Source organism: Miniopterus natalensis, chromosome 5 (assembly GCF_054644295.1).
Source record: "Miniopterus natalensis isolate mMinNat1 chromosome 5, mMinNat1.hap1, whole genome shotgun sequence".
In the NCBI taxonomy this organism is placed as follows: domain Eukaryota; kingdom Metazoa; phylum Chordata; class Mammalia; order Chiroptera; family Miniopteridae; genus Miniopterus; species Miniopterus natalensis.
Genome location: NC_142085.1, coordinates 39,888,966 through 40,033,144, shown reverse-complemented (window position 1 = coordinate 40,033,144; position 144,179 = coordinate 39,888,966). Strand labels below are relative to the sequence as shown.

The 144,179-nt window shown below is 36.8% G+C and overlaps 1 protein-coding gene across 4 annotated transcripts; it reads left to right on the top strand.

Annotated features, from left to right (window-relative positions):
* The first annotated feature begins 40,319 nt into the window (after positions 1 to 40,319).
* On the top strand, positions 40,320 to 110,543 carry IBTK (inhibitor of Bruton tyrosine kinase). 4 transcript variants are annotated; one of them, XM_016207351.2, is made up of 29 exons: positions 40,320 to 40,423; positions 47,457 to 48,158; positions 50,980 to 51,076; positions 52,378 to 52,502; positions 56,693 to 56,803; positions 57,731 to 57,901; positions 59,912 to 60,029; positions 60,120 to 60,300; positions 62,188 to 62,311; positions 64,554 to 64,731; positions 67,338 to 67,512; positions 68,683 to 69,282; positions 70,141 to 70,227; positions 71,326 to 71,408; positions 71,487 to 71,524; positions 71,969 to 72,065; positions 78,449 to 78,550; positions 80,651 to 80,768; positions 83,264 to 83,324; positions 83,877 to 84,001; positions 85,402 to 85,514; positions 89,037 to 89,185; positions 90,908 to 91,071; positions 92,493 to 92,585; positions 93,127 to 93,270; positions 97,379 to 97,528; positions 107,624 to 107,695; positions 108,331 to 108,463; positions 109,265 to 110,543. In XM_016207351.2, exons 2-29 carry the CDS (start codon positions 47,838 to 47,840, stop codon positions 109,394 to 109,396), a joined length of 4,062 nt encoding a protein of 1,353 aa, XP_016062837.2. In that variant the 5' UTR covers positions 40,320 to 40,423; positions 47,457 to 47,837; the 3' UTR covers positions 109,397 to 110,543. The 4 variants fall into 4 exon arrangements, with proteins under 4 accessions (XP_016062837.2, XP_016062835.2, XP_016062838.2 ...); XM_016207349.2 differs by having other exon boundaries at positions 67,335 to 67,512; XM_016207350.2 differs by lacking the exon at positions 40,320 to 40,423 and adding an exon at positions 40,873 to 40,978 and having other exon boundaries at positions 67,335 to 67,512.
* Positions 110,544 to 144,179: the final 33,636 nt, after the last annotated feature.

Below are 144,179 nucleotides of genomic sequence, written 5' to 3'. Positions count from 1 at the left end.
ATGAAGATAAATTTTTTTAAAAAAGAATGTTAGATTTCAAGTTCTGAATGTGCAATTTACTTTCTGATTCTCTTTGAAGAAGAAAATGTCTGAGGTGTAGTGGATATTCTATGCAATCAGTCTAGTACAATTTGTATAATAATTTTATGTTACTCATGTTTACCTTTTTCCACATAGAAATCACTGAGCATGTTTAAAAGCTATACATTTCCTGCAAAACTGCTAGCAGCATAACTCTGAAATCAGTTTTTATCCTACAAAAATAGAGAAGAGTTTAACCTGCAAGTGTCAAAGGAGCACTTTACTATGTTGGCATAATAGATACTTAATACCCGGTACTTGAAAATAGCAACAACCACTTGTGCTAACTAACATTCATAAAGCATGCATCTTGCTCATCACGTATCATATGCATCAAGACCCAATCTGACCTTGTTGTGCAGAAAAAAGGAAAGATTTATGTGGAAAAGCCAAAAGGAAACTGGAGTGGTTATATAGAGGGGTCTAATTATAGGTATTTAAAACTTAAAATCATTGTTTAGAATCTCTTCACAGAGAAAAGCTTGTCCTCTACTAGCTGTATTTTTCTGTGCTCTTTTCTGCTTCTGTGGAAATGAATTCCTTTGTTACCCTTCCAAAATGTTTAAATAGGCCTGAGCTATATTTTGAGAGACAATTAGAAACTCTAAAGCCTTACTAAAGGTTAAAAAATCAAGAACTTCCGTAATTAATCCTCTTAATTATACTTCATTTTAGAATGTAAAGTGGGGGAAAGAAAACCTAAACAGGGATCTGAGACCTTATTTCTAGCCCTGATTCTGCCACAGACTTGTTATAAACCCTTGGGCCTGTCACGTAACTTCTCAGAGCCTGTATTTCCTTGTCTGTGAAATGCAAGCGTTAGACCATAATGAGCTTCCTTCCTGGTCTGAACATTCCATAATGCTGTGTTTCTACAGTTCTTAAGTTGAATCTTCAGTCTACACTGAGCATATCTGAAATCTAAAATTTCCTATAGATCTTCTCTTGAGAAACTATTTTCCTGCCACTAACACTGTTTTTCAAATTGTGGTCCTCGAACTTCCTTAGAACACAATCATTTGGAAGGCTTATTTAAACTGCAGATTCTTGGGCCCTGACCCAAGCCTACTGAATGGAAATCTTGAGGATAGAATCGAATGTACAGCAGGATGCCTCTAGCTAACAGCACTGTATTGTTACTGTGAGAGTAGTTGCTGTGAGAGTAGATCTTATGAGTTCTCAGCACATATACACACACGCAAAATGATAATTCTGTGGTAATCTGACCACAATATACACATATATCAAATCATCACGTTGAACACCTTAAACTTACCCAGTGTTATATGTCAATTATCTCAATAAAGCCGGGGGTGGGAAAAAGAATTAAAATGTTCCTAAAAAAATCTTTGGAATGGGAGGAGGGATTCAAGAATAGTTGTGTCTAATGAGCTCTGCGGTGATCTCTATTCTCTCTAAAGTTTGAGAACCACTGAGAGCCCGGAAATAAACCATAGAACAGAGGGGGGAAGCTGACAGTGGAATAGTGAAGAGGCGGGTGTAGAGGAAAGAAGAGGCAATCTGGATGGAGGAGGTGCTCCTGGAGAACACATTTCTTTGTTAACATGGCTCACACTGGTTTCAGGTTTGAATGGACTGAAATCAGGCACTGACTATGAGAACTGGGTGTGTAAAAATGCCCCATAGTCATAGCATCAAAGATACAGAGGGTCTCTAGCTTATTTTTTGTCAAAACCAGACAAGTAGGTCATGGTTATGTTTATGAATGAGGAAATGGTCTTCCTCGAGAAACAGAGAGAAAACTGGGGTAAATGATGACCATTTATTATTTCTGAAGATTTTTTTAAACAGTAGAAATGAAGTCTTTGGTGAATTGGAATATATTCTTTTCATGCTGGGGATTTTGCTTAAAATCTATTCATCCTGTTTTGGGCACTGTCTGTTATTCTGGAGTGTTTAGGCCAAATAACTTGTGAGAATCCACAGAACACATGCTTGATCAGCATGATTTCACGCCACGATCTGATTCCTTTAGAATGATGGTCTCTGTAGGTTCTATGACAATGTTGCCTTTTTATCACAAACACACATACATACAAAATGGAAAGAGAAGGGGGAAATCTTACCATTCAGTGTCTTAACCTCAGACAAGTTTGAGATCAAGCCTCAGGAAACCCACCTCACCTCTTGAAAAGCCAAATGTGCTGCGTGCAAGGCCACCGACGGACCCCAAGACACTTGGCAAAATTCAAACATCCACTCGCTTTAACGGGGGGCTGATGAGGTGGAGGCGCCGCCCTGCCTTAGAAGAACCTGTCAGGAGCTGCAGGCCTGTGCGCCACCCGGCGCGGGACGCCCTGCCAGCAGGGCCCTGCAGCCCAACAAGGGGTCTGGGGGGCGCAGCCGGCACATAAAGCGGCGCTTCTGGCTTTGCGCTGGTAGAAGAGTGAATTTCTAAAATTAAGGTAAGCAGATTCCTGCGGTGGTCTAGCTCCCACTCAAGTCCCGGTGGACAGGAGAATAGAAGTAGAGGGGGAAAGGCGAGCGCGAGATTTCCTTTCCTTTCTCCAAGGCTTTCTGAACAGGTGAAGAACCTTCTCGTGGAGGCCTTGCCTCTCTAGTCATCCTTCTCCACTTTATTTTTCTTCATAATATTTACTCTTATTTTGTGTATTGCCTGTATCTATTTCACTAGGATCTGTGCTCCCTGAAGGAATAGTGTCGTCCACATTATTCATCACTATGGTCCTAGTGCCTGGAAGAGTTTCTGGCACTTAGTAGGTGCTCACTAAAGACTCGTTGAAAGAATGAATAAATCCCTTTTAGACCATTGTCTTTTGCACATTCAGTGATAAATAAAGAATTAGCATATTTTATGCAGTTTTAGAATTGTGTCCCCAAAGATGACAACAAAAATATTTAGGGAGATGGACCAAGATTGAATATTGACCTGCTGGTTATTTCTGGCTTTAAAATTAGACGACTTAGTCATTAAGAGCTTCTGCTCTGGAACTGAACTATCTTGGTTTGAATTCTGGCCCTGCTACTTACTGTGAAACCTCTAGCAAGCTAATTAATTTCTCTGTGCCTTAGTTTCCTCCTCTGTGAAATGGAATAGTAGTGGGAAGGTAGGTCTGAATATGAAATGTATCTAAAGTGTTTGAAATGTGGTTTTGCTCATAGTACACAGGAATAACATTTATTGCAATTGCTTTCCTGTGACTATCGTGACTTATTTCTTCTATCAGCAGTGCTTTCAGTAGACCATGAAAGCACAGTTACATTTGTGTTTTTTACTTAAATCTGAATTTCTTGGAATATGTAGCTATGTGACATTTATGAGAATCAGAATATACAATTTGAGCGCAGGACAATAAAGGAGGACCACTTTTTGGACAATGATGCCCAGATCACAATAACAACGAAATTATAACTATTATTTGTTTAAGATAAATCTATCTATCTATCTATCTATCTATCTATCTATCTATCTATCTATCTATCTATCTAATCTATCATCTATCTATATCTATCTATCTATCTATCATCTATCTATCTATATCTATCATCTATCTATCTATCTATCTATCTATCTATCATCTATCTATCTATATCTATCTATCTATCATCTATCTCTATCTATCATCTATCTCTATCTATCTATCTATCTATCTATCTATCTATCTATCTATCTATCATCTATCTAACTATCTATGTATCTATCTATCTATGTATCATCTATCTATCTATCTATCTATCTATCTATCATCTATCTATCTATCTATCTATCTATCTATCTATCTATCATCTATCTATCTATCATCTATCTCTATGTATCTATGTATCTATGTATCTATGTATCTATGTATCTATGTATCTATGTATCTATGTATCTATGTATCTATGTATCTATCTATCTATCTATCTATCTATCTATCTATCTATCTATCTATCTATCTATCATCTATATCTATCATCTATATCTATCTATCTATCATCTATCTATCTATCATCTATCATCTATCTATCATCTATCTAATCTATGTCTATCTATCCATCTATCTGTCATCTATCTATCATCATCATCTGTCATCTATCTATCTATCTATCTATCTATCCACTCATCTACCCATCCTACTGTAATTGTATGGCCTTATCGATTAAGAAGTGATTTATTTATGGATGTTTCTAATTTGAGGCACATATATAGCAATAACTTTGTGTCAGGTACCATTCTAAGCTTCAGAGAAAATTTGCTATTTGTCAGTGTAAACACTCGTGTTCGCTTGCTGCTGTAGAAATTCTTTAAAATTTCAAACTCAGAAACACATTTTCATGGATAGTTCATCTTAGCTGTTCTTGTTTGTTCTGATTCATATAAGCTTTGAATAATCCTGTTCCTGGGTTTCAGTATTAATTAAATAATAGTATTCAGATGCAAACCAACTGCTTCAGCCAAGATGTCCTTAAGCTGTCCAACCTTCTGGGGCTGTCATTTTATATCCCTCAAAGTGAGTGGAGTGCTGCCTCCGCTCCCCAGCATCCTGAGGACTTTTCGAGGGCTCACAGTTTGTAGCGCCCCAGCTGCTTGCTCTCCACCCGGCCCCTCAGCCTGAGCAGAGCCGCCGCCCTCCGTGAAGGGCTCCACCTGGGACCCCCCACTCTCTTCCTTCACGCCCCCTAGAGCGCAGCTTTCAGAAAGCTGTTACTTGAAGCCTGCCAACTTTGATGTTTTGAGGAAGGGATAGTGTGGTGGGACAAGATGCGGTGAAAGGAACACAATAACAGTAATTTCAACACAAAGCACAAAATACCCTGAAACATTTTCAGACATCACTATTCCCAGCATTTATGTGGCATTGCTCACAATTGAGAATTTCTCACTGTTTGTCTCTTGCCATACTTTGAGGTTCTTCTCTTCAAGACCCTCCTTGTTTTCCTTTCTCCCTGTTTCTCAGATCCTTATGTACTCCTCTCTTTAAAGTTTCTCACAGAAACGCAAATATGTTCTTACTTTTTTTCTCTCTCTCCCCTGCTTCTCTCTCAGACAATGGCAAGGGGGCCTTTCTTAACCAAGATAACCATCTCATTTTAATGTTTTCCTATAAAGAGCGATCTACCACAAGATTGAATTATGACATTCCTCATGACAGAAAGGCTATGTAGAAGGGGCTTTGTAAGTTAAATCTAATTGAAAGGGAATTGAGACAACTTGTCTTGAAGTTGTGTTTGCATAGCAAACAAACAATATGTAACTTAACTGTACATGAGCCAGAGTCCTGGAAGAAATCAATAATCCACTCAAAGGGGTTTAACTGATGAGAATTTGATTAAGGGACTGTTTTTGGAAGTATGGACAGGTTAGGGAAACGGACAAGGAACATGGAGGCACACGGTGACAGCGGGAAGCTGTTGCACCCCTAGGCCTAGAGGAGTGGGGGAAGGAGGTAGTGTCTCTGAGCCTGGTGACAGCTGGAGCTGTGGAAGAGCTGGTAAGAGCTGTCATCTGAGGGGTTACAGGCACCAAAGCAGGAAGGGAAAAGATGAAGAAATAGCCTGATCTCTCATTCCTCTTGCCCTCCAAACTCCTGCAGGGGCTTCCCTTGTGCCAAACCAAATCAGAAGCCACAGGACAGAGGAGCCTTGGTGAAGTAAAATGCAGGGGTTCTCTACCAATGGCCAGAATAGATGGGGGGTGGGTGATGGGTAACTTTGAAAGCAGAAACTGAGGCAGATCAAGGATGGCTCAGCCACTTCCTAGAAGGCAGAAGCAACTACTGTCAAACTGGACTTCACACAGAAATTTTTCCCTTTTAATACACTGTAAAAGCTGTAGGGGAGACAGAGGCTAGGCCTCACCTCCTTCCCTATTTCTGGGAAAAGGTCTGAATTACAGGCAGAGCAAGGTGCAAAGGAAGTTTTCAAGAATTATTCACCTTGGTCTTATCACCAAGACTCCTACCTCCTTTGCATCACAGGTTAGCTCAAAACACGCTGCAATGTAAAAAATAAAATAAAATAGAAAAGCAATTTTTGAAGAATAAAACTAACCTGCAACAACTAATCCAGAAGTCAAGTTAAGTTCCAGAAGCCAAACACAATTGAGGATGTACACTTCTGAACTTTAAATTCTTTTTTTATTACATCTTAACTCAAGCTCTCAACCAACCATGAGAAGAGTTTACATTACTCTTTGAAATCAGTGAGGCAAAAACAGATTACCAAAAGCTGGAGAAAGGAGACAGGGTTGATTCTTTCCTCAGGGCTGAATACTAATTTGAGGGAATGTCTTTGTTTCTTTGCATAGAATGAATGCTGCAATATAAGCCCCTAGGCACTTCCAGCCAACTTGGCCTGCTGCCTGCCCTTCATCTGGTTGAGCCTGCAATTGCAAAGGGAGTAAAGGAAGAATTTCTGGAAGAGGCTTCCGTTCAACCCAACTCCCTAGATGGGTCAGTGACTACCTCAACTCCAAGTAGCAATCCGAGCATGAAGAAATGGTTCTGACCTGCATGAACCTGAGTATAGTACAGTGGCAGAGAATATCATGAAATTCCTAAGTGGAAAATACTGTCCTCTATAAAGTTAACTCTGATATGACTTGAGGAACAAAAGAGAGAAATATCCTTGGACATACATGTTGCCCAAGCTCCTCTTTCACGTTTTTGGCATCCAGCAGAGCCTGTAGAGAAGAAGTATTTAAATAACTGACCAAATAATCATTTAATTGGATCCTAAAATCCTGTAAAGGTTGAGCTGAGTGCTTCAGATTAATCACCAAAAAAAAAAAAAAAAAAATTCTGGAGGATACATGTTAAAATATTCTTATTTTACAGAAAAAAACAGGCATGAAGAAATCATTGGTTTACTCAAAGACATATAACTTGTACATGGTAGAGCTGATATTAAAACCCAGTTCTATCTGTGTTCAAAGTCTTTGCCCCTGACAATCACACCGCACTGAAGATGTTAAGGATTTTGGAAGGAGGGTAGTGAGATAGTATATCATATGTATAATTAAGGTTGTTTCCAGAATTATGAATCCACATACAAGAATGAATCTAATTAGCCAGGACTCCTTGTTGGAAGTGACAAAAACTCAATTCAAACTAGCTTAAGCCAGAAAAAAATTAAGTTTTTGGCTTATTTAAGCTAAAAGTGCAAGGGTTGGTAGCTTTCAGCATAGAACCAGGCTCATATCCTATTTTTTTTATGTTGGTTTTAATTTTATAGGCTGGCTGTGTCTATATATGGAGAAGATGAGTACTGACATCACCAGACTTACATAGTCTTTGTTGTTCATGACCTCAAATGAGTACCCTGCTCCTGATTATCCATAGCAACCCTTGAAAAACACTGGCTCTGCTTGGATCACATGCTCACCCTTGGACCAGTTACTGTGTTTGAGGGGGGATGCAATACCCTTATTGGCCAGCCAGAGTCATAGTTCACTCCTCCTAGAAGTGGCAAGGGCATGTGATTGACAGCTCCAACTGGTAAGAAACAGTTCCCAAAAGGAAGGAGGCTGGGCAGACACAAAGAAAAAGGTAAGAAAATAAAAATGGGTACAAAAATTACTAACTAAATAAAACAAGGCAGACTCTAGTTGTGGGTAGCTAGCAGAATGTGCGTGAGACAAGCATGTGAGAGTACATTATCTACTTCTTCATTGAGCAAGAGATATAATGTGTTAAAAAATAACTCCCTTGAGCAGAGCACACTTAACACACATAAAAAGATATTTCTCTCATTCTTAAAATATAAACCAATACTATTAGCATAATGATAACTCCCTGAAGCATTTTTTTTCTTAGCAAGGAAATCAGGAATGTCCATAGACATTAACTCACTCATTACTCACAAAAATCAGTTTAGGATTAAGAACCATTACTATTACTTTGTAAGAGTGGAAGTGAGAGCAAGAGCGAGTGAGCGAATGAGAGAGAGAGAGAATACAAATGAGGGCATGAGAATGCCTTTATCCAAAGTTAGTGCCTGGTAGACTGAATATAGACAATCTTTAATTTTGAAACTCTCCTGACAGAATAGCATCCAATGCCTACCTCTGGATTCTCTCAAGCTCAACGTCCCTCCAGAGCTGCTTTTCCAGATCATCATCTCAGCTTTTGCCTTTTGGATTTTTTTCTTTCCAGTCTCCTTCTGACTGGTCAGTAGTGCTCAAGGGGTCTCAACCAAGAACTTGAGGTTAATACTGTAGATTAACTAGCCCAGGGAGTCCTTTCCTTTCTCCATTCTCCTCCCCTCCTTCTTTCAGCCACATGAGAATCTAAACTTTTAGACTCTGCTCAACCAGCATCTCTTTTGTGTTTTTCTGTATTACAGAACTCCTACTTTCTTGTCCTATTTGTAATATATGTGAATCTTGCCCCATTTTCTCCCAGCCTTCTATCATTGCCAAGATGCTAAAGCTCATGTTAATTCATTTTTGTATCTCCAGCAGTTTTTGCCTGACATATAGTAGGTACTCGATAAATGTTGGTTGAGTGAATGAGAACTTGGCCATTATTTCTAAAATTATGAGTGTTTTGTTAAGAAATAGAATTCAGGAAAATTTTTGCAGAACTCAAAGAACTATGGATATTCTCAACTTAATTAAACAGCTAAATATATAATTATATACTAAGTTGATCCCCATAGTAGATTTTATTATGGAAAAGTAGTAACAGTATTTAAAGCTTAAGGAAAGCAGTAAGATGTATAGCTTTAAATGAACATTAGAGTCCAACAGACCTGGGATCTCTTACTGGCTATTCTGTTTGTTATTACTGCACAATGAATTACCCCAACACTAACATAGCAACAAGGTAGTTCTCCCTTGGAGTTTCTTATGCATCTGTAGTCAGACATGGAGTTTCAGGCATCTGAAGGCTCGGCTGTTCTGGAAACGTGGCTAACAATTGGTGCTGGCTGATGACCAGAGTGCCAATATATGCCCTGTCTAGCATGGAGGTCTCCAGATGGTCAGATTTCTTATATGCTAGTTAGCTTCTACCAAAATAAGCATCTCAAAAGAGCCAAGTGGAAGCTACATCACCTTTTCTGACCTAGCTTTGGGAGTCACACAGTGTAATTTAATTTCCTCTGGATTCTATTGGTTCAAGTGAGTTACTACGGCCAGCCCAGTTTCAAAGGGAGAGGACATAGGCTCTCAGGGGGAGAAATGGAAAAGAATTCGTGGACTTGTTTAAATATACCACACTAGCTCTACAATCTAGTGTTTAAAGAGCTGGGGGAAATTAGTATTTTGAGCGTTGCTATCTATAAAAGAGAATCCTTGCAAAGATTAAATAAGATAATGTATGCAAAATACTTAGCTCACAGTAAGCTTTCAAAGGTTATTTTATTATCAAGAGAAAGTATATGGGCAAAATCCTTAAAGCCAAGAAAATGATATCAAATAATTGCATTACCTTGAAAATTAGGAAAAGACCATTACTCTCTTGCATTTTTCTGTGAAAACTTCTTGTGGGATGCCAGTGTTACATGGCAGCATAATTTTAAAAGAACTGCATTCTAAAAATATTTTTATTCATACAGTCATTCCAAGTTCCAATTAACTGACCCAAATGTGAACTTTTGGAACCCAACCCATTTGTTTGTAACTGCAAAGTGGTCTCCATATGTGTGCATGTATATGTACTATGCTAATATATACAACCTTGCTATTCTGTCAAAGAGATGAAAGAAAGAAAAAAAAAGTTACCAGAAACAAGCCTGTTAGTCATTGATGATAGGACTTCGCATTATACCAAAAAATACTAGAAGAGAGATTAATGGTTGTTCTTCACTTAACACAAAAGCAAGAACTTTAAAGACTATCAGAGCCTTTGCAGAAGTGTCACATTGATTCAATAGCTAGAAATGCAAATAATAAAGAACAGAAGAGTCATGGGTGAAGACAGTCATCCTTGTAATCAATCTTTTATAAATTCCCTGTGGGTGATTAATTTCATATAATACTGTCCAGCATTGTAATTCCCTTTCTGTTCCCCCTCTTCCTCCAAATCCAGAAATATTTGAAATTCAATATGAGAACTCTTGTCACAGAATTATATTAAAAGATTTAATTAACAGAAAATTCTACATAGCAAGCTATCTAATACAAAGAGATTATTCACCAAGAGATCCCAGGGATTCCTGAGTGACCACTGTCTATAGAACCGATTCATTTCAATCACAATCTCAGGCACATTGTTTGTCTTCCTGGGAAGCTGTGGCAGACATTGGTTTATAATCACTTTTATATCCAACTTCCCAGGGCTTTCTGGAACTCTTCATGTAATAAATCTTGAAAGTGACAAGAATTTCCTCTTGTCACCTCCATTTTCCTGGCTGTTATCTATTCAGTCGTTACCTTCTGGGAAGCCATGGAACAAGAGAAACAGTTGACTCTTGAACCTGGAGTGATTGCTAAGGGGAAGAGAACTTAGACTCCTTGCTCTTAATCACCATCTGTTTTTCTCTAAGAAATTTTCTTATATTGGGCAGGGTCATGTTCCCTCCCCCCTGGTTCTCCCAATGGCCTTACTACCTTTCCAATGCTCCGATTCAATACATCCCCGAGTGACAGTCTCATTTTGGGAGATGCACAAATGGGAGGGGAAAACCCAGCTCCAATAACAATGACCTGACATCAGTGAAAAAAGAAAGTAATACAATCCAGTCAAAGTTGAATATTAATGTGGCATAAATGAATTGACCAACAACCAAACTCTATTCTCAGCTCTCCTGGAAAGATTTCTGTCTTTGCTGTCTTGCCGGAAAACCCATCCTCAAGTATTGTTTATTGTTCCCCCCCCCCCATTCAGCCACACTGCTTTGCTTCACTGGTACAATATTTCTCTTTGTTGACTGAGAAGCCATTCAATGATTTGGGGGGGCAAAACTCTCATCCTTCCCGTTCTCCTTCCTAACAAAGTATTTCTTTCAATAGGATACTTGTACATACTTCATATAAGTGTAATCATAGAGTATTTGACGTTTTGTGACTGGCTTATTTCAATTAGCATAATGCTCGCAAGATTCATCCAGGCTGTAATATGTGATAATTTCCTTTCTAAGGTTAAATAATAATCCATTGTATGTATAGATCACATTTTGTTTATCCATTCATCTGTTGATGGACATTTGGGTTTCTTTCACCTCTTGGCTATTGTGAATGGTGCTGCTATAAACATGAGTGAGCAAATATCTCTTTGAAACCCTGCTTTCATTTTTTTTGGTATATATATATATATATATATATAAGGATGGTTGCTGGATCCTATGGTAGTTCTATTTTTAGTGTTTTGAGGAATTGCCATTTTGTTTTCCATAGCAACTGCACCATTTTACAATTCTACAAACAGTGCACAAAGGTTTCCTTTCCCCCACATTTTTGCCAACACTTTTATTTCTTGTCTTTTTGGTAATAGCCATTCTGACAGGTCTGAAGTGATATCTAATTGTAGTTTTGATTTGCATTTTTCTAATGATTAGTGATGTTGAGCATCTTTTTATAAGTTATTGACCATTTATATATCATCCTTGTAGAAGTGTTATTCAAGTCCTTTGCCTATTTTTCAATTAGGGTTATTTGGTTCTTTTGTTGTTGTTATTGAGTTGCAGGAGTTCTTTATATATCCTGGAAATTAACTCCTATCAGATATACGAATTGCAAATATTTTCTCCCATTATGTAGGTTGCTTTTCTCTCTGTTGATTGTGTCCTTTGATGCAAAGGAGTTTTAAAGTTTAATGTCTCATTTGTTTGTATTTGGTCTTGTTGCATGTGATTTGTTATCATGTCCAATAAATTATAGCCAAATTCATTGTCATGAAGCTTTTCCCTATATTATATTTTAGGACTTCTCTAGTGTGAGGTCTTACATTTAGGTCTTTAATTCATTTTGAGTTAACTTTTATATAGGGTATCAGATAAGGATCCAGCTTCATTGTTTTGCATGTGGATACCCAGTTTTGTCAGTAACATTTGTTGAAGAGACTGTCTTTTCCCCAGTGAGTGTTCTTGATACTTTTGTTGAAGATCATTTGCCTATATATGTGAGGCTTTATTTCTGTGTTCCAATGTATTTTTAAAAATATGTTTTCATTGATTTTAGAGAAAGAGGAAGGGGGAGGGAGAGAGAGAGAGAGTCATGGGATATGAGACAGAAACGTCCACCAGCTGTGTGCTGCACCCCCACCAATGGGGACTGAGCCCGCGACCCGGGCATGTGCCCTGACTGGGAATCAAAGCGGCGGCTTTTTTGGTGCATGGGACCACATGCAACCAACTGAGCCACACCAGCCAGGGCCCATTGTATTTCTGAATGAACTCCAGTCAACTATGGCTAGGTGCCATTCTGTATAGAGACTAAATGTGTGGCCTCTTGTATCGACTGCATGAATGCAAGTACTCCACTAGTTACCGTGTGACATTAGACCACTTACTTTTCTCGCTTCATTTGCCTTAACAAAAATAATGATAAGATATCCCTCACAATGGAATTGTGAAGATGAAATAAAATAAACCTTGTTAGAAAATGCCTAATACATAGGAAGCATTCAATAAATCTTAGCTATTATAATAGCTTAAATTTGCCTTTCGCAGTTTTACTAGGGCACATCCAACACAATTATAGCTTCCTCAGGATCTTCAGATCACAGCAGCGTCCTCAATTCTAGACACCACCAACCCTATGCATGCCTACTGTGCGCTCTTCATTGAAGTTCCATCACGGGGGTTTATTTCTCATTTTATCTTAACCCCGTAAGACCTCTTGGCTTGCTGCCTTCTACCCACCATACACTTTCCCTGAATGTAGGAAATGAGGAATGATCAATATTTGGGAAAATATAAAAGAAGGTAAAGGTCTCTGTAGTTTCTCAGAGTTGGTGTTCAGTATGGATTGATCCATTTACCTAAAGGAAATTTGAAAAGCATCAGAGACTTTCTCCCCTTTTCTGTGGTCCTATTGTGAAGGACTGAGGTCAGGTAGGGACTGTGAGGGCGTAGAGGAAAACTAAAGCTTTTTGGTGTAGCTTAGTTTAAAATTGACAATATCACAAAAATCTACCTGGTTCTTAGAGAGTGGCATAGCCCAATTTCTGATCTGATTGATAATGCTGCTTGCATAAGAATAGAACAAACTTAAGTTAAATTAAATGAATGTATTAACCATACTAACAGTAGAATAAGTCATAGCAACCAGGAAAATTTTATAAATCTAAGCAAAGGTGAGTGTTAACATTTGTTCCATCCAGTGTGATCCGGTGCAGCTGGGGTTAACGACGTCTCTGAATTTTCAGTCCTTTTCAGATGAATTCTTTCTGCTAGAACCCATGTTCTTTCCATTATCTTTTGATCCCCTTGCCTTTCCATATTAAAAGGCCTCTGGAAAACCTGAAGTATAAATGTTGTTTATAAAAATTGTTCTTGCCCTAATATTAATGTAAATTATCCAGCGATGCCTGAGATATCAATATCCAACTAATCTTAGTATTAAAAAAACTCAGTCATATTGCTGTTTTAATTAAATTGATAGCTATCTTTAGTTCACATTATTTCATCCCAGAAAAGACAAAATGTCAAAAGTGGATATTAAACATTAAGAAAGCTTTTATTCTTAATATTCTTAGTACAGTATATATCAGTATGTAATTATCAAATATAGAAGGTTAATACATCTTAAAAATATTAGAACACAATGATTGCATTGTCAGAGAAAACTTTCATGGAGGTTTGTAAAGGTGAAGACTCCCAATACATTTGAATATTATTTTGAAATGGGCAAAACTTCCAAAATGATTCTAGTTACTAACAAGGTAAGATGTTTCCTTCATCTTTCAAAACCTTTTCTTGTAGAAATAAAGAGCATGTATTCTATGGCATTGAATCAAGGCCTATAGACTTAAGTATAGGCTTCTCTTATTTCTCTGATTAAAATAAAGTGAAAAGTAGGAGAGTCACATGTTATTCAAATCCAATTCTGTGTGTCTATGCATGTTCATGCATGTATATGTGTGTGAAATCATAACTCACTTTGGGAGTTTCCCCCCATTTGCTGAATCCAACTCCTGGACATATTGCTAGCAAGATGCATGGTAAGCACATAGAAGAGACTCATAAATATTTAAATAAGTGAATATTCAAATACTTAAATATTTAAACCAGTGACATTGGTTAACAAAATTATACAGGTTTCAGTTGCACAATTCTACAACACATCATCTGTACACTGTATTGTGTGTTCATGACCCCAAGTCAAGTAGTGAATTATTTTCTGGAAAACAAAAATTGGTTTTCTACTCTTTTCTTTTAAGATTGTATTTATGTGGGTTAGGGTTAAGGCGAGGGTTAGGGTTATGGTTAGTGAAGATGTCATACAGTCATTGATGCAAGGGTTGTCACTTTTAAAGTTTTATGTATATGTGTAATACAGATAATATTTTGGTGCTCTTTGGTCCCAAGTTATGACAAGGCTCCCATATTAACATCTATACTTGACAGACTCAAATCAGAGTTTCTTTCAAGGTGTGGAGAGGAAAACTCATCCACAATTAAGGCTGAGCCACTGTGCTTAGTGCTATGAGGAAAAAGAAGGGTATGATGTAGAAGTCCCTTCCAGGGAGGAAAAAAAGTCTCTCCCCTCCCAGAGGAAGATGGTCAGAAGTTAGATATGCAATTCTTGAAGGGGAGCTTTGAGGGAAGATGCATGTGGGAATAGCTAGAGGCAAAGTGGACTTTCTAGTTATAATTTAGTGAACACTAGTCCAAAGGCTACTTCAGACTATCCACCAAGTGGCAAAGACCAATGGAGAATAATTAATAAATGCCAAGTGGCTGCATTGCTGAGAGTATTTCCCCCTACAGGATCTATCTTGAGTAGAATAACAGAGGGAGGCACATCCCCAATAGGGAACTGACCTTTGAATTGACAAAGTATTTACCTGAACACTTTAAACAACTGCTGAATCCAGATGTACACTTAAAATGGTTCATTGTTATGTATATGTTACAATTTTTTAAAATTAAATTTAAAAACGTATCTGTTTCTTCACCTACTTCCCACCCCAGTTACAGGAAGCAAAGAAGCTATATTTCTTTGCATATCTGATTATAGTACAGCTAAAATGTAACCCTGAACACCTCCCACACACTCACACATACACACATCCTTTCTATTAAAATTCATAAGGCTTTCAGTCCTAGGACCTTTTTCAAACTTTTCTTTATTTTAAGGATTCTCCTTTTCATAAGTGGATTTCCTCCAGGTTTTGGGGTTTCAGGTGTGATCTGGGACTGGAATTTTTTCTTCTGAGTCCTAAAAGATCACAAACGCACATTCACTCATATCACACTACTACTAAATATAAAACAAAATTAGGCCCAGGCCTGTTATTATAGCTTGTCCTCCCTACAAACCCCCAAATCTAGAATATTTGAGGAAGTGAGAACTTTGAGGAAATCCTGTCTACATATCACATTCCAAAGGGAAATTTGGGGGTGGTTAGTTCCACAAACTCTTTTAATAATAATATAAACCCCCTCAATATTTCTTGTCCACTCTCCCTCTCCATCTCTCATATATACTGGGAGCCAGTTTTCCAGACTCCTGCTCTCTTCATATGTGGTGCTATAACTGTCCACATCAAAAACCTCTCTCCCTAGATGAAAGTGAGTAAAATGAAACAAAATGTGAAGCCAGGTTGGATGATACCACTTGTGAACTATATGATTTGGGGGCAATTACATAATCTCTCCCACCTTTAATTGTCTCCTTCTTAAAATGGGGATAATTCAAACTTCATGAAGTTTGTTGTGAGAAGTAAAACAAAATTAGTCCAGAAGAGTGCTTAGGTAATCTCTGTTGCTGTTATGAGTATCTTCTCCTTAAGTTAATTCCTCTTATTCCTACTTCTATCTTATGAAATACTCATGAATAAATTCCCCTGTACTTTCAACATTTTCTTTCATTCTTTTTTTGAGTATCAACTATGGACCAGATAAAATGCTGGCCTCTGGGGACCCAAAAATGAATAAGATAAGATAGTTCAAGATGCCCTGGGAGCAGCAGAGAAGACACACCAATGCCCTAGAAGCCCAGAGGGGGAGCAGCTGAGTCTGTCCAGAATGGTGGAAGGGGGAGGGAAGACTTTTTCACAGAGGAGGAGAGAGTGGGCAGTTGGCGGTGCGCTCCTTGGGCCTCCCCAGTCAGTTATCCTGGAATCTCTGGGCTGCAATAGACACCACTTACTTCTCTGAAAACCTTCTGTGATAGGCCTGAGATACAGAAAGGACATGTTTCTCTTCCTCGTGGGGATATAAAGAAAATTATTGTTCCTTCTTTCTTCTTCATGCATATATTCCTCTATTCTTTTATGCACTCAACAAACATTTAAAGTATCAATTTAGTACCAGGCACTGTGCTAGGCACTCAGGACACAGAAAGACAAACTCAGTCTAGTGCGAGAGACAAACAAGAAAATGAAAGATTACAGCATGTTTGTGAGAACTCTAACAGAAGTATTTTTTAGGGGACTGGAGGAGCAGTGTTAGGGTGACCAATTATCCCAGTTTACCTGCTACTGTCCCATTTTAGCACCAAAAAACCCATATCCTAGGGAACCTCTCAGTCCTGCACAAACTGGAACAATTGGTCACCGTAGCTCCAGGCCAAAGAGTAGGCTCCTCTAATGCCACCTGGGATGGGGGTGGGAGTAGAGTCAGGTTAGAATTGATGTCCAGCATAAACTCAATGAAATACTACATGGGTGAGAATGGGAACTAGATTATAGTGAATGAATTTCACATGTGGGATCTAGGTTATACTGAATTATGAGGAAAATCCCAGCAATGTGCCCACAGTTTATGTAGAATATCATTTCTAGAACTGTGTGGAGATTAAGTGATTTAAATATTTTTGAGCACCTGTTATCTGAAAAGATAATTCTGACAAAGTTGGTCTGTAAGATGCTTAGAGTTTCATAAAGGATAAAGCTGTAAGTAGGAATCAAGATAAAGTAAGCTGGAGAACCACCGGAAACGATCTGAAATTCAGGTAAGGGGTGCCTTAGAGGGCCCAAGGGTGACGTCCTGGAAGGACAGCGAGGGGGAACAGAAGAGGAGCGTGGAGAGGCTGGGAGAGAGGCTCTCAGGTGGAGAAGCGACAGCTCCTCCCCAGAAGCAGAACAAAAAAAGTCACCTTGGGACCCTGCACCAAACTGAAGTTGTGGGACAGACTCGTTCCATAATCTCCTCCAAGCCTGACTTCGTCTTCCTCAAAATTTCGCTCCCGAAAAAGGTTTCCCAGAGACTCTGTGAACATGCGCTCATTTGGTGTTAGCTGGATGATGGTTATACTTTTTTTGTAACTGGAGTCAATGTACCAGTGTTTTATATCTGAAAGCAGCCCTCACAGTGCTAATAGGAGCTTAACTGAGCAAGCTGTAGACTCTTTAGGAACTATTCCCTGTGTTTATTAACCACATGGTTTAGTTTTCAAGCTGATCTGAGTGCTAATTGACAGCGAAATCCAAGTTTCGTGACTTCTTTTGCCCAGTTGCTAGTGCCTCCCACCTTCTCGCTCTGAATTCCCATAAATTCAGCGTCGCTGTTCACCCCTGCTCCTCCCTCTGCTGCCCCCTCCGATGTTTGCTGCCATGAAATGCAGTGTTCACATCTCATTGCTCAGCAAAATGATGAGATGCATTGAGTGAATTCACATTAATAATATTTTAGCTCACAACACTTTGAAGAGTCTACAGACCATTTACCAAGGAAACTAAATTATTTCTAATACTTGTGTTAAAATAAATGAACCAAGGCTTTTCTGGTGTAGTCGTCTAATATTTTATTATGGACACAACTCTCTGATCTCCAAAATTCAGCAATCCTTATTAGAGTCTTTCTTCATTAGTGAGAGTAGAATATGTTTTCCCATAACTTTTAGTGGTGGAATAGGGCATTTCTTTCCTATTCAAACTCATACAAAACTCTTTTCTAATACAACAGTGTCTTTAGAACACCTTAGAATTATTGTAAATGATAAATAGAATTTATTAAGGTTATGAATTAAAGAGAAATGTTGTGCTTTTGTTGTCATTAAAAAACAACTTAGAGATTAATCTTTCCACCATATTTTGGCTTAGCAATGACTCTGATTTTTTCCCCCTCCTAATTGTTTTCTTTGGTTCCAAGGTATTTCCAACTGCTGAGAGTCACAAATTCTGTCTGAATAGCACAGTGACCTTTACCGAGGAGCTAACGTTTGTAAGCTAAAATACAAAGGAAGAAAAAAAGTATTTACTGAATGGCTGTGTGCTAGAAGAAGCAGCCTCATTCCAGCCAGCCCTCCTGCCCCCTCACCCCGCCCCAGCCGCAGGGTCCAACTCCTTTGTCTCTCCAGTCCTCCCTGACCTTCCTGGACTAGTAGGCCTGCCAGCTACAGGGACGTGGTTGTCCACTCAGGCTTTGATGTCTTTAAAATTCTCTCTGTGTGTCCTTTTGTCTTTTGTAGGGAGGAAGCAGCATCTGGCACCTCAGCTCTGTGGAACAGCCACTGCTCCTGGGAAGGGGAGTCAAGAAGCAGCCAACCTGCCTTAGAAAGGCAGGGGACCGGGCTACTCCTACCTGCCGCCAGTCACAGAGATTACGTTTTATCTGGATATGACCAGATGTCGTCAAATCCCCAGGCCTGAGTGTACTTAACCTTGCTTGTCCAGACTGCTTTATGTTCCTTACCCACCCCTTCAGCCCCTCCATTCTTAGCTCTTAAAAAAAAATCACAGACACTGCAGTTATGACACTGCAGTTATCTTCTGACTTTTCCTCATAGCTTTGCAAACCCCTTTCAAGTATTCCCTTCCTTTCTCTCTCTTTACCCTCACAATTCTGCTTTTTTGGCAACCAACAGAAGATTTCTCTGTGTGACTTAAAAGAAATATTACAAGACAAACCCTCTCCTGGTACAAGAGCTACAGAATTATTTGCATATATACTCTCTTCCTGTGCCTCCTGCTAGCATGGACCTTTTCATCTTCAATCCTCATGGGGTAACAAAAGAATGAATTATGGTACTACTGATAGAATACTAAACCGACAGTCTTCTGAGGCACCAGCAGTTTTAATGGAAACCACAGAAATTCAAGATTGTACATTTTCTTGTAAATGTATTTATTTTTTCTGTCTCCTTTCTCACATATGATCAGTTTTCTTACCTTCTTATTATTCAGTTTCCTATCTGCCAAATAACAAACCTAAAGCTGCCTTTGAGCCAAGCTCTCACCAATGGAACTGTACTTGCTGATAGAAAATTAAGGTATTGGCAAATCGTTACAAGGTATTTAAGGTTATAATTTAAAGATTTAGCTAAATTAATAAACTATAGCAATTTCAAAAAGACTAAATGGATTACTTTACCTAATATTTTGCCTCTTTCCTGACTAATCTTTGGGAAGAAAAGTGAAAGTAAAGGTGTTTATATAGTGCCATCTAGTGGCAGATATAATAAAAAGTTCTGTTTCATCTAGGGAGCCTTTAAATGGGGTTGGTGGAGGTGAGGGGAGGCAATTGCTGCTACTATTAGGGACTCTATTTGGAATCTCCAGGTTTAATTCCAGTTTTTCCAGGTGTTTGTTTGTTTTTACCTCCTATGGAGATAATCCAACCCTGGGGACTTTTTCTGGTGTGAATGGGAGTTTTAAACTTTAATCTGCTTTGCAGAGAGCCAAAAAGCAGATGAAAACTGAAAATCCAGAGGAATTACCACCTTGGTATTTTAACTTTTGGACTTTTCCTTGCCACTCCACTTCTGTTTATCTCACTAAAACAAAACACTGATTTTGCTGAGAATAGGAAAATGTTAATAATCTAAGAAAATTGCAGTGATCATGCCAATTAAAATGTAACTGTGCTCCCCTCTTCCAACTATTCTCACTTAAATCTACTGCTCTTAAATTTTAAATATATAAATATGAAGAAACAAAGGTTTCTTTAATACATTTATTAAAGATATACATCTATGATGACGATAACAGGGTTATCTCCTGGCCAGGCGATAACAGGGTTTTAGAAGTTGGCTTGCCATTAGCAAGGTTCAAAATCAATAAACAACCCTTCCCCTACACATTTAGAAAGAAAACAAACATTAGAAAAATAATAGGTGAATCAGAAACCACTGTCTAGCCTGGCCGGGCGTGGCTCAGCGGTTGAGCATCGACCTAGGATCCAGGCAATCAGGGTTTGATTCCCGGTCAGGGCACATGCCCGAGTTGCGGGCTCGATCAATGACTCTCTCATCATTGATGTTTTTATCTCTGTCTCTCCCTCTCCTTTCCTCTCCCTGAAATCAATAAAGATATATTTTTTAAAAAAACAAAAAAACTACTGTCTAATTTATTTGTGTTTTTCAGGATCAGACTGCCCTTACAAAGACTGATCTCTAACTTGCAGTTAAGGCTGGCTTTGCTTTTACTGTGAGATACCCTGATCCATCCTTACCAGCTGCTGTTTCCAAAGTGCTTCCCCCTGTTGTGGTAAGAAACATTGAAAATCTGTAGAGAAATTTTGTAAACATTTATTTCAGCCAAACTGATGACATATGCTGGGGAACATAATTTAAAATGCTCCAGAGAATAACAGTTTTGCAGCCTCTTTTATGCATTTGAAATCAAGGAGGTGAATTTAGGGAAGATTGAAGAAAGCAAGATGGAGGTTAGATTACAAAATAATTAATAGGATTATATACTCCCTTTAGGGTTAAGAAGTATTTCAGAGGTGTGTTAACCAAGATGCACAAGAACAGTGGAGAGAACTGGTTTAAAACCTTTCACTAAAGAAGTTACAGGCCTGGAGCATGACTACCTACCATGACCTGCCCAGTTAGGAATTTATGATCAGATCACCCTGGGACGTTACTTTCCATAGAACCCCTTTATTTTCCCATCCACACTCGTATCTTAGCTGGGTTCTCTGTGGGCACCAGCACTGAGAGGTTGGCCAAATCTGCATGCATCAACCATCAACTGCTTCCCAACTGGTGAGAAAGGTGCATTCCTTGAGTTCCTCAGGACCTCTCCCAGTTGTGCATTTTTTCATTCTGTCGTGATCTTGTGGATAAACTAATAGACTTGAAAGCAAATTACAATATAAAACATGCTGGGCAAGTCTAAAACGCATCCAGCAGCAGGAAGTGGTTAAATGGATGACTCTCAGACCTCCTGTGATGTCAGCAGAGATTATATCTCAACTGGAAATTTCTCCTTAAGTAAATTTGATCTTCCCCCATGGCTCCCTGACGCTTACCAAAGGGTTCCTTTGGTCATAATCTTTTCTTTATTAAGATACCCATAACTATGAAAATGAACAAACTTTTCAGGATGATGGGTTTCAGGGTGCTATACTTTTATCGTGTTAATTAGAATGAGAGTGACCGAATGAGATATACCTGTCTAAGGAATTTCAGTTAAAAAAGACTCAAAGTGTCTGTTCTTCATTTCAGCTAAATCTGCTACAGGCATACTTCCCTTTATTGCGCTTTGCTTTGTTGTGTGTCACGGATGTTGCATTTTTTACGAATTGAAGGCAAGACCTTCCACCAGTAGAAGGATTACGCCTCCCTTTATTGCGGTTGTCTGGAACTGAACCCACTGTATCTCCAAGGTATGCCTTCAAAACATTTTCCTTTCAGCAGCAGGAGAGTGATCTCTTGATCTCTATGTGTATCTCCCATCCCCTTAATTTCCACGCTCCCATTTTATTGATGGCATTAGCAGCTATTTCATAACTGGTAGTTAGAATTGACAGGCACTAAAATTTAAGTGGTTGTTGAGATCTTTGTTGATTACAGATTTTTAAGCTAAATACCAGTTTAGAATCTGGTGTTATCTGAAAGGGCCAATCTTCCACAGCAGGAACTCTAGTGGAAGAATGCCAAGCAATGCTCTCGCTTGGTGTCTTGTTTCCAACCCTCGCTAGTGGTGCCAAGTTTATTATAGGTTAGAAACTGAACATGATCAAGTAGCCCATTTCTAAAATGCAATCATTTACTGTCCATATAATTTTATGAAGGTAGTTTAATTATTTTATAATTACATAATCTGAACATGATATGATGCAAGGTCATAATGAATACACTATCTCTCACCTTAAATATAAAAAAAAAAAATGTAAGCAAATCATATACAGAAATTCAATTAAAATAATACATAATCTGTGTTGGCATCTCTTTCTATCCTTTCCGGGTGGGCATTCACTCAGAGTTTTCCTGGGAATATAGTAAGAACAGGCTTCCTTATATGTTGTTTTGGCTTCTCTTACTTCTTGAGCTTTCTAAAAACCTGTAAGACACTTTTGTGTGCTGCTCTTAAAGTGTAATAATGATACCCAATAATAAGACAGAATAGCAATCATACATGGGAGGACCCTCAACTCAGAACCTGCCTGCTCGTCTCTGCTCTACTCTTGTCAGTGACATGCAAATAGAATAGGCATGGATGCTGGGCGGTGGGCTGCATGGCCTCATGCCACTTCTAAATAATAAGAAAAGCATGTCTGTGATGTCCAAAAAATATTTCTAGAATATGTAGATTTTTTTATTGAAACTTCATGGGTTTTATGGACATAATTAAGAGGCAAAAGGACATTTCACCTTATGAGATAATCTCAACTCAGAGAACTCTAAGGTACTCATGATCCCTTCTATTATAATTCTTATCCTCAGAGGGATGGATTTTTATGTTTCAGGTACCAAAGAGAAGTTGACTGATAGGGATAAACATAAAGAGATATTTATATCTTCATGGTCTGGAATCCACAGACTATAGTTATACTGTTTAAAAAGGCAACATAACTATGTATTTTAAAAAAAAGGGACAGTGGTCCCTGTGTGTTAGGGATAGAAGTGAGAGGAAGATGCATGGGCACGAGCTGGGAAGGACTGGTATTATGGGCTCCGTTGGGAAGGAAATCAGGACTTGTCTGGGCACCATGCTCTGCAAGGAGAGGCCTCGGTGAGAAAGTCAGTGGAAGTGAAGCGACAACCCGAGTGCCAGGGCTGCGGCCCTGGGAGTCTACTTGAGGTGTCTGGGCTGAACGTAGGTGGTGGGGAGGGACTAGGCTGCTAGATGACAGATCTGCATGTCTACGGACAGGAGTTATCTGCATTGCTATCAGTTAATGCACAAAGTACAGAGCTGTAAAATAGCTCAAAGACAATGAAAAGCCCGGTGCCCCTAGAGAATGAGCTGTTTCACGCAGTTTACTGCTGACGTCATCCATGATCCTTTTGGTCCACTTCAAAGTCTTTCACAGTTTTTCCCTACGTTGGCAATCACGGAAATAACAGATTGCTCTTAGATGCTCCCTAAAATCCCACTCATCCCTACATTTCTTCACAAATAATCCCATTTAGAACTTTTTTCTGGCCCCTTCAGCTGATTGTGACCTCTGTCTTTTGAAGCCCCACGGTTCCGTCGTGTCTCTTTGATGGCAGTCCTGTATTTCATTTCACCATCAGTGAGAGTTCTGTATCTGTCACAGAGTTTTTCAGCTGGTGCGCCTGAGCCGCAAGAATTCTAGAGCATGCGGTACCTGACTGTTTAGTCAGGGGCACCAACCTCTTTTCCCCTGGATGGTCAAATTATAAAAACATTACACCACCACCACAACAGCAGCTAGCCAGCGTGAATGAAGCAAAATTATACCTATTTTTTTGTCAGACTGGCAAAAAACATTTTTTTGGCATGCCACAGAAGTTTAGTAATTAGTTTATGTGCCATGAGATGGAAAATGTTGAAAATCACTGATCACATCCCCCATACTGAATTTTAAGTTGTGTTTTTTAAATCCCCCGTAGTAGCTGTCATAGTGTGTGTATACGTGATGTGCTCAATAGATGTGCTTCATGGAATTTAGTGTAATTCTTACATCCAGTCAGCTACACCTGATTAGCTTTGTTTACAAGCAAAGATGGCAGCTTCCTGCAAAGTGAGATCCGGGGAGCGTATCTTTGTATGGAATCATCTACTGCATTAATATAAATTGAACAATTCCAGGCCTTGCTTGCTTTAGATCCAGTCTGTTCTCAAATTTCTCTCTCTTGAGCTACCATGAGTGCCTAAAATCACTTCCACCATTGAATTTACTAGTGAACTTAGTGAGTTAAGACATCATCTCTAAAAGGCTATTTTAGTACTCTGCTAGCTATTTAGCTCCCATTAATAAATCAGCATGGAGTAGTTTACCAATTTGATAGGTCTCACAAGAATAACAAGGAAAAGGAAGGGTTCCTCCCCTTCTTTTAAACAGTAAATGAAGAAACAGAACACTGAGAGTTGGGGGTATGCTGGGCCTATAATTATTAAAGATGAACAGATGTCCTTCACGGTCATCCTGTGAGAAGACTTTACGGCTATTTTCTACAGTGATATTAGAAGTTTAGAATAATATTTCCATGAAAAGTGTGAATAAAAAAATGTTTAAAAAATTTAAAAACATTTTTTAAGGGTGCCTTTAGTGTTTGAAGTACAGGTTAGATCATGACCACCAGCTAACATTTATGGGTTGGTATTACATTGAATTCTTTAGGTCATTGGGTATGTGAACAGATTGATTTTTTGTTTTGTTTTGTTTTAAAAAAAATGTCTTTATTGATTTCAGAGAGAGGAAGGGAGAGGGAGAGAGACAGAAACATCAATGATGAGAGAATCATTGATTGGCTGCCTCCTGCACTCCCCACACTGGGGATCGAGCCTGCAACCCGGGCATGTGCCCTGACCTCCAATCTGACTGTGACCTCCTGGATCACAGGTTGATGCTCAGTCGGTGAGCCACGCCGGCCGGGCAGATTGAGGCAGTTTAAAACACTGCCTTCAAAACTAGAAATGATTGTACTGGGACCCAGAAACAGTTGGTGTCCTTGCATAAAAAACACTTGGTACCAATTATTTAGGCACTAAATGGGTGTAGAATTCCAGATTAAATTACCACAGTTTTTATTCAATTAGCTTTTGATTCAGTGCCTATTTCTTTAATGACAAAGTTATTCCAGGAAAAGTTGAGCCTTGGAAAAATTTCACCAAGCTAAGATTCCCCTGAAGGGAGGAAGTGAGTCACACAGTACTTACATTGACAAATAAAACCACAGTGCATGTCTGCTCCCTGTGGATTTTAATTTGCAGCAACAATAAACTGCAAGTAATAGGCCTTAGCTTAAATGGTTGAATATAAAGTTCAAATGAGAATTAAGAGGACTTGTCTTGAAAAAGATGAGGTAAATGTCATAGGCCAAATGGTCTGAGAAGCCTTATAGAAATGCCTCCCTTTTCACATCTCAATAGCCTGGTTTGGGCTCCCATCCTAGGTATCTTCATTTGAGTCTTTTAACTTTAATTTTTTTGACTTAGGCTGCACCTTGCACTCACAACACCCAGGGGAAAGGGACAGTGAATATGACCAGGAGAAAATTTTAACTTCTCAGAGCATGAATTTCCCAATTGAGGCTTCCCCTTCAAGAACACTGTCTTCTCCAAATACATGTTGCTTTTCTCCCTCATCATTTATTCATTAATTTATTCTTTCATTTTTACATGATTTTATTTATTTGTCAAGAGAACCTACAGTGTTCCTTAATGGCGATACTATCGGCATTTTGGGGGAGATAATTCTTTGTGCAGGACTGTCCAGTATATTGCAAAACAGTTATTGTCTTTAATAAATCCACAAAACAATTCTTAATCCCCGAGCAACTTAGCCCCATTTCCCACTTCTATTTCTGAACATGACAGGAAAAGGACCCTGAGTATGATTCACTGCCAGAAAGCTATCAGGATAAATAAGGTTGTGGACCTCAAGAAGTTAGTAGTCTTATAGAGAAACGACGTAAGTAAATACAGTACAGTAATACATGCTATGGAAGAAGAAATAGAAACTAATGACTCCTGGAGATATTTAAGAAGTCTTGCCTGGCCGGGCGTGGCTCAGGGTTTGAGCATCTGCCTAGGACCCAGGAGATCGCGGTTTGATTCTAGGTCAGGGCACATGCCCAGGTTGCGGGCTCGATTCCCAGTCAGGGGTGTGCAGGAGGCAGCCGATCAATGACTCTCATCATTGATGTTTCTATCTCTCTCTCTCCCTTCATTGCTCTGAAATCAATAAAGATATATTAAAAAAAAAAAAAAAAAGGTCTTCTCAGAAGAATGCCTAAGCCAAGTCTGTAAGCACAAGTAAAAATGAGCTAGATGAAGATTTCTAGGCATCAGAAGAGGTCCAAAGCCCATGCCCGAGTTTAGAAAAAAATGCTTCAGGAGAGCTGCAAGGAAATGCATGCAGGCTAGTGCATGGAATTGGAGCCGGGGAGGGGGTGATTAAGAAGATAGAAGGTGTGATTGTAAGGATGGTGTCACAGGCCAGGGTAAAATATTTAGACTTTATTTTTAGGAATATGGGGGCATGGAAGTGACAGGATCAGATCTGAGTCAGAGAAGTGAATTTCAGTGAATACTTAAACGGATACAGTAAGGAGTGCTAACACTCTTCAGCCAGAAACCACCAGGAACACACCTTTAGTTGATCAAGATGGTTTTATTACTTGTTTCAAGGGAGGAAAACGCCGTGAGGAACAGAGGGGTGTTTTAGTAAGAAGGTGCTAGAAAGAACCGGTTCATGAGATTTTAGCTTTAGTTGTGTATTAACAGTTAGGTGGCCCTAGTTTGAGTGAGGTTTATGTGTTTATGTGAAGAGGCAGCTAGGGAAAAAGACTTGGTAGAGAGTGAAATATGAGGGGGGAGGACATTTAATATAATAAGAGTTCTGCAGACATTGGAGACCACGAATTTTCATCCGTGCGTCACAAATGATTGTTTGATTTCTTCTACTAACACCTATCAGCCAAGATGAAAGAAATTAGAGAGCATGTATTAATTATTTCTACAGTATCTATTTCCCTCTTTTTAATAGCTGCTAATCTCCATTTGGAATCTGTGATTCTAGAGAAATTGATTCCCTCCCAGCTCCAATATGGGAACACAGAACTGAGTTCAAGCTTATCCGTTTTTCCAGTTTACCTGGCCAGAGAGATTGATTCAGTGGTAGGCATGTGATCTAGTACTTTTACTGTGAATAATGGGACACATATTTGCATTTTCCTTCTGGATATGAATGAAGAAAAATTATTTTGAAATTTTAGAATGCCAAGACTTCTAATGAGGAAAAATGGGTCATGTACCAAGGACTGGGAACAAGAATGGGATCAGAATTCTCAATAGCACTTCTGAAAACCAGAAGGCAATAGAGCAATGCCTGGACTGAGAATGAAATTAACCCTCAGGAAGGCAGAATAAAAAACAAGCCTGGTCTTGCTCACATCATTTTAGCTGCAAGATCAAGTGCCATATGAAGTCAGTATTATCTTTGGACATTATAGTCCAAATACCCTTTATTATTTAAGCAAATGTATTTCATCTTTCTGTTGTTTATAACCTTGTCTCTAACCTAACCAAGGTAAGGAGTAACGAAGGCCAAGTTTACCGTAGGTTGATCTGGGGTTATGATTGAGTAGAGCACGTGCAAAGAGAAGGTCAAGGAATTAAATGTCTTGGCAAAGAATGGTTAAAATGATGGTGATGGGCTCAGTAGGCACAAAAGTGCCTGATCTACCTCCAAAAAAATTCTCCTTTTCTCTAACTTATCTTCTTAGGGCCACATGTATATTTTCCATGCTATTATCTAATCTAATTAAATTCAAATAGAAGATTATTTATAAGCATTGTACTGCACTAAATTTTGTGAGACTACAAAAGTCTAGGTTTCTGTTTCTAATACTTGAACTATGTAATTAGGGAGTTCATACACGCATGCACGCGCGAGCACACACACACACAACATTTCCCCATTCATTTATGAAACTCTTAAAAGGAAGACAAGTTAAAATATGAGGAAGAGCTCAGGTGAATTTCACAGATGGCAAATGCAGTGGATTTGAGAAGAACTGGAATGCTCTCTGTGACATTCAGCTAATGTGGGGTGATTAGAGGAAATTCCCAAGGCTATTTCCTCTCTCATTTAATCTGCTAGCATTAGAGAGGGCATTAGGCTTAATAATCTGTTTACTGATGTGAGAGATGAGGGAATCTTGTTACTTGCTCTGTGACCTTGACCAATTCAATTAATCCCTTTGGACATCATCTTTATAATTTTAAACTTTTTGATAATAATTTGAGCCTCTACTTCTTTCTCAGGGTTAGCATAGCAAACCAAAATATTAATGGGAAACAGAAGATATTAGAGTACCTTCTAAACTGGAAAGCACCAAAGAAAAGTACGCAATGATAATAATAATTAATGGTGGCCCTTGGCGCACCAAGAGCTATGCCAGCTTCCCTGTTTTTTTTGTTTTGTTTTGCTTTGCTTTGTGTTGTTTTTGGTCAAAAGTCTAAATAGGTAATGGTGGAAATTTTAGAAGATACGGAAGGAACAATGACAAAGAAGAAATAATTGTTATGCAAGTAATAGCATGTGGGCCTCTGATGAGCCTCTATCATATTCATTTTGGGAAGGCGCATTGTGCAATCATTTATTCAGTTACATCTTACTCACAAACATAAAGCTGGTATCAAGAGTCACAGGCAGCCCTGGCCGGTGTGGCTCAGTTGGCTGAAGCACTGCCCTGTACACCACAATGTGGTAGGTTTGATTCCAGGTCTGGGCACATACCCAGGTTGCGGGTTCAATCCCTGGTCACGCTGCATACAGGAGGCAACCGATGGATGTTTCTCACATCAATGTTTCTCTCTCCCTCCCTTCCTCTCTCTAAAACTAATAAGGTTACTCTTAAAAAAAGAGAGGGACAGATGTATAATAAAACTGGCTGTTTCTGTTTGGGAGCAAAGAACAATTCCATATAAATCAAGTTGTTTTTGTGGTTCTGCTTTTGTAAACCTTGTAAATTAATTTCTTCATATTATAACCTGAGTGAATTGGGTACAATTCCCAATACCAACAAGGATCTCAACCCCCCATATATTTTTAATACAGAGTGGTAATAAGGGTAAGAGGGGAAATATTGACTGTGGGGTCCTTTGAGATCCTGCCCTGGTTCTCTTCATTCCTTTGCTTGTCCTCTTGTCCGTTCCTGATCTTCTTACAATACAGGGTAATTGTAAAGCTCTTTTCAACATCCCCTTTCAGAGCCCTTGCTGAAGCTATATTTAACAGCAAGAGGGTTTTCCTGGCAGCCTTCCTACCACTCTAGAGGATGTGAGGGAGAGCAGTGCTGTATATCATTAGTGGGTCATGGAAGAAAAATCTATGTTCTGGACAGTGATGTACATACCAGAGTCCTGCTTTTTTAGGGATTTTAGTAGAACAAAAAAGTCAAAAGGTGAGGGCCATCAATAATTGCAAGCTAGCACAGACTTCAGTTCTCGCTGCTTCTAGAGGTGACAAAGCAGCTATAATCAGGCTCATAACAAAGAAATTCTTGAGGAGCATTGGATATCCATTTATTACTTTCTAGCCTGATATCAATTGCTTAGTGGCTTCAGTATGCAGAGATATGTTTTAGCTTTATTTATCACTCCTCAAAATCCCTCAGAAATTAAAGATATGCAATTGAAACTATCAGAATAAAAATCAGCCAGCATTCAAAGCTGCAAACAACAGAGCCCACATTGTCTAGTTTAAGCAGAATGTGTTACAATGTTGGGCACCTTATTCGGTCTCCAAGGGGGCTTTATAATCACGTTTGCAGGCTGCATGGCCTGTAAATACTCACCTGCTGGCCTTTCCCTTGAAGACTCTACCCTTTCCTTTTCTGGATAGAGGAATGGAAATTTGCACTTTTGCGTTGCCAGTAGTGGATGTGGGACACAACTGCTAAGGCCTTTACCCTAGTTACCACTGAAATCTAGATCCCTTTTTAAAAACTTTATTTCCACTTCTTTACTTTTTAGAGAACCTTTTTCATTTTGCAATAATTACAGATTCCCAGAGAGTGGCAAAAATAATTTACAGAGGTCCCTTGTACCTTTCAGCTAGTTTCCCCTCATATTTACATTTTACATAACTATTGCTCAAATTCAAAACAAATTGACATTGGTACAATCCATAGACCTTATTTCAGATTCAGATTTCACCAACTTTATATGCACTCACTTGTATATGTGCGTGTGTGTCTTTGTGTACAGGTCTATGCAAATATATAGATCCATGTATCCACCACTGTAATCCAGATACAAAAATGGTCCATCACCGCAAAGATCTTGGTTGTCTACCCTTTTATGGCTACACCTACTTCCTCCTGTCCCTAACCCCTCACAACCATTAATCTCTCTCCATCTCTATACTTCTGTCATTTCAAGAATGTTATGTAAATAGAATAATGTATGATCTTTTGAGATTGTTTTTTTTCACTCAGCATATTGCCCTTCAGGTTCATCCAGGTTATTGTGCGTATCAATAAATATAGTTCTTTTCCATTGTTGAATAGTTTTCCAAAGTAAAGATATATGGCTTGTGTAACTGGTCACCCACTGACGGACATTCTGGTTGTTTCTAGCCTGGTGCTGTTGTGAGTATTCGTGTGCAGGTTCTCTGGTCATCTCTTTTGAACCAATGCCTTCCTCAGGCGAGTCTGCTGTCCTGAGGAACAGAGCCCAGGCCAGAGTTTGTGCCCAGGCCTAACAATCTTTTATCCCCTACAGATCATTTTCAGTACAATTTTCAACATCTACAAAGTAGATAGAAGTGTGCAATGAACACCCATGTCCATCACTGAACTTGACCAATTATAATTCTGTCATTTTTTCGTCCATATCTCTACCCATTCTTCCACTAACACTTGATTATTTTGAAGCAAATCCCTGACAGTATAATTTTATCTGTGACTATTTTAATGTGTATCCCTAAAAATTAAGAACACTTTTTAAAAAACATAACTAAAATGCCAGTATCCCAATTCACATTTTGGGTTGCTCCAGAATCTGATACTGAAACAAAGACTTGAGTGCAAGTAGTCTGTTTGAGGGGGAAGGTGAGGGAATTGAGATAGAAAAGGAAAGGTTGTAAGTTAGACACTGGCAGAGGGCTGCTGCAGCAAGCATGAACCCCTCAGCACTTGCAGGCAGCCACATGTGTAGGCAAAGAGGATTTCAGCAGGCAGAGAAAGCCCTCAGGCAACAAAATGCAGGTGCTGGCAACTGGGTGGGAAAGGCAGGGACTATGGGCCCTGGGCGCTCACAGCATCTCCTACACAGGCCTAAAAACAATAAGGAATTAGGCAGTGTTCAAATTTCTCCTAGTATATCATAATTTTTATTTTATAGTTTGTGTGCCCTAATCATGACTCAAATAAAGTTCACGCGTTGTAACTGATTTTTGTTTTTTAAGTCTCATTTCCTCCAATTTTTTATTTTGCAATTTTTAAACATACATGAAAGAATTTTACTGTGAACAACTATATACCCACCAAGATTACACATTAACATTTTAATATACGTGCTTCATCATATATCTATCATATCTTTATTCAAATTATATTTGTTGATGCATTTTGTAGTATGCCAGAACCCATGAAACAATAAGGCGAATTTGTTAGCTTTGCAAGTATGGTAATATCTCAAACCTTGGAAATTGTTCACCGTTCTCAATTTTTACTTTTTCCTAATAACTAATTATAGCAAGAGGTTTATCAATTTTCTTGATATTTTCAAAGATCAACTTTTAGTTTTGCTATGTTTCTCTATTGTTTTTCTATATTCACTTTAATTGATTCCTGCTTTTATCTTATTATTTTCATTCTTCTACCTACTTTGGATTTACTTTACTCTTCTTTCTCTAGCTTCCTAATGGGGAAACATTAGGTCATTGACTTTAGATCTCTCCTTAGTATTTAAAGCTATACATTTCTGTACATAAACCCTGCTTTAGCTTCATCATGCAAATTTTGATATGTTGTATTTTTATTTTTATTTAGTATGAAATACTAAGTTCCTTTGTAATTTCTTCTTTGACCCATGGATTATTTTAAATATCTTGTTTATGCTACAAATATTTGGAGTTTTCCTAGATCTTATTTTTATTGATTTCTTTTTCTCTCTCTCTAAAAAAAATTTTTTTTTATTGATTTCAGAGAGAGAAAGGGAGAGGGAGAGAGAGATAGAAACATCAATGATGAGAGAGAGCCATTGATCGGCCGCCCCCTGCACGCCCCTTTACTGAGGATTGAGCCAGCAACCCAGGCATGTGCTCTGACCAGGAATCGAACCATGACCTCCTGGTTCATAGGTCAAAGCTCAACCACTGCCACACCATCCGGACTTTTTTTTTTTTTTTTTTTATTGATTTCTAATTTAGTTCTTTGTGATCAGAGAACATACTCTGTATGACTCTAATTCTTTTAAATTTATTAGTTGTTTCAAGGTCCAGTATATGGTATTTCTTGCTGAACGGCCCATGTGTACTTGAAAAAAATATTCTGCTGTCATTGTATGTGGAGATTTATAAATATATATGGAGAGGGGGGTTATAAGGCATTGGCTCTTACATGATTATGGAAGCTGGTAATCCCCAATATCTGCAGTGGGCAAGCTGTAGACTCAAGAGAGGCAATAGTGTCATTCCAGTTCCAGTCTGAAGGCCTAAGAACCAGGAGAGCAGATGGTGTGAGTTTCAGACTGAAATGTTGCTGGCTTGTGACCCAGGAAGAGCTGATGTTCCAGTTCAAACTCAAATGCAGGAAAAAACTGCTATCCCAGCTCTGAGGCAGTCATGCAGGAGGAGCTCCCTCTTACTCAGCCTTTTTGTTTTAGTCAAGCCTTCAAGGATTAGATGAGGTCCATTCACATTAGGCAGGGCAATCTGCTTTATTCAGTCTATTGATCTAAATGTTTATCTCATTGAGAAACACCCTCACAGAGACACCGGAATAATGTTTAACCAAAAGTCTGGGAACCTGATGGCCCAGTTAAGTTGACACATAAAGATTAATCATCACAGAGGTCAAAGTGGTTCATGATCACCTACAGAATTTCTAGTTTTTCATTTAATTGTTCTATCTAGGGCTGAGAGACGGGTTTTAAAAATCTCATGCTCTGATTGTGGAATTGTCTATTTCTCTTTTTAGTTCTGTCAATTTTTGCTGCCTGTGTTTTGAAGTCCTATGTGTTTATGATTAGGCACATACACGTTATTTCTTCCTGATTAATTGACCCTTATATCATTATTAAATATCATTCTTTATCTTTGGTGATAACTTTTTGTCTCAAAGTCTATTTTTCTGCTACAATAGTCTGCTTTATTATGTTTATGATATATCTTTTTCCATCCTTTTACTTGCAATCTATCTACCTCTTTATATTTAAAGTGAGTCTCTTTTAAACACATTCTTTTTTTTTTTTTTCAGACAACGCATTCTTGGGTATTTTTTTAAAATTCATTTGGACAATCTCTGCCTTTTAATTGGAGTGTTTAGCACTTAATCATTTAATGTAATTATTGATAGGGCTGGATTTATTTCTATCATGTTATTACTTGTTTTCTATTTGTTCCATCAGATTTTTGTTACACTGTTTCTGGTTTCTTGCCTCTTTTAGATTATTTGAATCTTTTCTATAATTGCATTTTAATTTATGTGTGGCTTTTTAGCTATACCTCTTTCCATTAATTTTTTTTTTCTCTAGCTGTTTCAGGAATCACAATATGCATTATTAGCTTTCACAGTTGACTTGAGTTAGTATTATACCAATTCACATAAAATTGCCTTTGTATAGGTCCACTTACCTACTCCTTTAGGCTATAGTTGTCATTTGTATTATGTCTACATACTTTATAAACTCAAAGGCAATATCATAGTTTTTGCTTTAGAGTCATGTGTTTAAAGGTATTGATAGGAAAACAAACTTTTATATGCAGGGATTCTCATTATTTACAGTAGTTATGTTCTATAAAGTCACTAGAAACATCAAGTTAGTGAGTATTGAACCATCACTCCTGGGGATATACAGGCTTAGGTTCCTGTGAGCCTCTGGTCACAACATTGTCAACTGATCAACCTTGTTTTATGTATGTTTCTGTTTAGAGATGCCTTATGTAATGTATATTGTTGAACCATTAACATTGAACTGATGGCTGACAGCACTACAACTCCTGCTCGAACAAAGCTTATCTAACTCATATTTTCCCATAAAGCACTTTACAGCCTTCTGAAACACAGATATCATTTCAGCATTACTTTTGAGGGCCATTTTAAAAAGAAATTATCAAGAAAAAGCAAAAAAATGCAAAAAATGTGACACTAGATTTATCATGGGAAGACACCATTTACATTATGGGAGCTGAAACAAGAAGGCAGAGCATTGGCATGGTTTGAACTCAGCTGGGGCTGGACTGGGAAACTGTGCACTGGGTGACTGAAATGTTTCACTGTTCTGCACATGCCCCAGAATGACTGTGAAAGCACTGAGTATTGACTTTGGGGTTACAAATACATTTTAGCGAGTAGATGAATTCACAGATATGAATCTGTGAATAATAAAGGTTGATGGTATTACCTCGAATATTTTCCATTTCTCATGTTTTTCCTTCCTTCTGGAAATTTTGAGTTCCCCTTTGGCAGCTTTCTCTTCAGGTCAAAGGACTTTCTTTAGCATTTCTAGGGCAGTTCTGATGGTGACTAATTCTCTTAGTTTTTCTCTGAAAATATCTTCCTTTCGCCTTCACTATTGAGTAACGTATTCTAGATTGACAGTTTCTTTCTTCAACTCTTTAAAGATATTGATATACTGTCTACCTTCTTAGTTTCTGATGTAAAATCTATGGGGTTTCAAATCATGATCCCTTTTATGAAATATTCTATTTTTCTCTGAATGCCTTCAGATTTTTCTTTATCTTTGTTTTTCAGCAATTTGACTATGTTTCTAGGCATGGTTATCTTTGTATTTATCATGCCTAGCTTTTGCTGAGGTTCTTGGCTCTGTAACTTTATATTTCTCAGGATGTTGGCTTTCCTCAAATAGCTGGTTATTCTTGGTTTTGTGATCACCTATGTATCTGAGATTGATTTTTTAAAATTGCTTGTGGAGGAGGCTGTGTCTGTTGTTCACTCTCCCCGAGGGGAGGAATAAGCTCTGTTGCCACCACCTGAATACCTGTCATCAATAGAGGTATGTGGAAGGGTGGGGCGGTCTGCTGAACAGGAAGAGCTGGTAACTAGGGTTCTGATTGTTTCCTGATTATTCCAGGTGTCACCAGCCACGTGAGCACTGTCCTATATTCTGCCTAGAGACAGATACAGATGTCTCTGTTGCTCTCATGGAATGGGGGGTGAGGAAGTTTCTAGTGGCGCACTGCTCCTGCTGTGATACTCCAGTTAGTTTCTTTGTGGTTTAGTCTGGACTCCTTCCTGCTCCTAATAGCCTCCTCTAGATGTGAAACCCTTTCGGTGCTGCTACTACCTTTCATAACAGTCTTGTTATCGTCGTCTTCTTCTCCTCCTTCCTCTTTTTTGTAGAAAAGAAAGCAAGAATTTATTGGCCACAGCAAAAATGTACTTAGAACAATGATACAAGGAGAGGTATAGTAGAAGCAACAGGAGAGCCTAGGCTGGGCTGCTTTGGTTCACTAGGAAGTCAGAGAGAGAAGAGGGCCTTGGAGACAGGTTCAGGGGGTGAGCCTGGGATGAGTTGCCATTGCCTATTGCTCCCCTGGTTGCAAGTCTCATGGGGTCCCCTTGGAGGGGAGAGGGAGATGGCACTGTGGAGGGAAGAGAACTAATACTGCAGTCTTGTCTTCTTTTTGTTTAGAGTTGTCCAATCCAGCCTTCTATCCATCTCTCGGGGAATCCTCATAAGTTCTGGACCATCAATGGCTAACCTTCTTGTTTTCCAATATATTTGTGAATTTAATTATTTTAAATGTCTCTTCTGCAAGGTCTAGGGATTTGTGGCATAAAAGAAAGTTGCAGTATGTGTCCAGTCTGCCACTGCAGTTTAATTCAAACTGTTTTTCTTTGTTTGTTTTTTAAGCAAGCAGTGCTGATAACAGCCTGTTTCATCATGCAGTTAGGTGTGTGGGTTCAGAACTAGTCACTCCAAGACATGCCTCTGTGGTATGCAGGTTGTTTTGAGCTAAAGGCAACTTTAGCTGCAGGCTCAAGGAACTTCTGCCCCTCCCTTACCCACCTAGAAGAACTTGAGTTAGGGGCCTTGACCATAATAAGAGATTATCAGAGATAACCTTGTTTGACCTATCTGTAAGGCTCTAAATATCTGCTCTTCATATGGTCCTGCAATGACCCTTGAAGCCCGCTAGGCACCTTACCTCATCCCTACCTCAAAAAGTCCTATATACCCATTTTCCCTTTCTGTCTCTTAACTTCTCATGCATATGGGGTCTCTGACTCTCATGTATTTGGGGTTCCCATACATATGTATGTAGTAAACTTGGTTATTTTCTCTTGCTAATCTAGCTCATGTCTTTTTGATTAGACCAGCCAAAAGGACTTTGAGGGGAGAAAAAATTTTCTTCCTCCTCCCACGTAGGTAAAGACGGAACACAAGCAATTCTATGTGAGATGCTCAGTCACAGCATAGAGGGAGAGTCCAGATTGTTTTGATTATAAAAGAATGCTAAACTTACCAAATTCATAGGTTTGATTTCTCACAAGTTTCACATAGGCTTTGAATTTGCCTTGAATTTTTAGATTTGTTGGTGGACTCTGCTTTCAAGCTTATACAGTTCTGAAGTTACATTCAAACACTGCCATCTTGTGGGTCATTCCTGGTGTCTCCCATCCCATCCTTCAAATGCTCTCATGCAAATATATCCATCCCGAAGAGTGGAGGTATGTCAACTTTTATTAAGGTGAAGTGTTCTACTAAGAGCTTTACAGATAATCATCTAATTTAAACCTCATAAAAACTTTATGAAGGGAGTACTATTAATCCCATGTTAGAGATGAAAAAAACTGAGGCCTAGAGGGGTTATGTAACTTGCCTGAGGTTTCACAGTTAGTAACAATGGGAGTAAATTTTACATCTAAGCAGTCTGCCTCCAGAGTCCTTGCTTTTACTACATCCACAGGTAAAACTAATAAATCTAAAAACAATATAGTGTGTAACAATCATATAAGTTACAGAAGTAGTAGAGAGGAGGGGTCAACTGTTAGGAAAGGGCATCAGGAAAAGCTTCACAGTTTGGTGAGGAGGTGGTCTCCTCTAAGCGAGGATTTGAAGGATAATCATTACATCTGAAGAATGCAACTGGGACCATATGTCCTCTCTACAGAAGATCTCCCCCCTCATATCTCCTCTCAATAATACAGAAATACCCAGTCACTGTCTACTGTTTTGTCTGCGTTATGTGTCAAAAAGCTATTACCAGCCAAGGTTTTTCATATGGGAGGTGGGCTGGAGCAGAAGAGAATAAAGTCATACAATAAGGTTTCAGTCATCTCTAGGCCAGCTGCACTGCTGACCTTCCTGCAGTAATAACCATTCTTGCGGAACCTAATCAGGCTTGGGTTCTGATCTATTGAAACCATACAAGTTCTAATACTCTCTCTTCTGTCACCAGCTAAAGTAGGGGCAACCCTGGCAACCTCTGTACAACTTGGATGACAGAAAAATACATTTTGACTATAGATAGCTCTGTTCGTTTATTTTGGAAAAATGGCACTTAGGGAGTTTATTGCAAATGCTATGTTGCTTAAAGCCATTTCTGCAGTGCTCTGCTCTGGCCTCATCTCCAACTCCATTCCTGCTACCTAGATTAGTCTTTTTCTATTTCTCCCCTTCTAAATCCCTGCAGTCTTCTAAAGCCATCTCTAGATTTATTTCTTCCTTTAAGTCTACTTTAGAAATTCCAGTCAATTACTTTTGCAAATTTTGATTTTTTTAAATCATTCAAGTAGCATTTAATTATTGCAAACAAAAATAAATTACAAAATTCGAAATTGTAGGAAATAAGAACCATCGGTAATTTCACACAGATATAGCCAGTTATTAGTATATTTCTTTTTTCTATGTTTAAACACAAACAAAAAAATTTTAAAAGACAAACAAAATGGCTAATTTCGATCTCTTCCTTCCCTAATATCTACAATGCACTTTTCATTTACTTGTATTTTGTTTGTACTGTTTCCTACTCATTTCAATATTCTGGCCTGAAAATAACCAGTACCTTTGAAGGCATCTCATTTTCCAGGGAAATGGGTGGTTGTTAGACATCCTTGGGTCTGGAATGTTCTTTTCTTTCCTGCTTCATCCAGTTATCTCCTACTGATTCTTCAGATCTTAGTTTAAGAACCACTTCTTTGGGAAGCCAGATTAAATTTATCATACTATTCTTTGCAGCGCTTGTAAAAGTTGCAATCTATCTTATGTTTGGGATTATCTGGGTCTATATGTATTTTTGTTCAATATTGGATCCACAGGTGCCTGGCACTTGGCAATTGTGAAAATGAATGAATGAGTGACTGTTAGGAATAATTCCATGGCTAGAGAAATACTTCTTTATTTATAAAAAGTAACATTTATTATTTATGTTATTGTGTGGTAGGCACTCTACTAAATGCTATACATCTCTATCCATATAATTACATTTTCATGACCCTAAAATTCATATTGCCCCTATTTTACAAGCGAGGAAACAGATTTCAGAAAAGCTTATTAGGGGGGGTGGAGGGATTGAGAAAAAAAGAGAGAAAGAATTTATGAACATGGATAACAGTGTGATGATTATGGGGGGGAGGGGGGTGTGGAGTGGAAGAGCCCATAGAGGGGATAAGTGGTGATGGAAAATATAAAATTTTTTTAAAAAAAGAAAAGGTAATTAACTTGCCCGGATCCAAATAAGAGACAGATAAAAGATCTGAACTAATATCAATGCACTTATTTACATTATTAGCTTTATTTGCCCTTACTATCGTCTTTGTTCATGAATATAAAAGCCATTATACAGGGTGTGGCAAAAGTAGGTTTACAATATGCAGAACACAGAGCTTATTCTTGTATTACTATTTATTAACTATTGTATTATTTTCCATATGAACAACTGTAAACCCACTTTTGCCACACCCTGTATATACAGCTTATTTTCAAAATCACTCAACTTTTACATTACAAGCTGGTTTTTGTTACATGTTAAAGTAGGAAGTAGGGCACCAAGCATAAGGGGCAAAGAGTGAGGACATTGTATTGGAAAGGGCAACAGGAAAGCTATTCTCCCTAACCAGCCCTATGGCTTTGGGCTTCCACAAGGAAGGCTCCAAAAAAAAAAAAAAAAAAAAAGACTAAAGCTGAACAGGCTGCCCTTTACACATCTAGTCCAACTCCTCATTTTACAGATGCGAGAGTGCAGGGTTTGCATAACCGACAGCGTGGCAGAGCTGTGTGGCCAGCTAGCTCCCAGCGCTGTTTGGGCCGAGTCGCACGGCCCCTCCTTGAACAAACATCCCCTGACTCCTGCTGTAGGAGGCATTCCGCAGCTGGACGTTTCCCATTCGGCTCCCAATATCGATTAGCAGCTACTTTCTTTCTTCCCTATTTTTTTTTTTTCTTCTCACTTGACTACTTTTAAAGCGCTCCTCTGGATGCAGTTCAGGGGTGTGCGAGCCGAGCGTCGGGCGCTGAGTGGCGTGACCCGAGCGGGCAGCTTGTCACGCTGCAGACCTACGAGGGCGGCGACGCCTTCTGGCCGGGGCCTGACTCCTAGATAATCTAGGTGGCAAGCCGCGGAGGGGCGAGGCCGCGTCTCTTCGGGACAACGCCTTTGGCTTCCCATTGACCCCACTAGTAGGGCGACGGGACGAAACACTTCTGTCCGAGATCCCCAGCTTTCGGCTTCTGCTGTGTGGTGACCGGCTGCCCGAGGCATGCAGCCAGGTCTCCAGAGCTGCCCCCCCCCCGGTTTACGCTGAATTCCGAGTCCCCAGCTGTCGGGAGAGCAACGTTGGGCGACAGCCAACCCCGAAAGTGCACTTCCTCCACCGCCGCTGGTCCCCCGCCCCTGGCTTGCGGCCGTGGCCGCCAGGCCCTCGGGGTCACCCTCCCTTCGGGCTCCGGGGAAAGGCCACAGCTTAGGTACCGCCACGCTAGGCCTTCTGGGCAGGCAGCAGCCAACCCCCGTGAGGCATACACGAGCCCCAGCCAATCAGCGCCCGTCTTATTCCTGGGTACAGCCCACCCCGGTCCTTTCTCCCGCTCCCCTTCCCGCTGCCCGTAGTCGTGGCTGTAGCTGCAGCCGCCTCCGGAGCTCACCCGGGTCTGGGGCCCGCTTCCCCCCTGGCGCCCCTCGGTTCCTCCCGTTGCCGTCACTGAGGATGAGTCCCTGCGCGGCCGTGTGTCCACCCCGCGGAGACCGCCGGCGCCCTTTAATCTAGCGACTGGTGAGGGAGGGCTCGGCGCGGCCCGAGCGGCCCGAGGCCACGGCGTCCCTTCAGCCGGGGGGCAATGGGACGTTATTCACTCTCCGGAGGGGGCGGGAGGACCGCGGGGAGGGGACCCGGCGACACCGAGGCTGCCGGGCTTCGCGCGAGCCGGCGCGGGGCGGGCGGAGAGCCCGCGTCCCCGCAGCCGCCTCTCCGCCGCCTCCCTCCGCTATGAATGGCCAGGCGAAGTGCTACGTTGCGGGCCCGCCTGACACGCCCTCCGAGGCTGTCGCTCTGCGAGTTTCAGATAGGTGTCCCCTGTCACTTCCCTTTGAGTCTCGAGCCTGGAATTTGAGGCCATTCCTCCAGGCGTCTTCCCCTGCGTGTGGTCACATAGCCTTAGTCCACTCCGGGGGTGCTAACTGTGAAATTCCGTGCTGAGCTGACTGTGGGGAGAGGGAGCGGGTCTTTTCCCGGAGGTGGACAGAGAGGATAGAGGACTTTTTTTGCTCTTCTATCATGTCAGGTTCTAAAGAAGTTTTAGATAGTGGGAACCCAACTCGATGACTACAAGTAAGGGTAATTTTTTTCAGCAACAATATTCTACTTCTCATTGAAGGTTTCCTAACTGCATTTTAAGACAGTATTTTGGGGAGAGTAGAATAGGTAGAATCTAGAGTCTTCTTTTGTATCTCTGTGAGTTTAGATCCTCTCTGTAAAATGAAGCTAATCATAGATACAAGGGCAATAAGGAGGCTGAAAAGAGGATTCAGTTAGTTTTTATGTAAAGCATTGTGCTTGTACACATCAAAGTTTAAAAGATGGTAGATGCCATGTTTGTAAGCCACGGGCAAGTTGACAGCCCTGTAAAGGTTTGGTTGAAAAGCATTCCAAGCACAAAAAACTCTAATATAGTTTGGCCGTTTTCTTAACCTGTATACCAGTGTGTCCCCTTTTTCTTAACATTTGTTAGATGCTTACATATGAATGGTCTTATTTATTTTTCAGAACAACTCAGGAGATAAATAGTTGTTATCCCTTTTTCACAAGTGAGAAAATTGATGCTTAGGGAATTGTGGTGTTCCCAGGGTCATTTAGCTCATGAGCGGTGCACCTGGGTTACCAGCTCAGGTGTTCTGAATTCAGAGTCTGAACTTTATATGCTACATGGTCACCGGGCCTAATTGGCTTCCTCTTCCTGAAGTCACAGGCTATTCTTAGTACGTGAAATACAGGCATGCCTTGTTTTATTGCAATTCACTTTGTTGCACTTCACAGATGTGTTTTTTACAAATTGAAGGCAAGACCCTCCACTAGCTTTATTGCGATGGTCTGAAACTGAACTTGCAATATCTCCAAGGTATGCCTGTATGGATACCGGTTTATTTTGGTTGGATATGTCAGAGGTAGCATGATTAGATTTGTGTTTTAGGAAGATAACTGAACTCTTAACCAAGCATAAGTAGGATTACTAGCCATTGCTGAGGGCTCAACCTCCACTGGCTAACACCTTCATGGTGGTCAGGTCTTCAAGGCTGAACAATAATTACCCGTAGCCAGCTATACTTCTCCAACTCAATTTCTCATTAATACTTCATATTCATCACTTATAAAACAAATTTTCAACTTTAATTTTTATTTGTTCCTTTTTTTAAGCTTGATTTGTGTTTCTGATTACCAAAGTATTTACTTCTTACTCTTCTTTTTGGTTGCCTTGTTTGTAATCAAGCCAGGAACCTGGGAGTTATCACCCCGTCTTGTCAATTCAAGATCCCAGATTTGTCTCTGAATTCCTCATTTTCTTTATCCCTAAAAAAGGCAGATAAGGCTGTGTCCATTATCTAGTCCATCCTTGTGTCTGTATTAGGCCTTACTCATTTCTGACTTCCGAATTACTTGGAATTTTCAGAATGGACCAGGATAATCCTAGCGCTTTTGTATTTACTGTTCCCTCTGCCTCAAATGCCCACCCACCCTGAATTTATCTGCAAACATGTACTCATCGTAAGTCTTAAACATCTCCAGGGGGCAATCTTCCCTAAACCCCTTTTGTCCTATGAGTCACTTGTTTTATCTTCGGCATAGTAGGTTATAATCATGATATATTTTTATTAAACTTGCTTAATTATAATCAATCTCCTCTTCCAAGCTGCTACCTGTTAGTGGTAGAGATTGGGTAATAAATTATTGCGTTCAATCAATGCAATTGTACTTTCACTTAATTATTATTCATGAACCTATATTTATCACTTTATCTAAAATATTTAAGTCCTATTTATTTTTATATTCCCAGTACCTTGTGCCCTACGGTGGATGCACTGGAGTAGCAGTGTAGTGTTGTAGAAACAGGTTGGACTTGACTGTTAAACAGATCTATGTTTGAATTCTAACTCCTCTTTTACTGGTGGTATGATTTGGGTGGCTTACTTAAACTCTCTGCAGTGTAAAATACTCAGTATGTATTAGATGCTTAATATTTATTTCCTTTCCTTTCTTTGCCTTCAGTAAGCATTTGTTGAATGCATAAATAAGATTTACACTAGGCATTGGAAGTATAGGCCTGGAATTTAGGAGAGATGTCAGGGCAGGAAACAGATTTGGGGATTATGAGCATGTAGGTTAAAGTCTAGCATGAGAGATTGACATTATCCAGGGAGAATACCAAGTAGAGGAAAGAAAGACTGAAGACGAAATATTGAGAGAAGCCCATTATTTAAAGGTCAGGGAAAGGGATAATAATGCCTTTGGAAGAAGTGATAGGAGAGAGATCCTATGCTTTCAGCATCCCTTTCTAGATTCCCTAGGAGAATGTGGTGTTGAGGAATCAAAAACAGGGAAGTCAAGTAAGATAAGAACTGAAAGTACCCAAAAAGTATTTGGCAATTTAGCTGTCTTCAGTTTCGTGGTTTCATTGGAGAAGTATACATGGAAACCAGGTTGCAGAGGCATTGAAGTTCAAGCATGAACTTTGAGATTAAAATGTGTTACCTTTTTGTTGCTGAAGAAATAATAGTAATAAAAACTACTGTTTCTTGAATCCATATTTGGTGCCAGGCACCATGCTAAGCAGTTTTGTTTATCATTACAGTAACTCTGAGGTTGGTGGTATTGTCTCCATTTCCAGATGAAGAAATGAGGGCTTGGAGAGATTATGTAATTTTTAGAGTTACATAATTGGTAACAGCTGGCATTGCTATATTTGAATCTAAATATGTAGGACTCTAATAAATGCTAGCTCTTAGTCACTTCTATGGTAGTGTTCATAGTATTTATTCTCTATGTGCTTCTCTCTTTATATATGCTTCAGTATGGTATTACTTTTATATTTAATATTTTTTTATTTTCCCTTTAAATGTTTAAATTACATATAGTAAGAAATTAGGGAATTCTTTTTTGCTGTATTTTATATTCTTTCATGTAGGGTTTGAGTGATTCACCAATAAGTAGTTTGTTTCAGGTATTGTGAAGACACTAAAAACACAAAGGTGGCAAACTTTTAGAGCCTCAACAAGATTGAAATGAACTACATTTTGCACTAATTTCCAGTTTTAACATTTTTAAACTACTTGAAGTTTGGCCCCTTTTTCTTTATGTCAACTAACTCCCAAACACTTTGTGGTTCAAATCAGCACTTAAAGTGGGAATCATTTTTATGAGAACTATGTCAAATTATAAAACTTATAGACTGGAAATGGAACTGGAGCTAGAAAGATGAGGAATCATCTAGTTCTATGCTATCATTTTCAGGTGGGGAATCAGAATAGTTAAAAACTAGTTAGATTTAGGGCTTCTGACTCTTAGTGTAGTTTGAAGTAGAAGTGGGCAGTGCCGATTTAGAATGTTTCATATCTGTCTGGCACACACACGTTTCTCCTGTACATGTAGTAAACCTTATGTATGTCCTTCCAAATAGTCTTTTAATAACTTTTTCTCTGTCATTCGAAGGGTTCATAGTAAAAAGTAAGTCTGCCTTCCATTCCTATCTCCAACCATTGGTGCCCTCCCCCAGAACAACCACTATTGACCATTTTCTTGTGTATTTTTCTAGGCATCTTTAATAAACATATATACATATACTTTTTTTTCACAAACAGTATTACACATGCATCTCATTTTAAAATACATTTTACAATATATCCTGTAGATTATTTCATATCAGAAATTATATAGCTGGTTCATTCTTTTTGGTATAAGATTAATACTCTATTGCATGGACATACTATATCTCCTTTAAGTATTTAGGGTTTTCCATGATTTTTCTATTCTAAACAATGATGCAGTGAATATTCTTGTTCTTATGCCATTTCACACATGGGTATATTTTTAAAAGATAAATTCCTAGGAATAAAATTGTTTGGGTCAGAACAAATGTGTATTTTACACTTTGGTAAACATTACTAAATTGCTCTCCATAGAGGTGGTACTAATTTATACGCTAACCAGCCATGGTGTAGAGTTCCTATTTCCCCACAACTTTATCAATACGTAGTAATATCAACCTTTTTAATCTTTGCCATTCTGATAAAAAAATGATAGCTCATAGTCTTAATTTGCATTTCTTTAGTGTGAAGTAAGCCTCTTCTTTTTAAAAATCCATTTAAATGTTCTCTTTTTTTGAGAAATGTGGTAATGTTCTTTGACTTTTATTCTGTTGGACTCCTAATTTGGAGAGACTATAAAGGGAGATTTTTCTCCTTTTTTGGTCTTTAAAGTTTTTTTCATATAGGTTTTAAACTGATTGAATTTATTAATTTTTTGCTTATAACTTTTATTTTTTTCCATTGTTATCCCCTATACCCTCTCCCACCTCTCCTCACTCCCTCCTCCCTGTTGTCCATGAGTTCTTTCTCTTTTTGCTCAATTCCTCCCCTCCTCCCCCACTCCAACACCTCTCCCTGACCCACCAGAGCTGTCTGCCTGCTCTCTATGAGTCTGTCTCTATTTTGCCGGCTAGTTCAGTTCATTAAACTCCACATATGACTGAAATCATTTGGTACTTGTTTTTCTCTTACTGGCTTATTTCACTTAGTATAATGTTCTCTAGGTCCACCCATGCCTGTTGCAAAGGGTAAAATTGTCTCCCTTTTCATGGCCAAGTAGTATTCCATTGTGTAAATGTACCACTGCATTTTTATCCACTTACTTACTGATCTATACTTGTGCTGCTTCCAAATCTTGGCTGTTTGCTGCAGTGAGCAAAGAAGTGCATATATTCTTTCAAATTATTGTTTCTTGTTTCTTCGGATAAATTCCTGGAAGTGGAATCCTGGGTCATAGGCAGTTCTGTTCTTAATTGTTTGAGGTAACTCCATACTGCTTTCCACAGTGGCTGCACCAGTCTGCATTCCCACCAACAGTGCTTGAGGGTTCCCTTTTCTCCACATCCTCACCAACACTTGTTTTTTTTGTTGATTTATTGATAATAGCCATTCTGACAGGTGTGAGGTGATATCTCATTGTGGTTTTAATTTGTATTTCTCAGATGATTAGTGACATTGAGCATCTTTTCATGCCTATTGGCCATCTCTATGTCCTCTTTGGAGAAGTGACTATTCAGGTCCTTTTCCCATTTTTTAATTGGATTGTTTGTTTTTTTGGTGTTGAGTTGTATAAGTTCTTTATATATTTTGGATATTAATCCCTTATCAGATGTATTTGGTGAATATGTTCTCCCACTCAGTGGGTTTTCTTTTCATTTTGTTGATGGTTTTCTTTGCTGTGCAAAACCTTTTTAGTTTGATGTAGTCCCATTTATTTATTTTTTCTTTTGTTTCCCTTGCCCGAGGAGATATATCAGAAAAAATATTGCTACAAGAAATGTCTGAGATTTTTACTTTTGGATCATACTTAGAAAGTCCTTTTTTTTGTTGTTCAAAATATGACAGATGTCCCTTTTTCTCCCCAATGACCTATTCCACCCCATCCCACCCCCCTCCCCAGTCCCTCTCCACACCGTTGTCCATACCCTTGGGTTGTGCATATACGCATATAAGTTCTTTGGTTAATCTCTGCCCCTTACCCGACCAACCCCCTCCATCCCTCTGAGATTTGTCAGTCTAATCCATGTTTTCATGTCATTGAATCAGTTCTGTTCATCAGTTTATTAAGTTCTTTAGATTCCACGTATAAGTGAGATCATGTGATGTTTGTCTTTCTCTGCTTGGCTTATTTAGCTTAGCATAATATTCTCCAGGTCCTTCCATACTATCCCAAATGGTACGAGATCCTTCTTCTTTACAGCTGCGTAGTATTCCATGGTGTAAATGTCCCACAGCTTTTTTATCCATTCATCTAGTGATGGGCACTCGGGCTGTGTCCAGATCTTAGCTATTGTAAATTGTGCTGCTATGAACATAGGGGTGCATATATTCTTTCTGATCAGTGTTTCAGGATTTGAGGTTATAAAAAAGAGTCTCCTATATTTCCATCTAGTGCTTTTATGTCATTTTTTTAATGTTTGAGCCACCTAGAATTTATATTGATTTAAGATATAAAGTAAGTACTTAAAAGTTATTTTTTTCCATTTATCTCTCCAGTTGTTTTGATACCTATTCTTTAATTATTATCTCTTGTATTGAAGAACTTTCTAAGTTCTAACGGGAACATTGATTAGCACAGTGTCTGGGACTTAGTAAAAACTAAATGATGAGAGTGTTGGTTATTGTGGTGGTGGTGGTTCAGTTTTAAGGGGTAAAGGTTTGGCATGAGATTTCTATAAAGAAAGTAGATTTAAGTGTGTTTATAGCTTGTGGGGACATAGCCAGAAGAGTGTAAAAATACAGGAGAGAAGGAATGAGAGTTTTGAAAGGAAAGAGGTGGACTCCAGAGTATAGACTAGAGATTAACCTTAAACATGAGACTGGAAAAAAAAGGTGAGGATGACTGATGTAGATGTAGAATACTATAGATGTGAAGGTGAAAGTTGTTAGACTTTTTTTTTTTGAAGTAGGAATTAAAGGCACTTAAATATGGAGGTAGTTGTATTGTAAAGTATTTGAGAAAGAGAGATTTTTGTATTTTTACTTTCTTTTCCCTTCCCCTTCTCTTATAGGTCACCCTTGCAATTATGGATATTTAAAAGGATCAGATAGTGTGGAGGGGGATTTCCCCTCCTCCCTCCCCCTTGGTGCTTGACTCCAGGAATAATTTATAAACTGTGGAAAGCTCCTTTTTGAAAAAACTAAAGAACTTGTATTTGATATAAACTTTATAGCACTATTTATAATTTTTTTTTTTAATTTAAGTGCCAAAATCAATTGTACAAAGATTTATAGTTTTATACTCTTGCCATTAGGGTTTAAATTATAATCCTAAGCAGGCCATTTAGTCTCTATAAATTTTTCTAGTAGCACTATTGTGTCCTGCTTTTTCATTTTTAAAAATTAGTCTTATCTGACTGCTCTGAAGAAGTAGCAGTATAAAAACAATTAGGATGAATTCTTCCATCCCTGACTGCACATCAAAGTGTCGATCCCTGAAGCATGCCTCGGATGTCCTTTCTGTGGTCACCAAGGGGAGTGAAAACCAGATTAAGGCCTTTCTCTCTAGTCATTGTTATAATGCCGCAACTATCAAGGATGACTTCGGCAGAAATGCCCTCCATCTTGTTTCCTCCTGTGGGAAGAAAGGAGTGTTAGAATGGCTTATTGAGAAAGGAGTGGATCCCTTGGTGAAAGACAAGGAATCAGGATGGACAGCTTTGCACAGAAGCATATTTTATGGACATATTGATTGTGTTTGGTCTCTATTGAAGGTAAGTATAAATTGTTTATTTAAAACTATTATGTTTTTTTTTAAAAGAAGGAAAGCAGAATACATTCCTATTTTATCCCACCGGAAATTATTTAGTCTCAAGATAGTCTATTATTTAATCCTGAATTTTTTGGTAATATATGGGCAGCAGTAGCCAGAGAGCCATATTAAACTAATTCAACTTAGCACATAACCAGTTTGGAAAGATCAGTGCTTCAGCTACCTCTGCTGAACTACTTCATATCATCTTGGCCTCATCTCTTATTCTATCCACAATCGTGGTGGCCAGTTGTGCACAGGCTTCTAGCAGCTTTGTGTAGGTATAATCTGCATTTTGTTTCTGTTGTGTACTGCATGCCTCTGATTTTATGCCCCAGGGCTTTACAAATGCATGACCAGTTAAAAGTATGGGAGCTTTAAAGCCCCTGTAGAGCAACTCTCTGTTAATGAAGAATGGGAGCTGGTGGTAAATACTTCCTTCCTCCTCTTGTCCTTTGATTGGACAATTATTCTGTAATGTATTTTATAAAGTTCCCAGAATGCCCTGGTAGAATCATGCACTAGCCTCCTTAATAGTGGCCTACTCTTTAGCACATCTTGTATTGGTTTTTGGTCAGTCTTCCTTCCTTGATTTACCCTTCTGGTTTCTCAGCACTGCTCTCTAGGATGTCTTCCCAAGGAAATTACCTGCATGCCAGTCTATCTTATGCTTTGCTTTTGGGGAAGACAGGCAAAACAAACAAACAACAGTTTTCTATATTTGCAGACAGACATCTCCAGTAGTGTTTACTGGTGGAATAGATATGTCTAAAGTCCATTTGCTCCTTGTAGGACATTGGCATGAAATGCCTGTCAGGCTTATAAACCTGATATACACTTAGGTGCTTTTTAATAAGCTAATGAATTTATCTACTGTTTTGGGGCGCTGTAAAAAGTTTTTTGCCATTTTTTTTTTTAATCCTCACCTGAGGATATGTTTTTATTGATTTTAGAGAAAGAAAGGGAGAGAAAGAGAGAAACATTGATAGTTGCCTCCCATATGCGCCCCGACCAGGGGTCAAACCAGCAACCTAGGTATGTGCCCTGACTGGGAACTGAACCTGTGACATGATTCCAACCAACTGAGACACACTGGCCAGGACAAGAGTTGATTTTAAAGAAATGGGATAGTGTACACACTGGTCCTCTCACTATCTTTAGAGTTTAAGATGTACATATTAAAGTGTCAGAGCCCACCATTTCTAGGGAGCTCTAAAGCCAAAAAAAATGTTCCTAGACCTTTATGCAGGTTGTGGCTACTTGGTAGTACAAGTATATGAGTAGTCTTACTAGTGTCCAGTTGGTATAAATAAAGTTTAGGACAAATTGACAAAACTTACAAAATAAGCTCCAGGGATCTAAGTTTCTGGGATCCCATTTGTCATTTCATAGCTTGGAATACTCTGCTCAAGAATCTACCCTTCATACTCTGAAAAAGGTCAGGCTTAGGTCTTCCCACATGGATTTATTGTGTCTAAGGTTTTTGAAAGCAGTAGGCAACATACGGTTTTAAATTTGTTTAGATCTTAGATCATTTCTGATTTTTGTTTTATTGTTTGCTCACTAACTTGAGTAATTTTTGTTCATTGACAATCCTTGGGAAATCAGGTGTCATAACCATCTGGAACATAATAAACTTAGAATTGGTTTTAGTTTATTAGAATCCATTGTTATGAGGCAAGAGGAGATTCCTCTTTCCTGAGGAACCCAAAACCGAGTGTGCCAACATGTCACAGAGTTTTAAAACTTTATGGTTCATCTCAGCCTATAACTATCCAGGCAAACTGTGTGTGTGGATAGGCAGTGATGACTTGTACCAGTTAAAATAGAGATGAGTCTTAGTAATTGTTGAATGTCTTATTAAACTACCAGAAAATATTAGAAGTTATTATTGAAAAAGGGTACATTTTATATTTAAAAAACTAATGAAGTAACAGTAATATGAATTGAACATAGCTCGCTGTCACCTCTTGCCTCCATTATGATTTAAAAGACAGAAAGTATGGTAATAGGGGAAGGGTGTGCTAACTGCCTTAAATAAGTGGGACAGAATGTTCTATTTCATGCTTGAATTTTAATTGTAGAGATATAAAACTACAGATTTCTTTAAATTCATCCTTAAAACACACACATGCATACACGTGCCAAAGTGAAACAATGCTATAAAAAATTTAAGGAAAAACAACATATATCACACAAATAGAAATAAAAGAATATAATTGTCAATGTCAGTAATAGGTACAATAGAATTCAAGGCAAAAAGATATGGTGCACAGTTGATCACATTATGTTTATGTACATAAATCCTAATATATGTATTTTTCTGCCATTGCCTTGAAAACCATTACCTGGGCATGGAATATTGCTCTTTAAATACAAAAAGTGCATGTGTGTGTGTGCATGCACACTGACACAGACCCAGCACAGGGCCTTCTAGGCAACCAGAACTGCCTTACCATGGAAAACTTTCACATCTACTTAATTTTGATTTTAAATTTATTTTTTTATTTTAAATTTTATTTCTTTCTTCATGTTTTCTGGTCCTTCCGTAGTCCACCAAGAATTGGATATTTGATTTCTCTTAGTTCTCTTCTGTGTGTGAGGGGAAAAATGTGTATGCTCACAGGAGATCATTGTTATTAAATGTTTGTTTTTAAAATGTATTTATGAGCTTAATCTGGATTTTTGATAAATAAGAATAAGAAATTACTGATTATAGCTAAATGGTTAAAATATTTATACACACACGTATATATTTTTCTTCTTCTTTTTTTTTTTTTAAGCATGGTGTTAGTCTGTATATTCAAGATAAAGAAGGCTTGTCAGCTTTGGATCTTGTAATGAAGGATAGACCAGCTCATGTAGTATTCAAAAACACTGGTAAGAAAATTCCACATATATTCCATTAAGATACAGCTTAGAAAATTTTAATGAAATTTTATTCTTGTTAAAATAACTGAGGAAATTTGTGTGTGTATATCTGCAAAGAACTTACTTTGGTATGTATGTGTTGATATTTTGGTTCTCCATTCAGAATACTTCTATTTATTTTGCATTTTTCAATTTTAATCTATTTTATGTCTATAAGACTAAAAAGCACAGCCTAACGAGGGAAGGCATTTAGATTTGTAACTACTGTAAAGTCATTAATGTGCATCCAGAAAGTAGCATCAACATTTAAGGTGGAGAGGAAAAGTTAGTTGTTTTTCTATCCACACGTTCTTCTAATTCTTATCCCTCCAGTTTGTTTGCCCTTTGAGCTCTGGAACTTGGCTGAAAAACAGAAGAGATTTAAATGGGGCATTTTATAATTTGCATTTAACTAGTGATCAAGCTAAGAAAGGACTCAGTCTTCATTTTTATTTCTACCTTGGATACTATGTTGCAGGTTACAGTTACAAAGGAATTACATGAGCCTTCCAAAGTAAAAATGAAGATTCATATAATAAACTTAGCTGTGATTAAGTTTTATCCCAGTTTAATGGGTACTCTAATTAGTAGTGTTATTTACATCTGTCAAGAGCAAACTATTGAAAGTTAATGTTTCTGTAGGAACAGTAATTAATATCACACTTGTTTCATTTTGAACTTTTGTATATATGTATTAATAAAATTTTATGTTTAAATAACTATTCTTTTCATGGAGACTAAGTGGTTATGGCAGGTGGTATTTTACTCACTTGACAGTTAAACTTTAAACTTTAGTTAAACTTTAGAAACAAAGAACAAATATTAGATTGCTCACATTGAGGCAGGCCTGTGCTGATTTAGATTTTCTGATTTCTATTTCTAGAGTTATATAATGTACTAGTAGATTCATTATTTATTTATTTAAATATATCTTTATTGATTTCAGAGAGAGGAAAGGAGAGGGAGAAAGAGAGAGAGAAACATCAATGATGAGAGTGTCATTGATCGAGCCCGCAACCCGGGCATGTGCCCTGACCAGGAATCGAACCCCGATGGCCTGGATCCTAGGCTGACACTCAACCACTGAGCTACGCCCGGCCAGGCATTAGATTCATAATTTAAAAGAGAATGTTGGCAACATCTTTCTAAATGTGGTAGTTAGTTTCTGTAAAGAGTCATGTGAGAGGTAAAATGATTATTGGAATATATCTATAATTGAACTACACTCATATTTGTTTTAAAATAAAAAAGTATAAAAATTTTCATTTTAGATCCTACAGATGTCTACACTTGGGGAGATAATACAAATTTCACCCTGGGTCATGGAAGTCAGAATAGCAAACACCATCCAGAATTGGTGGATCTGTTCTCCAGAAGCGGAGTTTATATTAAGCAGGTATTTTGAAGTATAATCTTAGTACTTTTAGAGATTAAAAAGAACTTCTGTATTTGATAGCTCATCTTTTCATTTATATTATGTTAACTTGGTCGAAGATATGATAATATATTTGCATGAAGAAATCAATCAACAGAACTTTCCTCATTTATTTTAGATTTTGTTAGCCTTAATCATATTTACACTGTGTAAAATAGCGGAAACCTATGAGATATTTGTCAAGCACTGTTGGAAATTCAAAGGCACTATACAGATATTAATTTAATTTTAAAAGCGTAGACCTTCTGTTGATTATCTAGCTTTGTTTCCGTTTAACAAAAATTAAGAGTTTTTCAAGTTGTTTCTCAAGTGAATTCATTGTTGAAACTCAGTTTCACTAGTTTTACGTAAGTGAACCTGAGTTCTTAAATATAAGTAATTGTAAAATTAATTGATATAATTGTAAAGGTTTGGTCTTCTATTATTATGCTGATGTTATCTTCCATTTCTATGGATTTTACTACTGTTGACATACTCTTCTTTCTACCACTGTGTGTGTGTGTGTGTGTGTGTGTGTATTAAACTGAGCTTGAACAGGTCTTCAGAATTCTTCTTAAAATGGTATTCCACCCATCAGCAGCCACTAATGACTGATCAGAGTTGGGGCACTTTAGAAAGATACTTGTTTTCCTTTTTTTTAAATCCTCACCTGAGGGTATGGTCTTTTTAAAAAATTTTTAAACTTTTTTTTAGACAGAGAGGAAGGGAGAGAGAGAAAACAAACACACACATCAATGTGAGAGAGAAACATCGATCAGTTGCCTCCCATTCGGCCCCAACTGGGGTTCGAACTCGCAGTCTTTTGGTGTATGGGACGATGCTCCAACCAACTGAGCTATCTGGCCAAGGCTCTGTTTTCCTTGTCTGTGTTAGTACATGGACATAGATTTCATGAACTAAGATTTTTTTTCAGGAGCAGGGGTTTTTACACAAGGGTGAAGGGCATCCCCCCAACTTGTCTCTCTGTCTTCAAATGGTATTTCCTCTTCTTATAGGGACACTAATCGTATTAGATCAGGTAATGACCTCACTTTAACTTGACCACATCTGCAGAGGCCCTACTCCAAATAAGGTTGTATCACAGGTGTCAGGGGTTAAGATAAGAACATGTCATTTGGGGTCACAATTCAACCCATGATGGCAAAGAGGCTGAGCTGTGGTGAGATCAGGGCAGAGCCTGAAGCTGGGTTTCAGATTTAGCATTTCTTTGAAGTCTCCATTTTTAATCTTAAAAATTCTTGCATTTAAAAATAATTTCTGTTATATATTCATGTTTGTTTTAATGTGAACTAACCTATTTTTTGTAAAAGAAGGTAGACTGATTTTTACATGCCAGGAGTCAGCACGCTGTAGCCCACGGAACAAACCTGGCTCAGCACCTGTCTCTGTAAATAAGTAAGATCAGAGCACCAAGGGAAAAAAAAAAAAGAGTAAAGGAATAATGGTGACATTAGGAAACCAGAAGCTGATTGTACCTTCTGATCTGAAGATATATGTGCTATAGAAAAATTGAGCATATTCCATTTGGCAGAGTTATGGGTGAAACAGTACACTCAAAGAGAAAGCTACAGCCCTGGCCAGTGTTGCCTGATGGTTAGAGCCCCCCCCCCCCATCCCATCCCACACACACTGAAGGGTGGAGGGTTCGATTCCAGGTTAAGGGCATGTACCTGGGTTGTAGGTTCCATCCCAGGCCCGGTGGGGGTGTGTGTGGGAGGCAACCAATCGATGTCTCTCTCTTCCCCCCTCCCTCCCTTCCATTCTTCTCTAAAAATCAATGGAAAAAATATCTTCAAGTGAGGATTTACCAAAAAAAAGAGAGAAAGTTACTTTTCAGTTAAGTCAAAGAAGTGAGAGTGCTTTTTGAAGAGATTAAGGATGTAAGGGATTTTATTTACCACAGAATGAGGGTTGAAGCAGACATTGGACAGATTTGAGAGGAAGGAAAGCAGCCAAAATATCAGTCAGAAAAGAGGAAACAAGTTTATGGAAATATTTACTGAGCACCAATTACAGGGGTGGGCAACAGTAGGTTTACAGTTGTGAGTACGTGAAACAGTTTATTCTTGTGTTATTAATTATTGTATTATTTATTTGTATTACAACTGTAAACCTACTGTTGCCCACTCCTGTATAGAGCGCCCTGTTGGTTACTGAAAAAGGGCTGATTCTGTAGTGTAGTGCCAAATGAATTAACTACCAAGGGACAGAGATTGTTAATATTATCATAATATATTTCTGAGAATTAAGATGAAAAGCCATGATCAGTTATCTTCTTTAAAATGTTGGGGTTTTAAAGTTTAAAGAGATTAATCAAAGAACTTATATGCATAAATGCATAACCCATGGACACAGATAATAGTATGGAGAAGGCCTGGTTAGGGCAGATGCAGGATGGACGGGATCAATGAGGGGACACAAAAGGGGGACATCTATAAAGATAAAGATAAATTTAAAAAATAAAGAAAATTTAAAAAATAATAATGAATTTGGAGATCTTAAGTTCTGGTAGTGGTTAGCATAGTAGAAGTCAAATTGCAGAATGGCATTCTAATATTTAGTATAAAATTGAACAAAATATCATTTCTGGTTTCATAAAATGATTTTTTTCTTTCAAATTCCAACTTTGTATAATAAATTTGGATGCAACTTTGAGTTTTATTTTTAAACTTTCAGGTATTGGTGGTATAGCTCAATGAGATAATGACTTTTTGCATTATTTATGATAGGCACATATATTTCTAGAACTTGCCAGCTGACTTAAGGATATGTGTAAATAGAACTTGAAATTCAGCTTATAATTTTATTTTCCAAAGGAATTTGACTTTCTGGAAAATAATTCTAGGATTTTTTTATTTCTTAACATCCTTTTATATTGTAAGTTAGAAATGTTTATAGGTAGCATACAAATATAAATGCAGCGTGGCTGCTATCGCTCAATTGGTTGAACATCATCCCATGCACCAGGAGGTCGCAGTTGGATTCCTGGTCAGGGCACATGCCCAGGTTGTGGGCTCTATCCCCAGCAGGGGTCGTGCAGAAGGCAGCCAATCGATGTTTCTCATCGATGTTTCTCTCTCTCCCTCTCCTTTCCACTCTCTGAAATCAATAAAAAATAAGTATAAATGCAAGTAATTTTTAAAAATAAGAAAAAAGGATTGTTAAATGGGATTAATGTAAAATAAGTATGCTGCACATTAGATTCGCTGAAGAAATAGCACAGTGTGGCCTGGCGGTTAGGTATGTAAGTACATGCATATTTGAAACTTTTGTTGGTTTCTAGTTATTGCCTTCTGCTGATGCAGTTCAACCATTTCAGTACCCTTGTCTTCTGGTAAGAATGTATGATATGTAAGTGTGATATTAAAGTTATATTAGACAAAATTAGAGGTTTAAAAGGACACACTGTCTACCCCCCTTCCCCGTGTGTAGGTGATGTTGCTTTTTAAAAATAATTTTAGCCCTGGCCAGTTTGGCTCAGCGGTTAGAGTCTCTGCCCTTGGACCGAAGGGTCTCCGTTCAACTCCTGTTCAAGGGCATGTACCTGGGTTTCAGGTTTGATCCCTGACCGGGGGTGTGTGTGGGAGGCAACCAATTGATGTGTCTCCCTCAGTCACATCGATGTTTTTCTCTCTTTCTCTCTTCTTCTCCCCCCTCCTCCCTCCCACTCTCCCTAAAAATCAATGGAAAAAATATCCTCGGGTAAGGATTAATAACAAAAAAATACTTTTATCTTAAGACATTTCCATTTTCTTTAATAACATATGTCACTGTTTGGTAATTTTTCTGCTTCACATCGCACTCTGCTCAGTTCTTGCTGTTTGGGAAACAAGTGGCTACTGCTTTCTGTAGTTGAAGACTTAAGGTTTATATTTTCCTTTGTTTAGTCTCTTCTGTGGGTAACAGGTGCTTAATTCCTCCTTTATCCTTTTTTATGTCTGTTTTTAGACATAGTTTTGAAGTAGAATATGTATATTTCTAATTTTTATTAAAGAAAACTGTAAATGTGTACAAAGTAGAGAGAATAGTTTGAATCCCATGTACCTATCATCCAGCTTAAAGAGTTAGCAGTAATTTATTATTAGTATTTTAAATAAAATTAAGACATTTTATTCAGAGAATTTTAATAATATTCTCTTGTTTTCCCATAGGTGGTGCTTTGTAAATTTCACTCAGTATTTCTGTCTCAGAAAGGGCAGGTCTATACTTGTGGTCATGGTCCTGGAGGACGTTTAGGCCATGGAGATGAACAGACATGCTTGGTAATTGAAATGTTTAGGTAACTTTAGTAAAATTTTGATAAACTGGAAGCTTTTATTAACTAAAAAATTTGTTTTAACCAGCTATATGGAGAAAATAATGTACCAATTGGTAATAGACTTTTTAATAATCAATAATTTTTTGGTATATCATGTTCAAATTAAGGATTTAGATACAGTGCAAAATTATAAAGCATCAAGGAAAAAATTTTCTTACAGCAAATATTGGGAAAGGGACTACTGGTATGTTTACCGTAGATTAAAGAGTGCTTTAAAAAGGAGAGCTGTTATCATAGCTTCCTTTTTTAAGGTTTATTATATTCTAGGCATTGTTCATAAAGCCTTAACAGCCCTGTGAGGTTATAGGCATTATTATTCTCATTTTATAAATAATGACAATAGTAATAGCTATCATTTATTGATTGTTTACTCTGTGCCAGAGACTATTGTGTTTTATACTTACCAAATCATCTACTCCTAACACCAATACAGTTATCATCTAAAATACTTTTATTGTTTTGTGTTCAGCTGAAGGAAGTGAAATACAGAGAGGTTAAGAGATTTAATTGAGATCAAATAGCTAGTAAATGTCTCATTGAAGGGATGGATTGTTTCCTGTATTTTTATTTATTCAATACACCAATGAATTCTTTGGCTGAAGAGCTCACTTATTCATACCAAACAAATTTGCACTTGGTGTATAATAAGGGCTCAAAAATCATTTGTTGAATTAAATTATTTTATTGAAATGTCTTAACTGGGGTTTTGTGTTTTACTAATAAACCAGTGTCTTAAACTCATCTACTCCTTGGTGAATTGTAGAATTTATCATGATAGAGACATATACCAGTCATGTCATTTTAGGCATAGTATCATCAAATTCTACTTGTATTTCTATAAAAATTATACTAAGTTAATTTTATTTTGTAGGTCCCTAGGCTTGTGGAAGGGCTGAGTGGTCATAATTGTTCCCAAGTGGCAGCTGCTGAGGATCATACTGTTGTATTAACTGAAGATGGATGTATTTATACATTTGGTCAAAATACTTTTCATCAATTAGGAATTATTCCTCCACCTTCCAGTTGTAATGTACCCAGACAGGTAAACTTTTTTTTTAAACAATAAGGTGATTATTTGCTGTAAACCTGTATGGACAAAAAGATGGACGGTATTGACAGAGCAGGTTATTTTACTTATATTCACTAATATTTTTCAAAGGAGAAACTAAGCATAGTACAAATTAGCATTTGTTTGGAGTAAGAAAGAGAGCACTTGGGAAATTAGGCACCAAACTGCCTTAGATTAACTTCTAAGTATTCATAAGCCAAGGGGGACCCAGAATTTTGGGGTTTAAGGCCCTCTTTAAAAACACCAAACACCAAGCCCTGGCCTGTGTAGTACAGTGGTTAGAGTGTTTGTCTTTGCACCAAAGGGTTGCAGGTCCGATCCCTGGCTCTGTTCAGGGCTTGTGTGGGAGGCAACAAATCAATGTTTCTCTCTCACATTGATGTATTTCTCTCTTTCTACCCCTTCTCCCCCCTTTCCTCTCCCCCCCTCCCCCTTTTCCTCTCCCTCCCTCTTCCTCCCTCCCTCCCCCTCCCCCCACTCCGTTCAGCTCTCCCTCCTTTCCTCCCATTCTCTCTCAAAATCAATGGAAAAAATATCCTTGAGTGAAGATTAACAACAAAAAAAGAAATTAATATAATAACACCGAGTTTATAAATACAAAATGGGCTATGCAAGTGAGGCACCTGGAAGCCTAAGCTTATTAACTTCATGGTAAATCTACCTCTGTGCAGAAATCACACCTAGCAAGTTGATGTGAAGGGATATAGGTCCAAAAGCTACTGCTCTTTGTTCTGGTTTCCCCCTCCAATTTGTACAGCCACTACCAGAAAGGTACCCTTTTCTCAACTTCAGGGACAGACCTAGTACACAGAACTGGGACTGGTGCTCTAAATATGTTACTAGAATCATTATCCATAATAAATGTGTTCAGCTCATAATATTTTGTAGTTTAGATGTTAAATCTCTTCACTGGATTTAATCCTTTTATTTAAAATTATTATTAGATATATATTTTTTATTAATAAACTTTTAGATCCATTGATTTTCCATTTGGGATGGCTAATGAATCAATAAGAATTACCCCAAAATAATTGGAGGTAGTCTCCACTCCTCCAATCCTCAGCTGAGGATATGTTTAGAAAGAGGAAGGGGGAGGGAGTGAGAGAGACACACACACAGGGAGAGAGAGACAGTGAGAGAGACATGCATCCATGCAAGAGAAACATAGATCGGTTGCCTCCTGTACTTGCTGCCCTGACTGGGGATTTAACCTGCAACCTAGTGCCCTGACTGGGAATTGAACCTGCAGCCCTTTGATGCACAGGATAGCACTCCAGCCAACTGTACCACCTGGCCAGGGCATCCAATCTGGTAGTTTTTTAAAGATCCATTTTCTCCAACTGTGGAATTTGTGGATATTTAATCTTTTTGTAGACTTTAGGAATGGTAGATTTTTACTCCATTTTTATTCTCATTGGGTGACTATGTCAGAGCTCTAAATTGATAGGGACCCATATCTAGTATTCTCAATTGGGGGCAGTTTTGCTCCCCAGGATATGTTTGGCCATGTCTAGAGACATTTTTAGTTGTTACAGCTGGGACAGGTGTGGGAGTGGTACTACTGGCATCTAGCAGGTTAGAGTTTAGGGATGCTGCCAAATCTCCTACAATGCACAAGACGATCCCTGACAGCAAAGAATCATCTGGCCCAAAATGCTATTCGTGCCACTGTTGGGAGACCCTGGATATGTCAAATTTAAAAGCACCATATTTTCTAATAAGAATGAGATTACCTGTTTTGCATATTGCTTTTTATGTATTAAAACTGCTGACATAAAGTGGCTGCATCAAAATGTCTTGTGTTCTGAGAAGAGTTGGGGTCTCAGTGTTGACATCTATTAGTGACAATTACCATTAGTACTTGAAGGGGCACTGGTAGCACATATGCCATATATTTGCTACTCTGTTCTACTGTATCTTTGCAAAATTGTACTAGTTCATAGATATATAGTAAACTGCAGTCTTATTTGTCTTTTGGAATAGATGCAGGCAAAATATCTCAAAGGAAGGACAATCATTGGAGTAGCAGCAGGCAGGTTTCATACAGTGTTATGGACTAGAGAAGCTGTTTACACTATGGGACTAAATGGTGGACAACTGGGTAAGAAATCTTTGACAACACTATCTGAAAAGTAAATTGGATTCTTAAAATGGATGTTTTGTGATTTGTTTATTTGTGTAACTTTTTTAGGTTATTTGCTAGATCCCAATGGAGAAAAGTGTGTAACTGCTCCTCGTCAAGTCTCTGCCCTTCATCATAAGGACATCACTCTATCTTTGGTTGCTGCAAGTGATGGGGCCACAGTCTGTGTTACCACAAGGGGAGATATTTACTTACTTACAGACTATCAGTGCAAGAAGATGGCTTCTAAGTATGTGTACTTCTGTGAAAGAAACAGAACTTTAATAATAGTTCAACTCTTCTAGCAAATATCATTATCAGCTTTAGGCTATGCTCTGAAATGTCAAATGGAGAAAATGGAATGGTGGGGAAGTTAGGAGTTTTTATCTTTGATGATCTTAGTCTTTTGGCAAGCATCCAGTAGATATCTGTAAAAGTTCTTTGTAAGTTATAAAACAATATTTCTGAATTATGGTAACATATAGTTAAATATGACTTATAAATTTTCTTTTTTATGGTTCTTGTAACAGAACTAGATTAATTTTAATTCTTGGTTTGTGATACAGTCATCATTGGTTCATGTGTATTCTTTTTTACATTGTGCATTTATTTATTTTAAAAAGAAATCACATACCATGGACCCAGTCCAGGTGTTTTTACCTAACCGGTATATTTTTAATCTTTGTATAGCCTACTGTTATCTGAATGCATGTTATAGTAGCATTCAGTAAACTAGCGGTTGGCTAATCAAAAAGCCAGTTAAAGTGGAGAATCATAATGTGAAGGTTTAAGTCTGTATGGGTCTACCAATTGGACTTCCCTGTATTTCCTGTATGTCATATTTATAATGTGTCACCTATGATTTTATTTTGAATGATTTAAAGAACAAGTGCTTAAAAACAATTGTGAAGTAAGTTATGTGGAGAATACTATAATTTTCATACATTTCACTCTTTTATAATTGATTTTTTTTTTGCTACTCATAGTTATCATGTCATTCCAAAGTATTTAACTTTTATAGAAAACATTTTTTTCAGACTGTCTTATCGGTTTATATATTTCTTTATACTATATAATTGTAGTAATAAATACAAGTAGAGAAATAGATCTTTGACCCTAGAAAAGTATAGCTCAATTAGTGGAAGCAGTAGTGTGCAGGAATTCTAGAGAGCAACCATCTAACTTTAAAAGTAATCAGACATTGAAAATGAAATGCAATAAAATGTACTTTTGCTAATGTAAATGATATGGTAACTTCTTCATAAATAAATACCATCCCTGAAATTAGCTCAGGAGCAGAAAATGTGATCATCAATTTGTTACAACTTCTGTGTATAATAATTAGAAACTTATCTATTATAGGTCATATTTCAGTTACAGAAACATGAAAATGTGAACATACATGTTTCTTAGAACTGAGTAGATTTTTTGTGAGTAGGAAGTAATTTGTGGAATATGAAGGTTTTTAGTTAACATTTATAAAACTTGCCCTGATTAACATTAAATTACATAAATATGTCATATCCAAGTTTTCACTAAGAAAATTCTTTTGTTGCAGATTGTTACAACATGGTAATTTTGAAATGAAAAAATCTTAAATTGTAGGCAAAATATCTTAAATAAGAGGGAGGATAATCATTGGAGTAGCAGCAGGCAGGTTTCATACAATACTATAGGCACATCACATGTGCAGATATAATGAAATGTGTGGTTAGTGGATGAGTTATTAAATTAACAATATTGATGATTTTCATGGTAGCTATATCTATTTATGGTTGTTCATATTTGAAACTAAGGATTTCTATATTGTTTTGAAGTTTAAAATTTTTCTTTTCTGTTAAAATGCAAATACACTTAGGAGTTTTTAGCTTTATCTGTTATTTAAACTTGAGTGCATGCGTGGCATCAGCAGGCAGGGCTTTAGATGTTTAATGTGTGTAGAGGCTTTTGAGAGGAAAGGATTGCTACAGAAAGAAACAGCCATGTGAAGGGGAAACTTATAGAAAAGGAGGGACTAAGGATACCAAAGGCTAAATCATTTTACTTTACCTTTCATAATAATCGCCCTGGGTTCTTTAAAATTGAGCCATTTGTATTTTAGAGAACATATTAATCTAGACTTTTTCTTTTTACCCAGGCAGCTAAACTTGAAAAAGGTCCTTGTATCTGGGGGACGTATGGAATACAAGGTTGATCCTGAACATTTGAAAGAAAATGGGGGTGAAAAAATTTGTATTCTTGCAATGGATGGAGCTGGAAGGGTGAGTATATATATATTTATGCAAAAGTGTAGTAATCTTACTGTCAGTTGTTAGCAGTAGAGGACCTGATAATGTGTAAATGTATTTCAATGATAGTGATGACTTCTATTGACTGTTTCTCAGTTTATATTGACATCCAGTACTAATTAGTATGGAGCTGATTATTTTAAAGAAAGTATGATGACATTTAACTAATGTTGCATAGTACTGCTTTGTTAAGCTATAGTTTAAAATTCATATACTGTGCTTAAAATGGAAATAAGTAAAGGATTTTGATGGGGTGTTTTATATATACACAGTATTGATAAGTGATACTGAATTACAGATATGAGGTATGTTATCTAAATACTCTTTAAAAAAAGTTAAGCAGGCAATATTAAAAATTTGATGCATAATTGGAAAATTTTCCCCAGATTCAGCTTTAAACAAATGTATACATTATATACACATATATATACAAGCACACACATATATATGCAGAGATTATAAAAGATAATGTATATAAAAGATCGCTATATAAAGTATCTTATCTCATCACTTAAGTAAATACTATAGAGTTTTAATTTTAGTTCCCTGTGAAAATATATCAGTATATTTCTTTAATAAAACTGTTAATTTAAAAATATATATTATACATTAGTAGACTGAAAGAATTTTACTCTGACTGGGAAAACAGATTGCTTTCTGCTTTTTGCTTATAAAATAAATCATACAATAAGAATGTTTTTCTGTGGTTTATAAAGTGCTGTAAATTTTGACATTTTAGAATTTGAAGAGTTAAAATCATAAAGCTTCACCTACTGGTACAGTACAGGCATAAATCTATTGTTCATCATTTTAATAGACAGAACTATATTTAACAATTAGAGCTTGAATTTGTACTTATGGAAGGGAGCAGAGGTATGGGATTACATAAAAACTTGAGTATAAAAAACTTACATTTAACTTTGGGGTGTTTCATTTATATGGATCTAGCTTATAACTCTGGATATTTACTTTCTGTAAAATTTAGTCTTACTAATAAAAACCAAACTGTGAAGGAATTATTCAATCAATAGAGCCCCCTTTTTTTGTGTGTACATAACTTTTGAGTGATTTTGGCAGATACCATTTTGTGCTTTACTTTTCTTAGTTATGAGGGGATTTAACTTTTAAATCAATAGTGTTAATTTTTCAAATGAAATCTTATTTGGAATGGCAATCTATAAAGCAGATTTAAAAGGGTTGCTGCTCTGGATAAAGCTGGACTGGGAAACCCAGCACCCAATCTCATCATTTTCAGTGTCCTTGAGCAGCAGCCCCTAGGCCATTTTTCAGGAACACTGTAGTTTGCAGAACCACTAGAAAGCCATTGAACTCTATGATGATTATTTCTGTCTCTAAAATTTTGTTATAGTTATATAATTTAGTTATACATATGTCTTTTTTGTCTTTAGAGTCAAATTTGGACTTTCACAGAATGATTTTCATTATTCTTGTAAATAGATATTACAACAAATCTGGTATCTAAGTTTTACTTTTAAGATTTTTGGTTTTCTTTAGCATTGTAGCTGCTCTATATGCCCCAAACAAGCAATACTGAAAATTATTTCTTTTTATTTATTTATTTTTATTATTTTTTAAATATATAGGAAAGGAGAGGCAGAGAGGTAGAAACATCAATGATGAGAGGGTCATTGATCAAGCCCACAACCCGGGTATGTGCCCTGACCAGGAATCGAACCCTGATCGCCTGGATCCTAGGTCTATGCTCAACCGCTGAGCCACACCCGGCTGGGCTGAAAATTCTTTCTTTTTTTTTTTTTTTTAAATATATTTTTATTGATTTCAGAGAGAGGAAAGGAGGGGGAGAGAGAGAGATAGAAACACCAATGATGAGAGAGTCATTGATCGAGCCCACAACCCGGGCATGTGCCCCGACCGGGAATCGAACCCCAATCACCTGAATCCTAGGTCGACGCTCAACTGCTGAGCCATGCCCGGCCGGGCCTGAAAATTATTTCTTAAGAGGAGTGTCTTTGAAGCATATTTAATGCTTCCTGTTTGCTTGATGTAGTTTTTCTGAAAGACACAGTTCTTTAAAACCATCTTGACTTTTATGGTATCTGTGTTTTTCTACAGAATGAACATTGAAACATATTAATGAGAGCTTTTGTTTTAGAAATATTACCTCTTGATTTCAGTTTTTGGTTAATCAGATGCTCTATTGCTTTTTATTCCAATGTAATTTGGTTTATTTTAGGTGTTTTGCTGGAGATCAGTCAGCAGTTCTCTGAAGCAGTGTCGATGGGCTTATCCACGACAAGTCTTCATTTCTGATATTGCTTTAAATAGGAATGAAATTTTATTTGTCACCCAGGATGGAGAAGGATTTAGAGGGAAATGGTTTGAAGAAAAAAGAAAGAGTTCTGAAAAGAAAGGTCAGTTCATACATAAAAGTTCTTTTCAGTTAATCTTTAATTTCACAAGATTTATTATTAGATTTAATTAAGTGTTACTAGGTTTTCTTTTGATTTGGGTGTATGTGCAGGTAAACAGAAGGAATTTGATCTGCTTAAATGTGGAGTTTTCAACTTTTTATCTGTCCCTGCATACCCTGAGGTCATGGTACATTCTCATCAGTAACGGTGGCTTGCTATTGCTAATTGCTAGCCTTTATTTTAGGGATAGGGAAGTGTAAAGTTAAAAAAACAAACAAACAAAAACAACTTCCAGATGGTTGTGAACCATCTTCCAAGCTCCCGTTTTTGTGTTTCTCTCCAAATTGAGAATTTAGTAGCTTATGCTATATTTTTGTTTTTTTACACACTTGTATATATAAAATTAAAGTTTAAAAGGTATAACTCATGACTTAAAGGAAAATCACAGGAAGAATAAAGTTTGTACGTTCATTGAGAATTTAAAATAAAGTACAGCTTTTTAAAACAATTGCTGAATAATTGAAGACAAATTTTTTATTCATTTCTTGATGAATATAAAGAATAGCTTTAAGATGCCACCAGTGAAAATAGAAATTATTCATTATATAGTTCTTTCTTAATTATCCGATTATAATTTTATAAACTTGTGGATTACCTACATTGTTTTTTAACTTAGGTTAGTGACTTTTTCTTTTATCCATAAATAATAATCAGTTGATTTTTTTTCCTCTCAGAAAAACTAGTTTTTATCATTTTACATCTCATTGCTCCCACCCTAGCCTGTCACATGGACTACTGTAAAAATAATTTTCTTATTTCCACTCCTGTTTCTTTTTATCTATTCTCAAGTGTTTACCAGAGTGAGCTTTTAAGACCTGATCCTAATATTCCTGTATTTCAAAAGTCTTTAATGGTTTGCTCATTACCAACACATGGCCCATAAGGCCCCAGGCCCCTGCTGCGACTCTTGTCTATGTCTCTGAATTCATCTGGAATTTTCTTCCCTTCACTTACCACTCTCCAGTCACATTGACCCTGTCCAGTTGTGATTAGTCCCAGGGCCTTTCCTAAGTTTTCATATCTAAGCTTCATTTATACTTCATCAGAGTTGTTTTTCACTGATTCCTTAATCTAAACTGAGTTATCTTGTTTCACTTTTAGTATTTATTCCCTTTGTATTTTTATCATGCAACTTATTTTTACTTGTTTTTATGTATTTATCTTTGTGATTAATTTTTTAAGTGCTTGTCTCCTATAAGATGGCAAGGACCATGTCTGTTCTATATTCTTAGCATTCAAGATATTTCCTGGCACATAGAAGTCATCTGCTGAATGAACAAATCAGTTTTTGTATGCTAAAAATATATAAAGAACATTTATAATTATTCAGAAAATTATATATGCCAGATAGAGGGCTAGATTTTAATAATACAAAAATATATAAGATGGGCCCCTGTTCTGAGACACTCATAAATTTGTAGGGGCATAGACTATGTATATAAATATTTGCAGTTCATGGAGACAAATACTAATATTCACATAATAAGTTTTTTGAGAGTATAGAAACTGGAATAACTGAGTGTTGGGGGAAGATTAGTAAAGCCCCTGAGACTAAAATAGAGTGAATTTGATAGAGGAACCAGGTTTACAGGTTTGACTACAAATGTTGAAGTCCTTAGAATTGTATCTTAGTCATATTTAGTGGTCTAAAACTGAACTCACACACCCACATCTGTTTTTCAGTGTTTCAACTTAAGTAAATGGCTATCTTTGACACCCCATATTCCCTTACCCTCTATATCCATTTAGTCACCATGTTTTGTCACTTTTGTCTCAAGTATTTCTGAAGTCATTCCACTTTTCTACAGGTTCATTTCTACATCCTCAATCTATATCGTTTATTGTTTTTTCTGGACTCTTAGTTTTCTAAATAATCTCTTTGTCTTTGGTTTTATTTACTTTAACCATACTTCATACTGTAGGTAGAATCATTTTTTTTATGCAAATTTCATACTTTTCTTTCATAGCCTTGATATGACTTGTAATGATATCACTATGTAATGTTTGTCTTTTCTGCTGTAAGTGCACTCCGAGATGGTAGGGACATGCCTATCTTGTTCACTATATCATTCCAGGTAGACTGATGATCACTGCATTGCAGTAGCATAGTGTGGTCACTCTGATATTTGCTGAATAAATGGAAGAAAGGGGGAGGAGGAAAGAAGAGAACAAATAAGCAATCAATTATGAAGATGCTAAGTTTATATATTGTTAATGCAAGCTGAGGAATTTAAAAAGGTAGTTTAATACTAGATTTGCTTTGTAGAAAGATAGCTTTGGTTGCAATGCGGGGGAATTTTGGTGAAAGGGAGAAATTCATGGATAATTGAGAATTGACCCACCAAAATTTCATGTATAATACAATCAATATATAGGGTGCAAATTGTGTTAAAGAGAAAGAGGATGTGGTTTTTCAAATGGACTTAATACATACAAAAGATATTTCTATATTCTCCTAATTGTTTTTCTATTTCATTTACTCTGAAATCATTTTAATAGTTTTAATAAAGCCTTGATTAATGGGAATTTATTTTTCTTTTTAGCAGAGATTTTATCAAACCTTCATAATTCCTCATCAGATGTGTCCTGTGTCTCTGATGTAAATAGTGTATATGAAAGAATTCGACTTGAGAAACTTACTTTTGCCCACAGAGCTGTTAGCGTCAGCACAGATCCAAGTGGATGCAACTTTGCAGTTCTGCAGTCAGATCCTAAAACAAGGTATACTTGTATATATTATATTTCATTTTTAGAAGGAATAGTCACTTTTTTGTGTGTGTTTCCCCCCCCCCCCATAGCTCCTAGACCAAATTTAATTGAAGAGCTGTTGCCATGTCTTTTAGAGACTTTAGACATATAATCATGTTACCAGGATAACTCACAGGTGGAATTTGGTAGACTGGAAATGATGAGTGTTCCTTGTAGTTTGTAAACTGGTATTTACTGAAAATATTGAGGATGTATACATATATGTTTATGTATTTGTAGGCACACAAATTTATGTCTTTAGTACTTCGTGATGTACTCTTAAGTACTCAGATTCTGAAAAATATATTATAAATATTTGTTATGTAGTTTGCAACAATTTCTGATCCTTGTATATGATGAGACTTGATAAAAGAAGTAATGTAGAGTCATCTGTAGAGTGCGTATCTCTGTACAAGTCTTCTGAGTCACATTAGTAGAGAGATGACAGGTTAAGATAAATATCAAGGGTACTATTGCAAAGGAAAGAAGCCCTAGAAATAGGGTGACCATCTGGCCCATTTTGCCAAGGTCTGTCCTAGTTGGTCCCTCATACCTGGAAGGATAAAATGTAGATTGGGAAGGCATGATTGCATTCTTACAGTACTGAAAGAGTCAGGGTTACAGACCAGTTGTGTGACTGTGTGTGTATTTATCTTTACTTCCTTGAGTTTCTTACTGTTCTAGGTTTGGGACCCTAAGTATTTATTTAGTTCTTTGTATATTTATTTTTCTTGTAAAATAAATCGACATAAAAGAGGAAAAGGTTGAGAACTATATTCTATATTCTTTTTTGAATGTTTTTAGTTATAATTTTTATCATTTAAAACATTTCTATGAAATAGTCATTTGAAATTTATATTCAGTGTTTCTTTGTAGAAAGAGAAAACACTGCTTTCAAAGGAAAACTTAATTCTTATCACTTTAGTTTAGGAGAAAAACCAAAGAGGAGAAGGAATAGAGAAAATTTAAAGGGTGATACAGTATTTAAGACTGTGCAGTATTCTTATATTTTAGGAAATGCCAAATTTAAAATTTTCTGTTTAGTAAATAAAAAGAAATTGCACTTTAAAAGGAGAATTGGCTAGGGATGCTTTTTAAAAAGCTTTTTCTTTAAAGTAAAAGTGATTTTTGTTTCATTTCTAGCCTTTATGAAATTCCAGCTGTGTCTTCCTCATCCTTTCTTGAAGAGTTTGGCAAACTGTTGAGGGAAACAGATGAAATGGACAGCATCCATGATGTGACATTTCAAGTTGGCAACAGAATCTTCCCTGCTCATAAATATATTTTGGCATTGCGTTCTGACTTTTTTCAGAAATTGTTCCTTTCAGATAGTACTTCTTTAGATTTTACAGATGTTTACCGGAAAGACGAAGATTCTGCAGGATGCCCTCTCTTTGTGGTAGAGAAGGTCCATCCTGACTTGTTTGAATACCTTTTACAATTTATATACACAGATACTTGTGACTTTTTAACTCCTGGCTTCAAACCAAGAATTAACTTAAACAAAAAAACAGAAGAATATCAGGTCACGATGAATTCTCATTTGAATAAGATGAATTCCCATGAAGATAATCAGAAGTCAGCATTTGAAGTTTATAAAAGTAATCAAGCACATACAATTAGTGAAAAGCAGAAAAGCAAACCCAAATCTTCCAAAAAAGTAAAAAGTGTTGGGGAAGATGATCCTGTAAGAATGTTGCAAAATGTTGCAAAGAAATTTGGTTTCAGTAATTTGAGTAGTAGGTATGGCTCCTCCTTAATACCTATTTTCGTTTCATGTCCTCCTTTTAAAAATTATCTTTTCCTTTGCTGCTCTGCTCTTTTTCTCCCTCCCTTCCTTCCCCCCTTTTTGCTGGGAGGTATGTGTTTTGTCTTCTCCATTTTCTGCTAAAGCTATCTCTAATGGGACTCCCTGGATTAAAGCATTCAAGTATGGGAACACTGTTACTGGGTTTGAGCCCTCTATGGTGTTTGTGTAACAGATCTGGAGTAGCAGGCAGTGTGGTTGCTGGAAAGAGTACTATCTTTGGAGTTAGACTATAGATATATGTCTTGTAGCTTTACTATAACTAGCAGGGGCAGATTTCTTAGTTTCTTTGAACTTTAGTTTCTCAGTATACAAAATGGGAGGGATAATGCTGACCTCATATTGTTCATGTAGTTTTTGTTGTATAAGATGGGTAAAGCGGCTAACACAGTATTGTCATATTACAAACCAGACTTTTTGGAATTTTCTATTTTTAAGATATTTATGTTGCTTATGGCAGTATAACCTTAGTTGTAGGGTGGAAGCTGGGAGGAGTGTATGTTTTCTATTTAAAAATAATGAAGGGCCTTGTGCTATAGCTTGATTTTTTAAAAAAATTGTGGGTTTTTTGTCAGTAATGATATTTAATATATTTTGAATTCTAAGTAAAATTGAGGGAGAATGTATGATTATTTCTGTACCACAGAGTGGGAGTTCTTTGAGATATTTTCTAGGTGATAGAAACATATAATCATGTTCAGATATAAACTAATTTGTTGGATTTTTGTTGCTTGTTTGTTTTGGTAGAGGAATATATATGCCAATTGTTATTTTTTATCTATTCTTGTTGATAGGTTAGATGGAGTCAGATTTGAAAATGAAAAAATTAATGTTATTTCCAAGAAAACTGGTAACAAACTAAAACTAAATCAGAAAAAATGGTAAGTTTGGAAATGAAGGTAAACTTTTTGTCTCTAGATTTTGGGACCTAAGAGTGGAAATAGAACTCTTTCTTACATATGAAGCAAAATGTATAGGTAGATACACTCTTAACTTTACTGGTATTCTTCATTTTTGGAAACGGACAGTTGTTGAAGTAAATGGATAAAGTATTAACTGTTTAATAGACATTGGTATAATTTATTTTTCTGATTATTTTCTAATTAGGGAAGATTTTTTATTTTTATTTTTTCTTGCCTGAATTTTGTATTTTTTTTGATCAATAGGAAATGATGTTAGTTAACTCAAAAACTAAACTGGTTATGACTCTTCATTATTATGATGATTCCTTTGTAAATCTTTTCAGTAAGGAATATACTATACTAAATACATTTGTTATTAAATATATATATTTTATAATATCCTCACTCGAGGATATTTTTTCCATTGCTTTTCAGAGAGAGAGTGGAAGGGAGAGAGAGAGAGAAACATCAATGTGAGAGAGGCACATGGATTTGTTGCCTCCCACACACGCCCTGACTGGGGTTAGGGATCAAGCCTGCAACTGAGGTACGTGCCCTTGTCCAGAATCGAACTTGGGACCCTTCAGTTAGAGCAGGCGGATGCTCTAACCACTGAGCAAAACTGGCTAGGGCTTTATTAAATATTTTGTTTTTTTATGTATTTATACTTTGTAGGTGAAAAGTTTTTAGAGAAAGAGAAACTGGAGATATCTGGATTATGCTTAGAACACAATGGGTTGTACAAACAAGTGAATTAAAGACCTTTGACTGTGATGTCACTCACTGTTATATTATTAACCCTTGGTCTGTAATGGAAAAGGAAAATTAGAAGAAGGACGGTTTTGAATATCTGAGTTCAGTTCCCTTTTAAAATATTATCTTTATTGTAAGGCCCTTATTATCTTCCTTGAAGTGGAAGGAGATGAAGTACTTTATTGTATACCTTCAAGTTGTTTATTCTCTGCTGCCTTTAATGAAGAGAAAGCCAAAAGTTAAGCCAAATCCTATAATGAATTTTCTCATTTGCTAAACATGTAAAGAAATTGTTCTTGCTTTAATTAAATATTTTTCTCACAGTTCATTTCTGTGTGATGTGACCATGAAATCAGTGGATGGAAAGGAATTTCCTTGTCATAAATGTGTTCTTTGTGCTAGACTTGGTAGGTACACTTTTTTTAGTTGCTGATTTATTTGTTTTAGTATTTTCACTATTTTTATTGAATTTTTTTTTCTTTCAGAATATTTTCATAGTATGCTGAGTAGCTCATGGATCGAGGTAAGATTTAAGTAGAAACCACCTAGGCTGGTAACAACACTTCTTTAGATTTTGGGGAGATTATGTACTAAAGAAAGTAAAAATGAGAACCTGATATTTTAACTCAGTTTTTCTTTTGTATTAAACTTTAATTATGATTAAGCCTGCTGGAAAATAGCAAAACTTACAAATGAAAATTATTGTAGAAAAGCTACTTAAGTCAAAATGTCCCCATTACTTGGAAGTTTGGAATACAGTGTGTTCCTTTTTCTTAAATTTTCTTGATCCTTTTTCATGTTATAAAGCAATTTAAAATTAGAAGTGTCATTTTAGCTTTGTGTTTTATAAATGTTATATTCTTTTGCATTTGATGTGATTCCTCTTCAGAATTTTTTGTACCAATCTCAATCAGAATATAGTAGTATTTTGCAGTTTAATTGTTTTATTTTATCTTATTTAATTTAGGCTTCCAGTTGTGCAGCTCTGGAGATGCCAATACATTCTGACATACTGAAAGTTATTTTGGACTACCTCTATACTGATGAAGCTGTGGTGATAAAAGGTATTAATAAGAGTTAGAGTAGCCCTGCCAGCTTGGCTCAGCGGTTGAGCATCTACCTAGGATCCAGAGATCTCAGTTTGATTCCTGGTCAGGACACATGCCCAGGTTGTGGGCTTGATCCCCAGCAGGGGGCGTGCAGGAGGCAACTGATCAATGACTCAATCTCATCATTGATGTTTCTCTCTCCCTCTCCCTTCCTCTCTCTCTGAAATCAATTTAAAAAAAAACAAAAAAAAAACAAACGGTATTTTAGATTTTTAAGATATTTGAATAATGGTAAAATCAACATGAATCTTAATTTCTACTCTTAATTGAAATAAGTCATCAACAGAGGCTTAATTTAGAGTTAGCAATAGGCACGATTACTAACAGTAAAGGAGTGGAAAAAGCAAGTTTTCATTACCTTATGTGAAAATGAACTATATAAGAATTATATTTATTTGTCGAGATTAGATTTAATTGTTGAAAATATTACAGATGACCCCTTTTTACCCCCATTGATTCTCTCCACCCCACCCCCAGCCCTCCCCAGACCAATGTCTGTGTCCATGGGTTATGCTTATAAACATATAAGTTCTTTGATTACTCTCTCCCCTTCCACTCCTCCCTCCCCGCCTTCCCTCTGAGATCCCTCAGTCTGTTCCATGTTTCTATGCCTCTGGATCTATTTTGTTCATCAGTTTATTTTGTTTATTACATTCCACATATAAGTGAGATCATGTGGTAGTTGCCTTTCTCTGACTGGCTTATTTCACTTAGTATAATACTTTCTAGTTCCCTCCATGCTGTCCCAAAGGATAAAAGATCCTTCTTTTTTACAGCTGCATAGTATTGCATGGTGTAAATGTACTGCAGTTTTTTTTATCCACTCATCTACTGATGGGCAGATGGGCTGTTTCCAGATCTTAGCTATTGTAAAGTGCTCTGCTATGAACATAGGGGTGCATAAGTTCTTTGTGATTGGTGTTTTGGGTTTCTTAGGATATATTACTAGAAATGGGATCACTGAGTCAAATGGCAGGTCAACTTTTAATTTTTTTTTGAGGAAACTCCATAGTGCTTTCCATAGTGGCTGCACCAGTCTGCATTCCCACCAGCAGTGTACTCAGGTTCCCTTTCTTCACACCCTCGCCAGCACTTGTCATTCATTAATTTGTTGATGGCAGCCATTCTGACAGATGTGAAGTGGTACCTCATTGTGGTTTTAGTTTACGTCTCTGATGATTAGTGATGTTCAGCAGTTTTTCATATGTCTCTTAGCCATCTGTATGTCCTCTTTGGAGAAGTGTCTATTCAGGTCCTTTGCCCATTTTTTAATTGGATTGTCTGTCACCCTTTTGTTAAGTTGTATGAGTTCCTTACATATTTTGGACATTAACCCTTTATCAGATGTGTCTTTGGCAAATATGTTCTCCCATATAGTGGGCTCCCTTTTCGTTTTGTTGATGGTTGCTTTTGCTGTGCAGAAGCTTTTTATTTTGATGCAGTCCCATTTATTTTCTCCTGCCCTAGGAGATGTATCGGCAAACATACTACTATGAGAGATGTCTGAGATTTTGCTGTTTATGTTTTTCTCTAGGATTTTTATGGTTTTATGTCTTACATTTAAATCTTTTATCCATTTTGAGTTTACTTTTGTGTATGGTGTAAGTTGGTGGTCTAGCTTCATTTTTTTGCATGTACCTGTCCAATTTTCCCAACACCATTTATTGAAGAGACTGTCTTTAAAACGTATGTTCTTGCCTCCTTTGTCAAATATTAATTGACCATAATGGCGTGGGTCAGTTTCTGGATTCTCTGTTCTGTTCACTGATCTATATGTCTGTTCTTGTACCAGTACCAGGCTGTTTTGATTACAGTGACTTTGTAGTATAACTTGATCTCTGGTATTGTGATCCCTCCAACTTTGTTCTTCTTTCACAAGATTACTGTGGTTATTCAGGGTCTTTTTTGGTTCCATATAAATTTTTCAAAGTGTTTGTTCTAGGTCTGTGAAATATGCTGTTGGTATTTTAATAGGGATTGCACTGAATTTATAGATTGCTTTGGGTAGTATGGACATTTTAATGATGTTAATTCTTCCAATCTATGAACATAGTATATTTTTCCATTTGTTTATGTCATCCTCTATTTCTTTTTTCAGTGTCCTGTAGTTTTCTGAGTACAGGTCTTTTACATCTTTGGTTAAGTTTATTCCTAGGTAACTTATTTTTTTAGTTGAAATGGTAAATGGGAATTTTTTTTAGTTTCTCTTTCTGAGAGTTCATTATTGGTCTATAAAAATGCCATTGATTTCTGGGTGTTAATTTTGTATCCTGATACCTTGCTGAATTCATTTATTAAATCTAGTCTTTTTTTGGTGGAGTTTTCAGGATTTTCTGTGTACAATATCATGTCATCTGCAAATAATGACAGTTTTGTTTCCTCATTTCCAATTTGGATGCCTTTCATGTTTTCTTCTTGTCTGATTGCTGTGGCTAGGACTTCCAGTACTAAGTTGAATAAGAGTGGTGAAAGTGGACACCCCTGTCTTGTTCCTGTTCTTAGGGGAAATGGTTTTAGTTTTTGCCCATTGATTATGATGTTGGCTGTAGGTTTGTCATATATGGCCTTTATTATGTTGAGGTATGATCCCTCTATTCCCACTTTGCTGAGAGTTTTTATCAGAAATAGGTGCTGGATTTTGTTGAATGCTTTTTCTGCATCTATTGATATGATCATCTGATTTTTGTACATTTGTAGGAATTTATCCAATTGTTCTAGATTTTCCAGTTCATTAACATACAAGTGTTCACAGTAAGTAGTTTCTTATAATCCTTTGTATTTCTTTGGTATCAGTTGTAATTTCTCACATTTATAATTTTGAGTCCTCTCTTTTTCTTAGTCCACTTAAGGGTTTGTTAATTTTGTTTATCTTTTCAAATAACCAACTCTTAATTTTGTTGATCTTTTTTTTTTTTTTTTTTTTTTTGTATTGTATCTAGTTCATTGATTTCTGCTGTAATTATTTCCTTTCTTCTTCTAACTATGGGCTTCATTTGTTCTTTTTCTTGTTCTTTGTTGTGTAAAAAGTCTTAAGGTTGTTCTTTTGAATTCTTTTTTATTAAGGCATTTATCAGTGTAAACTTTCTTGTTAGAACTTTTTTTGCTTTATATCAGTTTTTGGTATGTTGTGTTTCCATTTTCATATGTCTCAAAAGATATTTTTTTTTTGCTTTCTCTTTAATTTTTTTTGACTTACTGGTTGTTTAGGACTGTGTTGATTAATTTCCACATATGTGAATTTTCCAATTTTTCTCCTGTTCTATTTTTTTTTTATTTTTGTGGTGGCCTAACATATCTCTTCTGTATAATGTTTAGTGTGCACTTGAGAAGAATACGTATTTGCTTCTGTTGGATAGAATGCTCTGCATATGTCTGTTAGGGCCATTTGGTCTATAGTGTTGGTCAAGTCTGCTGTGTCTCTACTGATTTTCCATCTGGATGATCTATCCATACTTGAATATGGAGTATTGAAGCCCTCCATTATTATTGTATATTGATGTCTATTTCTGCCTTTACTTCTTTTAATAGATATGTTGTATATTTAGGTTCAATGTGGTTTGTATATATCTTTATAATTGTTATATCTTATTGAGGTATTGACCCCTTTATCATTGTATAGTAACCTCTTTGTCTTTTGTGACTGTTTTTGATTTAAAGCCTATTTTGTCTGATATAAACATAGCCACTCCTGCCCTCCTTTTCTTACCTCTTTTTCCATCCTTTCACCTTCAACCTATGTGTGTCCTTAAAGGTAAAAGGAGTTGGATCTTGTTTTTTTATCCATTCACCCACTTTGTCCTTCAATTAGGATCAGAGAATCTTACCTATTTACGTTTGAAGTAATTATTGATGGGTAAGAACATACTATTGGCATTTTGTTGTTTTCTGACTATTTTGTAGTTCCTTCGTTACTATCTTCCTTGGTGGTTTAATGATGTTTTTTGTAGTGATATCCTTTTATTTCTTTCTCTTTTGTGTATCTACTATAGGTTTTTGCTCTGTGGTTATCATAAGATTTCCATATAACATCTTACAACAATATTTTAAACTAATCACAACCTAACTTCAGTTGCATACAAAACTTCTATACTTTTATTTCTACTCCCTCCTCTGGGCTATTGTTTCTTCAGATATTCTTTATACCCTTTCCCTTCTCCTTCTTGGACTCCCATATGTATCTTGGTGTGATGGATGGTATTCCATAGTTCATTTATATTCTGTTTACTTTTATTCATTCTTTTTTCTTTCTATTCGTCAGGTTGGATAATCTCATTTCTGTTTTCATTGGTGCTATTGATTTCATGAGACTTTATACTTATGCTTCCTTTTAGTTTTTTAGACATAATTTCCTTTAGTTCTTTGGTCATATTTCAAATAGCTGCTTTAAACTTTTAGTTCAGCATCTTGGCTTCTCAGGGACAGTTTCTCTTGGCTGCTTTTTTTCCTATATATGAACCATACTTATATTTTTCTTTGCATCTTTCATACTTTTGTTGTTGAAAACTGAACATTTAAATAATATAATGTGGCAACTCTTAAAATCAGATTCTTCCCCTTCCTCAGGGTTTGTTGTTTAGTGTGTCCTTTTATATTTAAAGGAGTATGTTGGAACTCTCTTCCTGTCTTGTATATGGCTGCCTTCTTGTTATGTCCTCACATGGCCTTTTGCACACTCATGCATATGCGTGTGTGTGTGTATGTGTAGAGGTGGGGATGGGAGAGGGAGAGATAGAGATATTTTTGATGTCTCTTAGAAGGACACTAATTCTGTCAGATCAGGGCCCTACCCTTTTTATTTTATATAATCTTAATTACTTCCTTAGAGGTCCCATCTCCAAATATAGCCACACTGGAAATTAGGGCTTTGTACATGTGAATTTTCAGGGGACACAAACATTCAGTTATAACATCTTTTTTCCTACCTGTTCTTTGTAAGTTTTCAAAATCTGTTTCTTATTTGCTCCATCCATTATCATTGTCTCAGTCAGCTTCAGTGTGAGACAATTACTGATGATTGTTTTTAATAAATGCCCCTAAGGAAGAGGCTGTTCACATTGGGTAAGCTTTGAGTAGGTCAAAGACAAGCCCTGATAGTGGGTGGGGTTTCCAGGGACCTGCCGTACAGGTCAAATAATGACTGTGTTTTGTTGTGTTTTTTTAATAATGTTGTTCCACAATTGTTCTGTCTCCTCCAGGGGCTGTAATTGTTCATTTTCACTGTGATTGCTTGGTTGGTGGTTTGTAAGATTACTGTGGAGGAGGAGAGAGGAGGGTATGAAGAGAAAAAGCTACAATGTCCCAAAACTCACTGTCTTGAGTCAGCACTCCCAAGATCATTGTAACTATTTGGCTAATTTTTAGAATTCTGAAAAAGTTGATTTGGACAATTTTTTTTGCAGTATTCTCATTGCCTTTGTGGAGGAGAGGAATTTTGGAACTAGTCCGTAGTCTGCTATTCCCAATGACTTCATCTCTTCATTTTTTCTTAAGCATTTCTCCCTCTTTCTTCCTTTGGTGTTTTTGTTTTTTTCTATTTATGTCGTTATTCTGTCATGGGTTCAGGGGCATTACTTAAGGCCATTAGTACGCTGGCCAATAAGGTTATTTTAAATTAAGGAATTCCTGTAAGTTAAAAAAAAAAGTATCCTTAGATGACCAGTTTTATTATTTTTTTTAAATTTTTATTGATTTCAGAGAGAGAAAGGGAGAGAGAGAAAGAAACATCAGTGATGAGAGGGTCATTGATCAGCTGCCTCCTGCATGTCCCCTGATGGGGATAGAGCCCGAAACCCCGGTATTTGCCCTGACCAGGAATCGAACCCAGATCTCCTGGATCATATAGGTAGATGTTCAACCGCTGAGCCACGCCGGCCAGGCTAGATGACCAGTTTTAAATAAGGAAGCCTAAGAGCATTATTCACCCCTAATCCCCTTCCTCCCTCCCCGTATATGCATTTATATGTGTATGTTAACATATACCTATATTAAATTTGATGTTAAGATTTGACTTTCTTCCTTGTTTATTAATTTGAGAAATGTTTGTTTAACAATATGAGAGATTTTAAATAAGTCAGGCATTGTAATAGCCCTCTCGACTAAAAAGATCAACTCAAGTTGACCATTTTATGGTCCTAGTGTGAAGCATTTTGGTGTATATGTTTCTAGCTTTCTATTAAAAGGTAGAAATATTGTGATATTAATGCTGTTTATCATAGTTACCATTCCAACATTTAGAAAATAATTATAATTCTCTTTTACTGTCTTAATTACTTGTTTTCCTAGGTGTTATGTTTATAAAGCAATAACAAGTGATGCTTATTTTCTTTTTTTTTTTTTAGAATCTCAAAATGTGGATTTTATTTGCAGTGTTCTTGTGGTCGCTGACCAGCTTCTCATAACTCGATTGAAAGAGATTTGTGAAGTAGCATTAACTGAAAAACGTGAGTATTTTTGAATTTGGATATTAGTATGTTTTCAGGTTGGTCCAGTATTACTGTATTTTATTGACTTTTGATGCCATTTATGGTAAAATGCACCAGTGTTCTTTTGTATCATGAAAATTGTCAAAATATTTAAATGATTTCATGTCATCATTTGTAAGCATATCCTTATTTCAGAGATATTAATATGTGAAAATATGTACATCTTAGAATTGCAATATGTTTTTAAAAATGTCACAAAACTTGGAATAATAAAGATGGTGTGACATTTATTTTGGAATTTCAAGGGTAAGTTTGGAAGCAGAAATTTTTACCCTTGCCCTGGTCTTGGCTGTAAGTCTGTTTAGCTACCCATTTCCTACTCTTTGTTGGATGTTTATGTAACGGTCCCACTAATATATTTGGTCAAAACACATCTCTTTTAATTTCTTTCTCTGTTCATTATTTCAGTTAATTGCATGTCTTTTCTCCTGAACACTCAGCTTTGAAACTGCAAGTTGCTTTTTGTTATTTTGTTCCTTATACCAGATTCTTTTAGATGTCAAAATTGATTCATCTTAACTGAGTTGATCACATTTCTCCCACCTTTATATTCCCTCTGTGACCATGCTAGTTGAATTCACTTTTTCCCATCTTTTCTGTATAATGTAGTATTTTAAGTCCTTTTTCTGCCTTCTAATTTCTCTTTAATCTTTCTGGAGGAACTAATTATATCTCCCCTGTTCAAATATTTTTAATTGCTTATTCTAGGATAAAGGTTACATTTCCTTAGCCTGATACAAAAGTTTTGTGTCTCCTTCATTGCCACATTACCACTTAAAGGAAGTGTGATTTCCTGTCAAGTTTTTCTAATCTGTATTTGCTAGTAGTTTGTTTTAGCTCTAGTGTCCTATTTATACGCTTTTCTTTAGCTCTGGGTTATCAAAAAGAGATCTCTGATTTTTTAAGCAAGAAAAGGGAAATATGAGTAAAATAAAGGAAGCAACATTCAGTAGGTATAAAGTATAGATGACATTTTTAGTTGTTCTATTCACTTTCCTGGTATCTCTTGGATATTTTTTTTCTTGGCCCCTGCTGCACAGTTGCCTTTATTAATGACTTCCTCAATCTTCCTAGAACCTAGCAAGATAATGGTTTGGTCTCTAGTTATTGGGCAATCCTTGTTCCCAACTGAACAATTCTAAAATCGTTATATGATCCATTTTAATTTCCTTGAAGTGGGAGACTATGGATTAAGCAATCATTAGTTGAAACTAGGTTAGTCTAGCGTGAGATGGAGACGATTATTGCTTGCAGTTATACCTTTTGACAGTTATAAGGGAGAAAGAAAAGAAATGGTGGAAGCCTGGTGTAGAAGACATTTGTGTTTCTCTTTTGGCCATGACTTAGAGTAAATAAGAAAAAGAATGGAGAGGTTCGGGAAGGCAAAGTTACATGCTAGGTAGGTAGGATATTCTGGGACAGTCTTCTAGCAAAACATCATATATAAAGTTACTAGCATTATAAGAAAATGCAGAATCTTTTGTACAGTATGCCAGATTCTGCACTGCCATGAACTATATCGTAAGATATAGATGTACGCATTTTTCCAAATATATTGTATGTGTGTATACATGCAGATATTCCCACATAAATTGATAGATTACTCAACATAAATATATTTTACAGAATGATTTCTCATAGTCTTAAAAATAGCTTTAGTTTTATAGAAGAGAGAATTACTATTCTGGGCTATATAAATGAAAAGAAAAGCTGTTTATCAATGAAAGTTAAAAATATTCTAAAATTATTAGGTGCAAAATTGTCAATTCTTATGTATTTGCTTTTAGGTGACACTGTAATGCACCTTCTCCATTTTCTTTGCTTAAAAAAATTTTTTGTGCTTATTTTTTCTCATAACCAATCATTTAAAATTATTTTGGCATATTAGGATGAAAAATGAGTTCTATATTTGCCCTTATATAAGTTATTTTTAGCAAGAAACTATCAATTTTTCTTGTTCTAAATGTTTAAACTTGACAACTTTAGACATAAGCATATTTCATTTTCTGTAGTAACATGCCTTTCATCTCATTTTGCATGTATTTTCTTCCTTTATAGTTACCCTCAAGAATGCGGCTATGCTACTAGAATTTGCAGCAATGTATAATGCTGAGCAATTGAAACTATCTTGTTTACAGTTTATAGGACTGAATATGGCAGCTTTACTTGAAGCAAGGTAGGTTGGTGCATATATTATATGATCGTTGCAAAAGCAATTATTTATAAACAATAGCAGTTATATTGGTAATTTAAAAGTGAATAATGATAAATTACAGCTTTGTAGAAAAAAAAAAAGTAAGAGGATTTATTTATTCCATGAACATTTGAGTGCCTACTATATGCTAGCTGTTGATAAGGTACAACAATGAACAAAATAGACAAAATCCTTACTCTCAGTGGAGCTTACATTCTGGTTGGAGAGTTGTGGAACAATATTATCACAAGTATATTTTTTATATGTATGTATATCTCTTTGCTTGTTTAGGTTGATTTGTAACTATGTAATTGTGAACTTGGCTTTTGGAAACTATCTGTAATACTAGTAATTACTTTACATGAAAGCATGCATAAAATTTGTTGCTGGTTGATTTCTATTTTCTCTATGTATTTATTCTCTTTAAGACATTTCCTGTCAAACTTAGGCTGCAAGGGGTGGTCTGAAAAATTCATTTCCTCTAGTTTGTTACAAGCTGATAGGTGTGTTGAAGGCTTTACATAGAAATCAATGTGTAATGAAATGTTTCTTATGAAAAATGACACATGTTACATAAAAAATCAGCTAAATATATATACCCTGTTTTGTAAGTTAATATTTCATATTATGAGAATTACCTGGATGGAAATTATTTGATATATGTTAATGATTTAGGTTAGGAGTCTTAGACATTTTAGAATTAGAAGGATGTTGGAAATTTCATTCTATTTTCAGTTGTTTTAGCAGTGGAATTTATAATGAAATAAATTTACAGATTTTTTTTCTAATAAAGTCAAAATTTATTACATTTAACTCACTATAAAGTCAATGGTGAGAAAAATGAGTGTTTTGGTGAACAAAAATTTGAGATTAGCAATCTTAGTGTCATTTTGCATTTTTAAAGCTTTGGTATCCAGTTTATTTCTGTATTTTATGTTATTCATAATAACAACCAATACTGCCATAATTTTTAATGGTGGTAATAAAAATTATTAATAACAAATTCTAATGTGCCAGGCAGCATTCTAAAAGTATTACAGAGGTACAGTTAATTTCATGAAAACCTTATGAATTAGACTCTGTTTATATATTCATATTAAAGATAAAAAACCCAGGAAACTTTTTTTTGTAAAGAATCAAGAAAACCTTAACCTATATAATTTATTTTAAATGATAACAGTTTTTGATAACTCACCTTTCAAATTCAGGATAATCTTTAATGAAACTAATTCCAAAACTGATTGAAATAAAAGTGTTTTGCTAACAGAGTTTTAATAATTGCCCGTTAGGGTTCAATTTAGAGGAAATACTATTTTGGCAGTTTATTGCTTTGTTATTTTGTAAATAATGTTTTTCAAGTACAAATTAATGTTATGGGATATTAGACAATGTCATTTGAAAATGCCTCTGGAATTTTTGTGTGAGAGCCTAGCTAGAATTTCAGAAGAATTTCTTTGCTAACATTACAGTAGTAATCTAATCATAGAAATTTTTAAACAAATTAAGCTCATTCAATTTGTCAGATAGGAATCAGCCAAAATGTAAAGTAAGCACCACACCTATCTAAACTATATTGGAAAATGATGAGTCATACTACTATTGTTCAATTATTAGGTTGTGGTAAGTGCATCAGCTGAACTATTGTATAAAGGATGGCACATAGCGTGATTATGTCTGTACTAATGCAATTTTACATGAGTAGATATGTATAACTTGCATTAAACCAAAGATTTGTACAAACTTGGCCATTCCTAATCAAATATGTGTTTGCTAGAAAAAGTGCAAATAAATGTGCACAGAAAAGGAGGGCACACTAATATTGACACAGCTTCACAAGTTAATTATCTTCAAAATGTTAAAACTGGTATGGTACTCGTATGAATGTGCAAGTTGTTTTAGATTAATTGTAAAAATAGTTTAAAACATATTTCGGAATATAAACTTTGATTTAAATTTTTACTGATGTCTTAAAGTACATCTTTGGAACCTGAGTTTCTTAAAATCTACTTTGAATCCTATTGGTCTAGTCTGAATGTCATTTTGCACGTGAATATACTAAAGCCCAGAGAGGTAAAGTGAGTTGCTCAAGGTCATGCAGGTAATTGGTAGCAGTGATAATTCTAGATAAAATTTAGGTATCCTGATAGGCTATTGTTCTATCAGTATAAGCACTCCTTCAAAGATTATTGTGGAAAACGAAAGTTGAAAAATGAATATGTACTTCCTATTTCATTATGATAGAAAAGATTTTTCTATCACTTATAAGAGTTGCTTGAGTTTTATGTAAAATATTTGTCTAGTGTGTTCATGCTGTTTAATATATAACTGTGCATACTTCCTAAAAGAATTTGTAACAGCTAGATATTAATATTTTAAGAATATACTTATTCAGCAATATAAAATATCTCTATATATTTGAAAATTTTGACAGGTATTAAGTTACTTGAGTGTTAATGTAAAATTTTGTATCTTGTTAGGTCTCTTGATGTTTTAAGTGTTGGTGTTTTGAAGGATCTTTCTGCATTTTACCGAAAAATGGTAAGGTTTATGTGTTTTTTTTTAATGATATTATTTAAAGCAGTATATTAGGTCAGACTTCTCAATGGAATAATTTCCTAGTGAATTCTAATACATTAGCATCATTTAGAAAATAGGACTTAGTATTTCTTTACAGATCCCATAGATAATTGAAATTAAAGATAGTTAATGATAAGATCTTTTAATTCCTTTATAAAGTTATTGAAAGCTTCAGAGTCTTACATTATTTTTTATTTACCAAGGGTCAGGACAGTGCAAAAACATGGATTTTTGTGATCCCTAACAAATAGATTTATTTGTATTTTTAATAAAGGGGAGCCTTTTTTGTCAAGGTTTTCTTTATTTAAAAATTTTTTTTTTAAATTTTTACGACTTAATGGAATAAACTTTTAATCTAATCAGCCCCCTGATTTAAATTTAGAAAGCCATGAGGCATTCTAGACTTTCTCTAGTTTATGTCACCACATAGTAAAACAAATAGGACATTATAGCAATCTTTCAAGAAATCTTTATAAATTGTGTATTTAAAAGGTGACATCTTTTTTTCTGTAGATTCCAGCAATGGATAAAAGAGTCATCACACCATATCAAGATGGACCAGATATTAGCTATTTGGAACTAGTAGAAGATGGAGATATTTTTTTGAAAGAAGAAATAAATACTGAACAAAGTTATTCGTAAGCTCTGTTTCCTTTTTTTCTTCTCCCCACCTCCCCATTCCAGATCTTGGACACTTTTATATTGATATTGAAAAAGAAATTGAGAAACCTGACATAAGACATGTATTTATGCTCATTCTTATCCTTGGTTTAGTACAAAGTAAGTGAATAATTTATATTTGCAGATATAACAAAATTACCTATGAATATGAAAGGAATGTAGCCTTCAGGTTAAACATGTTGGGTTGAATTAGTGTATTTATCTTAACTACCTTCCCAAACCCTGCTGAGGTTAAAGAAATAAAAAAGGCATAATGTGCTAAAGCTCAGAGAACAGGAAAGGAGAAGACAGTAGTTAGGAGACTTTGACAGTTTTAGAAGTTGGAAAGAGTTGCTTGAGCAGTAATGATTTAGAACAGAAAAAAACTAAAACATAATTCTGGAAAGGCTTAAGAATGAGCAATTCCAGCTTTATGAAGACCAGAGTTAGTGGTTGGATTTGGAAAAGAGCATTGATTTCTTTATGATCCTCATTCAACCAAGTGATTTTCACTTCCCCACCTTGGTATGAAGACTAGATTCCTCTTTATAGTGAACCAAAGTATCCCAGGCTCTAGGTAACATCCCAGTACTGGGACCAACCATTTAACAAGCCTTGCTTAGAATTTCCAATTAATGGCTTAGATTTACTTATCAACTGCTAACAGAATTACTTCTTCTTGGTAAATGACCTGTTGAACAACCAGTCTTCGGTTGTTCAACTCATTTACTATACATATATGTTGTGGTGTCATGTTTGTGTAGTAACTTACTATGTAGCTCACTGAAAAACTGCTCTTGGGTTCCAGATATGTTCTTCTTTTTTTTTTTAAATCCCTTTTCTAGAGTTTGGTAGCACTTAGGATACTTGGCTGTTTAAATTATAAAATTATTAGCATTGACAAATATGTTATCCTTTACAAAATATTATTCACAGCTGATTTGTATAACTGTTGAATTATATAATGAGATCTGTAATTTTTAGTTAAAAAAAGGTAGTTGTCCTTATAGGTAATTTTATTTTCCCTTTCTTGATTAATACTACTTATTCTAGGGGATGAAGCATTCCTTGGAATGCTTTAAAAGTTATCAGCAAATATTTCTCATTCAAGATTGTAGTTTGTGAACATTTGCAGTATTTTACTTTTCAAAGAATTTTCTTGTATACCATCTTGTTTCTAACTTTCACAGAAATGCTAGAGTCAGAATAAGTAATAGTATCACACTGAGGTTCAGTGAAATTGAGTAACTGGCCCCAGACTACATAGATAAATGTGACTATAGTATGTATATCCTTGTGTGTTTTATCAACATGCATAGTTCTTCTCTTTCATCTTAACTTGTTTTTTAAAAAGTGACTTTTCTGTGCTTTTTCCTAGGGAAAGTATGTTCAAGAAGGCCAAAACAAAAGCAAAAAAGAAGCCACGTAAGCGTTCAGATAGTTCTGGAGGTTATAACCTTTCCGATATTATTCAGAGCCTACCATCTACAGGTTAGTGGAAAGTGTTTCAGGATGTATTTCTGGATATAACCTTTCATGTCTCTATTATCTAATTCATTTAACATGTATTAAATACTATTATATGTTATTTTCTGGGGCTGCTGAAATAAAAAATTGTCTTAGGGTGTCTACAGAGTGTGATAGTATTTGTGATAAGTGCTCTGAAGTTTGCTGTGGGACATGCAAAGTAGTCTGAGAAGATAGGAAGGATCTCTTAGTGGAAAGTGATACCTGAGTTGGATCTTGAAAAATGAAGAGAATTTAGCCCAGAAAAGGAGGCAGGTAGATATACCTACTAAGAGAAGGGGGTAATATGTTCCCAAGCCTAGATGCAATAGAAAGAACTGCACATTTCTTGTATATATAGTTCAGCATGGCCCAGCCATTTAGGGTGTGTGCAGATAGGAGATAGGTTAGAGAGGGTCATATTTTGGAGGTATTGCATGCTAAACCAAGGTATTTGGATTTTATTCTGAAGACTGGTTAGCTATAAATGGATTTTTAAGGCAGGGTGTGACTAGATAAGATTTATGCTTTTAGAAAGACCACTGTGTCCAGTGGCATGGAAGGTTAGCAGAGGTGGGCTAAACATGACAGATACTGTTATCTCATGGATTGAGTTTGTATTTATCAGTGCTCTGAGGGAGATGTCAAGTGAGATGCCATTCATGTGCATAAGGAGGTATATAATCCAGTAGTAGAATATAACACATTTTCTATCTAGGCATTATGTTAGCCTGTTTGAAAGTAAAGGTTATGTAGTTATTTTTAAAAAAGTTTTCCTGGTTTTTTATTTTGAAAATATTTAACTTGAAAAGATGGAAGAAAAATACCATAAACACCTTATACCCTTCATCTGCATTTATTGTTAACCTCTAACCACATTTGCTTTTTCTTGTAGTCTTTCTGTTGCATGCCCTCTTCCCTCATCCTCCAAACATTCTATACACACACTTTTTTAACTGATACACTTGGAAGTAAGTTGTAGACATGACATTTCCCCCCAAACTTTTATATGAATCTCCTAAGAATATTCTCCTACACAACCACAATGCCATTATCACATCTAAGACAATTTAATTCATTAATATTATTTAGTAATAGTCTATATCCAGATTTCCCTAGTTGTCCAAAAATGTTTTTATAGCCTTTTTTGTTTTAGCCTTTAAAAAAATCTAGTATCCTATCAAGATTGACTTTGCCTTTTCTTAATATCTCTGTAGTATCTTTTAACTAAGAGTAGCACCCCTCATACCATTTTGTTTTGTTTTGTCTTGAAAAGTTCAGGCCAGTGGTTTTATAGACTGTCTCCCATTCTAGATTCAGATTAAACTGTCTAAATTTTAATGATTTCTTTAGATAAAAATATAAAGTATGACTATAAAATAATGAGATTACAATATGATTTTCAAAAACAGTAGGTATGTCTATAGCAGTAAGATATAACCTAATACAGTTGCTATCAGCATATTTTCATAGTCAACCTTATTACAAGCAGCTTTGAAAAATACAACTGCACATTGTTTTGTGTTCAATAAAATATTATAAAAAAGGTGCTTAGTAAAGATCATAGGAGCCTGGCCAGGCGTGGCTCAGCAGTTGAGCTTTGACCTTGGATCCAAGTGATCGGGGTTTGATTCCTGGTCAGGGCACATGCCCGGGTTGCAGGATTGATCCCCAGTTGGGGGTGTGCAGGAGGCAGCCAATCAATGACTCTCTCATCATTGATGTTTTTCTCTCTCTCTCCTTTCCTCTCTCTGAAATCAGTAAAGATATATAAAAAAAAAATCAAAGGAATAAATAATGTAAGGAAGCTATTTTAGATAACACAAAAGATAAGCCCCGAAGAATGGTTTCCTATTTACCATATCTCCTGATTCCTATTTTAGGACCTTTAAAAATCTTAAAGTGATTTTGTGCTCTCAGTGTTGTATGAATTGCCTTTAGAAGGAGGCATAGGTTGATTGATGGAAGGATGAATAAATGGATAGATAGTTTTGAAACTATTTTCCAGTTACTTTAAAAGACTTATGGAAAAGTAGATACTTCGTTTGTTTTAAATAATGTTATTGTTAGCACATGCATTAGTCTTAGCATTTCAGAGCTGTAAGAGACTTTAGTAATGAACTAATTTATATCTGTCCCTTCCTTTAAACTTGAGGAAACAGGCTCAGAAAACTTAAGTGATTCAAGGTAGTGACCAACAGAAATAGATTTATTTTCTGATTCCAATTTTATATTCTTCCTGCTATACCACTCTTTCTTTGGCAAAACAGATAATGATTGAAAGGTTAAATTTAATTGGGGGCCAAAAAGATCCATTCTGGAAGAAAATTTGAGTTATGAGGCAAATTACATCAAGGACAGTTGTACATAGGCTTAACATTTATTTGCATTGACGTTTAAAGTTAGACAAGAGACATTTTGTGAAAAAAATTTTTTTTTTACCCGAAACAACTATTGGCCACTTTAGTCATCCTTTTTATTTATTAGACTTATTCTGATTGACTTTTCAGAGAATTTCAGTATTAAATAATGCTCTCTTAAATAAAAATTTGCCTCCCTTAAAAATATTTAAAATATTGTGGTCAAAAAATATTTGAATGTTAGTTTCAAACTCTGTCTTAGCAATGATTACCACAAAAGAGGCATATATCTTGTCAAGGTGATTTACATTCAAAAGAACAACACTTATTAGAATATATAAGAGATTGTATATTTTGTTTTTAAATCAATTGCACAACTTTTAGTTACAGCCCATAAAATGTGTTTATTTTGGTTATTTTGCTGCTTCATTTAGATTGTACTAAATTTGAAATATGTGATAAACACACATGAACTGATGCAAAAGTTTACTTTTTATTCTGTTTATATTTGATATGATTCTGATCTGCTAATGAATCTGGATACCAGGTATGGCAGGGAAACAAGTATTTAGCTTACGAGAAGAAATGGTATATATATTTCATAACAACTCTTTGGCTTTAGGTAATAAGCTCATTAAAAATAGCTCTTAATCCACAGATTTTTTCTTTTATTAATTTTTTTTTTTTTGCAGAAGGAATCCTTCAAACAGAACACAGTTGGCTTCAGCAAAGCCTGTGCTACTGGGCCAGTCCCACTCTATGTGGGTGCAGAGACCTCTACAGAGAGATAGAAGGGAAAGGGCAAGGGACTGGAGTTTATTAATTTTGTCTTTTTTATTTTTATGTGGAAGAAAAAAGTTCAGAATCACTTTTTAAAGCAGATTTCAAAGAACTGTCTTCCTTGGGATCATTGCATAATTGGTATATAATTGAAGCTGTTGTTTTAAGTCTAAATTTTAAATCTCCTTTTCAGGTTTCATTTTAACTGATTTCTTTTTTTACCTTGAATTATAAGATTTTGGCATAGTGGCTATAATTTAAGTATGGATAAATGGAAGCTTTTGGTTTTATTTGGTTTACTGAATGTAATACATATATATTTAATGTATATATCTTTAAAAATATATATTTTAAATTTACCTTTTAGGATTATTAAAGTCTGATAAGACCAATTCTGTGGAATCGCTTCCAGAACTGTTGACATCAGACTCTGAAGGAAGCTATGCAGGAGTGGGTAGTCCTAGAGATTTACAGTCCCCTGATTTCACAACAGGATTTCATTCAGATAAGACTGAGGTCTGTTTTTACTTATATTAAAAATTAATATATTCTTTTCTTAACTTCAAAGTTTAGGTCTATAGGCAGTTTATCTTTAGTATTATGTTATTTTTACCTTAAAACACTGTCCTGGTTGGTTAATAATAAAATAACATTAATGACATAATATGTGTAGTTAGTTTTCTCAGATTTGCATAATGTTGCCAGATTTAAAGATTTTAATGGCAGTTTTGAGCACTTTTTGATGTTTTATTTCTAATCTTTCTGCAACTAAAATCCATGGAAAATATGCTTTATAGCTATGTCAGTTAACACCACCTAAAAATTGTCAAAGGAAAGTGATTTGAATGTACGCCTAATTTCAAATCCTGCAGTCTTTTCTCTATGATGTTAACTGAAGCAATACACTCTGGAATGGAGTTCTCCTAATCTATCACAATTTGTTAAAATGCAGAATTCCTAGTCTGGTCAACTCTGGGGAGGTCATTTTTTAGACATCTCGTAACATTTTATTCCATAATTGTTAGTCCACTGAATGTTAGTCTGCAGGGAAGGAAAATGTCTAATTTATTAGATACTGACTCATTTTTTTCTGACTCCTACACATACGCATATTAGAACTAGAATTCCTGAGACAATGAAAAGTTTACCCTTTCTTAGAATCTTCTAGGCCTCAAGGGTTGATTAAAAAAATTGTTTTTTTTTAAATGTAGGGTAGAAATTGGGAGGCAGTTCATATTAACACGAGGATTGGTCTGTAATGCAGTTGAGGTTTAAAGGAAGATTAAAAGCATGCTGTGAATGTCTGGCAAGAATATAAGAATGTCTTGGCAGTGGAAATACAATTTTAATGACTTCCTTGACCTTTGGTAGTAGCAATAGCTTTAGGGTTTCTTCTGAAGTGTCAGTATTGAGTTAGCCCTAGCTGGTTTGGCTCAGTGGTTAGAGTGTTGGCCTTAAGAGTCCTGGGTTTGATTCTGGCCAAAGTCATGTACCCCGGTTGCAGGCAACCAATTGATGTGTCTCCCTCTCTTCCCCTTCCACTCTCCCTGAAAAGCAGTGGAAAAAATACCCTCAAGTGAGGATTAAAAAAAAAAGAAAAAATATTTTAGTTTAATTTTATTTTGAGTAGTTTATATTCAGAGTGAATTATACATTTTTACTAAACTTTCATTTATTTTGCCTCATATTAAAGTCATAGACTTTAATTTTTTTTTTTAATCCTCACCTGAGGGTATATATTTTTTTAAATTGATTTTAGAGAGAGAGGAAGAGAGAAACACTGATTGGTTGCCTCCTGTATGCACTCCTACTGGGGATCAAACTGAAACCTAGGTATGTGCTCTAACTGGAAGTCCAGCTGTACCCTTTTGGGGTACAGGATGATGCTCCAACCAAGCCACTCTGCCAGGGCTGTGGACTTTAATTTTGAAGTTACTGCTTCATATCTTAACATTTTTGTTTAATACTCATGTAAATAGGGATTTAATATGCAAACTTCTTTTCCGAAAAATTATTCCCAAAGCTCATAATAATTGGGTTATAGTCACTGATCTGTTTTGAGAATTGGTTAAGATACTAAGCTGTGGAAGAACTGAATTAAAAATGCTAGATGATTTTTGTCATACGATTTTGCTCTTTAATATAATTTAACCACTGTTTAAGTACCAACTATGTGTTAGCTGCTCTGCTAGGAGCTTGCTTTTTTATTCACTGTTTTAAATGTTTTTTTACCCCCAGGGGAAAACAAAACCATATGTTAATGGTGCACCACCTACATATTTAAGGGAAGATTTAAAACCATGGGAAAAATCACCAATACTTAAAATATCTGTTCCACAACCCATTCCGAGTAACAGAATTGATACTTCAAGCTCTTCTAGTTGGGTTGCTGGTTCTTTCAGGTAGGATATTCATTTTGTGCCATACCTGTTAGTCTGAAAAGTACCATTAATTTTTAGTCAAATGAATATTTTTAATGAAGTACATTTAAAAATACTAATATAGATTTCTAATATGGTACACAGAAAATTACCTTAATGCATACAAATTACTAATCAGCTAAAATAGGCTCTTTTTTCCCCCCGACAAAATTTAATTGCCTTTGTATTTTCATCAGTGAATACTAGTAAATACTATCTATCACACACATACAGTGACTTGATATCATCTTTTTTATAAGGGGGTGGAGTTGTAGGGGGAGGATAGTATATATGAGTTAAAAATCCCACCCAGGAAGATCATTTTGTCATTTGAAGGCTTTATCTTTTTTTGTTTTGTTTTGTTTTGTTAGCACATTAAGGGGTATTTAAGATCAATCTCACAAAATGTATTGTTATCACAGTTAATTTTCAGAGGATATTCATTTAATGCTATACTGTACTTTTAACCTATATTTTATCCATGTATTTTTTATTTATTTAGGAAAGTTGTTTAAAACGGAAGGAGTAGATAAAGTTAAAACGCAGTGTTCTTTTTCTGCGCTTATTGAGCTTGTGCTTCATCGTTATATACCTACTGTGGTTTATAATATTCTAAAACTGTTAATTGACTTACCAGTTATATTATTATCTGGATGATTTGTATAATTATTTTGAAATACACTGTATTTTGCACAGTTGTAACAAAGATTATTATGTCCCATTGTATGTTGCTTCATGATCTAAAGGTAATTCAGAAATTGGTCTCAAATTTTTTTGCCTAAGTAAACATTTGTGAGAACACCTAGAAGCATCTTCTAATTAATATTAGGCTATTTTTTAAACATGTTTTAAGAATAGCTTTGTGTAAAGTCAGAAAAATATATTGGCTATTTCTAAAGATTGTAGAATTTTTTTCTCATTATGGTATAACTCCCTCTGGTGGGTCTCTAGTATTGTTGAGCATTCCCAAGTTTTCCATTAAATGTTTTTTTGTTAACATTAGAGAGTAGTAAGAATTTTTCTTTGTTAAAAATAAAAAGGAAATACAGTTTTTAAGTCCCATTCATCTTGAAGGATAAGAATTTAAATAGAACTTTGAGTCCGTTCTGCCTGAGTTAGATAAGTTATGAATCTTTCTATTGCTTGGCTTTTTTTTTCCTTTAAGAGTTTCAGTTATATTACTTACCGTTATGACTTTGGATGCATTTTAGTAGTTATTTATGGATGTATATATAAAATTAGCTTTCATTCAAAATATCTTTTTTAACATTGGCCACAGCTGATGAAACAGACTTAACTTGTCCTTTCATTATAAATCTTATATATAATTTATAGTTTCGGTGAAGTTTGGGGGTAGTATTTTATGGATAAATGAATTGTAAAGTAACTTTTATGTCTTTTAGTCCTGTCAGCCCTCCTATCATGGATCTGAGAACCATCATGCAAATTGAAGAAAATAGACAAAAATGTGGAGCAACACCAAAGACAAACTTGGGGTTGGTTTAAAAAATACACATATATAAAAGGAAAGACCGTGTTGTAGTTGTGCCCTAAAGAACTGGAAAGCTCTGCGGGACCTTTTCTGTTATTTTTGTGCATTTATGTTAAAGTTAATTATGAGCTCTTTTCTAGGTAGTTCAGCCTCCATAACATATTTCTTAAATATATGCTAAAGATTTAGTTAATAGTCCAACTCTTGTGAAATACCATATTAAATGCCAAAAACTTGCCCTTAAAATGATCACTGTAGACTAGTTTTGATGCCAGTGTATTAGTAAGTAGCAAGCTCATATGTAGCTATTACTTGATCATTGATAGTATAAACTGATATCACTGTTGAAACTCCTGGCCATTTTCATCCAGTAATAGTAAAATCACATCACATAAACAGAAAGCAATATAATTACCTGTAATTCATCATTAAGCAGAAATTAATGTTAATTGGTTTAATTTAATTTCTAGCAAAATGATTTCTTATGGAATTAAACTTTCTCGGAGGTAGTGAAACTAATTGGTTTAATTTAATTTAATTTCTAGCAAAGTGATTTCTCCTGGAGTTAAACTTTCTCAGAAGCAACGAAAAATGATTGCAATGACTACCAAAGAAAATAACTCAGGAGTGAATAGCATGGAAACAGCTTTAACTGCTCCTTCAAAAAACGCAAAACTAGCACATGCCTGGTATGGTCTAATTTTTAATAAATTAAGCATAGATTTGTGCATTTTAGCTTTTATGGTAGTTCTTGACTCCTAGGTCTTATTTCCCCATCTTTTAAAATATTTCATTTTCCTGTTTGCTTTTAGTTAAAAACTGTGCCTTGGGAAATAAAGACAACCTATTATTATAATTGTTTTTTACAAGTACATCATGGTTTTCAAAAGGTTTTTGTATGTAGATACATTTTTTAACTATTTTAATTAGTGTTTACTGAGAAAGCATATTAAAGGAGCATTCTTATTTTTTCATTTTCTGTAAGAAATAATATACTATTTGGGGTACCCCATAAAAAAACAAGGCCTTCTAAATTTCCATATCTTGTTTGAATAAATCATGTGTACCAGCCTCTGGCCAAACTATATTTGTAAAACACTTATACATGCGTCATCTCATTTAATCTTTACAATAACAATCCTGACAGAGAAGCATTTTCATCACCACAAAGTGTACAACCACAGTTTAGGGATCTCAACGACGGTAAAATCACCAGAGATAAGGCAGAACTGGGATGGAAACCCAATTCTTTTTTTTTATTTTAAATATATCTTTATTGATTTTGGAGAGAGGAAAGGAGAGGGGGGGAGAGAGAGAGAGAGAGAGAAACATCAATGATGAGAGAGTCATTGATCGGCTGCCTCCTGCATGCCCCCGACTGGGGATTGAGCCCGAAACCTGGGTATGTGCCCTGACCGGGAATCAAACCCGGATCGCCTGGATCCTAGGTCGACGCTCAACCACTGAGCCACGCCCGGCGGGGCGGAAACCCAATTCTTAATGATCACAACACTCATACTTTGCCATCTACTCTACCACTGCCTTCAATAAGAAATCAAGACAATAACACTCCTTATAAAGTCAAAGATAACAAAGATGAGAGGAAAATGATTCATACTTTGTTTTTGTTAACATATGAGCTAAGCATCCATTCATAACAAAATTAGCTAAAAATTTTTTACCAAATTTCTGTTTACTCAATAAAGATTAAATGAACACAAACTGCTTCACATAAGATTTTTCTTAAAAAAAAAATCACCAAAACTTTAATGCATGTTAAGGAAATCAGTTAATCATGTGACCATATTACAAATTACATTATTATATAGGTAAATAATAATGGCTGGCTAACATTTATGTATTGTTTATACAATACTGATGGTGCTGTGTTAAATGTGTTCCATATATTACCTCCTGTGAAATCTTCACAATACCCTCGGAGAAATAGCTTCTGTTTTTAGCTCTTGTTTATGGACAAAGAAAGGTTATATAACTGATCTAAGTTCACAGTGCTACCAAGTAACATATCCACGATTTAAATTCAGGCAAAGCTCACTCTAGAAACTCAGCTTAATCACTATACTCTACTGCTATGCCCACAGTTAAGTCATTTACCCTAAGTAAAATCTTAGCTCATTATGAGAGAAATTTTCTTTATAGATTTATATCAGAAACATGACCTACTTAGGTATTCATGTTAAAAATACTTCTTCAAAAGGAACTTGCCTAACTTTGACTTTATCACAAAATTTTACCCTAAACACATATATACCCAAAACATAAAAAAATTTATATATGTATACAAAATAACCACTCCCCATTTCATTACCAATTCCTTTCTCCTCCCAAAAGCACACATATCTATTGGTAAACAAGGTAACTATGATGTAAAGTATAGTGTATCATTAGTCATTTGGGAACATGCTGGCAAATACTCCTGCCAGAAAATCTGCTGAATGTCTCTTGTAAGCAATTCATGTCTCTAAACAAAGAAACTTCACAGTGATGTGTATAAAAAGCACAAGTTGTAAGATTCACCCTACTAGTAATTCTGGGACTTCTAGATGTAGTGATCTACACCCTTAAAGTTATTTTTTTATAAGTCACTTATAATATCTCCTTAAGAATAAATATAGGAGATGTAACAATACTTAGAAAAGATCAAACTTGCATGTTCATCAATCATGCACAGTAGTCGTTACTTATAACATGTTTTACGCAGGTTTCCTCAAATGAGTTCTATTATTCTTTCCACTGATCATGCCATAATTTGATAGAGTGTCTGATTTCCTATGATTTTACTTTCCTAACTCATAGGCTCTGGCTATTTTCCATCAGAGCAGCCAGCGAAACTTCATGGAGAAGCATTTGTAGATATTTGTAACCACACAAAAAATTAATCAAGATTTGTTTCTTGATTAATTTGCTAAAGCAACCGTGAAAATTTTGCTTTAATGACCAAATCCCTAGCTCTAAAAAGTTAAATAATTGAAATTAGTCTATAACTTATAGGCTAACTCTAAATGGAATTTGGAAGAATTTACATTCATAAGTCAAGCCAGGCCATAAAGACTGTGCATTCTTCCACTGAAGATTAATTTCTCCAAGTTAAACACTGGATAATGAAAAGTAACCAGCTCCCATATACACTTGGTGTTTACACATTAGATTTAAAATTCAACTGGATAGAATTTTATTTTAATGCAAGAACCAGTTATTTTTAATACTTATTGCCACACCTAACTGCAAACAGCAGGAGTATAACTATATACAGGGTAGGGCAAAGTAGGTTTACAGTTGTGAGTACATGAGTTTATTCTTGTATTATTAATTATTGTATTATTTTCCATCTGAACAAATGTAAACCTACTTTTGCCCTACCCTGTAGTTTATGTACTTAATCTGGGTGTGGATTTTATAGTATCTTCAAAGTATGAATTTAAACTTTTTGGGGAATTAGTTGGTCAGCATTTATAAGTGTTCACTTATTAACATGGCCATTTTGTTTTCTGAGTAAATAAAAAATGGAAAAATTAAAATTAGACTAGGAAATTGTTTACATTATGTTCATAATTTTGACTAATGTTGCAGGTTCTGAGAATGACACTAAGGGTACAATGTAGTTCTAGTGTACGAAATAATAACTAAAGTTTCTGAATTAATTTTTCCAAGTCAGACTTTAGGAAGGAAAGAGATACTAAGCCTATTAACTGATTATATTTCTTCATATCAGAACTTCTGTGTTTTTTCTTCTTTTTCTCTTAAATAAAAACTAGTTTTGTTAAATGTGAAAATTGTGGTTAGTAACAGATTTACATAGCATTTCTCTGAATTAATTTATGTATTTAAAACAGAACCTAACATTTGATCCTCATAACTGTTATGGTGGAGATGGTATTAGTATCTCCATGTTATTGATGAGGAAACTAAAGCACAGAGGTTCAGTAACTTCCCAAGATCAAAGCTAAAGATTTGAACAGGGCCAAGATTTGAACTCAGTCTAGCAACAGAGCCTGTGTGCCTAATCCTGACTACCACCCTGCAAATCCTTTTTACATTCTTGATTATAAAGTAAAGAATTGATTGCTGGATAAAAAGACTCTGATACTATACAAATCTAAGTATGAAATCTTTGGAAGCTAAAATAATCTGTGCAGGTAATTTTTAATGTTTTGCCTGTTTTTTTTGGTGGATATTGTTATAAAATACATTCCAATCTTAACTAATACTCAGAAGTATTACACCTATGTTGAGTGTAATTGATTTATGTTTTAGATTCTTTAGATAAACTTAAATTTTCTTTATTCTGTCGGTGTAAAATTATGTTTAAATTTTAAATGACTTTTTATTGAATCATATATATACTTAGAAGTATAGTTGTAAGTGTATAGGTTGATGAAGTTTTACAAACTGAACAATATTGTGCAACCAGCACTCAAATCAAGAAGTAAAATTATCAGCATTATTCAGCAGAAGTAATGTTCTCTCTGAGCTTAATTATTTAATTTATTGAGCATAGTTTTTATTATTACCTGAGGCATAGTTGTAATAGCTGTTATTAATGTCACTGCTATCATTGTGTTTGTGTTAACTTGCATTTATTGTTTTTTCTCATCACATAGTTTTGATTAGTTCATCATAGTTAACAGCAAAAAAATCTAACATTGCATTGAAAACTGTAATTATATAATTTTGTAAAATTTTTGGTCTGTATTCTCTCCATTGTGTCCTGTGATTTCCAGCAATGACCCTTTAAAAAAGTGAATGTTTTAACATGATCTCTTTTGTCTTTTACAGGGCATCTTCTCTACATTCATTTTCATCCAAGTCATTCCGGGATTTCTTAGTAGAAGAAAAAAAATCTGTTACTGGGCACAGTGCAGGAGATCATGTCAAAAAAGTTTGTGTTAAAGGAATTGAAAATCCCCAGGCTCCAAAAGTTATAAGGTAATAAAATAAATTTATAAGTTTTCTACCTTAAAATGTTCTATGGTGGTTTTATGTTCTGAAATAATCTAAGTATTTATGAGGTAGATTTTTATATATTCTTTTACAATCAGAAATAACATATCTTTTTTTTGAAGCTTTATTTTGGTATAATTGGCTTATAATAAAATGTATATATTTAGAGTATATAATTTGACTTTTTGGCATATGCATACAACCATTAAACCATTATCACTAACCACATTCAAGACAGCGAATATAACTCATTCTCAGAAGTTTCCTCATGGCCTTTTGTAATCCCTTCCTCTCTTTTCCCCTGCTCCCCATGCATTTATTAACCTGCTTCTGTCAGTAGAGACTAGCTTAGTATTCTAGAGTTTTGTATCAATGGATTCATTCAGTATGTACTTTTTAAAAAAATCTGTTTTTTACTCAGTGTATGTTTTGAGATTTATTCAAGTTGTTATGTGTATTAATAGTACCTTCCATTTTATTGTTGAGTAGTATTTTATTGTATGGATATAAAACAATCAGTTTATCTGCATCTGTGATGGACCCTAGGGGTGGTTCTAGTTTTTTGTCTAGCTATTTTTATTTAATATGTTTTTATTGATTTCAGAGAGGCAGGGAGAGGGAGAGAGATAGAAACATCAATGATGAGAATTATTGATTGACTGCCTCCTGCATGTCCCCTATGGGGACTGAGCCTACAACCTAGGCATGTGCTCTGACTGGGAATCGAACTACGACCTCCTGGTTCGTGAGTTAATGCTCAACCACTGAGCCACGCTGGCTGGGTTGTTGAGCTATTTTTGATACTGGTTTTTTAAAGTTCAGTATGTTTTTAAAAGATACTTCAAGTTTTAAATGCATACATGTAATCTCTTAAGTGTTGTTAAACTTTGACAGTAAAAATGTTTACATCTAACTACATTTGAGTGCCACTTGTACACATATAACACAGGTGTTTTGTATCTACTACATACATAATTGTAAACAAATGCTCTAAAATAGACCTGTACTAAGAAAATTGTAAGACACTAAAGAAACCAAAGAAGATACTAATAAATGGAAGTTTATACTGTGCTCATGGCTAGGAAGAATTAACATCATTAAAATGTTCATGCTACCCAAAGCAACCTATAGAGTCAACACAATTCCTATCAAAATACCAATAGTGTATGTCACAGAACAAGAACAAATAATTCAAAAAGTTGTATGGAAACACAAAAGACGCTGAAAGAAATCTTGAAAAAGAACAAAGTGGGAGGTATTACACTACCTGATATCAAACTATACTATAAGATGATAGTAATCAAAAAAGTATGGTACTGGCATAAAAATAAACATATAGATCAATGGAACTGAATAGAGAACCCAGAAATAAACCCAGGCCTATATGATCAATTAACCTATGACGAAGGAGGCAAGAACATACAGTGGGATAAAAGTCTATTCAATAAATGGTATTGGGGAAATTGGACAGATACATGCACAAAAATGAAACTAAACCACATTCTTATACCATATACAAGAATAAATTCAAAATGGATTAAAGACTTAAATATAAAACCTGAAACCATAAAACTCCTAGAAGAAATTAGAGGCAGTAAAATCTCTCACATTTCTCTTAGCAATATTTTTTCTGACTTACCTTCTTGGGCAAGAGAAACAAAAGTAAAAATAAATGGGACTACATCAGACTAAAATGTTTTTGCACAGCAAGGGAAACCAACAAAATGAAAAGACAACATATTAAATGGGAGAAGATACTTGCCAATGATATATTCCAAAAGGAGTTAATAACCAAAATTTATAAAGAACTCAGACAAGTCAACACCAGAAAAACAAAAAATCCAGTTAAAAAGTGGGCAGAGGACCTGAATAAACACTTCTCCTAAGAAGACATACAGATGGCCAGTAGGCATGAAAAGTTGCTTAACATCATTAATCATCAGAGAAATGCAAAATCAAAACCACAATGAGATAACACCTCACACCTGTCAGAATGGCTATCATCAATTAAACAAGTGTTGGCAAGGTTATAGAGAAAAGGGAACCCTAGTGCACTGTTGATGGGAATGCAGATTGGTGCAGCCACTGTGGAAAACTGTGTGGAGGTTTCTCAGAAAATAAATGGAACTGCCTTATGACCCATCAATTCCACTTCTAGGTATATATCTGAAAAAACCTGAAACACAAATGAATGCGAAAAAATATATACACCCTTGTGTTCATTGCAGCATTATTTACAATAGCCTTAGCTATGGTAGCAACCCAAGTGCCTATCAATAAATGAGTGGATAAAAAAGCTGTGGTACATGGCATGGCCAGGAGTGGCTCAGCGGTTGAGCATCAACCTAGCATCCAGGAGATCACAGTTCGATTCCTGGTCAGGGCACATGCCCGGGTTGCGGGCTCAATCCCCAGTTGGAGGCGGGCAGGAGGCAGCCAGTCGATGACTCTCTCTCACTATTGATGTTTCAACTCTCTCCCTCTCCCTGAAATCAATAAAGATGTATTTTTTTAAAAAGCTGCGGTACATGTACACAGTGGAATGCTACTCAGCTGTAAAAGAGTGAAATCTTACCTTTTGCAACAGCATAATACCCTAGGTGGTATTATGCTTCTTATGCTAAGTCAACTAAGTTAGACAGAGACAGACAGATGCCATATTATTTCACTTAAATGTGGAATCTAAGAACAAAATAAACAAAATAGCAGCAGACTCAGATACATAGAGCAGATTTACTACTGAGAGAGGGGAGGGGTTTGGGGAGCTGGGTGAAAATGGTGAAGGGATTATGAAATATAAATTAGTAATTACGGAATAGTCGCAGAGATGTAAATTACAGCATAGGGAATATAGTTAAGAATGTTGTAATAACACTGTATTGGGCCAGTTGGGTACTTGAAGCAGCGGGGGCACCACTCTGTAAAGTACATGATTTTCTAACCACTATGCTGTACATCTGAAACGAATACAGAATAACATTGAATGTAAACTGTATTCAAAATTAGTCATTATGTACACATCTCTCATTAAGTAGGTCTATTCCAGACAAATTTTTTAATTAGAAAAAAAAATATTTTTTAATTTGGTTATTTATTATCCTCTAAATATAGTATATAGCCTTTTTTGTATAAGAAAAACACAGGAATATCATTGGTTTTGTAAGTTGTATGATGAATGATGTCCTGTTACCATGTTTTCAAGTAGAAAGAAATGTAACTATTTGTATTCATCTTATCTTTTGTTTTGTAGTAGAAGAGTTATCCTTTCAATATAAGGCTAATATTTATACCTTTACTTGTATCTTAATCCCTTGACACTTCAGAATCCTTAAACTATGAACTACCTGTCTCTTCTTGTGGATATTCAACCTTTTCCCTTTAAGTAGATTTTTCCCATCTGGTTTTGAATATGCTCAGTTCTCTCTCATGTGGTCTGGGCAAGATAATCAATCCCTCTCTCAACCTCCACATTTTCTTCTGGCAGTTGTCCTATCCTTACCAATCCCCTACTCCTTTCACAGCCAGATTTCTCAAAAGGGCTGTCAGCTCCCACTCACTTAATAGTATTATTCTGGCTTCCAGTCCCATTACTAAGCTGAAACAGTTCAGGCTAAGTTTATCAGTGACCTCCATATTGCCAACACCATGGACTTTTTATATGACTCATTGTACTTGAAGTTCAATTACAGGTCATATTCTCATTTCACTTTACATTCTTTCTATGCTATCTATTCCAGGAGCTCCTATGCTCAGTTATCAGCTACACACTAAAGACTCAAAGTTTATGTCACCTGCCCACATCTATCATCTGAGCTTCAGACTTAGTTAAACTGCCTTCTTGACATCTCTATCCTATTTGGATGTTCAAAAACACCTTAAACTTTATGTCCAAATCCAAACTTGATGTTTTCCTAATACCTCTCTCATAAAACCAAAATCAATCAAATATACAGACAAAATATTAAACAGCCCACTTTTCCTATTTATCTTCCTTGATAAATGGCATTTGCACATCTTTGACATATCCGTTTTCCTCACCAATGTCCAGTCTATCACTGGGACATGCCAGTTTTCTCTCATAAATATTTCTCAAATCCATAGACTAAGCTGTATCTCCACTGCTATCACCCTCATTTAGACTACTGTGATCTTTTACCTGGTCACCTGAGTGAGCCTCCAGACTGGTCCTGCCATAGCCTTTCTTCCTTTCCTTCAATATATTGCGCCATTGTGTTCTCTTTAAAATGCAGATGTTACTGCTGTTAGGATAAAAGCTAGAATTCTTATATGGTCTTCAAGGCCTACCTAGTCTGGCTCCTCCCAACCTCTTTAGCTTTATCTTTTAACGTGATCTTTGTATTCTAGCCATCTTGGCCTTCTCTTAGTTTCTCAAATGCCATTTACTTCTTTCTACCTACGTACCCTTTGACTAGTTGACTGACTCTTCTTTCAGTCTCTATTCAGTCATATTCTTTGGAGAAGTCTGACTTCCCTTTTTGGGTTAGTTTCCTGTTACGTGTATTCTCAGTACACTTCCCACTCATCACACGTTTCACAGTTATACTTTTTATTAGTGGGAATCTTTGTTTAATGTTTTCTGCTACAAGTATCTTAATGTCTTTATGTTTAACTACATAGTTCATTGAGAGCAAGGAAGATTGATCTTTTTGCTCTTCACCAATGCTTAGAATTTACTAGGTACTCGGCATTTAGTGAATGGTGGGATAAATAAATGAAATAAATTGTAGCTGTCTCAAGTAACATTTGTTTCTAATAGCAAGTTCTATTGTAGTCCTTAGATGTGTAAGTTTTAAAGTACGAAGTTCATTTTTGTAATTTTTAAATACTTTAAATATTTAAACTACACATTAAAATTTCTTTTCTTTGGATAAACATATTTTTAAAATATGTTTTCATGGATTTTAGAGAGAGAGGAAGGAAGCTGGAGAGAAAGAGAGAGAAACATCGATGTGAGAGAGAAACTGATTGGTTGCCTCTTATATGCAACCCTGTCGGGGATCAAACCCTGGGCATGTGCCCTGACTGGGAATCGAACCACGACCTTTTGGTGCATGGGACAACGCTAAACCAGCTGAGCCACACCAGCCAGGGCAGGGATAAATATTTTTATTTGTCATGGAACTCTTAAAATACTAAGGATCTGTGGTTTCATAGTTGATCACTAGAGTGTGCTATAACATCATGGCTCTTAATTGTGAAAAGTAATATATGCTATTGTACTATTTTGGAAATTTTAGTTAGAGGAGTATATGATAGTATCATGCCATCCATACGGTGGGTGTTTGTTAGTGGAAGTTGATGTTTTAAATAGCTGTGTGTTATCATCTGATTACTGAGAGAGAAAACAGCTTGAGTTTTCATTTTTAATTTCACCATAGAACATATGTAATAAGTGAGTTTTTAAAAGGAAATAACAGATAAAGTAAAATATTTATTAATATACTAAATTATGGGACACCTGATATATGTACAACATTCTGCTGGCCTCTTGGGTATATATAAAAGTGTAATACACAGGCTCAGCCTTAAATGTGTTTGAAATGTAGTTGGTAAGTCTAAATATGCACACATGAAAGTTAAATGACAGAATAAGAATGAAATTACAGCACAATTTAACAGTACTAAAGAAGTCACAGAGCAGTATCTGATTAAGTGCCAACGAGTGGTTCAGAGAAGGAAAAACAATGACTGGGCTACAGTTGTAAGGACAAACTTCATTGACGAGGAAGCTCTTGAGTATGATTAGTTCATACACACATTTTGTATCCAGTCCCAGATATTTGATCATTATCTTTATGGCCATATAAATAATATTAGAAAAAATATTGATACATTTTATTGCCACAGTTTTTGAAAATAGGATGGGATTTTTAAAAGAAGAGAGAAGGGGCAGTGAAAACAGAGGAAATGGTGGGAATTAAAGCAAGGAGACAGGAATGCTTATAGTCCTTTAGGGAATTGGGGTGGGGGCGTAGAGATTAGGGAGCTTATCTCAGGAAATTCCACCAATCATACATTCTTGTTTTAATTGTAGAAAATGTGGATTTTTTTCCCCCCAAAAGGCCAGGGAAATCCAAGAATGGCTTTGTTATTTGGGGATGTTAAAATGTAGAAAAGAGGAATTTATGCAGTTTCTATGTTTATTGTTTACTTATGTTCTTTTTCATTTTAAAATATTTTCTTTCATTTTCCTTTTACTGAAATACCTCCTTATGTAATTCTGAGCAGAACATATACTCTTGTGTTTCTAATTAGTAAGAAAAACTACTTGTGATACAAAAATTGTTATATCCGCTCTAATCTTATGTAAAAGTATTTATAGTTAAGCTAGTACAAAATTCTTTTTTAGAAAGTCAACTGTATGAGCAAAAAGTAATATGATTGCTCTCTTAAAGTTCAGCAAGGTTACTGCTCTTCAGTTTGAACAAATTTTTGAAAGACAGCTTTGCTGTAATATTGATGTTGTTTTTATTTTTAGAAGACTAATAAATTTTATACAAATTGTCTATCGGTATGTCTTTCTGTGTTGCAAATACTTTAAGCTTAATAATGCTATATTTATTACCTGAAAGTTTAGAATATTTTTTATATTTGCTTAATTATAACTCTGTTTTACTTAACAACTTTGCTTCATTTTAAGATGAAATTTTGACAGACTTCAAGTTGTTTGGGTAAATTTATAATTAATGAGATTATCCACTGAAAAATCATTAGTAGAAAGAATTCTGAGATAATTTTATGAAACAGATTTGAGTTTTAGTCTAACTCTTACAATAGGCCTCTTTCTTGAATCTCTGTTTCATCATATATGAAATAAAAACAGTAATGCCTATCCTGTAGGTTTATTATAAGGCTTAATAATGTTTATGAAAGGACTTTATAAATTACAAAATGTTTCATAGATAAGTTGTTATACTTAGGCCTTGTTAAATCAAAGTTAAGCAATCAGAGCTTATCTATATAAGATACTTTAGTCCTAATATTCAACTGTTAGCCAATGACATACCATTTTCTAAGACAGAGCTTGTAGCTCTCTCTTCTTCACAATTAAATAATTGATTCTACATTATTATTTTTTCCTTTTCTTTGAAAGTTTCAAAACACTTTAGCTGATCTCTGGACACCAGGATGACTTTTGAGCACCACTTAAGTCATTATATGTTTGTCCTATGTTAGGCCTGTAATCTCCAGCCTTAGACTGACTTTAAGTCCATTCACGGAACTTAAGGGAATTTGTATTTAGTCTCTGTCTAAGGTAGTTATTTATTCCATCAGAATGTAGAATTTTAAAATGTATTTTACAGCCATTTTAAACTAGATTCTCATCATCTCATATGTTTACCCCAACAGCTTTCTAGTTCATTTTTTTGGCTTTATTTTTCTTCTGATTGTCTAATTTCACCCCGGAGACTTACTTTGTATGTCATAGGTCAGGTATCCAACAGGTTTCAAGTCATAGAACTTCATTAAAACTAAGAACCCTATAACTATACCTATTTGTACTTCATCACCTACATCTGGAAGAAAAAAGTTACTAGTAATTCAAAGGAATAAGGAACCTTAAAAAACAAAAAAACTCAAAAACTCTGCTTTCATTTTGTCACATTCTTAAGATCCTTTGGCTTTCTGCTTCAGTTATTCTCTAATTACTTTTTCACAAAAAACTATGTTCCAAGTGTTCTGCTAGACATTGAGATACAGAGATGAATGAAACACTGTCCTATACCTTAGGAGACTGGCCTAGTAGTTAAAACAGACACACAAATAATATTAATACAGCGTGTGAAGCTCTATAATAGTAGTTGTGTTGTAGGAGCAGAGAAGGGGTGCTATTTGAGCCAGTCCTTAAGGAATAAGAAGACACTTACAGTGGAATGTATTTAAGGGACATCCTAAACATAGAGGTAGCTTTGTGATGGCGGAAAACATACTTTGAGTGAAAAAGGCCTGGATTTGAGTTGTGTCTCTGCCAGTTACTCAATTTGTTAATCAGGCAAATTACATAATACTCTGGGTCTTAGTCTCCTAATCAGTATAAGGGAAATAGTACCTGCTGTCTTCACAGTATTGCAAAGATTAAGTGAGATAAGTATACGGAATATTCTCAGTAACTGCCCACACATCAGATCTAAACATTTTAGCTTTCAGTGCATTTTGTGTCCTGGTCCTTCTGTTTCATTTTAACATTATTTCCCTTTTAATCTCTTCCATACTCTTCTGTTTATTGATGAGAACAGTCTACCTTTACTTAAGCCACCAAAATCTTTTATGTATTTGTCCATGTATTTGTATGACTGAAACCTACCTCAATGTCACTCTCTTCTGTTTTAATGTCATTTCATCAGTGAAGCCAACAGCATATGCCCTCTTCCCTATTATGTTAATTTCTTCTGTGAATCCATAGTACTTTGTACATATTGGTATAGATAGCAATTATAGTACTCTCATGTTGTTATCATTGCTTAAATACATTTAAAAATCTCCCTACCAGAGTTTTTTGAGGGGAAAGGACTGAATTTTAATCAGCCTGATTTTCAGCACCATAGTGCTGCCACATACCCAACAAATGTCCATAAATATATCAGGAGGTCAGTATTTTAGGCCCTGTTTGTTCATTCCCAGACTTTGTTGTTAAACCTGTCTAGGGCTATGTTTGCTCATTGCTGAAAGAGGGCATTTGATTAATCCAGATAATCTCTAGGTACAGTACTTTTCTCACTCTAAAATTCTGCAATTAGGGCCATCTCTATAGTGCCTTTGTTAATTTTTTCCCTTACAGGAATGCTTCCTACTCTCCTCATATTACACCCCTTCCTTCTTGAGACCCTCTCAAATGACCAGATCTTTTTTATTATAGTCCTTATGGTAGTAGACCTCAGTTTGTTAGGTACTGTCTTAAATTCTGTTGCATTACGTGTCATTTTATATGTTGTTTCCTCATCTAGTTTGTGAGTTCTTAGAAGGTAGAGATCATGTCTTATACTTCTGTCCTATCTATAATTCCTAGCTTGTCAAACTATTTACTATATTTTAGTCACTCACAAAATTTAGATTATGTATTAGTTGCTCACATAATTTGGCTGCTAATTATGTTTTTTTTATATAAAATAAGTACTCATTTAACATCATTGGTAGGTTCTGCAACTTTAAAAGAGGTATAATGAAACCAATTTTACCATAGATGAATTGATAAAAATAAGAGTTAAGTTGCTACTGCATCTCATCAACATTATAACTAAACAATGTTGAATGAAATGATGTTATTCTAGGACCTGCTGTATTTTGGAATGTAGTGCGAATTTGTCATGTTTTAGTCATAAAATATTAATGTAAAACATTCTTCACAAAGTTGTCTGAATTTCCAAATGTATGTTTGATTACAATAAATGGCTATATGAATATTATTTTAAAAAGTACACCATTTTAGGCCCTAGCTGGTTTGCTCAGTGGTTAGAGTGTCGGCCTGCAGACTGAAGGGTCCCTGGTTTGATTTCGGTTCGATCTCCAGCCCTGGTCCGGGCGTGTGTAGGGGGCAACCAATCAGTGTGTCTCTCTCTCATTGATGTCTCTCTTTTCCTTCCACCCTCTCTGTAAAGCAATGGAAAAAATATCCTCAGGTGAGGATAAAGAAAAAAAGTAGACCATTTCTTGCAAGATCTTCCCTTATGGTATTTTATATACAAGATTTTATAAGTACATACAGGGTTTTTTTTCTTTGCTTATAATTTTCAAGGTAAGTCTGACTGCACACATTAATTTGTCCCTGAGTCAAGGGATTACAGTTCTTCCTCTGTATTTTTATTTAAAAAAAATATTTTTATTGATTTTTAGAGAGAAACATCGATGCAACATCGATTGGCTGCCTTCTGCATGTCCCCTACTGGGGATCAAGTTTGCAACCCAGGCGTGTGCCCTGACTGGGAATCAAACCTGCGACCTGTTGGTGCATGGGTCAACACTTAACCATGAGCCACACCAGCTGGGCTATATTTCTATTAATAAGCAATTTTACTAATGTTATTAGAAGCTTTAATCTTCTACTTGGCATTTGTTTTGCAGATGCTCTACTCATGGTACCCCAGGACCAGAAGGCAACCATGTTTCAGATGTACCACTTCTGGACAGTCACAAGTAAGGTTAATTGATTAGCTTTGGGGCCTCGAAAGGTAGGCTATTGCTTAGCACTGATGAAAGAGAATTTAAGAAACTGGGAATAGCCTGGCCGGCATGGCTCAGCGGTTGAGTATTGACCTATGATCCAGGAGATGGTGGTTCGATTCCTGGTCAGGGCACATGCCTGGGTTGTGGGCTCGATCCCCAGTAGAGGGCATGTAGGAGGCAGCTGATCAATGACTCTGTCATCATTGATGTTTCTATCTCTCTCTCTCCCTCTCCTTTCCTCTCTTTGAAATCAATAAAGATACATTTAAAAAAACAACAACTAGGAATAGTATGATATGGGATAGAATGTATTATCTGAATACTCTGTGCTCCACAGTTTGAGTTACCTTTCTGTTGTTATATTGCTTCTGCCATATCCCACTTTTTGGTGTTTTCCAAAGTTTTCTCTGTAGCACTGATCCAAATGAAATATTAATTCTTTTTTCTGTTTCACACCCCATCATGCTATAAATGGAATGCAAAAGCTTCCAGGTCACTTATGTTGTAGGTCACCAGGGAAAAATGTAACACTGTTAAAGAGTATTTCAGGGGAGATATTGTGTGCAAAACTTGGGAAGATGAATGAAAACTCATTATTCTTTCAGTCCTTGGTTGTCTTCTTCACTGGCTGCTCCGCCTGTAGTAGCCCCAGTCACTTTTGCATCTATTGTAGAAGAGGAACTACAACAGGAAGCTGCACTCATCAGAAGTCGAGAAAAACCCTTGGCTTTGATTCAGGTAAAGAACATACCTATGCGGGTTTAATTCGGGGAAGAAAGACACTACATTTTATCCTTAGATCTTAAGAAAATTATGTTCATTTGCTTTGTGTAGGTGCATATATTTATCAGTTCAAAATGTAAATGCAATGTAAAAATAAACTGAGATTCAGCAATTTAAGTATTAATTGAAGCATTCAAGATAACTAATTTAGAACTAATAAATTATGACAAAGCTAATATTTTTAGCACTGGTGATTCTTTGAACTGATTTAAAAATGACCTGTAGAGAACTTGGCATTATCTAGCATATTATACCTGCCCCAGAAGTTCAGTAAGACTCATTAAGAGTTCTTAAAACAACACACACCAATTCTGTCCTACTTCAGGAAAAGAAAATTTATTTGAGGGATATTAAGATTCCATAGACTTAAGCTGAAAGACCAAAAAGCCAGGCTTGGGAACAAAGACCCATAGTTGCCCTAGAGACTTTAGAAGCAAGAATATGAAGACTTTTACAATAACAGAAATTTTCTCACAGAATGAAACTATTGGAATGAATGAATTTCAACATCTATTTTCAGTTTCTTTTTTCTTCTACTCAAGATTAAAATTCAAGGAAAGGTGGGTATCTAATTATCCTAGGTCAGGCCTCAAGCCTTCTCCTTGCCAAGGGGGATAGTAGGATACCTAATTTAATTCTGCTATGTTGTATTTATAGAAAGTAGTAGTTCCAGAGAAGGAAATTGGAAAGCTCATATAATTCTGCTTAGTTGGCAATTAAAAGATTCTTCCCTTTTTTCTTCTTCCCTCCTTTCAGATCGAGGAGCATGCAATACAAGATTTATTGGTTTTCTATGAGGCGTTTGGCAACCCTGATGAGTTTGTCATTGTTGAAAGGACACCACAGGGACCACTGGCAGTACCTATGTGGAATAAGCATGGATGCTAGTTTGCTGTGGAATTGAGATGTGTTTTTCATAAATCGTGATTGTTATAAAAAGCTGTGGAAGAGTTCTTACAAATTTGGTAACAGATCATTCTAGGTAGAATAAGAAAGATCTAATTTCTGTACTGCAGTTCAAGCATATAATATTTGTGTGATTAAAAAGAAATTCCTTAGACTTGTGATTTTAGTAATTTTATGTAAAAGTGTATGAGAGGAAAAACTAGATTAAGTTTAAGTAGAAACATTTCTTCTGAATAGGTCTGAAAAGGAAAACAAGCAATTGAAGTGTAAAATTTAGGAGTGATGCATTAATAATAACTTTCCATTTGAAAACTTGTGCTAAATAATTTAGAAGATTTTTGCCAAATATCTGTTGTCACTTCTTTTTTGATATAACATTGGTGAGCTTAAAGTAGGAGTATTAGCCATTATTTTTGATCCATTAATGTCCAAAATTTTGTGTTTACTACAATAATTCTCCATTTTTGTGTCTTTTTTCATCAAGCCGTGAACATTCTAGTCTGTTTAAAGTTTGAATGCTCAAATGCCATATTATTTCAGCTTGGATAGCATATTCTCCATTTGCATTAAACTATGGAGTACAGTGAAAAGGAAATATGAACACTTCTGAATAGCTTAGTCCAAGATAATAGTTTCTTTATAAGATTTGGAGTCATTGTGGGTTGTGTCTTAGTGGGAGGGGAGACCTTATAAAAGCCTAATTGTGAGAGAATCAGTTTTCCAGTGTTAAAATTTTCTGAAATAAATGCTTAATTATACATTACAAGAATTAAATAATTTAGAAGAAGATGGGTTTATGGTTACTTTACAATATTATGTTATCAGAATTTCTCTGAGCCTGGGTTATATAAATAGACATATACATTGTTTGTTTTCTTTACAGTACGCTATTTGGTTTACTTTTGAGTGGTTAAATTTTTAAAAAACGTTAAATGTGTGCTCTAGTTCCTGGACAGATTGGGAAGGTTAATGTTCTAGTTTCTGGGACATGAGCCTAGGGGAACACACAGGAAATTCACTGCGTTAATTCAGATGATGGAAATATGGCTGCAACTAACAGTACTTGAGGTTTAGCTCTACTTGAAAGAGGCAAACTTGTAAGTAAATGTGCAATAAAAAATAATCTTGATCACTGCTGATGTGTGTTTGATATCTTGCACTATATTGGCATCTATTATAGGAGGAATTACTATAGTTAGTATTTGTTTTAAGTGAATGCTGTATCCATTCCTTGACTACTTAAAAGGGCAGTTTCCCTAAAATGCACCTGTGAAAAATTTTATATTATGTGTTTGAGTAAATTGAGAAGAGATGAATTTTGTTTTATTTTGCAGTAAAGAGGCCTTCTGAGTAATTTATTTGAAGCCTTGAGTCTTACATGTATACTAACATCTTTAATACATAAAGATGCTGTGAAGTGATGATGATTTTCATAGTGCGCTTCATGCTGCCTGGGCACCACCCTCCAGGGCCTGTGCTGGGTGAGATGTCAAGGGCTAACCAAATCTGTGGGTTTAGGCCCCAACAAACCTGTCAGCAGTTGCATTTTATGGCCTGTTTTATGTAGTGGGGTGTCCTATTAAATTTCACTGAAAAAAAGTTATTTTGCTAGTAAAATGAATGATAAGCACTGCTAAAAACTAATTTATAAACAATTCCATGAAGATAGCAACCTGATACATTGCCAAAAAGCCCAGGAAAGTAACCTTATTCCCCCTAACAGTAACATTATTCTGCCTGCAATTATTAATTCATCTTTAATAGAATTGAAGAAAATCTAGCATTGGCCACTTGAAGGATCAGTGGGATGGATAGAAGAGGTTTTTAAGAGTCAAGAAAACAATCATAGACTCAAAGTGGGGATGGACAGGTGGGGAGTTGGGTGTAGGGAGTAGGTGTCAGAGCAGAATATGCTTAAAACTTGCAAAATCAAGAAGTCTACCAGTCAGGTAAAGTCAAATTTGTTGACAAAATACAAGATTCAGGCCTTCTCTCAAAGTTCTGAAGAGGTGGCTTTTACAATAAATTTAAGACAATCCTAGTTTACACAGAAACAACAGATGCAGTTAGTTGAGAAAGGTGTTGCTGGGAATACCTGGGTTGGTTCTGTAACTCTTGGAGGCTGGGGATATGTGTGTGTTCACAAGTGGGTTGACAGCTGTTTCATAAAATTTGACATCTGAAGAAGCCTTACAGATTACTTTGCATATTCCCCTTCGTTTTATAAATTGAAGAACACAGACTCCAGAAAAAGTGAGTAATGAGAATGAGATCTTATGTCTTTTGTTTGGTTCCCCTATGATTGTACCAGACTGCCTCTTAGAAAGTGCTAATTGTCTACAGAAATGTAGCAGAGACTAAGAAAATGTTTTAAAAAAGCACTTAGTAAAAATAAGTGTAACCCAGAAGATTCCAGAATTGGCAGTATAAGAGATGTTTTCAGAAGAAGCTACAACAATCTTCCAACAAGGAATGGAGGACAAGTGATCCAAGACAGCAAAACAACCTGGTCTCTCCTACACACACAAACTGAGTCTCAGCCCTTATATGTTTCCTTTTCTTCTGTCTACTTGGCTGCTTGGCTGGCATTTCATTTGTGTCAAAACGGAATTCTTGCTACCCCCAAACTTGGATCTTTCTTATTTCCTTGTCTCTTAATCAGTTATTCTCCAAAATCATTCCAGCTGAACTTTTGGATTCTTTGTCTTTCCCCATTTTGCCCCTACATTTATATCAGTTCTTTCTCTGCATTATCTTTTATTTAATCTTTACCATTTCATTCTTCTTACTACTGTGTTTAATGTCTTAATTCATTTTAGAAGTTCTCAAACTTTTTGGTCTCGAGATGACTTTATACTGATAAAAATGATTGAGGACTTCAAAGAACTTTGGTTCATATGGATTACATCTATCCAAATTTAATGTATTCAAAATTAGAACAAACTTTAAAAATTAAATTAATATAAAAATCATAAGCCATCACATGCTAACGTAAAAAAACATTTTATTGAAAATATAACTATTACAGAACAATAGCAAGAAGACTGGGATTGTTTTCTATTTTTATACTTAACTCATTACTTCAAGTTTAGGTCTTTACTGCCTGGTTTAATAGAGGACTCCTTAGGTTCTTACATCTACTCTGCATTGACTGTCTTATGATATCACATGTCATGTACTGTCTGGAGACTTGAAAAACAGACTGGAAAAGCAAATAGTGTTACAAAAATAGTTTTCATCTCACCAGCGTATGAAAGGTTGAGAAATTGGTCGAGAACCCTTGTGCTAGCCCCTTAGCTGCTGTGACCTCTTTCTCTGTCTCCCTGGTCCAATCCATTAGACTCATTACCTCCCAAAGGAGTACCTGCAAAGCCTACAACTTGTCTTTTTCCCTGCCCTGAAAACATAAATTACTCCTCTATACTTTAAGTAAGTTCATATATCTTCAGTTTGGCCTTCAAGTGCTTTTTTTCATCTATATATGTAGTGGTGGAGTCAAACCTGATGTTATGTTTCTCCCAAATAGACTTCAAGCTTTGCTCATGCAAATCTCTACCTAAATTTTTCTTTCTCTTCACTTATTGAAATTTTACCTATTCATGATTAAGGCAACCCAAATTATATTTCATTTATACACTTTTTCTTGTCTTTTTCTTCTCATATCCCCTCAAAAATAAAAGCAGTAGCATATATAGATCAATTGTTATTTCCTCTTAACACTTTATTCCTTTTAGGATACTTGTCATATTCTGCCATTTTTATTTTTTCTATGAGTCTTTATCTTTTACTAAATTTATATTTTGAAGGTATGGACAAGGCATTCTTTTCTTATATGTGTGTATTTAAATCTTAAAATCTTGAACCATAATATAGATAAGTGCACAAAACAAAAATATTCCGCTTAGTGATTTACCAGTAGGTCAAGAAATGAACCATTAACACCACTGCAGAAAGAGGGGCTTGATTTTACTAATATTTTATCGAGGACTTTTGCTATAATTCATGAAGGATATAGGTCTGTGTTTTTTCTTTTGCTATCTTTTTCTGGCTTTGGAATCAGCCTAATGGCCTCATAGCAGGAGTTGAGAAATATTCCCATCTCTGTTTTCTGGAAGTGTTTATAAATCATTGGTATTATTTCTTATTTAAGTGTTTGATAGAATTAACCAGTGAAGCCATCTGGGTATGGTTTTTATTTTCAATTGCAATTGACATACAATATTATATTAGTTTAAGATGTAGAACGTAGTGGTTAGACAATTACATAACTTATGATCACTCTAATAAGTCTAGTATCCATCTAACACCTGTATGGGCTTTTCTTTGTGGAAAGATTTTTAATTATTCGATTTACTTCTATAGCTTTACATGTTACAGGCCTATTGAATTTTCTGTATTCTTGAATCAGTTTCAGTCATTTCTGTGTCTAGGAATTTTTTCAACTTATATAAGTTATCTATTTTGTTGGCATAAAATTCATAGGATTTTCTTCTAATTCTTTTAATGTCTGTACGGTTGGTAGTGAGGTTCCCGCTTTTACTCTTAATTTTGTTCATCGATATAAAATTGCTTTAATCTATTTAAATTTACTGAGATATGTTTTATCTTCTAAATTAATGGTCTATCCTGGAGAATGTTCCATGTGTGCGTGAGGATTGAATTGACATCAACCTCTTATGAAACAGTAGCCTATAGGACTTTGTACATAGATTGCTATGTTGAGGACACAAATTTTTCACCTAAATAAAAAACAAGAATAGAGGCTGGAGAACAAAGGGCGTAGACTGTGCTGGGTGTGTATTTGCACCTCAGATCCATTCTCTGTTCTCCCCACTACTGTGTCTCATGAAGTTGAACTTGATGTTATCAACCAGCTCATTTTCCCTCTGGCTCTGTTCCTTGAGCCACTTTGGAGCACTAGCAGAATATTGGCATATTGACAGGAGGAAAGAGAGAGCAGCTTTTTTTCTGTTCTGACCCTCTACAGCTGCTGCGGGCTGCACTCCTCAGAAAGGTCAGAGCTGCCATGAGGCAGCTTGCTGTGCACACAGCACTCCCCCAGCTTCTGGTGAATGTGTTTCCCTCACCCACTCTAGGAAGGCAAGGCTACTGTAGTATCCATTATAGCTTCCCTCGGGCCTGCCCGCGCTTTTATGAAGAGTCCATTAATAATGTACCCAAGTTGAGAATGCTGATTCCGCTCGGACCTGAAGCAGAGATGATCTGAGTAATGGAGAAAGGTATGAGAATGTAGAGGTTTGGGTTCAAGGATAGTTTACCTAGAAATACGGCAGCAAACATGCAGATGCATGAGACACAAAAGTGGTAGATGGGGCAACTGTTTTGTGTTTGAAAAAGTGAAGGGCTACACATCAAGAAAGCAGAAAATGAGAAAGCGCAAATAAAGATCAGAAATGCTGGGAACAGAGGAAATAACTGCAGAATGGGGGTGAGATGGAATCAAGAGTTCGAAGGAAAACTTGTTGGTAAGGAGGAAAGTGCTATTTATTTCTCCTAAACTTAAGGGCAGAAATTGAAGATGGTCACAGGTGAGTGGTTCTCAGTTTGACCTCTAGATTAGCAACATCAGCATCACTGAGAACTTGTGAGGAATGAAAGTTATCGGCTCTACTGCAGTTCTACTGAATCTGGAAGTTGGGGAGTGGAGCCCCACAATGTGTTTTTTAACACATTTTTTCAATTACAATTGACATACAATATTATATTTGTTTCAGATGTATAACCTAGTGGTTAGATAGTTATATAACTTATGAAGTGAACACTTTGATAAGTTTAGTACCCATCTGACACCTATATGGACTTTTCTTTTTGGAATGATTTTTAATTATTCAATTTTATTTTTTTACATGTTGTAGGTCTAAAGTTAAAAAAAAAAAAAAAAAAAGCCCACAGCCCTGAGGACATATTTTGAGGTGAAAGAAAAGAGAACCTATTTTAGGCTTGATAATCTAGGTAGAATTACTTTCCATACCACAGAGATGATTGGTAACTGGAAGAGAGTGGAAAGCATACTTGGTATTTAAGTTTAAAGGCCTTAAGTTGTGTTAATTATCAAATCAAAGGCTTTTCACTATTTGATAGCAAAAGGGGTTTATTTGTAAGTTGCTTACTTTTAAAATCTCAAATATTGCCCGGCCGGGCGTGGCTCAGCGGTTGAGCGTCGACCTGGGATCCAGGCGATCGGGGTTCGATTCCCGGTCAGGGCACATGCCCAGGTTGTGGGCTTGATCAATGACTCTCTCATCACTGATGTTTCTATCTCTCTCTCTCCCTCTCCTTTCCTCTCTCTGAAATTAATAAAGATATATTTTTTAAAAATAAATAAATAAAAATAAAATCTCAAATATTTAGTAAAGCTTAAAATGTTTTTGAAACTTCCTTAGGTGCCCTGAAATTTGCTAGTCCTAATTATAACTTGCTGTTAAGAAAATAAAAATTTTTTCATTGATCAACCAGGCAGAAAATCAATAAGGAAACATTGGCCTTAAAAGACATGTTAGATCAGATGGAACTAAAAGATTAATATGGAACATTCTATCCAAGAGCAACAGAATACACATTCTTTTTAAGTGCACATGGAACATTCTCCTGGATAGATTATATGTTAGACCATAAAACAAGTCCTAAGAAATTTATGAATATTGAAGTCATATCAAGCATCTTTTCCAACCACCATGGCATGAACTAGAAATCAAATACAATAAGGAAACTGGAAAATTCACATCTATGTAGAGATGAAACAACAAGCTGCCCAATAACCAATAGGTCAAGAAGAACTCAGAAGATATATATTAAAATATACCTTGAAATGAATGAAAGTGGAAATACAACATACTAAAATTTATGCGGTGCTACAAAAGCAACTCTAAGAGGGACAAATGCCTACATCAAGAAGTAAGCCTGGCTGGCATGGCTCACGGCCTGTGATCCAGAAGATTGTGGTTTAATTCCTGGTCAGGGCACATGCCCGGGCAGCTGATCAGTGACTCTCTCATCATTGATGTTTCTTTCTCTCTCTCTCTCTCTCTCTCTCTCTCTCTCTCCCCTTCCCAGCCTCTCTCTGAAATCAATAAATAATATTTTTTAAATAAATGAAAATAAGAAAAATCTCAAACAACCTTACTTTATACCTCAAGGAACTAGAAAAAGAACAACAAAGCCCAAAATTAGGAAGAAGGAAGTAAAGATTAAAAAAAGTAAATGGAGTAGAGATTCAAACTCAGTATAAAAGTTCAATGAAGCTAAGCAGGGTCTTTTTTTAAAAAAAAAAGATAAACCTTTAGCTAGAGTTCCCAAGAAAAAAGAGAAATGAAAATCAGAAACGAAAGAGATGTTACAACTGGTAACATAGAATACAAAGGATTATAGAGACTACTGTGAGCAATTTTATGTTAACAAATTGGACAACCTAGAAGTAGATATGTTTCTAGAAACATACAATCTACCAAGACCAAATCATAAAAGAAATAGAGAATCTGAACAGGCCAATTACTAGTAAGGAGACTGAATCAGCATCAGAATCTCACAACAAAATCCGGGACCAGATGGCTTCCCTGGTGAACTCTGCTAAATACTCAAAGAAGAATGAGTACCGGTCCTTCTCAAACTCTTCCATAAAACAGAAGAGGAGGGAACGCTTCTAACTCATTTATGAGGCCAGCATTACCCTGTTATCAGAACCAGACAAGGACACCACAAGAAAAGAAAATTACAGGCCAACATTCCTGATGAACATAGGTCCAAAAATCGTCCAGAAAACAGCAAACTGAATTCAACGATACATCAGAAGGACCGTATACCATGATCAAGTGGATTTATTCCAGGGATGCAAGGATGGTTCAACATATGCAAATCAACCATTGTGCACCACATTAACAAAATGAAGGAGAAAGATTAGATGATCATTTCAATAGATGCAGGAAAAGCATTTAATAAAATTCAATATTTACGATGAAACGCCACCAAGTGAGTACAGAGGGAACTTACCTGAACATAATAAAGGCCACATCTGACAAGCCCGCAGCTAACATCATACTCGGTGGTGTGCCTCCATGTCGCACGCAGATCACAAAGCGTGACCGCGCTTTCCCTCTAGGGATTTTGTGCGTGGGCTCCTTCCCTGGTTGGCTGGGATGTGCCAGAACTTACTTATCTTGCATAAATAAGTATTCTTTACAGCATTGTGCCGATAGCTACCAGTATAGATTTTATGCTTAAAATTTGCCTAGAGGGTAGATCTTGTGTTGATCACACACACACACACACACGTACTACTGAAAAGGGGGCAGGAGAAAACTTTGGCTCATCATGTGTATACATTAAATATATACAGCTTTTTACATGTCAATCATACCTCACTAAAAGTGGTTTAAAAAATCAAATGAAAAAGAAACAGTTAAAAGAGCTGAAAGAGATGTCTGAGCTGGGGTCAGGGCACAGCTGTTTTGGCACAACTCTTTTAGCAGGGCTTGACTTCTAAGCTCTGCAAGTGTATTACTTTTATAATTTAAAAATTGTAAAGTTAACTATAAGCTCAAAAAGGTAGTAAGTAGATAGATGGCTTTATAGAAAAGAGAGACAAACATAATTTTTGCTTAGTATACTGATTTTCCTTGTGTTTAATATTAAAATTTCAGACTGTATAAAACAAGTACCCTGAACTTGGTTGACATGTGAAAGCTCTAATCATTAAGCAAAGTTTCCTTCAGAAAAGCCCGCATTTAAGAAAATGTACAAGTATAAAGGCTCTATCTTCACTCTGTGCTCTGTCAGATATTTTAAGGCAAAATCTGGTGGACTGTAAAAAGCAAATTATTTACATATATTCAATCTTGTTTCATAGCCCTGAAAACAAGTTCTTTTTAGGCTTGTTAAAAATAAACTTTTGAACCCTATCATTATGTATGATAGTGAAGAGACAAGTAAATTGTATACTCTGAAAAATTACCAATATATACCATATAACTATAGAAGTAGATAAGCATTTAAATAAACCCCTTTCTAATAAACATATTAATTGCAGCGTCCTTCTACATGGACCATCAGTCAGTAAAGAACATAAGCCAAAGCAGGAAGTTAACAAAATAAGTTAAAATTTACGAATGCTTGGGGTTGATTTCTATTAAACATTTAAAAAATTGGTTTTAATTTTGTGCGCCATTTGAGCCTCAGGTTCTTCTTTGGAATCACTATTTTGAGGCTTGCATTTTAAGAACATGGATTCTAAAGGTGTTCCAGAATTAGAAATTAGATCTTTTTTTATGGGTTACTGGGAGTTCACAACTCCAAATGATCATGTTTTAATATAATGAAAGTCGCCAAATGAGGCACTATATCTTTCAGATGTATAGCAACAGATGGCATATTAGTTTAGAATTTTAAGTTGTGAATTGTATCACAGTTGTTAACTCAAGAATTGAAAAGGTAACAGAGTTTTATGTTCCATGTGAAGACATCTAAAGTTGGTAGGTGGATAAAGATTGAAACAGAGTTTCACAAAATGCATTTATCAATTTATTTTTTGTTGTTTCACTTTATTGTGAACCCAATAAGCTTAAAATCCATAGGCAAAATAAGGCTGGCTTGTTTTTTAAGTCAAGTCATGAAGCTAAACTGTCCTCCCCTGCAGTGTGAAGCTAAGTCTAATGATCAAGTCTTAATAAAAGTGTATTTTGTATACTTTTAGTAGTTTAGGGCAAAGAGGAAGTAATATCCACTCTCACTGGAAAAAAATTATTTAATGAGAAAATCAAAGTTCATTTCATGACAACTTATGCCTGACACTATTGGATGTCTTAGTTTAGACCCCTTTAAAGTATTCTATAGCGGAAAATCACAGATGGTTCTATTAAAAATAATCCAAGTATTGTATTAGTTATGTCACTCTCAAGTCCTCATTTCGTGCATAACACTTAGAGGAAATAAAACTTATTTTCATTTTAATTAGTTTTTAGAGAAAATGAATTTATTACTATTGTATCTTTAAAGTGCTTTTTATTATGTATGTCACTGGCTTCAATTAAGACATTTGAAGGTTTTAAAAAAATTGTGAAACAAATTACTAATTGCACTTATCAATAGAAATAGCAAAACATTCCAGTTTTATAACTCTAATATTCCTTTTATTTCCAACCCCAGCAGAATGGAAATAACAGCAAGCTGGAACTAAAAGATAATTTTCCTTTACCTTCTAAGAACAACATAGCAGTGGCCAGCCTTGGCTGGCTCGTTACCCTGGTGCTGTTACTGTTAAGGAGTGCATTGGATTCATTTTGCCAATGTTAAAAAAGGAAAACTTAGAAAAAGAGGCATTTTGTATGATTTCATATTAGATGTATGCCCATAACTATGTATCTAAGACCATTACCATCAACATCACACTCATCACCAAGAATTTGTTTAAATAGCTACTATACAAGAGGGTAGAATTCAAGGATGGGGAATGATAGAAAGTGTAGTTTCTCCTATTTGAGCTGAGAGTGGCAGAAAATAATGTGGTATTTTCTAAGAGCCTATAAGAAGAGATATAGGAAATAAGTACTGGAATTAAAGGTAGTGACTGAGATTTAAAAAAAAAAAATTATTCTTTGGTTGTATGTTAAACATTTACTTTGATTAGTTAAATAGAGCACCCCCAAATAATTTTAACTTAAATTTTTATCTTAGATATTTTAATAGTATACCATTCATAGGGGAAATCAGGCTTGTTAGGAAGGAGATTTATGTTCCTTTTAACATTACTTGCTCTCAGAGTTGTTGTTATAAACTTGCTACTCCTCTAGGGTTATCTTCATAGCATATGCAGTATGTATAATTTCACAAAGTTTACTATAGCATTATTACTTTCATTGGTAAGATGCGATCATGCCATATATGTTATTTGTAGAGTTCTTGTGAAACTGTAGCATTTGGGTGTCACTCATATTAAGATTACATAGTACAGAAATATCAAGCATTTTAAAACAGGGCAGAATGTATGCTCAGTGCAAGGTTCCCTAAGATGTTTTCTACGGAATGCCAGTGCTGAGTGGTGCTGATAGCTATATAGCTCTAAAAAGCCCCATGATTAAGTTAATTTGGGAAATGCTGGGTTAAAGACTACAGGACTTCTCAGAACCTTTAATTTGCTAATATGCATTGCAAACTCTGAAGAAAGGCTTTTGCATCATGCTTTTTAAAGATGTATATTAAATTTATTTAACCAATGAATTTTTTTCTTTTTTTTCCTTTTTTTTTAATTTTATTTTTGAGCAATATTACTAGGACTGGAGTTCATGCAGGATTTTCTAGATCATGCTGACATCAAAGTTAGATAGAAAAGCTCTGGAATTAGACAAACTAGCAAATCATTTTACCTCGCTGAGCCCTCGGTTCTCACCTATACATTAAGGATAATAATTCCTATCGAAACCGCATTAGTTGGAGAAGCTGCGAGCACACATGCAGCCACTGTAACTCCCCAGTGGGACGTCACGAGCTAGGAGAACTGAGCAGTATGTCGCCACAGATGACTGTGAAGCAACAGGAAACATTTGAGCTGTTTTATATTAAAATATAAATTTTGCTTTGGTTCATGATTCTAACTCAGTCCTATAATTGATTCATTCTTTATTAAACTGAGTATTTTCACATACATCATCTCATTTAATATTCATAAAAGTTCCTGGGATAGTTTGTCTATTTTTACATTTAATTTTACGGATGAGAAAACTGAAGTAATAAATAACTTTCCCAAACGCTAACAGCTAATCTGTGGAGCCTGTATTGAAACTCTGAGTTGACTCGAAGCCCATGCTTTATTTTTTTTAAAATTCATTTATTCACATAGTTAAAAAATTAATAAAAAATGATGAAAAGTCGCAGCTCCTCCCCCTGCCCACACCCTCCTGCCCCACTGCGGGCTCCCCGGGCTTAAGTTAGATTCGGCGTCCTCTCTGTTCCCCGTGCAGATCCCAGCACACACAGAGATGTTCCTAGTTCCTCTAGGTGCATAATTCTTAGACATGACATAAAAATCCATAAGAGAAAAAATCAATAGATTTAAAATCTTTTGTGCTGTGAGAGACCCTGTTAAAAGGATGAAAGACAAGCTACAGACTATATCTAGAACATAGAAAGAACACTTATAAAAACAGGACAGCTATAAAATGGGCAAAATATACCAACTGATATTTCACCATAGAGGAGATACGGATGGCAAATAAGCACATTAAACCATGTTCAACATCATTAGTTGTTAGAAAAATGCTAATTAAAAACCCCAGTGAGAGATTATTTTACAATGACCAGAACAGTTAAAATGAAAAACAGTGAGAATACCAGAAGCTGGGTCGCTCGGTGGCTGGTGGGAATGTGAAATGGTACAGCCGCTCTGGAAAAGTTTGGCAGTTTCTCATAAAACTAAACATGCATTTACCACATCACCCAGCAACTGCACTCTTGGCATTTATCTGAGAGAAATGAACACTTAGGTTCACACAAAACCTGTATACAAAGGTCCATAGTAGCTTTAAGTGCAATAGCAAAATACTGGAAACAAATCTCCTTTAACCTGAGTGCCCTACACTATGGGTGAGCAGTTCTCAGCCTTTATTTATTTATTTTTGAATAGATCTTTATTGACTTCAGAGAGAGGGAGAGCGAGAGAAAGAAACATCAATGATGAGAGAGTCATTGATCGGCTGCCTCCTGTACGCCCCTCACTGGGGATCGAGCCCCCAACCCGGGCATGTGCCCTGACCGGGAACTGAACCGCCATCTCCTGGATCCTAGGTCCATGCTCAACTGCTAAGCCACGCCTGGCTGGGTTCCTTTATAACTTTTAAATCTGACATTTATTATTTATTATTTCATACAGATTTTTCCATTAGGACATGATTCCAAGTGCTAGCAAACATCACAATGGCTATATTTTAACAATGCCAGCAGTGGCTATAAAGGCCAGGATTTCGTCTCGCAGAAGTTGTAAGCGCTAATTTAACAGGGAGATGATTCTGAGTTTAGTGTCACACTGAGCAGGTGTGCTGTGTGACAGCAGGAAATGTTTCAGCAGGAGCCAGGCTGGTGGCACAGACCAGAAGTGAGTGCAAAGGTGCTGGGCCCCAGTTCAGCCTCCTGCAGCCAGCTCGTGGCATACCACGCCCCTCCCTGACCAGTACTGCAGTCCTCCAGTAAGAGCTGGTTAACACCTGTTCCTGTCTCAGTGGGTGGCTATCAAAGTTAGCTTAAAGAAAAAATTAAAGCTCCTTGAGCCTCTCTGACCTAGCTGGGAATTAACTTTCATTTTCTGTACTAACTTGGGCTGTGCTTGCAAAAGCAGGACCTAGAATTCTGGGCCAGGGCCTAGGGAACAGCTCATAGCCTCTCCTACATTGTCAATGGCCATTCAGTTTCCCTGATTCCTGGAGCCCTGGAAACCTGAGGGGACAGCCAGTATTATAAACTGCTCTCTTCAGAACCAAAACTATCTCCTATCACTGTAGAAGAAATCTGCAAAGATTTTTTATTAGAAAAGGAATATGGCTAAGTGTCATGTCCAGTTTTCTACTTGACTCTGAGAACTGGTTTCATGCTGTTTGCCTACGAAGCAGCTTGTGGTCCTTTCAAGAAAGATCTGTGTGACTGAGTGTGTATTGTCAGGCTCTATAATCTCTGCCTGTTTTAATAAAAGAGAAAACATCGATTCTGTGTGCATTCTGAACATCTACAGGGAATCGACCAAACTTTGCTCTGAGCATTGAGTGAAAATGTTAGTAACCAAGCAGGGGGTGGACGGGCTTCATTAAGACACCTCCAACCAGGTAACTTTTACTTCAGGTGACAACCACCACCCACCAACCAGAATATGTTTGCAATCAGTAGTCCCCTTTGTAGGACAGAGCCAATGTAGAATGTCATCCCTGTCACGACAGAGGTAGTCCCATTCTGTAGATGACCGTGCAGTTGATCTTGTGGTGAGTTCACAAAGTAATATGGTAAATGATATGAAACGGTAATTTGCATTCACCAGTATACACTGACACACACGGGCTTGTCAACGTTGGCTTGACTTTTCAGAACACATCGTCCTGGTGGCAAATGCCACTGAGAAGCGTGCGGACAGGTGCTGCAGCAGGACTGCCTGCGGACGAAGCACTTGGTAGAGCCCCAGGAAGACTAAAGCTCTCCGCTGTGGCCATGCGGACCGCAGGTGGTGCTGCTCGTGGTACCTCAGGCCGGAAGCATTGATGACGCGGCTTAAGAAGAAGATGCTCTGGCACCTGACATGCTGTATGATGTGGGACGTTAGGATTTCCCACGAAGAACCACTTTCTTCCCCAGTGGCTTAATGCCAATCCCTTACAGCGTCAAGTGGAAACTTTCAACCACATCCACCGTAAGAGGTCTGTAATCTCACAATGCATGGTGGCCACAGCAGTTTCTGCAAAAGGCCTTGATAGAAAATCCTGGAAGCTCAAGGGACCAAGCTACCCACGTGGTTTGGACTTTCTAATGTAGTATTCCTTGGGCATAGGACAAAGACTTTTCCCAGTTCTGGTGTCCTGCCTGTTGCTCACCTTCAGAGAAGGCCACGGAAACCTGTACTTAGTCAGGTGCTCTTTCTTAGCTGCATTTGGGGGAGGAGATGACTTGGACCAAACAAGGCTTGCTCACCCTTTCTTGTACCTGTAGGCATTTATGATACAACTACAAATTGGTTAGAACCCTAGGCATCTTTCCCAGCCCCCTGGCAATAGCCTCCAATTCTTTGGCTCAATAATTCCAGGCAAGGGGCAGAACTGTGTTAAGCAGTGGCATCGTCACCATGCAAAACCGAGACAAATGGGAAAAGTTAAAGATGTGGTCCTGAGACTGTGGGTTATAATCCTCAGAGCTGCAAGCACAGCCTCTATTTACCCGGAGCACTTGTGTCTGGGCTTCAAACTGAGCTCTTCTGGGCTCTGCTTAAACTCGGTTATTTCTTGAAATAGTTTTGAAATCTATAGTTGAAATAAGGATATTAATATCCACATATTGATTTTGCTTTTAAATTGCATCAAGAAACATTGGAAGATTTTAAAACTTACTTTAATATTCAAGGACAGAATAGGATAGACTCAATCAGACTACCTAAACTTTCCAGGATCTTGGAGAGGGCAGAGGGCAGAGGGCGGAGGAGAGAGGGGAGAGGGGCGAGGGGCGAGGGGGGAGGGAGAGGTATGTGTGCCTGTTGAATGTTTTCAGTTAGGGTTTAGCTATGTAGGGCACATCAGCTTGCCTACACTCCAGCATGGTGAGCCGCAGGGTAGGCCTCTGGTTCTCCGGGATCCCGTAAAGCTGGGATTCTGTGGGAACATCGATAGTATCACGTTTTCTGTCTCTGTTCCAAAGGGCGGCTGAGGGAACCCACCATCCCTCTGCGGCTTTTGCATGAGTCAGGCGCCCGCTGCTTGTGAGCTACTGACAGGCTCCCCCCCTCTGCTTCCCTGGCCTGGGGAGCTCATCTTTATCACTTCCACGAATTCCTTCTTCTGTTCTGAATTTTTTTTGCTTAAGAGATAAGGGTGTGTGTGTGTGTCTGCCTGTGTGCTTACGCAGAGGGAGGTAGAAGAACGGGTGATTTATACGCTTCAAACTCTCTTCCATTTTACAGGGGGCCAGGGGGCCGCAGGCTCTTTCCAGGACAGAGGCATCCTATGAGAAACAGATTTCCTCAGAGCGCCTGAACTGGCAGGAATGGTTTAAATTTAGCCTTGGGGAGAGAATGCTACTTCTAGGTAACGCATGTCTAAAATGATTCCAAATGTTTTATCGGGTGCCAGCTGTGCAGCCTTCTGGATAAATCATTTCACATCACACACTCCAAAGCATTTAGAGCAGACAGTATCCATTGGCCACAAAGATCCTTAACTGGAAACAAGCAGCCAGGGCAGTGCTACCAGCCCAAAAGGAGCCGCTCCCTCGGCGCAGTCATTACCGGGTTTCCACCACCAGCTCCTGACCCCAGGCCCCTGAGGGCTCAGCGGGAGGCCGCCCATCAGCACTGCCCTTGGGACTGCGTTTCCCTCCACCAGCCACTCACTGTCACTTATTCTCCTGGGACCCGGTGCATCCTCTTTTGTTCCGTTTTCTATTGTGTGACTCCCTTCGGCTACTTTCTGCCCAGTCTCAGGAGTGTGGCTCCCTTGTGGAGAGGCCCTTCCTCATCTGTCACAGGGATGGCGAAGCACGACACTCACTTTGTAGGGACTCCAGGCTGGCTTCCTTGGAGCTTCATGTATAAACAGTAAGAGCAAAACAAAGTAACGGCCTCCCTGTGGGTGAATCGTCCAGGCCCCTCCTGGGCTTAGTTTAAAACCGTAACGTGCACATGGCTTTATGGTGAGGAGGATATTGAGTTCGGGATTTTGTTCCATTTTATCAGGAGGCAGATATGTATCAAATGCAGAATGTGAAATCAACATCTGCTCCAAGAAGTTCTCAGGGCAAACGGGTGGTCTCTCCCATTTCCTAGCAGCCCCCTTCCAGTCCCCTCGCCCATTTTCCTTTTCTCCATGTACATTTTGGAGCAAAAAATAAATAAATATTTCTCCTTGCATGCCTTTTGTAATTTAAGACAAAACAGTGTTTCCAGAGGCAGCATTACTAGTTTAATCAGAAAAATAAGAGTGTGTCCGGTTTACCTATAATAGATAAACTTCCTATTATGTGGAGACTTGGTACTAAAGGAGCAGACAGTAACCACTGTGTCCACTGAAGTACCAGGAAGACACAGAAAGGCCTGGTGTCTGGTTCAGCCGCCCAGGGCCACGTGGCTGCCTTCAGATGCCCGATGGCACTCCCGAGGGCCAGGGCTGTGGCCCTGGGGCAAATGTTGAATCTTCTTGGCAGAATAAAGGAAATCTTTTCCCAATTGTTTCATTTAATTTGCTTTTGTTTGTTGTGTTTTATTCAGGATACATTTTAGGTTTATCTGAGGGTAAGAGTCAGCTTTTCCTGGATTAGGAAATGATTTGTAAAATGTTTTACTGGATCGAGACATGAGATACTGCTGCTCTGAGACAAGCTCAGCATCTTGCTCAAGGCTTGAATGCCTCAAAAGTTTAGGTTCTGAAGAAAACGTGACAGGAAAGTTATATCCATGCTAGACAGTGACTAGTGAGCAAAGGAGGCTGTATGTAATCTATGCACGCGTCCTGATGAGTGGGGAGTATTCCTCCTAACAAAGTTCCTGACTGAGCCACGCCACAGCTGCAGCCCAGAGAGCATAAGGCATGGTGTGCTTCTGCTGTATGTTTTAAATTAGCTTAGTCAAGCTATAAATATTTTTGGTAATTTCTAAGAAATACAGTGTTTCTGTCTAAGCCAGAAGACTGCATTGTGCAATGCAAATTAACTTCTCATGGAGGTGGGGTGTGGAAAACAGAATGGAAGCGTCCAATAGGCTATATATACAATTCGTCAAATGTGCTCCAGGGATTTCTCAGTTACCTCGGGCATGAAATTCAAATTCCTGCCTGTGGATTCTAATGACCTTCGTCTAATGCCAACACTGGTCTTGTGTAAGTGCCCCCACCTCTTGGAGCACACCTCCTCTTGAGCTGCTTCTGAACAGGTTGGTTTTACCCCACTTTCCCTAAGTAGAATAATTTCTGCCTTCCCTCCTGCTATGTCCTGTGTCCCCATTTCCCTTGTCAATACTAATGGAGACACTTTCATCCCAAGGACCTTTTCTGAAAAAATTTAAACACTTTCTAATCACTTAAAATCACCTCTCCTCTTTCAGTTCTATAAGCAACATTGATAATATGTACAGTAGGCCCTGGCACTCACTGGAGATGGTCCTTGGGACAGGAACACGCTCCCAATACCACACTGTATTAGAACCACGATGATGACTGAGAGGGTGGAAATGAAGGACATATATACAGGTTTTTTTCACCTCTTTTTTTAGTTTATTAACCCTTGTCTCTTTCTTCCTCTTTCTCTCTCCTCCTCCTACTTCCTCATAGTACGAGAGAGACAAAGGCTAATCGAGGAAATACTGGGCAAAGCTGGAGTTCTTAAGCTGGACAAAGCCTGGGCTGGGAACGCTGGGCTGAGCTGGGTGATGCTGAAATTTTTCAGGCTTTGGAACTAGTCTCAGTGTCCTAACTAGAGCTCTGGGTCACCAGGCTGCTGCTAGGGCCTGTTGTCAGCCCCACCCCATTTCCCAGGTCAAGGAAACAAAATGTCAGTGAGGCAGATAACACCTAATAATTACTGTAATATAGAGAGATAATGCCGGTGCTAGTAGAGGATCCAAAAAGGGAAGACTTGAACGTATAAGATGCCACCATATTCCGGGTTATCAAAGCCTTACCATCTGATGGCTTGTGGCTTGTGCTACAATGGGAGCCACCCAGCAGCAGTCACACAGCCCAACTTTTCTGGTCCTAAAGATTGGAGGAGGCACAGCAGTGGGAAGTGAATTGATGAAGTGTGTTTGATATGAAATTCAGATATAATAACTGGGTGGTGAGATGTAGAGAGCTGGAGCTGACTGGAGGAGGGATGCGTGGCCGGGAAGGGGAAGGCCTGGTCTGGAATTCAGGCTTCCCCTTTGGGAGACGAGGGGGATGCGGCGTCATTCCACTGAGGTGAGGTCTATGTCAGGCTAAGTGCGGTGCTGCAACACACTAGGTCTACATTTACTTGGATTACTAAAGATATTGCAGACTTAACATGGCCAACAGTAGAACTCTTGATTTCTAATCTTCATTCTCAAACCTATTTCTTAACCATTTTTCTCAGGCAGAGGCATCCACCATCCACTCGGTTACTCAAAGGAAAATCCTCAGGGAAATTCTTGGGGTTTTTGTTGTTGATGTTGTTTTTGATTTGCCGCTACCCCAACTGCCTACTTCCAAAATGTATCCCAAGGACACTCTTTTCTCTCTCCATTACTAGTACTTTACACAAAATAGAAGGTTAACTCCTGAGTGTCCGAGTGGCAGAATCATCATTCTCTCTCCCCCTTTGGAAACAAGTAGAAAAGCTACCATCAGCGCGTGGGGCTGCGAGCCCTGGGGACCAGGCCTTCCTTCCCAGGACCACCCCTCTGCACACCCCCAGCGAGCGGGGGCCTGCGAGCTCGCTCTGACAGGCGAGAAAGGACACACAGAAGGGTGGCGCACAGCTCGGGGGTGCGTTTCCCCTCTGCTGTAGCAGGCTTATGGGTCGATGCCAGTACTGTAGGAGCTTCTAGGACTTTCCTCCTTCTCTTTCCCTGTCTCCATTCCAGCCTCCCCTCAGCCCGCATTCTTTTTGTGAATCCCCCCCCCCCCCCCAGGTAGGAGGCCCTCGGTGAGCAAATTCTGGGGCATTTCTCTTTGCCACAGGGAGCTCTGCATCCAGGGAGAGCTCCATCAGAAAGAAAAGACCGAATGGCTCTTTTTCCATTTCAGGGAAGCTCAGGGTAGAGACAATGTGAAGGGTCAGAGACACGCATTTTTCCTCCTTCCTTCTGGACTATAATAAAATTCTGCTAAGATTTTGTTCATTTCAAACTACCTGTAACTGTAATTTTAAAAACCTCTATAAGAACTCAAAACATATTTAATTTACTTAATTTTAATTTCAAATCTAATGGACATGGAGACAATTTTCTAAGGTGACCCTACCTCAGGTAAAAGAAGCCAAATGGTAACTAGTCCCTGCTATTAACTTTCACCAAGTAGGAGAGCAATTAAGAATTTTAAAATAATATGACTGTAAATTACTCCATTCTTGAGCAACCCAAGACCTTTCAAAGGATTTCTGAAGATATTGTAAAAAAAAAAAAAAAGTCATATATATGAACTGTTAAACAAAAAAAATAAATGGCTGCCTCTGTATAAAATTAACCCAGCTCCTATAAAACTGCCCAGGATTCAACTCTTGATCTTTGTTAATTCCATCAACACATTCATACTCTTTCTGAGTCAAAATAATTTGAAGATTCTTGTTCTCTATTTAGCTAAGTCTGAATTTAAAAACTATATGATTTCTGATGTGTACTTTCGGAGAAACATTGCATAAGTCTATTCATCACTTTATGGGCCATTATCCTTTTGACTCACAGTCAATGTTTATACACCAAAAGATTCTGATTTTAGTTATAAACGTACTCAGCCTTAGATCTTCCTGGGACACAAAGAAAGAGAGAAAAGTCTACATGATAGAAGCATAAACTCACCCGAACCCAGTCATTTGCAAATTTTAAGGACACCATTTAGTACAGAAAGCAACAAAAACAGACAAATTTAGGCTCCACACCTATGCCCAATGGCCACCTGCACCAACCTTAGCCTTGCGTCCCAAGCAAAACATAACCTAATAGAGTTCATCGTATTTCTTTCCAAACCTGTTCTCCAATCAATACACTGCAGAGCAATAGAGACTGGGCAGTCCCTTCAGGATAGCGGTTCAAAATGTAGACTGGAAATTTCGCACAGGAAAGTTGCTGAGGTACATAAAGGATTAAGAAAATGGGTCACAAATCCTACTGTAACTGGCCTAAGTTCAACATACATGGAGGAGAGGAAATGGGTTAATTAGCTTCTAGAAGTCTCTTGCATATCTGATTTTATCACAAAATGTATGTTTTGATATGCTGCCCATTGCATATGATGATGTCCTATTATCAAAAGACCATGCAGTTTTTTTAAATTTATTTATTTTAATAGATTTTTAAAGAAATCCTCACTCAAGAATATGTTTATTGATTTGAGAGAGAGAGAGAGAGAGATATGTGAGAAAGAAACATCGACTGATTGTCTCCCATACACCCCCTGACTAGGGATCGAGCCTGCAACCTAGATATATGGCCTGACTGGAAATTGAACCCACAACCTTTCTGGTGTGTGGATGACACTCCAGCCGAGCCACCTGCCAAGCCATGCAGTTTATTTTTTGAGTAGTAGACTCATTCATACCAACCTTATCATATAGTTGGCAAAAGCTGATGGCTGGCTGGCTAGGAGTTGCCTGGAGTTATTTGGTCTGTAGAAGATTGGCATTCTTGATCTGAGACTCATGGCAGCAACGCTTTACTAAACCAGTCTCTGCTTCCTTTAGAGCAGCACCAATGATTATTTTAGAGAGTCAATATTTTAGAGAGTCAATGATTATTTTAGAGAGTGCAGATGAAAGTAGGTCTGTGGGTTTGTGATAAGCAGCTGGAGAAGCCTCGGTTCTGTTTTCTCAGCGGAGTGGAGTGAGCCTCATCTGCCAAGGGGTGGGGAAAGCCTGAGGTAGATTACATGGTCATTATTTCTCAGCAGGGTGGACGTTTTCTTTGTTAGGCTCTTGGAAAATGACCTTTACATTCCCAAAGCTGAACTCTTTATGGTAAATTTCTTGTCTGAAAATTCTAAAAGCGATGCTTTACACAGTTTTGGAAGTTTTACTATGCATAAATGGGTTTGGAGGGGGTGAGAGCAGTGGTATTCCTTTTAAGCTTCAGTTTAAGCTTTATGCAATTAGATGACTAGATTCCGATTCTCTTAAAGACCAGTTTTGTAAAAGGGAAATTTAAAACTTTCCATCTAAAATATTTATAAGCCAGTGACATTTATATAATTTTCTTTTCAGCACAGAGCACCTGTTTGCCAGTCCAGGGTGCTCACAGCTGTGGTCTTTCTTGATACAGCCCTAGCCTTTTCTTCTTTCTTTAAATTTCCTCTAGTTCTTTGGTATTGTGAAAAGTTAGAAAAATAATTTATAACACTGAGCCAAAGCTATAACTAAAATATATATTCTTAATGGCCTAGATGAAAAATAAAATATCATATTCCATCTCTCTGGACAGTTTTATAATAAGCGTCAAGTTGAGAAACTGCATGATGTTTCAAGATGATTAGCTCTGACTTTAAGTTATAAGTTGTGGGAGGTTCTTGTTACATTTAATTATAGATTTTAGCTAACAAAATAATTTAAGTTAATTAGACTATTATAAAGACCATCTGGAGGAGGAAAGAGGTTGGGTTATTGTTTGTGAACACTGCTGGGTTTGTCTTCACTTTAAGCAGTGCAAAATAACTTATTTTGCATAAACCCACTTACGGGACTTGAAATACAACTTCTTTTGTGTGTAACCTCTCTAGCTGAGCATTTCTTTTTTGTGTGTGTGGTTTTTTTTTAAATATATCTTTATTGATTTCACAGAGAGGAAGGGAGAGGGAGAGAGAGATAGAAACATGAACGATGAGAGAGTCATTGATCGGCTGCCTCCTGCGTGCTCCCTACTGGGGATCGAGCCCGCAACCCGGGCATGTGCCCTGACCGGGAATCGAACCTTGATCTCCTGGATCATAGGTTGATGCTCAACCGCTGAGCCACACCGGCTGGGCTAGCTGTGCATTTCTGAAGACCTAGTACATCCATCATAGCCACCTGCAGTGTTGGCTACAACCCTGATGGGACATGGCTGAGAACAAGGGCAGTTTCATTCAGGCAAAGTCAAATCCAGGCCAGTCCTACTGTCTATGAACAAAAGAACTTGGGGCAGAGATGAAAATACAAGCCTTGTTAGTGACATTTTTCAAAACACATGGCCCAGGAGAGAGTAAACCCACACATTCAAAAAACACAGTCATTGGGCCAGTTCCAGGCTTTTTGAGGTGGAATTAGTTAAAACCACCTTTAAAATGTTTTGTTACAATAGAGGATTTCAAACATGGTTTCTCTAGTTATCAATATATAACTATTTGAATTTAAAACTATTGATATATATCTATCTATGTGCTTTAGTTTAGATATATAAGTGCATATGTTGTGTGTGTGTGTATATTAAAAATTCCTCTAATGATGGGACTTTAGCAAATGGCAGGGACAGTGACAGGTGAGACTCCAATAGCTATGATCACATTTTTAAAGCTGTTTTCAAAAGTGGTTCTCTTATTACACCGAGTGGGTCAGAGCCACAGGCCATGAGTATAAAGGTATTTCTTATACAGTGGAACCCCCTGAATGATGGTATGGAAATGCCAGGTATGGATCTGTTGGGATGGAAGCTGTTATTGGAATTATCAGTAAAAAATTTGATGTGCATTCAGGTTGCAGCCAGAAGGGCGAAGTTTGGTATCAGCTATTAGCCTGTCAATTTAGCCAATCAGTAATTAGCATAACTATTGTTTTTATTTTTTTCTTAATTGAATCCTCTTCTTGTTCTTAGCAAGAGAATGCCATGCCTACTCACTGAGACTGTGAAGCGTCTCACAAGCTCTGTTATTGGTTCAGCTACAGCCCAGAGTCAGGTAGTTATTTAGACAAAACTCTTTGCTTTTCATCAAGTCATCCAGCCCTATCTGCAGCGACACATTGGTGCGACCAAGTGGTGATGTGAGCACAGCCCTGTCAGAAACAATGAGCCCAGTGCTGCAAAGAGACAGGGCATCTGGTGGCTGGCATTACCTTAGGACTCATGGAGCCCTATCTATTCATAGCTTAAAGAAAACCAAACCAACCCTGTCCCCTTCCAAGAAAAGCAGGCAAGCTTCAGTTTGCTCTTACATATGTCCACAATCAGAATTTTTAGGCAGAAGATAATGGAAGACTTAATGTTTTTCTTCTTTTAAAAATGTTTAGGCATATTAAGCTAAAGGAGTGAAGTTTTGGATAATTATACCATTTTCTTTTGTGTACTGTTTTTGTGAAACTGAGAGAAAAGTATAAGCTACAAGTATAATAGATTTGATATGAAATCCAGGATTTTTCTGTGGTCTAATTTTGCACTGCCCTGTGGTCCTGATTCCTTTCTCTGTCAGAAGAAATGTAGGGTGTCCCAAGCTCAGTGTGATTTTCAAGTTATATGTTCCTAATGTGGGGTTTTTCAAAGTGTGTTCCACAGAGGAGCAGAATTGTTAAATGCTCCCTGTGGGAGGATGACACATCTCTGTATTTACATCAGGCTTGGCCAAATGACTTGCTTTGGCCAATGAAATGGCAGATACCGTGGTGTGTGCCACTTCCAGAAAAAGCCTTAAGGCCTTTACAAAGTTCTACGATTTTCCTTATATCTCCTCTGTGAGCCCAGCAATGGCCCAAATGGGAGCTGCTCTTTTAGTTTTGATACAAGAGTGAAGATGCTGATAAGAGCTACAGCCACCTAGCAGCTGTCACATGCAGTGAATAAGAAATAAAGCGTTGTTATAAACCACTGAGGTTTTGTTACTCAGCATTACTTAGCTCATCCTTACTGATATACAACCCGGGAGTGGGGGGGAACGTTCTTTATGTCAAATAAATTTTGGGAATGCTACATATACTATCCCACTCAAAAAATAATAATGTACATTGGCATTTTAAAGAATGTAAAAAAAATTCCTGCAAGAAAGAAACCAATTTACCACTAGGATCTAGCATCTTCCCAATTATCTTGATAGAAGAATTATTTAAAAAAATAATACGTTCAGAAATAGCTTTTTATCAAGCTCAGTGGTTAGAGCATAGGCTTGTGGAATGAAGGGTCCCAGGTTTGATTCCAGCCAATGGCAGGTACCTCAGTTGCAGGCTCAATCCCCAACCCCAGTTGGGGCACATGTGGGAGGCAACCAATCGATGTGTCTCTCTTGCATAAATGTTTCTCTCTGTTTCTGTCTCCTTTCCACTCTCTGAAAAGCAATTGAAAAAATATCCTCAGGTGATGATTTAAAAAACAACAAAAGCAGAGTCAAATCGCAGGGTCTTAGAAGTGAGCAATGCCAAGAAGAGAACAAGTTTTCCTGAAAACATCTCCCCAGACAGCAACACGGAAGCTGGACTTCTCATGCTGGACTTCTCATTCTGAACAACGATCTGAACACTCTGACCTTGGATTTGATTCTTGTTTTGAATATTCAGGTGGAAGGAGGTAAGACAGGGAGTTGAGGGGCTGCCGTGTACAGTGGCTGTGACTCAAATCCCAGGTATCAGTGAAGTCACTTCCTCCTCCATCATCTGACCTTTCTTTTCTTTCTTTTTCCCCAAGATATTATTCTTAGGACACATGTCTAATGTGATCTTAGGAACAAAGATTCTGAAAACATCTCTTTATTGAAACTTCTGTCCTTAGCTCTTCCTGGTCGGATCTAAGCTATACGGTCTTTTGTGAATGAAAGAGACATGATAATCCATTTCCTTAAATTGACTCAACTCTTGGCAAACTTGGCTTTAGACGTTGGGTAAGTCCTGAGGAATGATGAAACTTGGTTCATATTTTCTTATGACTTGTTCCCCACTCCTGTCCACATCACCCCCTTGAAATGTTACTCAATGAGCATCGAAAATAATGCCTGTTTTTCTTTGTCAGCTCTGGTTTCCCTCAGCTTGATGACATTGGAAGGGGCCTGAGCAATTCTGCTGTGGGTTTGCAGCTTCTTGAGGTAAACTGGCTGCATGTTCACACTCTGAATTTCAGAAGGACAGGGTTTTGAAATGCAAAGGAGCAGGAGAGTAGTGTCCTATTATTTTATTATCAAGGCAGCATTGTTTCTTTTATATCTTTGCAATGGAAGGTGAGCTTTTAATCATCTAAGAAAATTCACAGAGAGTAGCCTTCCCTCTCATTTTCACCTCATGGTGACTACTTGCAGTAGTAAACCTGAAACACAGAAGAAACAAAAAGCGAACCAAAACAAGAAGGCCAAGAAATGCCCCTAGAGGCTGCCTGTTGGCTCTCTGCTAAGCTCTGCTCCACATGCACCCTCCTAGTGGGATGGACTTGGTTGGAACACAGTTCAATGAAAATTAAAAGTTGAAATTTAAGGCTTCTATTTAGATGCAGGACTGCCTTTGATATTTTTGTTTTCCTCCAGAGACCTTTCACAGAATCTTTCATTGCAAAAATGGCTCTGAATAAGAGTCAGTAATTACCACAATGGACATTTAATATTTATCATGTTAAGGTCCTAATAACCTTTAATGGTCATTAATCATGAAAACTTATTAAGAAGCCCAGCAAATTCGTGATGAACCATTTCCTAGGATGATTTATAAAACCACAGAGACTATCAAATTTCAACAAATTATTCCTTGAAGTGAAGATAATTTAAAAATGAATATAAATCAAAACAAATTTGGTGTCTGATTGTGAAATAAATGGCATATTAATACAGGTTCTTAGATGCTATTTGTTAAGTCATGGAAAAAATAACTTTGTTTTCATTACTAACAATTAAGCAATTTTACTCAAATTTTCATGATTCTGAAAGGCTTGCAAAGCCTCAATGGATCCATTGTCTATGGTACTGAAGGTAGAAGGACATTGCTTGTGGGAGTGAATTTTGTTTTATTTTGCTCCCCACCCCCAACCCCACCTCCACAGGCCACTTACATAGTAGGATAGTGACTGAATTTTAAGACTAAGGATAAATGCAAGTTCAAACACAAGACATTGGATCATATATTAGGAAATGTGAATTCATACTTTTTCTAATTTGTATGCTTTGATGATTAGAAAACCCTTGTTCACTGAAGGACATGTGTGTGTTGTGCGCATCTCCATTCTTCTGTCTGAAATATAATTGACAGAGAAGAAAAAGCAAAACATATTGCAGTTCAAAAGGTTGCCTCCTTTCCTATTTTTTGGTTGATCTAAGCAGGTTACCTATCCTCTCTGCTAGGATAAAATGGGAGAATGGGCACTGACTTTCCAAATGACTTTTATGTGGTTTCTGATACCAGGAAAGTGTGCGCATGTGTGTATGTCTATGTATGTGTGTATGTATGTATGTATGTATGTATGTATGTATGTGTGTGTGTGAAGGGGTGAGCAGAGAACCACACTTCTAGGCTCCAGTAAGACCAAACGTGGAGGGGGCACATCTCCTGGCATTTCTGAACAGTTCTTATGCACATCAAGCATTAACACTATTTAAATCACTATTTTAATTGTGTATAATTGTTTTTGAGAAAGGAATTGTGGTCAAGTTGGCTTCTATAATTTAAAGCAAGGAGTAATTTCTAGCAAGTGTTCAAAGCTTCTATTCTTTCTCTAAGTCTCCTGCAGGGAACAGGCAAGGGCAAGGGTATTGTACAGCTCACAGTGCTGGTAGGAAGTTCTTTCCCTATGGTAAGTAGAGGGGTTAAGGGTCTAAACCCACCAGGGAGTGATCTCTCTTTGGCCTTGCTGTCTCCCTTGGACTTGCCATTCCTATTTGAGGTACTAGCTCTGCTCTAGGCCTTGGGGAGAAAACTCCCATTGACTTCTCTTCTGGCCTTTAGCCAAATGAAAGGAACCTTCCTCAGCTTGCTGTGGCTGCTCTTCAGGCTCATAGTTAAAGAATAAGAAGATGGTTGTGAACCTTCCTTTAAAATGTCATTGGTATAAGAAAGGGCCTATAATTAAAGGACTGAACAGGTTTCAAGTTTCCCATCTGTTGGACAACCTCAAGGTCATGCCTAATTAAAGAGATCTTTCTCCTATCTGGGCAGGAATTCAAAAGAAGATTCCTTTTGGGTGGGTCTCCTCAGCTCTTCACATCTGGCTAGGATCAGGAGTGTGCCAGACACAGAACAAGTTGTTAGAAGGAAAACAATGCAAGTCTCAGTACTTGCCTTCATGGAACTCATCTGGTAATGGAAAGAGAGAAGAAAATATTACAGTAAGTGAAGTGTTACAGGAAAACTATGGCCATGGAGATGGAAGGCCTATGTTGAGGTGTGTGTACGTTAGGAGGGGTGCAAGATGGAGGTCATTCAATATTTGTTGAAAGAGGTGGCATTTGAATTGAGACTTGAAGACCTGTGAGAGTAAGCTAAATAGGAAAATCATGGCAGAAACAGCACTGACAATCTATAGAGATGGGGAGACAGCCACACACTCGGGGAACTACAGGTCAGCATGTCTGGATTACGGAGCAGAAGGAAAGATACATGCACAGGACTCTAGGGGAGGTGTGGTCACAGTCCTGAAAGGCCTAGGTTTATACTGGCAAGCATGACAAGATGCTGAAGAACTGTAAGGTAGTGTTACGGCTGAACTTAACCTATAGGAAGATATCATTCACAACAGCATGAGTAAGTCACTGAAGGAGTCAAACAGGCAAGATGGCTAGTTAGGGGAGCAAGAAGTGAACTAAGTAATGATGGGGACGGATACAAATACTCCTGTCAACAGGATTTAGGAGTGAACTATGGAGTGGGATGGTGGGGTTAGCAAGTCATGACAACTACCCTCCCAAGTTTCCAGTTTGGGCACTGGATAGATAATGATATTCATTAAGAAAGAGAAGACAGGAGTAGTTAAGTTTTTTTACTCTGAGTCTGAGGCTTGTGTGATATCCATGTAAGTAAGGCTTTGAACGTAAAGCAAGGTTGGCTAGATCTATAAGTTTGGGAATCATCAGCATTTACATGTTTGCAATGACCCTAAGACCTATCTGTGGTGTTTAAGAGTCTCTGTAACAGGCAGGAACAAGTTTCAGTACATTACTTGTATATTATCTTATATAGTGCACTATAAATAGTTATATTTATTTTTACAGATAATTACAGATTTTTATTTTAATATCTCATGGTTGTCACAACAATACTGAAAGATGAGGAAGACACCATTAGTCTTCTTTTACAGAGGAGGAAACTGAGACTGAGATTAAATGACTTCACTGAGGTGGAACAGCCAGTAAAGTTGCACTGGTCTGTCTTCAAATCCCGAACCCTTTCCTTATAGTATTACAGTGAACTGTTGCATAACTAACCACATCCTCCTTCCTGTAGCAGGCAAATGCGAATCCCTTAAGAGTTTTAAGGACTGAAGGTACAATACCCACCCAAAGATTATACCACAACACTCTTGGCATGCACAACACCATCCTGGAAGCCCTTATTTTGTGCTAAATGTATTCTTTGTACATGCTTATTGGCTGGGATACAATGTAAAAAAAGTACAGTTACATAAAGGACTCCAGTTTATGTTGTCCTAGCCAATATCTTTTTTTCAGTGCCATGGAAAGTACAGTCTCTTGGCACAGGGTTGAGATAAAGCTATGCTATCTTCAGGATAAAGCCTCTCCCACAGCTTTGCTGGTGGTGGTGTGCCCACTGGAAATGGACTGTAGAGGACTATGAGAAAAGCATGTGAGTGCTTAGTGAAGGCCCTATCTCATTTCCTAGGTTGAGTCCTTAACTTTGCCTTCCTCACCCATGAGGGAGGCCACTGACCCCTGAGCTCAGTTGATCTGACACACTCATGCTCTTCTGGGTCAGCCTTTCAAGGCTCTCTTGGCCTGAACTCTCTAGCTATAGGGAAATCATGCCTCATCCACACATCCTTCCTAGATTCCTGGAAACCCTGCCAGGCAACCTTGGTTTCCACACTAAGAGAGAGGTGAAGACAATCACATGAACACAGGAAGGCAGTGGACTTCAGGTCTTATGAAGGAATTTTCATTTTTCTAGGTCTAGGTATAAAGTCAGGTCATTAATTGATACTTTTCATTCTCACCATAGTTTACTTACCCATTCCCCTATCATTGAACATTTTGATTATTTATAAAGTACTTTTTATAGATAATAGTACAAATATATTTGTCCATAAAACCTTTTATTGTGTTGAATTATTATAACTTATTTAGCTCACTTGGTGTAACTATCAGGAATCCTGTGTATTTTTCTGAATCCTCTCCACTAAGATCCTTTCTAATGCCAAATCCACTAGGATTTCTATTTAATATCTTTCTCGCCTTTGTTTTTATTCCACGACCATAATTCAATTCCTTATTATTTTCCTTTGAACTATTGCAATAGGCCCCTACATAGCCTCTCTGTGTTAGGTCTACACTCAGACATTCCTCCTGAAACTCCATCATACCAGGTCATCTCTTCTCTCACAGAGATAATTAATGTTTAGAAGGCATGAGAGTCCTCACATCAAAATGGCCAGTGTTGGTCATTCAGGAGATCTCAGAACTAAAGTCCCATAGTCTTTAACAAACACAATTCCTGTGTAATTGTCTGTTCTTCATGAACAACAAATAGCTGTCTTTTTTTCCAGAGCTTTCCCTCCTGGGCAGTGTCACAGGCAGGAATCTAAGAATACCCGAGTACTTGTGCTTCCTTATTTTGATTTGTGCCGATGAACTCTGGGCCATACCTGGTTAAAAGTATTCCTCTCCTATCAGGATGGGGTTAAGAAGAATGCCCCTTCTGGGCATGTCTTTTAAACTCTCAATTTCTGCCTAGGGCTACATGACTCCCCAGAAAGATTTTAAAATAAGGGATCTGACTTTTGTCTTCTATGAGGATAAATGAATTCCATGCATCATCTATGAAACAGGAAGTGAGTATAATCTCATATACCTGGGAATGCACTCATCCAGCTAAAAACAAAACTTATTACAGGAGTCTTATGGTGGAGGAGCATTATTATTCACTTCTGGCCTCAAGATAGCCAGGGCCACTTCATCCTTTCTGTATACTGCGACTCAGAACTTCATAAAACCCATTGAGTTATGTGCAAGTTTTGAACCTGATATAGCTAGAAGACAAGTCAGATTCTCTGATTTTTACAGCAAAATGTCAACCTTGCTTTTTATAAGCCTAGATTCTCGCATATGGAATTACTTTAAATCAACTACAAAATCTCTTCTGCACCCTCCTAGTGATTCTAATTTTGAATTTTCACTCTTTGTATTCTAAAAAATCCATTACCCAATAGGGAAAATTGACACAGATTCTAGAACATATCAATCATGCACTCAGCTGGACCCCATATTGAGCCAGATTGCCTGAGAATTATGACTTTAGATCTCCCAATAAATGCTTTCAGAGATCCATAACAGCATTATGCTCTTGGGTTTTCAGAGAAAGAATTGCCATGTGAAGCGTTTGATTAAACTGGTTCTGAAGAGCAACCCGTCACATTATAAACCTTCCTTCTGTTTGGATCTGCTTGCTCTCACCTTGGCTCTCAGAGCCAGGAGAGGCTGGTTTTGGAGAGCGATATCATTCAGCACCATGGCTCCAAACTGTGCTTTACACATCCCTGGGGCCTTCAAGCTGGGGTCTCTGGGAACCTGCTACTCATGGAGAGGGGCCTTTGGAAAAGAAACTAGGGAACATGAGTATGGACCCCACCCTACTTTAGTCAGAGCAGTTCTGCTCTCTTACATTCTGTAGATGGTGCCTCTTTCAATGATTTTGTTTAAGAAAAGGTTTTGATTGTCACTACTGCATTTGGAAATCTCTGGTGTGGTAACTGAAAGAGCAAGAGTTACAGCATCAAAGGTTCTGAGATTAATCTTCAGCTCCATCCCTTGCCAGCTTCATGCCATTGTCCATGCAACCTACCCTCTCGGCATCTTAGTTTCCCTATTTATAAAATGGGAATATTAATAATACCTGCTCTTGAGGGGGTTTAGGAAGGATTTAGTAAGATTAAGATTAAAAAAAAAGGTCCATCACATTGTTTGGTTTTCAATTTCTGGTGTCCATTTAGTGTCACTGGTAGAACCAAGGGCCCATCTTCATGGAACAAAATTCTCAGGCTTGTAATTCTGCACAAAGCTTAAAAACAATCCACCATGTAACTGATACTCAATAAATGCTTTCAAACTGAACTCTTGGGAAACTGTTTGCTTCCATTTGCTAACAGTGATCCCAATGCAACACATCAGTTTTTGTTTGTGTTTTATGTTCTTGCTCACGGCAAGTTCAAAATTTAGTTTTGCACTCAGTGTGGTGGGTTTCCTTAGTTCAGATTGTCTGGTATTAGTAACTACTACCAGATTCATTACTTACCACTTTTTTAAAATCTCAACTTGTTTTGTTTTGTTTTGTGGTTTTATTGCATCTTTATTTTTCACTGTATACCACCTCAAAAATAATTCTGGAAATATTTTGTACATAAAAAACTTTTAAAAAGTAAATATAGCTATATTGATATAATTAACTTTTATCTGTGATACTGCAAGATAGACACACTAAATATTTGCCATAATAAAAAGTCTTAAAATGTGTAGCAATGCAGAAGTGAATCTGATCGAAAACACTTCAGCATCTTATTTCAGAGTGACAGACCTCAGTATGTGCAAATTGTTTCAGAGGATAAGTTCCTGGGCAGTTAGTTGGAAATCTCAATACATTCCTTGGAAACAGACATCATAAATAAAGATAGACCTCCTTGATCTAGCACTGAATTTTTCCACTCTTTCTTTTGAATAGTAAATCATGTTGAAAAAAACACTCATCTATAAGCATGTTCATGCATAGTCTGGGATGACAATAGACTGTCAGCACATTTACAGATGCCATCACTTAAGGAAGTGGATAATTGATGAAGAAAAGCACTGAACAAACAACTTCTTTTAAAAGAAGTTGTGCCAAAGCCCAGGCAACTCCATTCAGTATTCATGGGGCCTCTTTGGTCACTTGCTGTACCTGTTTGCAAAAATGTGATGGCATTTGAGAGATGCCATAAGTGTTTTAGTATAGTAGCATAGCTTGTAAGGGAACTTATAAAGAATATCTTAAAAAGAATTATTAATGACTGAGTTTAAACTGTCACTATTTCCAACTATCTAATGGTGTTGATGTCATATACGATCACCTGAAGAATACTTTATGCTATTCTAAAGGAAGATATTGTACCTTTCCAAAAATCTTACAATGAAGATATGTTTCTAGCATATGCTGTATCATAAAAAAGTAAAGACAACAAGCTGTACAGAGTTCAACTGAAATAAAGCAGTAAAACAGATAAATTAACCATGTCTACTTACTATGACTGGTTAAAAAAGAATAACTTAGTGTTAAATGTTCATTTGTTCAGGAACGTAAAACACACATATTCTCCATACAAATACAATAAAATTTACAAATATGTACTACTGGTGCTGTGCAAAGAGGCTTGTGATAGACTAATATTTCTTTGCAACAAATTAAGGGCAAAAATAGGGAAGTGTAATAGGGCTGCTAGCTGCTGATACAGCCAATTTTCATATTTAATTTTGTTTTTGAGTGGCACCAAATTTTTGATATTGTACTAAAAATAAACTTTCCCCTTGACAGGAAAAATCTTCCAAAATAAACAGGATGTTAATTTATTTAAAAATAAAAATATTCTTTTAAAAAAGCTAATATATCCCTTCACATACTCTTTGCTGCTGCCAAACTAGAGTTGGACCCTGTCTACACTCAGCTCGAAGGGCTCCCTTTGCTTGAAAAGCCGTTCCTGCTTCACCCTCAGCTGCTGAAACCCCTAGCAGCCCGCACGGCCCAGCCCCACTGCCCTTCCTTCATGAAGCTCGCCCTGCACTCCCTTTCGCGGTCCAACCAGCAGAGGCAGGATACCTGAGGACTCACTTCCCGGGTCAGGGGGTCTGAAGAAACACTGTCCTTGAACACTGCTACCATTTTTAAGAGCTTTAGCTATAGGAAAACACTCTAAGTTCCAGGGCTCATTAGAGGAAGCAGAGGCAAAGGCAAAGACTTGGAAAGAGACTGGGGTCCTGGGAAACAGACGTGGACCTGAACCTTGGCCCCACTATCAGGTGTGTGACTCTGGTTAAAGGGGCCTCAGTGCCTCACCTGTAGAGACAAGTGTGTCAGTTAGGGATTGTGTTTGGCTCAAACGATTAAAACAACGGGGGCCAAAACACATAGGCCTTTATTTTTCTCATGAACAATGAAGTCCAGAGGAAGAGGTCCAGGGCTCGGCCTCTCTTCCTCATGATTGTAACTTGGCTCCTCTACCTCCAAACATGGTCCCATTAAGAAAGAAGGGAAGGTGAGAGAAAGGCACAGGCCTCTGAGTTTGCTCCCTCTAACCAAGGCTTCCCAGGAACCCACCATGAAGCACCACCTGAATCTCATTGCACAGACACTACTTAGTTGTAAGCTTTAGTGCCAGTCAGCACAGGCTGGTGTGAAATTTGCTCAGGGACTAGTATTTTCATGTTGACAGCTTAGCCCAGAAGTAGGTAAATCCACCATCTCTGAGCTCTGAGTTTTAGTTGTGGGAGGGAGGCCGTGAGCCCTGGTGACAAAGAAGTTTAGCTTCATTATGAAGAGAAAATCCTATCTGATGCTCAACTCTTACCCCTCCTTCTTGTGTCCTTCCCTTCCACCCTGCACCCCGTCTTTTGGCCTCTACTGAAGGTGCCAAATCAGATGCTCCAGAAAAAAAGTGAATCTGAGGGAGTTGTAGGGAGATGAGAAATGAAATAAGGAAAGAGGCTCATGTTCAGGATCTGGGCTCTGCAAAGTAGCAGAAGGCTTGTCGGAAGCCACAGTGGTTGACTTCATAGTGACCTCTCCCTGAAAACCTGCAATAAAGGAAAAACTCTTGCCTGAACCACAGCCATCCACCCCCTTCAAATTGTATCATGTTATTTTTAGTTTAACCATAGTCTTTGTGGCCATGGTTTCCCAGTTATTTCTAGCCCTAACTGATAGTGTTTATGGTTAGAGAAATCAGACCTACTCTATTCTCACTGATTTCCCTTCAGATATCATTATAGGATTACCAGTGAATTCCTCTAAAAAGATTACACCTACAAGAGAAAGGGGGGGGGGAAGGAAAACATGAATCACACCACAGTTCTATTCTAGATACTCTCTGGGAAATTTTAATTCTAATTTAGAATGCAATAGTCTGACTCCTATACTCTATGAGAAAAAAGTCAGTTATTTGATATGAAGTTAATTAGAATTTGAAAACTAAAAATAGAGTATATTTTCATACAAGATTGACTTTGACTACATATTAATGTCAAATAAGCCATTAATTTTTTTTTTTTTTTTTTTGTCCATAGTTTATGCTGAAACT

Coding starts and splice junctions, on each gene's coding strand:
- IBTK (XM_016207349.2), top strand. CDS start 47,838: ATGAATTCTTCCATCCCTGACTGCACATCAAAGTGTCGATCCCTGAAG. Junction 80,769..83,263: donor GCAGCTTTACTTGAAGCAAG/GTAGGTTGGTGC, acceptor GTATCTTGTTAG/GTCTCTTGATGTTTTAAGTG. Junction 83,325..83,876: donor CTGCATTTTACCGAAAAATG/GTAAGGTTTATG, acceptor TTTTTTCTGTAG/ATTCCAGCAATGGATAAAAG.